Source organism: Thermobia domestica, chromosome 16 (assembly GCF_964235325.1).
Source record: "Thermobia domestica chromosome 16, izTheDome1.hap1.1, whole genome shotgun sequence".
NCBI lineage: Eukaryota > Metazoa > Arthropoda > Insecta > Zygentoma > Lepismatidae > Thermobia > Thermobia domestica.
In genome coordinates, this window is record NC_137469.1 from 23396252 (window position 1) to 23540430 (window position 144179).

General features: G+C 35.2%; 1 protein-coding gene across 1 annotated transcript; it reads right to left on the bottom strand.

The window, feature by feature from the left end:
* Positions 1-22282: 22282 nt before the first annotated feature.
* LOC145672945 (uncharacterized) lies at positions 22283-118473 on the bottom strand. The gene is made up of 10 exons (XM_081742193.1): positions 117634-118473; positions 67175-67304; positions 52735-53032; positions 45354-45585; positions 43441-43668; positions 40807-41055; positions 37091-37211; positions 32281-32460; positions 26858-26981; positions 22283-23661 (listed from the first exon to the last, which is right to left on the bottom strand). The coding sequence occupies exons 1-10, from the start codon at positions 117680-117682 to the stop codon at positions 22447-22449; spliced, it is 2826 nt and encodes a 941-aa protein (XP_081598319.1). The 5' UTR covers positions 117683-118473; the 3' UTR covers positions 22283-22446.
* Between the last annotated feature and the right edge of the window lie 25706 nt (positions 118474-144179).

The following is a 144179-nucleotide window of genomic DNA, read 5'->3' on the forward strand; positions in this document are numbered from 1 at the left end:
ATTATACGGGCTTTAGAAAAGTGTTTGTTTACATTGTTATTTACTTCAAGTGCTTGTTGCCGCATGTTTTGTATTGTGATTTAGTTATTTGTAAGTTAACATGGAGAGTAGTATTACATTAGAACAAATTCAAGCATTATTAGAGAAACAGTCTGAGAAATTAGAGCATAAAATTGATAGTACTAACGAGCGAATAAAGGAATTGGCAAATGAGTGCGCGAACAATAAGTCAGAATTGGAAAGCAAGTTTGATTGCAAATTCGATCAGCTAAGTACCGACATTATAACTACCAATAATTCCATAACAGAGGTTCGCGTTACATTAGCTAATCTAACCAAACGCGTCGAGACAGATAACGCGGAACATAAGAAAAGCATCGATGAGTTACGGGAAGCTGTTCGAACGGTACAGGTTGAGTGTAGGCAAGCCACCGAAAAACAACAATGCGAAATTAATGTTATTAAAGGGGAAGTGCAAGGGGTAAAAGATCAAGTGGATGAAATTGAAAAATGTCAAGTACTTATGAATGGGAAATGTGAGGTTATTGGTTTCCGTGTAAACAAACATGAAAGTACAATACATGAATTAAACGGGTATGTTAAAGAATTCGCGGAAAAAACAAGTGAGATAGGTGAAGAAGTGCATGCGCACCGACAAATTTTAAAATTAAATAGTGAGCGATCCGATGGAATCGAACAGACCTTAGAAAGTTTTAGAGAACATCATAAGGCCACTGTTGAAATGATAATTGAGCATTTTGAAAAACAACCCGCTGTCATTGTAAAATCTGAACATGATCGCGACTTCACGCATGAAATGCATAGGTTAGAAAAGGCAAACCGTGAATTGTTGGCGCGACAAGAGTACATTGAAAACAAACTACAACAACTACATACTAATGCACGCGGGTCTCCACGTAAGGAAAGTCAATCTGATCATGAGTGCCACGATTCAGACTATCAAAGTGAGGGATTCGAATCCGATGGATCTGATAGTAGTGTGAAACGAGTATACTCACGTAGATTCTCTAAGCCTAAACGTGTTATTCAAGTTAGAGATTTACAGTACTTACCAAAATACACCGGACTTCCGGATGGCACAACTGCACGCTCATATATTCAGGATTTGAAAGAAAAGGCCCGAGTTGTAGGGATATACGAAGATGATTTAGTTAACCTCATCCCCTGTCTCGTTGAACAAGTTGCTAAAGAGTGGGTCACAATTACCCTCGAGAATTTGAAACTTTTAGTCAGTTCGAAAGAGCATTAATCGATACATTTGATTCAGATACCATTGTTGCTAGCCAAATTGCTTCGTGCAGAAGCAAAAGATTTGATCCCAAGACCCACGACAATGTTCGCAGCTTTGCTACCAAACAGTACCAACAATTGAGAGATTTGAACCCGGAAAGTTCACCCGCGAAGATTATTGCAAGTATTATTGATACTTTGCCCCGCAGGTATCGCGAAGAACTGACGTTACATCCGTGTACTTCTTTTCAACAGTTCTTAGCAAGCATTGCAAGAATTGAATCATTACGACTTACTGAAAACGGTAATATGAAGAGAAATTATAATACGTATAACAGTAATAATTATAAAGATAATCGTACATTTCGCGTGCAACAAGCTCGAACGACAAATAATTCATCTAATGCTCAACAAAGGAATAACAGGCGAAACAATCAGGGAGACGGTACTCGACACAATTCGCGTGATACGAACAGTCAGGATGCTGAAAATGCACAAATAAACAACGAGCAGAATCGAACCCAAGAACTTCGTAGCGAAAGGGACAATAATTGGCGTGGTAATAATAACCGAAGACCAGGACAACGTCGCGGGAACAATAGAGGACGGGGAAATTATAGACACAATTGGAGGGCCCAAAATAATAATAGATCCTACCATAATCGAACCCAAGACCAGTCACGTGAAGAATCGGAAAACTAAGTGAAGACGGGTTTCAAGGGGGGACATCCGTCGACATAACCACTAATCAAATCCCCAATAATGTATTCCGTGTTCGAAATTTCACATTCGAATCTGATTCAGATTTAGATCAGGATGCTAGAAGTGACACTGAAGACGATAAGTTTGAAGAAAAGATAGTCAAAGCGTACGGTAGGCAATATTCTGCTTACATTAATACATGTGTGAATGGAATTGAAGTAAAAACATTGTGCGATACGGGAGCAGAGACTTCGTTAGCCTCCTATGACCTATGGAAAGAAATTACAAAAGAAATTTCATTTCCGAAATTACAACCAGCTGATGATGTTCTCATTGTAGATTATAGTGGAAAGTTTAAGAAAAAGTGCAAGGGTAGAACTGTTATACCAGTTGAAATAGATTCACTTACATTTACATTGGAAGTTTTTGTTGTGGCAGATTTAAATGAGAAATTCATAATGGGCTTGAATGCATTAGAACAATTACAAAGCATCATCAATCTTAGTCAAGGTAATATTTCATTAGAATATGAAAACATTAGGGTGGTTGTCTCCCTTTTGCCCATCGAATCACCCGGTCGTGACGATGACAGTGAGTCTTGTGTTGGATCAGCTGACGAAGATGATGTCAGCGTAAGGCAACCCTGTATAAATAATGTTAATTGTGGTCAGGAAGAAACTGTTCTTAAACGGGTAGCAACATCACAACAATTGAAAGCCGCTGTTGATCGTGCTAGTACTTTAGACCCCCATCAAAAGGAACAACTTTTAGATTTATTGTTTCGATACAGAGAAATTTTCACGAATTATCCAGGTAGATGTAAAGGTTTTCAGTATGAAATGGAGATTGACACTAATGAACCCTTGGTTCGTAAACAGTATCCCATAGCATACAAGCATTTACCGTTTGTACGAGGAGAGATTAAAAAGTTGTTGCAACTGGGAATAATCACTAACAGTCAATCTATTCATAGCAACCCCATTCTAGTGGTCCCGAAAAAGAACAATAAACAAAGATTATGCATTGATTTGAGGGCTGTTAATGAACATTCAGTTTTAAGGCAAGTCAAACCAGAACGCATAGAAGATTTGTTAGCCAAATTACAGGGAAAACCTTTTACTAGCGTCTTGGATTTAAATTCCTCGTATCATCATTGTCCTTTACATCCAAAATCTCAACCGTATACGGCATTCAATTTTGAGGGACAATGCTACCAATATCAGCGAGTACCTTTTGGGTATAGGAACGGTGGGCAAGCTTTAAATGCTATGATGTCTCATGTATTAGGCCCAGAGTTACACAGCAAAATCATTCGGTACATCGATGATAATTTGATCACAAATGACAGTTTCCAGGAGCATTTACAATTGTTAGATCAGATTTTTGCCAAATTTAAACAGTATAATATAACATTGAATATCGATAAATGCCTGTTCTGTGCACCAGAAGTATCATTTTTGGGTTACATCATCAGTCCTGAAGGAATAAAGAAAGATGAACGGACCATAAAAGCAGTTAGGGAATTGCCAGTACCAACCAACATTAAAAGTTTGCAATCCGCGCTGGGATTATTTAATTGGTGTCAAAATTTCATACCGGACTATGCTACAAAAGCCGTTCCGCTGTATGCATTGGAAAAGAAGGGTAGAAAATGGCAGTGGACTGAAGAATGTGAGAAAGCTTTCAATCAAATTAAAGATGACATTTGCGCAAACATTTTGCTGTCACATCCTGACTTTACAAAACCTTTTTACGTCCAGGTGGATGCTTCGACTGTCGGGTTGGGATGTAAATTATGGCAAGAACAAGATGGGAAACCACGAATCATTCAGTGTATTAGCCGTACCTTGACCTCATGCGAACGTCGGTACTCGATTTCGGAACTTGAATGCCTTGCAGTTATATACGCTTTGAGAAAATGGAGACCTATGTTGTTAGGAAGACGAATTATTATTGTCACTGACCATCATGCTCTTTTATTTCTTAAACGTGTAAAATCTTGGAATAATAGGCTATCACGATGGAGTGCGGAAATTAGCGAATTCCAACATGACGTTGAATTTGTAAAGGGAGAGACTAATAAATTTTGTGACGCCCTTAGTAGATTATTTCCATCGCATGAACATAGATTGCTTAAGGTACATTCCTTTCAAGTATTACAAGACGAAGTTCTTAACATCTCTCCTCAGCGACTAGCAGACCTCCAAAGAGAATGTCCAGATTACAGAAACGTCATACGTGTTTTAGAAGGGACGGTGGACGAAATTGAATTTAGAAACAGTAGGTCATGGAAACAAAATTACAAGTTAGAAAATGATATCTTGCTAATTCGAGACTTTCATCATCCTAATAAATGGAAAATTTGTATACCACCTGTTTTAGTTCACAACATACTCACCGCGTACCATTCCGATGTGGGCCACCCAGGCACTGATAGAACTATTGCATTCATTTCTAAAGCATTTCATTGGAAAGGATTAAGAACTTCGGTTAAAAGCTTCGTGAGGGACTGCATTACTTGTGCTCGAATGAAACCAGATCAACACCCACCAGCTAAGTTGTTAAGCACCATCCCGTCACGCCGACCGCGAGATTGCATTTCCATTGACATGTTAGGAGCGTATCCAATTGGAAAATCACAGAAGCGTTTTGCCCTTGTCATTATGGATTTGTACACACGGTATTGTACAGCATTTGCATTAAGAAGTTCTACAGCCAAAGCGATTGTTAGATGTTTTGAAGAATATTACTTTCCTATGCTTGGATTGCCTCGATTTATTCTTTCAGATAATGCGCCAGTTTTCCACTCTAAATGTTTCGTTCAAGCTATGAAAAAATACAATGTGGTCGTGAAGTATTGTACCGTCTATCACGCTCAAAGTTCTTTAGTAGAGAGAGTGAATAAAGAACTAGTTCAAACGTTAAGAACCTTATGCTCACAATCACATACGGAGTGGGCTGAAAATTTGACACAGGCTGTACTTTTGTATAATTACTCTATTTCACAAAACCTAGGAGTTTCTCCAGCGAGCTTACACCTGAACATAGATTCTTCACGTCCCATATTTTTGCATTTTGGTGTTAATGTTAAGGAAGAGGTATCTGACGAGGATGGGATAAATTGGAGTAATAAATTAGTTTTGGCCAATATGAAACGAACTGAAAAAATCAAAAAGAGGAATAAAAGATGGAATGAAACCCAAACACACAGACGTCTAGTGCGAGTGGGAGACTTTGTATTTGTGCGCCAGCATAATGTGAGTAGCCTTATAAAGAAACAAATTGCCAAGTTTTTTGAACTTTTCCGTGGGCCATATATATGCACTAGTGTGTCGAGTAACGACAGGGCAGTTGAATTACGGGATCCTTTGAGTGGTGAAAGTATAGGATATCAATCCATGGATAGGGTCAAGATATGGACGCCTACACCACAAACGTACAATACTTGGTTATTGTTGGCCAAAAAACACTTACCTGAAGACGAAATCGGAAAATTGCAGCATCTTCCCCATCGACTTGAGACGATTGATGATCCGTTACCTCTGTTACAACCAGAGTGTGAAATCCATAACCACCAAGAACCAATGAGTGAGGACAGTAACGAAACACAGCTTAAACAATGTTCTGTACGATTAAAAAATATGCATAAGATAAATCATTTTTTGTACAAAACACGTGATTTGTATCTCACTGATTATTGTATGCGTTCCCCAGAGTGGACCAGTGAATGTTTTAAGGTGATTATGCCCAATTATTCCAGTGGACTTCAATTATGGCACTAAAAAAAAAAAAAAAAAAAAAAAAGATTGTGGGTGGGATGGAAAAGTAGGAAGTTGTGCCATTCTTCTTTTAGAGACACCAATAGAAACATAAAGATTGTTATCTCTTTTATTTTCATCATTCCCCACCGAATTTCGAAAGTTAGGAATTTGTTTTCAGTCTCAAGTGTGTGCACACTGTCACCGACGCGCCCAGCCAGAGGAACCACCAGTATCCATTCATAATCAGGTACGTTTATTTAAATACCATGTTTTATTGTTTCTTTACAGTTTTTGGAGATGAGGGATGAATGTGAAAAGCAGAGGAAGGACAGTATTGGAAATTTTAAATAGGTAATCAATTTAGATCGCGATCTCGGACTTTGAAAATTTTAACAAGGCCCCACCACCTTTGAAAATTTTGATTATCCCGTTTCAGATACGGAACTTCTGTATCGAACTTTTGTTAGGATGTTTATGTTTTGTATGTTTTATTTCTTTTCAGGTACTTCCAGTCCTGGGAACCAAATGTCATTAATAAAATTTTACTATTTTATTTTCTTTGAGTTTTTATTCATTTACCTTGTATGATTATATGAACATTTAGCTGTCCCCATACTATTAGGCATTTAGAGAAATGTTAGGCAATTAGAGATACTTAAAACTCAATTAGAGAAACACTAATGAATGTTACAATTAATTATGAAATTTGGATTTTGAAAAAAAAAAAGTGTGTGGTTTTCAGTTAACGAATTCTTCCATCTGACTTTGTCATGAAATATGTGCAAAAGTATAATGAGTTTTGTAATATAAGACTGGCTAGGCGTCAGAACATTGAAAATTAGATAATACTTAGTATGGTTTCGTAAATACTTGAAAATAATGTTGAATTTAATAATTTGCTTATGAATCCATTCACGCATAATGCTCGTTATGTAAAGTCAGTGGGTATTTGTTACGACATTAATGAAGCTTTGAATTTAATTCAACTCAATTACAAAAACTGTCTACAAGTCAAGAAGAGGTAAAAGGTTGAAAGATATAATTCAACCCCTAGAGGCGTCACTACTATTCTCTTTCAAAATTACAGTGACGAAATCGGTTTGGCATCCGGTTGGGCCTCAGCCAGTGTGTGAATTTGGCCTTTAGACACACACACTTCTAAATTCCATTTCGGCTTATGACATTCTAAATCTATTTATTCAATAACAAGATATCTAGTTTGACGCTTAAAATTTTATATTTTATCAGACATTTATTTTTCATTGACTCAAGTAAAACAATAAATTGTAACTGTTTGGACTTTAATTAAACCGATTCCTTCTTCTTTTCTTCGGGGTGCGTCGTGCTCATAAAATAAAATAATATATTAGTTTTATGTAAGTATGAAATGTGACAGGCCATCATGTCGTTTGTGAGGAAATGTTATATTATTTTATGGGTACGATGGACCCAATGATAACCGACACAATTTGCTATCGATATATATAAAGTGTTTGTTTTGTTTAGGTAGCATTACCTATAATATATTCGGTACATTTAAAAGTGGAATATTTTATTAAAAGTGAATAATATTTTGTATTGTAAAGAATTCAATGTTGAAGTACTCTCGTCATTTGTTTAAGTTTGCATCAGAAACTTGTTTCAGTTTAGTAAAACGATTCGGCAATTTGTTTCGTTCAATTTGAGATGCCTTGAAATGAAAAAAAAAAAAAAAAAAAGAGACGTATAATGGCAGTGAGCAACTGAGATATGTAAGGCAAGGGCCAGTGGTAATTTAAGAACTATGATTGGGCGAGAACGGATTAAGCTAATACGTAGTTCCATATTGCGGGCTAATGCTGGTGTCAAAGGCTATTTTGGAGAGGCAAACGCTTGTACTGAGGACCATGAATTATGTATATTGCGAAGTATGCACGATGCAAAGGGCAATGAAAGGCCGCATCTGTGTTTTTCGAGGTTGATTTTTCCCTCGTTATCGTTGTTAAGTTCCCAGCCAAGGGTGCTGGAAGAGGCAAGAAGCCTATATTTTTTGTGCGTTTATGCTATTAAATGACAATGGTCCACAAGGTTGATATGTATATCCCCTTTATGTTCGATTTGTGAATGTTCAGAAGATATTTCTAAGAAACGCCCATGTTTTGAGGTGAATTTGTCCCTCTTATGCTGTGTAAAGTGTCTTTTTAAAGACAACCGCAATATGAATTATTCTAGCTCAGTTTTATAAGTGCCCATAACCCAGTGAGTTGCCATTAAACGTCCATTACAAAAATTGTTGTTGATAAATTGTTATGACCAAGTTAAAATAAATAAATAACCTTAAAATGTTAAGTTGGGATTTTAGGTAATGTTTTTCAAAATTAAATTTATGCTATGAGAATACATCAACTTTGTTACGTAACAGCAGGTGTTAAAATGTATTAATGTTTAATCAACAAGTTATAAAACATTATGAAAATTTGATAATTTAATTTATTATTAGCTCTGAACTTATTAACATTGTCGGTTTGATTTTAGACAAAATCTGATAAATATTGTTCTAAATTTTGAAATAAGTGTATTTCAGAAATTGAGAAAATATGAATAATAGATGCCATAAGGTGAAATTAATTGAATAACGAATGTGACATTCTGATTGTAAGTGATATGGTCACCACCCGATATGGCTAAATGTATTGATTTATTCCCGATTGTGACTTAATACCGGACATGACGATATTACTGATGTTGATAAGTGCATTTTTGCCAGATAGGCCGCACATTTCGTATTGGCTAGCGCTCTTTAAAGGAATGCAATTGTAAACCTACTAATTTTGTAGGTATGAGCGAGCCGAAAATTATTAATAATTAATAAGTGATTGATGATATTGAGATGCAGGGCTGTAGTATCGAACTTTCCCTCCCCCAGGGTATTCTTCTTGTCCTTTTCATTTTTTTTTTCTCAATACCTTCTGTAGGTCTAGATACTGGCAGCCCAATTGGGGTTGAAAAATTTTACCCGATTATGACATAGCTACGATGCGTAAAGCATCTAGCTGGGAGGGATTAGGATTTCATGCAGAAGCGATTTTATCTAAATCGTCGGGAAGGTTGGCGCTCCCGCATACTTCAAGCTGTAAGAAAATAGTAAGTCAGCGCTCATTGATCTTCGGGATCAACTCATTAACCTATTTTTTGTTTAATTTATGACTTACGACCTGCTTTGTCAATCAATGGCACGCAGGATGGCGCTTCGAAAGGCCTAACCGCCGTTTAACTTATGTATATATATTAAAATGTTTTAAAGTTTACTAGTTAGGTTATGTAATGTATATATATAGATTGATATTTTAACTATTTTGCATATTATGATATAATCCGTAAAATGTTAGTATATAGGTGAATTTTGTTTCGTTTTGAACTTCACTAGTTTATGAATAGATTTTGCATATTTAATGAGAAACTGTAATCAGAATTTGAATTTCATTCACATATTGTATCACTTTTATATATTACGTTCGTATATTTCAATCATTATTCCGGAAAATAGATATTTAGAAATGAATAGGTAAGCTCAGTGTGAAAAACATATTAAAAAAAAAAAAGTTTACTTTTGTAGTTTTTACAAGTTTATCTATTGCTCAACGACTCACACAAAGGAGAGAATACCTAATTATATTTTGCTTGCTTTAAATAATTCATACAGGTAGAAAATTTTTAATTCAATTCACTTTATTAGAGTTTTATTCCTGTCAATTTGAGAAAAGTATCAGTTGGAACTTTCGCTACATAGTTCATTTGAAAAGTGTGATTATGATTAACGAATTACTTTGTTGTTTATCTGATTATTTTCATGTTCAAGAGTTTGAAAGGAGAGAACATAGTTTCGAATCAACACTTGTCAATAAACTCACACAACTATAACAAATTTTAGATTGAATTTGAATTTGAGAGTTGAGAATTTGAAAAATAACAGTAATAATAATAATAATGGAAAGAATTTGGTTTGTTGTACAATTTAACAGTAATTGATAGATCCTATTGTTTATAGTATGATGAGACAATCAGGTCTAAATCTGTTAGGCACGTTGATATTGATAATGGTCATCGAGCGAACAAAATGATTGTGTGCAAGGTATTTTGAGCTGTATACGTTTGAGTTCAACTGAACGGCAATTGAGCATTACAAATAAGTTAGGGCTATTTTGAGATGCCAAAGGCTATATAGAGCGGCATTCTTATTTGAATTTATTGTTACGGCATACGTGTACTTTACCGTGAAACCAAAGGCCATTAGAGGGCGGTTCACGTTCAGAGATGAATACTCCTTGAATACCTAGCTAGGGAATGCTAGAAGAGTAGAGAGAGTTTATTCTAAGTGTTTAATGCGTTTAGAGGTGGATTGTAAATCCCTCTTATTATGTGATAAGCGTTTGCGTTTAATGCCCGTAAAATGGAGTTGTATTTTGCCTTTGCCAATGAGATGTTTGTTGAAAATGAGATTCGGAAATGATTGTATCAGCTAAAAGTAGTATGTTCGATAATGTTATACAAGTTTCGTGCACTAGTGTTGATGCTCGCATACTTATTGCAATAAATAAATAAGTAAAATAAAAGTTTACGTTTGTTGTGAGTAATGCTGCTAATTAAAAAAAAAAAAAAAAAAAAAAAGTGAGTCGACATGTGAATCAAAATTTATTTGAAACAATTCGATGAATCTCTTGTTTGGTGTTTGAGCAATACGATTATTGAGACTTGATAGTATAATTGATTTTGTATTCTTTTAGTATTTTGATGTTTAATAAGCTGAAATATAGTATTTTGAATGATTAGTATGTGATTTACAGTATATCTATTTTGTGAATTCTTGTTTTGAAAATTCTTCTGGGATTATTAATATTTTATATGTATGAAAATATATTAGTTGACGTAATCATTTTGATGTTATTTTAGAAAATTTGAGTATTAATTAAGTCTGTTGTAAAAGGTGCATATATACACACACCACACTACACAATACCTATACTAGGAATTCCGATATTAACGTTCATTCCGTTGTTAGGCTACACTTTCGAAATTGGTATACACATTTTACTATTGTTTAGTAGTTAAGCATTTTCTATATTAATGTTCGTTCGTACATTTATTTGGTTTAATATGTTTAAGTACATCATGTGTTTTGCAAAAGATAATTGAAAAGTGAATTAAAATATTTTTTATTATGGTGAGAAACCAGTATTTGGAAAATAAATAAATAAATAAATAAATAAAAGAGACTATAAACTGAAAAAATGAACAATCTATTAATGGTGGCATAAAGGTGGCTTTGTTTAAACAAAAGGTGGCTTAATTAAAACTCAAAAGTGGCTTAATTCGGACTTACAAGTGGCTTCATGTAAATCAAAGGTGGCTTTAAAGGACACAATAGGTGGTTTTAGTAAAGGTGGCTTGTGTCATACAGGGTGAATAACCACACAGTTACTTAGTGAAGTGCAATATATACAGTGCAGTCCCAATATGTCGAATTTTCATAGTGAACCCCTAATCATCTTCGATTCATATACAGTGTTCCCCCAATATAGTGATTCTCTAATAACACTTCAGTACACTAGTGGAGTGAATTATATACAGTGTAGTCCCGATATACTGAATCTTTATAGTGAACTCTCGGCGACGGTTGATTTATATACAGGACGTTCCCAAAATACAATGACCATTAAGTGACATTCCAGTATGGACTATTAACCCCTCAACGGCCAGGGTTCTCTTCACAAATTGCAGCAATTTGCTCGGACACTGCTCGGGCCCCAATAGGATGTCACCGTCCTACAGCTTATTTTTTGCAATTTAAGAGAAACATTGAGAAAATAGATTTATTCTGAACTTTATTAACCAACCCTCGAATAAACCCAAATGTTCTAGAAGCTCGTTGTCATCGCTTTGGAATGCTTGTTCATCTGTGTTAGTAGACTTCCGTCAGATTTCGTAACCATATATGGGCATCCGTTGCAGAGACAGTGATTTCCTTTATGAACGCTCTCAGTCCCGAGAGCAACGGGAAAGTCGCAGAAATACTATACTCCTTGTCATTACTTAACGCTGATTGGACTAGTTAAAATGCCCGCACCTCTTTAGCCAAAGAGTGCGAACTTCGTAGTATACGTCATCATCTGGGTGCTCTAGCGCGCAGAACATATACACAATAGTTGACTGGACAAAGGGGCAGTCGCCGTGGACCAGCTTAAGAGGAACGTGTTGACGTTCGCTCGCCCGAATTATATGTACCTAAAAGCAGCATTCAGGCTGCCTAGTTTTTTTTTATATACAAAGTGACAGCTATATTTTTCATAGTGATTTTTTCTATAAGTGCACTTAGTTGACAATACAGCGATAACGAATTTTTGGAGCAAAACCTACATTTGTAGATCCCATGGAAACCATCACGGAAGAAGCAGTAAATTAATTTTGGGACCTTAACGCCAAAACCAGCACGCATCATCGAACACAGGACAGCGGAGGAGTGACATCGACAGGCTGGCCGAAGAGACACGTGAGTTAATTACCCTAATGCCACCTCTTCGTCTATTATTAAAACAAAGCCACTAGCGTAAAAACAGTGTCAGATTACTCATGGTGAATATATTGCAAATACAAACATATGTAATATTTGTGCTTTTATAGTAACATTATATTTGTTTTACCAAAAGGTAATTTTATCATTTGTATAGTTAATATCAACTCCTATTGTACTTGTAGCCTAACAAATTTATTTACGTTGTCTACACTTTCGTTTATTGCGTTTCCGGCTACCGCATAACGAAACTGTAGGCATGGGTAAGTGATCGTATACGTCGTATAGTAGCTGGAAAATAAGAGGAGAAAAGGGCGCAGTATGAGACGATTACAGTTCTTTCCGTTTGATGAAATTAGTTTCGTAAATAACTTCCAAACGGAAGGACAATTTGAGTACAGTTTTCAGTAAATTAAAAAGAATGTAATTTTCTGTACATTCCAGCTATACTAGCGCTGTACAGTCAGCGACTAAAGTTCTTTCCATTTGATGAAATTTGTTTCGTAAATAACTTCCAAACGGAAGGACAATTTGAGTACAGTTTTCAGTAAATTAAAAAGAATGTAATTTTCTGTACATTCCAGCTATACTAACGCTGTACAGTCAGCGACTAAAGTTCTTTCCGTTTGAGGAAATTAGTTTCGTAAATAACTTCAGAATGGAAGGACAATTTGAGTACAGTTTTCAGTAAATTAAAAAGAATAGAATTTTCTATACGTTCCAGCTATACTAGCGCTGTACAGTCAGCGACTAAAGTTCTTTCCGTTTGATGAAATTAGTTTCGTAAATAACTTCAGAATGGAAGGACAATTTGAGTACAGTTTTCAGTAAATTAAAAAGAATAGAATTTTCTGTACGTGCCAGCTATACTAGCGATGTACAGTCAGCGACTAAAGTTCTTTTCGTTTGATGAAATTTGTTTCGTAAATAACTTCAGAATGGAAGGATAATTTGAGTACAGTTTTCAGTAAATTAAAAAGAATAGAATTTTCTGTACATTCCAGCTATACTAGCGGTGTACAGTCAGCGACTAAAGTTCTTTCCGTTTGATGAAATTTGTTTCGTAAATAACTTCCAAACGGAAGGACAATTTGAGTACAGTTTTCAGTAAATTAAAAAGAATGTAATTTTCTGTACATTCCAGCTATACTAACGCTGTACAGTCAACGACTAAAGTTCTTTCCGTTTGATGAAATTAGTTTCGTAAATAACTTCCAAACGGAAGGACAATTTGAGTACAGTTTTCAGTAAATTAAAAAGAATGTAATTTTCTATACGTTCCAGCTATACTAGCGCTGTACAGTCAGCGACTAAAGTTCTTTTCGTTTGATGAAATTAGTTTCGTAAATAACTTCAGAATGGAAGGACAATTTGAGTACAGTTTTCAGTAAATTAAAAAGAATGTAATTTTCTGTACATTCCAGCTATACTAGCGCTGTACAGTCAGCGACTAAAGTTCTTTCCGTTTGATGAAATTAGTTTCGTAAATAACTTCAGAATGGAAGGACAATTTGAGTACAGTTTTCAGTAAATTAAAAAGAATAGAATTTTCTGTACGTGCCAGCTATACTAGCGCTGTACAGTCAGCGACTAAAGTTCTTTCCGTTTGATGAAATTTGTTTCGTAAATAACTTCCAAACGGAAGGACAATTTGAGTACAGTTTTCAGTAAATTAAAAAGAATGTAATTTTCTTTACATTCCAGCTATACTAGCGCTGTACAGTCAGCGACTAAAGTTCTTTCCGTTTGATGAAATTAGTTTCGTAAATAACTTCAGAATGGAAGGACAATTTGAGTACAGTTTTCAGTAAATTAAAAAGAATGTAATTTTCTGTACATTCCAGCTATACTAACGCTGTACAGTCAGCGACTAAAGTTCTTTCCGTTTGATGAAATTAGTTTCGTAAATAACTTCAGAATGGAAGGACAATTTGAGTACAGTTTTCAATAAATTAAAAAGAATAGAATTTTCTGTACATTCCAGCTATACTAGCGCTGTACAGTCAGCGACTAAAGTTCTTTCCGTTTGATGAAATTTGTTTCGTAAATAACTTCCAAACGGAAGGACAATTTGAGTACAGTTTTCAGTAAATTAAAAAGAATGTAATTTTCTTTACATTCCAGCTATACTAGCGCTGTACAGTCAGCGACTAAAGTTCTTTCCGTTTGATGAAATTAGTTTCGTAAATAACTTCAGAATGGAAGGACAATTTGAGTACAGTTTTCAGTAAATTAAAAAAAAAAAAGTAATTTTCTGTACGTTCTAGCCATATCACCGATAAGTGCTCAAACTGCAATAGCATGTTATTTCTGTGCGTCTAAACCTATCATTGTTCTTACAGAAGTAAAAAAAAAGAGATGAAATTTGGGTACTTTCCCCTATTATCCCAAAAAGCAGTGGCGTAGTCAGGGATACTGATCCGGCACAATCCCCCTTAGTACAGTGATACTGATTCTGCTTTCACGCAGTATATATATTCCACTTGTGATCCCGATGTTGCGATGTTTTTTTTTTAAAAAAAATAAAATAAATTATCACAAAATAAGCACCTCTCCCAGCTGGTATAGTCCGAGCTAGCTCAAGGCAATTTGACATTCCGTGCAACGACATCATTTGCTCCCTTTCTCCAGAAAGAACCCCAAATCTTAAAACCCACGATTTTATGTACCTACCCCAACATGAAAAACGACGAGGAGGGGAAAGTACACTCGCACTCAGAAAAGTCTAATACAATCTCGTTGTATCTGTGTAATGTTTTTTTATATATAGAATTCAGTATCGAGTTTCAATCTCAATATATCAGTTTGCAATTACAGTGCAACTCGCTCTTTTATCTTGATTTCTTGATTTTTCTTCTACATCTGTTACAATAATTAAAAAGATACAAACCTTGTTTCGAAGTTCAATGATAAGGAACTGTTTATAACAAACACGAGACTAGTTTTCATATCAAAACTGTAATAACTAACTAAATGGAACAGGTGTTCGCTACTGTTCCAGAATTGAGTTTTTATAGGTTAACAACAATCAAGCAATTCATGCTGGGATTTGTTTAACCATTCGCTTTAGCAATGTCCATGTGCCCTTAAACTAATGTGATTTAAACATGATTTATGAATGTAGTATTCAAATAAATGTCAGTTTGTAAATTCAACTACCACTATCATGAAGTCTGTTTCCAACAAGAAATATCTATTTTAAATAATATAGTTATGACAGATTTTGTCGCCCCTCAAAACTTGCCGCTCCGTGGAAATGCACGTGTTGCACATATGGTAGAACCTGCCCTAGGTCTAGCGGCTAGTGCATTCATATTTGGTGCACCCGGTCCTAAACTTGATTCCCAGTGGAAGCTCACCAAAAAATTAATTTCACAATCATTTTCTTTCGTTAGTCACACTTACTTCTTCTTTAGCCTAAAGAGCCTAAAGTCCTAAAGGTATAACGTCGTTGGCTTCCCGCGCTTGAAGCTGCTCGTCACTGGGGGTGTGGTAAGAGGATAGCCAATCACCACTCGACAAACACCGCACTCAGCGAGCCACGAGTAACCAAGCTGGCAACTCCCCCATAAACGTCACTACAACTTTTCGCGGGAAGCCAACGACGTTTTACCTTTCGTACTATAACTGTGGGGCATTAAATAGTTTGTTTCACAAAATTAAGTATTCTACAATCATGTTCAAACAAGCCTGCTTTCCAGAAGCCCAACATTAGGGCGTATGAAGAAGAAAAAACTTTTTTTTGTATTTATGTTAAGGTGTGTAATGCGGAAAAGTCGCCATTTCTGACCAAAAGAAATACATCTGATCTTTTTTTTAGATTTTTGTAGATCATTTAGCTGGCGCACATCGACTTTGAAGTTTTGATAGTGATTTGGTTATGCAACATGCACAATTTCACAAAAAAAAAAAAAAATCATAATTTAGCTATTTTATGTCCTTTCTTTGTGCATTATGGTCGTTTATTACTTTATTTATGACAAATATGTTAAATTCATGCCTCAGGAGTGGTTTCCTATGCTGTTTATTGTGCTTTTGGTCAAACGTTTCAATTTTAGGCTAAAAATATCTTCTTTTTTTTTTCTATTGATGTTTTCGAATTGGTTTTAACTTGGAGTTTTATTAGTTATTCTAACCTCTCTTGCTTTGAGTGGAGCATTGCAAACCCAAAATCCATCCCACTTACTTTGCTTGGATCTCTGTGAGAATCCATCCCTAGGCTGTCGGCTGTCTGGGCCTTGGAACACCTATTTATATCATGTATTAAAGAAATCTATACTTTTTATATGTATTATGTTATTTATAACAGGAAATTTTGTAATAAAATTGGTAGTAGGGGAAAACGATTGCCATGTGTGATTTGCTCTACCTACACCTGCATTAGGCAGAACTTTAAATATTCTGTGGGGGAACAGCCAATAAGAATGAAAGAAAATAGACGCGCTCGAAACACAATCTTTACTATGACATTGCTCATTTGTCTGCTCTGCCCTGGAAGTGAAGTGGCAAAAATAATAATAGCAATTTAGTACCATAAAAACAATATATCATCTCACTACATGTATAAACAAGGTGGATCATTAGGGTTCTCGGTGCTATGCTAAACGCTGCTTGAACAGTACACCGTTGTCAGATAGTGTCGAGTGTTACTGACGCCAGATAATAAAGGAAGTAATGATGGAATTCTGCTTGGATAATTACTGGAGAAATTAGTTTTCTACCTTTTCCGCAATTCACAGCTAAGTTCCGCTTCTCAAACTGGAACGCTAGAATCCAGGAATTTTCTTATTATGACTATCACAGTAAACGTTCAAATTTGGCAACAACGCATTATGGCGTTCTGCACAAGTTTCTTATCAAAATCTATTTCCTTAAATGTAAATTAATATTTAAGTGAAATGTGACACATAACACGAAAAACGGTCAAACAATATATTTATTTCGTAATAAGATCATTACTTTAAAATACTTTACACATACAAATAAACATTTCATAAAACTTAGCACTTCTAGTAAGATCTAACAGCGAGTGCCATCTTGTGTGCTCGTTGTAAAACTAATCAAATATTTTCTTTTATTTGTTATATTTTTCGATATCAGAAGAGACAACCAAATGAATCAGTATCTTGTGTTGTAGCTGAAACATAACTCTATCTTACAGTACAATATTTATAATATGTAACGTTTTATTGCGCAGTAATTAAGGGAATGAGCTAAAATATGTATTGACTTCCGGGTGGTGATCCACCTTAAGAAATCACATTTAAGGGTCAGTTTGAATTCAAACGCATAACTTTTAATGTAACATTTTATTGTATAAAACTATAACATGGCATACATAAAAAAATAACAAGATTTCCATTTTTTTACAGAAAAGGTAGAAAATAAACATTCAATAATTTAATAAAAATATGTAGAAAATATCTGATATGAAAATATATTTATAAACTGCAAAAAAATCCTTTTATTTAAAAAAAAAATATCTTTTTACAATAGTATATCATATCTACACCCAGCCTTTCCTATGCATATATAGTGTGTAAGCTCCTTCAGAATTCTGATCCTTTTTTGTTTTTTCAAATCAAAGAATACAACTTTTATCCTTGTGATAAACATAATGTTCTTTACAATATTGCTTGAATATGTTTTTATGAAGAATATTTATGTACAACCTATATGCTGTTAAATAAAATTATAAGTAAAGCGAAAGGTAAAAATGATTATCTTGTAACATTATATGTAAACAGCTACTGTTAAAGCTACTGCAACACTTTTTGTTTAATTACATTCTGCTCAGTAAAGCTGTTAAAATTTAAATAACCAATTACTCGTATATTCTAACAATGGACTCTTAGAATATACGTTCCAATAATTTTATAATAACGAATAAATATTCCAATAACGTTTAACGTTTTTTAACGATAATTGCTTTAACAGCGCTATGACCCACCATTATTACTGACACATATCAGGGGCGTCATTTAGGGGGTCAGGGAGGACATTTGCCCCCCGGGTTTGAGATTTATATAGATTTTATCATTAGAATAGTAGTAAATCAGTGAAACACGCGAAATTTTACTTATATCAAGGGTCTTGCCCCCCAAGCAAAATCTGAAATGACGCTCCTGATATGTATAAATATATTATAAGTCTTTTCTAATCAAAGTTTCGTAATTAATATGGTAATTGTCTATTATTTATCAATTCAAAATTACACTATATTTTTCATAATAATGATCATAGTAAAAAAAAATGTTTCATAGCAAAACTAAGGGTTATGGACATTGATGAATGGGATTAACCGACTCCTATTGGAGGAATTCTAATTACCTTCATTTTGAAAGAACAAATAATATATATATATATATATATATATATATATATATATATATATATATATATATATATATATATATATATATATATATATATATATATACCTTTTAAAATGGTGTTACATAAGAGAATGAAGTCTTATAGAGAAAAAGTTTGTATATTTACTAGTAAACCGAAAAATGTTTGATTCACTTACCTGAAACTATCATACCGTCGGCTGGATGACGTAATTATATGGTTTATTTTAAGTTTATGATCATATTTATCATTTTAAAATACCGCATCTCAAAAACAAAACTAATAAATTTATGGGACTTCAAAAGTTTTGTCGTACCTTGTAACGACAACTTGTAGAAATATGTATATGTTATTAAGGATAATGGTCTGTATCTTATGATATCATTTCTTATGGTCTGTATCGTCTGGTATCATTTCCTCTTTTTGTAGTCAAACATGTAGAAACTTGTTCTATATATAGTAGATGAGGAAGCCATAATAGATATATGTAAGTTCGCTTATTAAGATTAATTATTAAAAAAAGTGAATTAAATGCAGAAAATCCATGAAAAATACAGTAGTTCAAACAAATTCGATTTCTTGTGTTATCATTTGAACAGTTGGTATATGAATTATTTTTGAAATATTTTCATAATTTTAATATAACAAACTAAGGGCTATTATATATAACGTAAAACGTTATAGCCTCAAAATGTTTTTTACTTAAAACGACGACCTAGTAATGTATCTCAAGATGATTGAATTTCAAGAAGAAAAGAGAGAGACATTACTATGTCAAACAGATTACAATATTTGTGAAACATTGTAGTAAATTTTCTTGTTAATATAAATTCTTCAGTAAACAGTAAATCATATAAAAATGAACAATAGCAAATCACAAAAAAAGTACACTTTAGCAACAAATATCTTCTATAGTTCTACCAGAATGACTTGAACTCAGTGTCAATTAGAATTGTACCGTAAGAAACTTCACACGAGGAAAGCAATCACTAGAAATGATACATTCTCAATCAACTGTTGTAAATAGGCATCAAGACATTACAGTCCAGCTATACAGTTTGGTAAAACGAAACACAAACAAGAGGTTGAAAGAAAAAAAATTGGTCCTTCATCAGAAGAAAAGTACTATTAACATAAGGTTACCATTTTGTGAATTGTTAAAATGCAGACACAATGCTATCTGGCCAACATGTTATATAAATATTATCTTTGGACACAAAGACTATAAGTTCTATTTTCAAGTTTGGTTTTAACATGTTATGAAAAATATATTGAAATGTGTAAAGAATAATTAAACAAAAGTACTTACACACCATATTTTTTTTTCAAACTATTTCTTCTTTGAATACAAATAGCCAGACATATCTTTACATGTGAAATGTTTGAAATTGAGTTGACAATACATTTGAGTCTAGAAAATACGGAGAAACCAGGAAATGTAGACGAAAATGTTTACTCTCAAAATACGGACATGTCCATATTAATGCTGACATATGGTAATCGTACATTAACAGGAACAATCAGATGAGTGATTTATTGTCAAATAAAGATGAAATGTAACAATAAGGAGATACTAAAATCAGTGGCGGCTTTAGCGAGTAGGCAGGGTAGGCACGGGCCTACCCAAATATTTTGAAAAATATATAAACACTAAAAGATACAATAAAGAGTAAATATATTTTCCGCTATTTATATTAATGGTAGATAATTATTTAAAAAATAGCATCAACCACTACTGTAAAAGTAATTTCCTACTGTCATTAATCAATCAATGTTTATATGTATCCATAAGAGAGCCTACCCAAAATTAAAATCCTAAGGCCGCCCCTGACTAAAATTCAAAAATCCTTTCACGTTGGGCTGGAGCTCATTTCTAATTTCTGCACATCGTTTGTTTGAAGTGTGCCCTAAACACATATTACCTTCGAAGCCATTACCTCAATTACTATCGGTATGTGACTGAAAAACTTCAAAAGAATACAATTACTTTCTCTTTATCCCCCAACCGTGAAAACATTTCTGTTTGTACTTATGGTAAGGGTTACAATTACACATTGCACATCACACTTTATTGCCTGTTTCGTTACTAAGGATATACCAAACAGTGGCAGTTTCATATTTATCCTCTGGTACTAGATACACATTTTTTTAAAGTTGCTATTTGACAAATACAGTCCTATGCCTAAGTGTTTTATCGCGATAAATTATGTCATTTAAAAACCTATAATATGGACGTTCTGAATATAACTCATATTCTTCAGAATCGTTCATACCACATATATGCAGAATCGTTATATATAATTGGTCAAAATGCAACTTTATTCCGTTTGAGTTGTTTTCTCTGTGAAACAAGTTTCTTGAGTTCCTTTTTCTACAGTTCTAGAGAAAAATAACGCGTTCTGCTTTTTTCATAAAATTGAACAAATTTCTTCAATAATAGTCCCATATGATTGTTTGGGACGAATTAGTGTTGTCAAGTATACTTACCGAGAACAGACTACATTTTAAAAAACACAAATATTTGTAACAATATTTCCAAACCAAAAATGTCTTAGAGACAAATGTGTATTCCCTCATTGCATAAGGAACTTAACATTTTCGTATGCACGTTTTTAAAAATTGTATATTTCGTTCACCGAAATATAAAAGAATTATTTTTTCTCTTTCCTTTAAATGGAACAAAGATTTTTTTCTAACACTGTCTTAAACACATAAGAGCCTCTTTCCTTTAAATGGAACAAAGATTTTTTCTAACACTGTCTTAAACACATAAGAGCCTCTTTCCTTTAAATGGAACAAAGATTTTCTTCTAACACTGTCTTAAACACATAAGAGCCTCTTTCCTCTAAACGGAACAAAGATTTTTTCTAACACTGTCTTAAACATGTAAGAGCCTCTTTCCTTTAAATGGAACAAATATTTTTATTTTTTATTTTTTTCTAACACTCTCAAACACATAAGAGGAAGATTAGATCTTATGCAATGATGCATATTTGTGCCTTCCGAGTCAAACTTCTTTAAATGACCATAACTTTAGTATTATTGACCCTGCTTTTCTACTTCTGGTCAAAAATTTAAACCTGTTCCAAAACAATTTTTAAAAGTACATATGAATAGCAAATGTGGGTACACATCCACTCTTTATTGTAACCAAATATTTGACTTTGTAAATCAAGTAATAAAAACAACTTTAACCAAAGATATTTCGGAATACTTGAGTAACTACACACACTTCATATCATAGTCCAGTTATACAAAAGGCTTCCCAATGCCAGTATTCTAATTTTATTTTACGTATGCACAAAAAAGAATCTTGAAGAACCATTTTCTTTACTTGCTATTATTAGTAAACAACTATTCTTTCAGCTCCGTTAATCCCAATTTTTTGTCCCTATATTTGTTCAGGATATGTATAATCAAGGAACTACATATAAATAGACTAACACAATATCTGGAGTCTTTTCATTTAGATTAAGTCACCATGAGTTTCTTCAGATTAAGCCACTATGAGCTTCTTCAGATTAAGTCACTATGAATTTCTTCAGATTAAGTCACTATGAATTTCTTCAGATTAAGCAACTATAAGTTTCTTCAGATTAAGTCACTATGACTTTCTTCAGATTAAGCAACTATAAGTTTCTTCAGATTAAGTCACTATTTTTTCCCCCTAGAACATTGCCTGAACCGGGCATAAGCTTCGTGAACATCCTTATTGTTTATATTCAAACACCAATAATATTGTCTTCTGGATGTTCACATCCATGTTGTATCACTCTAAGAAACTTTTTAAAATATTTTATCACGTGGTAAAGGTGTCTTTTCTTAGTATTATCATCTAACGGAAACATTATATGCCGCTGACATATCTAAATAATGCTCAGGGATGTCTGTGTCTGCCAGCATATGTAATCCGTCGATGGGACCTCTCGAGTATGTCCTCAGTGGGATGTAACGACTTTGGTAGTTATCAGCTTCTGGCATAACTTGGGCTGGGAAGTGAAGACTGCCTCCAACATTGACATCAGCTCTAGGTTGATACACGGACAACACCGAAGATCTTTCAATCCCACCACGTCGGTAAAATGTTGGTGTACCGCGTGGGTGTAAGGGTATCACTTCTGCAGTTGTAAGAGGAGGGAAATATTTGGGCCTGCGTTTAGAATCTTCATTCGCTGTTGGAGTATAAGGTATTGGTGTTAACCTTGTGGTATGAATTAAGAAGGTCTGAGGTGCAGAACCTGATGCTACTGCAGACGGTAAGGACGTGGGTTTAGGCGGTGTAATTGTATGCGAAAATGTTAGCTTAGCATATTCTTCAGCTTGAGTCAGCAAGGCTGCCAATCTTGGTGGTAGAAGCTGTACCATCACTGGTAAAGGTGCTGTTTGGGACGTTTTGTGTTGGAAGTTGGGTGACTGTTCTGCGTTGCTACTAAGAGACCTTCCGCTACCGGATGTTCCACTGCTTCTCCATTGGTCCCAAGGTTGTATTGGCTGAATCGGAGGTGGGCTTAAGTCCATTGACGGCAACCAATTTGGAGTATGTCTTGGTCTCACAGATGATGATCGACCAGTATCAGAACGTGTTGGAGTAGGTTCCATATTTACACTACCACTATTATATTCGGTATTATTAATATTGCTTGAGGGTTTCGAGTTCAGCAAAATAACCGAGGGGGTAAGATTATTGGTTACATTAGCTTTCGTTATATTCGGTTTTACCGTGCTTTTCACAAAGAGTAAACTTGGACTAAAGGATCGGGCTGAGTCTTCTCGATTCGTTTCTGGAGCAAGACTGTTGCTAACACTCTCAGACACATTGTCCTTCTCAGAAGAGTACCACGGTGTGCCTCGTACACCGGTTAGTCCTAAGTGAAGTATTTCTACAGGTGCGTTAATAGGTTCTGTTTCATCATTTAAACCTTCTAAGTCTTCATCGCCTATTTTAACCACTGGGGTGCCTTTGACAATGGCTGTTGGTGCTGCTTGAAGGATAGGGGCATCGGTAGGTTGTGCCACAACGAAGTTTCGAACATCATTGTCGATTCCCTGCAAATTAAGAAAAAATGAAAACGTTAAAATAATGAAATTTAAAAATGCATAAGAGGCAGCATTTACAAATAGTATACCTATCAGGGTCTCCAAAATTTCTAGACTAAGGAGGCACATTGATTTCTTCACTAAGCCCTAAGGGGCAAGACCTAGCTAGCTCATAATACCAACATACTATGGCGACAGCGCCATCTTTTGGGGAACTACGAAAAACGTTATTCAGATGCTGCTCGCGGGCTGTAGTTTAGAGACGCCTGTCTTAGAAGTTTGTAAGCTATTGTTAGAAGAACACAGACAACAATAGATAAAAATCTTTTACTTAACAGTGAATCGTTTTAGGTATATAGTAATAGAAATACATAACATGTTCCGGTAAAATAAAAATTATCCGTCCTTGGCAACAAAACGACATATTTTGTAGCCCCACAAAAATGTTTTTTCTAGATTTACTCGAAAACTACGCATGAGAATTTCCCCTCAACCATCACATTTTATTCAGCTCGATGTGATTTATCGAGTGATATGTGTCTTATCTCTGGACAATACTAGAGTTAAATAATAATAATAATAATAATAATAATAATAATAATAATAATAATAATAATAATAATAATAATAATAATAATAATAATAATGATAATAATAATAATAGTTTTATAGTTCATCATAACTTTACTGCTAGTGTTACAATGAAAAAGGTTGATGAGTATATCAGGGGTGTCTACTAAAATTCCAAAGTAAAATTTCGTGACCTTTTCTCTTCCAAACCATAAAATTTAGTAACGTTCTCAAGAGCGAATTTGGGTGTGAATTTGGCCGAATCTTCATGCATGCGATAGAAACGTGCTTTGCTTGCGATTTTGTAGCGTCTAAAGCCGACCATAGACATTTTTGGTGGTGAATTTTGACGTTTTATAGAACAAAATTTTTAAGTCTACTCTTATATTTGTAGACAAAAAAAAAAAAAAAAAAAAAAATCGTGACCCAAAAGCTAAATTACGTGACTTTCATGACCGTTTTCTGGTTTCGTGACTTTTTCATGACTTTCGTGACCAATAGACACCCTGTATATACCCCTGTATCGTTTTCGTCTTAATACGTGACGTGGTTATCCTGTATCAACAATTTTTTAGTTTTACAAAGAAAAATTGTTAGAAACTCCCGAGAACCACCAATCATATTTATATACAAAACTAGCAGAATGTTCGTTCTTTTTGCACGGGGTGAACACATTTCATTTTGGACAAAAAGGGCATCAAAACCGTCATTAATCAACTTAGGGACCCCAGAAACTACGAATTCGACACTAAGATCGATCATTTTCAATTATTTTTGTATGTCACCAACTCTCCTTAGGAGTACTAATGGGGGCTGAATTTGGATTTAAACGGAGTCGGAAGTGTCACTATTCATCTCAGCAACCCCGAAAATTATGAATTTGGCACTAATATCGGTCATTTTCGATCATTTATATATATATCTTCCCCTCCCCCATCCTCTGGTTGCACCTTTAAAGTGAAATGATAGAAAATATTCCAGGATCGAACCTAATCTATATTGAAAATTTGATCGAGATAGGTCACGTGATTCAAGAGTTATTAAGCCACAAACAGTTACTTTTATTTTTATAGATAGATTTCAGCTTAACAAACACTCAAAATTTGATACATTATATATCAATAAATCTACATACTAAACCTTCAAATTCTGTTGAACAAATACCAAATATGCAATTAAAAGAAAAAAAACAATTAAAATTATTGTTACATAATCACTTGTTTTATAACATGGAAAAATAGCTTCAATTAGATCTCTCTGTGTAAGACCAAGATGAAATCTTGTGTGTTGAGGATCAAGGTTAAAAACAGGAATAAATGTTATTCAAGTAGGATTCATATTCAATATTATTAAAAAAAATATTCCGAAAGCAATGGAAGACGAGTGTTTGGGTACAAGGGAAATTTTTTATGGAAGACTAATGGTAGTAAGAAAAGTGGTACTATTAGGAAGAAGATTAGAAGGTAGGAAGAGGAACAACAACTCGTAAAATAAGTGTTCAATAAATAACAAATCTACTAGAACTAAAGATAAGGTAATGAACATTGTTTCTGAACCTTCCTACATACAATAGCTCCCATTGAGATTTTTAAACAGATGTGTTAAGAGTTTTCTTATTAGGTAAGTAACTAGGAAAATATAAGTTACTAGGTCAATCGAGCTGGAATAGGATAGGAAGTTTGTTTCCCTAGGGTTTAGTTATATGGAAATGTAGCAATTAAGGAACTTATGCAAGTGCTCTAGAAGTTACACAGACCAGTTGAGCAGGAGTAGATAGTGAAATTTATTTGGAAATCAAGGAAGTTGTGTAAGATCTCTAATAGCTTTTAAGTCAGTAGAGCAAAGGTAAGAAAGCAGGTTTCTTTTCCCTTGTGCTTTAAAGTAGATGTTAAGTCGTTAGGTCTAGAGCAGAAGTGGGATAGCTTGTTTCATTTCACCTGAGATTTAAAGTTACGGATATTTAAAAATTGCGGAACTTGTGTGAATATTTTACAAGCTATTAGACCAGTAGAGCAACAGTAGGTGGTTAAAGTTATAGGAAACTTAGAAATTAAGGAACTGAAATGGAAGAATATAGACCAGTAGTGCAGGAGTAGGTGGTAAGAGTTATACGAAATTTAGAAATTAAGGAACTGAAGTGGAAGAATATAGACCAGTAGAGCAGGAGTAAGTGGTTAAAGTTATAGAAAATTTAGAAATTAAGGAACTGAAGTGGAAGAATATAGACCAGTAGAGCAGGAGTAAGTGGTTAAAGTTATAGGAAATTTAGAAATTACGGAACTGAAGTGGAATAATATAGACCAGTAGAGCAGGAGTAGGTGGTTAAAGTTGTAGGAAATTTAGAAATTAAGGAACTGAAGTGGAAGAATAGACTAAGAACTAAGAATGAGGATAACACGTCTTAAGAAATAAGTAATAATGAATAAGTTACTTAGATATTCATTTATATACATTACAATTAATATTATTCATGCACAATCCGCTTCAGAGATATCATACTCAATTCAAATCCTATCAGAGGTGTGTGAATTTACAAGTTATATATAAGTGTGCAAAAGGAAATTAGACCGGAAAAGCATGTTTGAAAACACAACTCTGTAATTTCTTTTCATAGATACGTAGGTGGTTTACTTACCGTAGACGCCCAGTTATCTGGAGGTGGAGGAGGAACTCTAGGTGGGTTGCAGTCTCCTGGATACAATGGTACAGTCACAGGCTCCCCTGATGCCATCACAAGACCCTTTTTGCAAAACGACAAGCTGCAAAATATATTATATTTATTATCATAAACAAGCTGAAAATATATTACATATATTTGATCATAAACAAACTGAAAATATATTACACATATTTTATCATAAATAAGCTGAAAGTATATTACACATATTTTCATAAACAACTTTGAAAATGTATTACACCTATTTTATTATAAACAAGCTGAAAATATATTACACATATTTTATCATAAACAAACTGAAAATATATTACATATATTGTCATAAGTTTTTGTGTCGGATTTTTCATTAAAACGTAATACAATAGTAACAAAAAAAAAAAAAAAAAAAAAAAAACCACACACACACACAGGAACCAGCAGAATTTTTTTTTTTCACCCCGGAAAGAGGACAAAAGACTGACACAGAAATTGAGTTTGTTTATGCACATTTTGATGTACATAATAATTCATATTAAACAATTATGAATGACCAATATTGTATATGTTTATTAACTACAGTAAATACGAGAGCCGTTCGGAAAGTAATCTGCAATTGGTTAGAAAAGAAATACCAAAGTAAATAAGAAGAATTTATTATATACATCTGAAAACTACTTTTATGCTCTATTTTTGAACACAGCTTCAATAAACATTCAAGCACTTATATCTCTGCACTAGCTTAGAAACTCCATCAACATAAAAATCTCCCGCCTGTGCCTTGAGCTAGCCTGTGAACACGGTCCTGGAAAATTGTGGAAAATCATCGGAAAGTTCCGAGATGGTGAAACGTCGATTTTCACGAACTTTTCCATAATTTTTTTCTGAACGTTTCATCAGTGGCCACTGATGGCCTGCCACTCCTCTCTTCTTCATTAATGTTTGTTTGTCCACTTTTAAATGAACAAACCCATTCACGAAGAACTCCTTCACTCATCACATTTGGTCCATACACGACATAAAGTTCCCAATGAATAACTGCTGCCGAATATTGATTTGCCGTAAGAAAACATATAATAGCTCGTACCTTGTATTTGTCTGGGTTCTCTATTGCAGCACACATTTTGAGACGCTTCAAAAGTGGAACTAGTGATCAGACAACCATCACTCTACCACGGCTGGATGCAGACTGATCTACCGCGCGCGTCTGTGCAAATATGGTAGCGCTGCCCCCACTACTCGCACAGTGGTTAATTGGAGGTTACTTTCCGAACGCGCCTCGTATGTTAAATACTGTAGTGGGTGAGTAAGTAAATCTAATATAATTTGAAATAAATTTCGAAGAATAGACCCCCTTTTAAAAGTGCAGAAGAAGCAATTGTCCCTGCACACACCCATAAATATACGTATACACAAATAAATTTTAAGATGTTCTATATTCAGGTAAAGTATTACAAGGTCCAAAATTATTTTTTCGGGAGTCATGTACGTTCTGGCTTTCGTTTTGCATTGAACCGCAAACCATTTCCAATTTTGCCCTACTAGTACTAGAGTAGCGCCTCTGGTAATTTAGATGGGCGACAGGTAGGAAAAAGAAAAAGAAAGATAAGATGGATCACCACCCGGAAGTCAGTACATATTTTAGTCCATTCCCTTAATTGTTGCACAATGAAACGTTACATATAATTATTGTACTATAAGATAAAGTTGTGTTTCAGCTAAAACACAAGACACTGATTCATTTGATTGCGTCTTCTGATATCGAAAAAGATAACAAATAAAAGAAAATAGTTGATTTGTTTTACAGTGAGCACACAAGATGGCACTTGCTGTTAGATCTTATTAGAGGTGCTTAGTTTTATGAAATGTTTATTTGTATGTATAAAGTATTTTAAAGTGACGATCTTATTACAAAATAGATATATTGTTTGACCGTTTTTCGTGTTATGTTTCACATTTTATTTAAATATTAATTTACATTTAAGGAAATAGATTTTGAGAAGAAACTTGCGCAGAACGCCATAATGTGTTGTTGCCAAATTTGTACTTTAATTCCAGGGTTCTAGCGTTGCATTTCGAGAAGCGGAACTTAGCTGTGAATTACGGTAAGGGTCGAAAACCAATTTCTCCAGTAAGTATCTAAGCAGGATTCCATGATTACTTCCTTTATTATCTGGCACCAGTAAACACTCGTCACTACCTGGCAACGCTGCACTATTCAAGCAGTGTTTAGCATAGCACCGAGGACACCTAGTGATCCACCATAAAAAGGAGGAAGGATAATTCGGCAGTGAGATGATCAATCAACTTGGTGAGGATAAATAGTGAACCACTTGAAACAAAAAGGGGAAGTGGAAATCGATAGGAAAATACAGAAACAACCGCAATAGATTTCAATAGCGTCAACTGTTTTTTCAATCTTCCATTTTCGAGGCCAAAATCTCCGGAGGTGAGAATTAGAATGATGTAACACGTACTTCGTAATGGATAGGTTTGGGCCCTATGATGTCATCAGCTGTTCTTCCTCAGTGTGTGTATGGCAGTGGAAAACGTTTTCATCATATATGTTTCAAAAAATGAAATATATATTTTTTTGAACAAGTTTTTATTATTACTTAGTATTATTTACTGTGGATTTTTCTTCGCTATTATTTTGATGTTCCAAATCTTTGAGAATACAGATATCAATTAAGGTTTTTGAGTTGCAAGATAATGAGCTAACGTCAGGGGCGGATCCAGGACGGACTTCTGGGGGGGCAGTGGGTTGTAATACTGCCACTTAGAGCTACTTTTAAGAGCTCCAAATTCTGGGATGGGTTTTATTTATATATAAAATAAAAAAGCTTTCCTCTTCTCGGGGGGGGGGGGGGCAATTGCCTCCTGGATCCGCCACTGGCTAACGTGAAACCTAATACTCATCATGGCTAGAAGAGAGCGTCAGCTGATGGTACTAAAAAATCCTGTATAATATATAGACGAAATCGCGGTGGCAAAATCCTCAGAAATTTACGTGAAATCAATTTCCGGATAAGTACTATAAAGGATTTTCGTAGTACCGACGGAAGAAAATACAATCAGGTTACACTTTCTTCTTGTCATGGTGAATAATAATTTTCAAGTTAGCTCATTATCCTGCAACTTAAAAGCCTTAATTATTAACGTTATTTTTAAACACTTTGAACATCAAATAACGTGCCGACGAAACCTTCACAGCTAATATTACTAAGTAATATCAAAAACTCGTTCAAAAAGATATATACTTTATTTTTTAAAACATAGACGGTGAGTTAGTAGGTAAAAACATTTTCCACCGCCATACACACACAGAGGAAGAACAGCTTATGACATCATAGGACCCAAACCTATCTACTGCTAGGTATGTGCTACATCATTCTAATTCTGACCTCTGGAGATTTTGTTCTCGAATATCGAAGATTGAGGGAGGCAAAAAGTTTGATTCGATGAATTTTCTTGCCATGTTTCATGATAGATTTTTCACGAAACGTTTACAGCTGATGATGCTACGCAATTGTGCGGTTCCAGGTAAGTGGTAAAGCACTTTAATGGTGGCCATTGGGTTTCATGAAGTCAAAAATTTATGTTTGAAAAAAGTTCACGCGATTCTGTGAGTTTAGTAGCAAGTTTAATGGTGAATTCCCATTTTTACTACGAGTTTTCCGCATACGTCATAAGACATATGCATACCTACTTCCAGTGTAGTGGTAAAGCATTCTGTTGTTAATAATTGGGTTTCTTGACCTGGAAAACCTAAATTTTGAAAAAAAAAAAAAAATAGCTTAATTCGGCTAATTTCGTGGCAAGTTTCAAAGCTGGTCTCGTTTTTGCGAAAAACAACATCCTGATGATGTCATAGGGCCTTTTCTGGCAAAGCATGCACCTTCATGTTCCCCAATAGGCATTTTCATCCTCTGCTGATTGTCCTCTATCGGTGTACCAAGTGACAATCCTCCTAAGAAAGGGGCGAGAGTTTTTCAACCACTGGCTCACCATCTGCTTCATTGCCAAAAATGCTACACAAAGCTTACATAAATTTGCTTAGCAGTTTGTTATGCGTCAAGCAAACTCTAAAATTATGTAAATTAATAGAAAAAGAATAAGAAAAACAAGAATTGTAAAATATTAAAATATAAATTAATAATAATAAAAAAAAATATGATCCTCTCCGGTTTCTTAGCCAATGTCTTGAACCCTTTCCGACGACCTATCTTTTTTTTTTTTTTTTCTTTCCCGTTAAGATCTCTTAACTTTTAACTTGGCAACATCGTAATGTGACTCTAGATCCTAACATGGCAACCAACTGAACGCTTCTCAGTAACTGTGCGCCTACGTTCTATCTGATGAACAATTTGGCGAAAACGCTTACAGTAAATTTCTTTTTTTTTTTTTATGCGTTTTTATTTTTGCAGATGTCCAAAAGTTATATTTATGTATGCGTTGATTTTCTCATCATTTTAAGCTTATTCTATTAAAATTTTCTTTCGATTTTGAGAAAAATGTCGAGAATTTAGACCTGCGATTTTGAAAGTATGGACTAATATACACACTTCAAAAACAGATACTTCGATAATTTTTAACAGTTCTTTTGTATGTGGATGTTAATAGATACAACTTATAAGTATTATTTGCAAATTAGGAGACTATGTTCAATAAGCGTAAAAATTAGAAACACAATAAAGCACAATTACTAAGTACTAGTTTTAATTACCCGCTTCGCTGGGTTAAAATCAGAAAAATTAGTGATATATTTCGTTAGTCAATCACTTTTTGCTATTATTAAAGTACTCTCTGATAGACGATGTTTTTTGTCTTGCATTCTTCGAAAAGAACATAAATTTTCGGGTTTTTCAACTCGAGACATAGCCACATAAAGTTAGTCGTGTAAGAAGCAAAAGTTCTCTCCCCTTCCCCAAGTTACGGGTCTGAATTTGGATTCAAACGGCATCGGAAGTGTCACTGTTCATCTCACTGATCCCAAAAACTATGGATTCAACACTAATATCGGTCATTTTCGATCATATATATATATATATATATATATATATATATATATATATATACCGTTCCTTTCCTCTAAGTTTCTCCGTCAAAGTAAAATGATAAAAACCATCGGAGGTCTGAACCTCATCTCTGTTGAAAGTTTGATCGAGATCGGTTGGGTGGTTCAAGAGATATGAAATCACAAAAATAGTTATACTTTGCATTTGTTTTGAACTATTTTTACTTAGGAAGGGAGTAACGTGTTCGTAATTTCTACATCCAAATTCTATTATTATAAATTGCAAAACACGTCCTTACAGCATAAAATATTTTTAAATATATTGGTTGCTTTATGAACAGATTTCGTTATGCTACACTTTTTGATTTAAAATTTTAAAAAATCTCACCTTTTACCAAAGCTGTCACTAATGGTAACTTTGTCAATGCTCCATCTTGCCAGTCCACTGGAGATCCAACCGCTGTATGCAGTGTAGAGGATCTGAACTTTGATTGGTTCAATCATCACTGGATGAGGGACTACAATTCGAGACAATGATCCACCAGCTTCTAATTCTTCATCGTCTTTGCTTTAAAAAAGAATAAAACAAGATTATTTATAACAAGACTTCTGAATATTTTGCAATATGATTTAGAAATAAACATAGATATTCTTACTTAATTTAACAATAATATTCACTGAAATTGAAACTTATATTATCACTCAGATTCCTATGCAATTTAAAATTTGGTTAAACTTAAAAATAATTGAAAATACTCCTAAAAGAGACAAGGAAATATAAGCTTTCCTGCAAGGAATTTATTTTTATCATAGAAACTCAGGATATATTTTTACGTGAAAGAAATTTTCTCATATCGTTTATAATCGAATTCTAAGACCAAGAGACAAGTTTCCAAGATTGTTTTGTGAAGAGAGAGAGAGAGTTGCACTCAGGGGCGCCCGAAGAAAATTTTCTAGAAAGGGACTCATCTCCATGGTTGCTATATTACATCTGGATTTCTGGTATTTAATATTTTTTTTTGTGGATTGCTATATTACGTATACATTTTCGTGAGCCAGAGAAGGGCTCGAGCCCCATCCTGCCCTTCTCTTCGGGCGCCCATAGTTGCACTCCCAAATATATTTATTTTTTGCGATAAGGATTGTAATTTTATACTCTATAGAAATCCAGGACTAAGATTATAGTAATTACGATCTTCTGGTTAAGTTCTTGTTGAATTGAATAGATGGCAACTAGAAGTTATGAGTTATACAACAGTCCGATAGTAATTGGTGAATAAGAAGATCTTCTGGTCAAGTTCTTGTTGAATTGAATAGATGGCAACTAGAAGTTATGAGTTATACAACAGTCCGATAGTAATTGGTGAATAAGAAGATCTTCTGGTCAAGTTCTTGTTGAATTGAATAGATGGCAACTAGAAGTTATGAGTTATACAATAGTCCGATAGTAATTAGTGAATAAGAAGATCTTCTGGTCAAGTTCTTATTAAATTGAATAGATGTCACATAGAAGTTACGTTATCTACAATAGCCCGATAGTAGTGAATGGGAAGGTCAAGCAATTTTATTTATTAGTTAAAAGAACTAAAAGTTTATCAGAAGATGGTAAAGCTGACAAAAAGAGAGGAGATATTCAGTTCAAAATACTAGAAATAATAGTCGATTGATAGCGAACGCTTTGGAAAACATAAAGAAAATATACTAACACATTTTTCTATGTTGCACAGAATAACACGATTTATTGACGAAAAAAAAAAGTATCAGGAGGATGAGATATATAGAAAGAGATATTATGATAGTTTACCAATTTTAATCGAAAATTCTTAAGTTTGGTGTAAAGGGACAAGCTTTGCCGGTAGATGTCACTACAGTCTTCCTATCTCTCTTATGTATTTTTTTCACCTTCCACAAAATTCACGATTTCTCTTACAAATTCCAACCTAGAGACTTCAAAGTTTTTGAGAAGAAACTTCATAACCTATCGAAGACAACAATCCGTGCCGATTTTGTATTTAGAATTTTCTTCATTGTTGAAAGAGTTGTATTTAGAATTTTCTTCATTGTTGAAAGAGTTATATTGTTAAAGATTTGGATAACCAAAAATTTGAAGTCTCTAGGTTGAAATTTGTAAAAGAAATCGTGAATTCTCGTGAAAGGTAAAAAATACACGAGAGAGAGACGAAGACTGTAGTGACATCTATCGTCAAAACTTGTCCTTTTAAACCAACCTTAAATAAAGTCGATGGAGTAAACCTTCAACCATTAAAAAGCAGTCGAGTTTTGTGGACACTGATGAAGGTCAGACTGACATTTCTTGTACATCTTTAGAAGAAATTAAAGAAAATAAACATGGATGGTAAAGGATTTATGAAACCTTGGTATGAATTTGAGAAAGCGATATGAGTGTGAGGAATCAATTGAAAGGCGGTTGGAGTAGATAATGTACCAATTGAGATACTATATTCTATTTTTGAAATTTACGTTTCATGATTCTAAGTTAAAGCATATAATGAGGAATGAATGATAATAATGAAAAATCCTATACCTGAGCAAGATTTGAATTCGATCCCCAGCCTAATGCCTTATACCGCATGGTCACGCCAGCCGGCATATACCAATTAAAGTTTTTAAAATTTTCCGAAAAAGGAAAGAAAGAAATATCAGGTTTTGTAATAAAACCTGTGAGACGAGGGAGTGACCAAAATGATTTCTTGGAAATAACAAGAATGTCATTTGCTATCAAATATGGGATGACTATGGAACAGATATCATACTTCATACATCGGAAAATTATGATCCCAACACTGAACAGACGGTTGGATAAACAAAGGAAGTTGAGAAGGAACAATTTGCATTTAGGAAGGGTAAGGGCACAAGAGATGCTACAGACTTATTAAGGCTGCTCAGTGAAACGTTTATAGAAATAGATACGGAGATGTATATAGTGTTCACTGACATCTTGAAAAAATCTTAACTGAATAAACTTCACAGAAAAATCTGGTAGAAGTGCCAAGGAATGTTGGGGTGAAATAAAAGGATCGAAGACTCAAAATACTTATATACATGAACCAACAACTGAAATTTAGAATAAGTTAAAAAAAAATAAAATAAAATAAAAAAGAATAAAATAAATAAATAAATATATAAATAAAATTGAAAGGAGAATTTGACACAGTCAACATTATTTATTATCTATTTAGATTAAATACTGTAGTAAGGTGTTTTTTCTTTCTTTTTTCTTTTTTTCTTTTCTTTTCTTTTGTTAAGAGAAAAGACTATTTCTGTAGGAAACGCAAGAATTAGATGAATTGTGTAGGTTTTATACGATGTGCTATTAATTTTTGACTCTGATAGTGGAACCTAAAACGCAGATTAACAATGTTATCATGAGAATAGGCTCTAAAGAATATGGAATGAAAATAAACATTAAAAGCAAAAAAAAAAGTAATAATGTTGGAACTAAACTGTCTGTATCCACTACAGAAGTATGAGAGAAGAAAGTAGTATTATTACTGAAAAATACGAAGTTAGAACAAAAAGTAAAAGTAAGGGGATAAGAAGCATAATAAACCTTTAGAAAGAAGAAAATTTTTTTGTCGGCAGTCTCTCTTCTAAATTTCTTGTTAGTACTTAAAAATTGAGACCATGAAAAGGTAAACGATTTCAAGAGAGTGTCAAAATTTTCAAAATTGTGAGATTTTTTTTACGACATAAACAATTTACAAACCAACGCTTATACACGCCTGGAAGAGTTAAATTTCCCTTCTATGCAATGCACACCTGATTCATTGATAATATTTATGGAAATAAGTCAAATTTATGGGGAGTAAATCAATTAAATTTCCTAGTGAGTGTACGCCTGAAAATATTATCTTCCTGTGTCATTGATACTATTTATGGAAAAAGGCACAGAAGTACGAGAAGGAAATCAATTAAATTTCCCCTTTCCAAAAATCGGGCACAACAGCAACGAGGCTATTTGCTTCTGTTATTACGATAAGCACAATTTAAAACAAAGCTTCTAAAAAAAAGGGAAGATCGAATTTTACAAAACAAGAGTTAAACCAAAATAAAAAAATTAAAAAAAAATAAAACAGAGATCACGAAAAGACTACAAGAATAAATAACAAAATATGAAATATATTTAACATGAAAATAGCTCAAAAATAGAAATAATAATACATAACAGAGAAAGTCTATAACAATAACATTTATAAACATGTATATGTTGATATGGACGTATCGTATGATATCATTTTTCTTTATGGCCAGACCTGAACATTTAACTTGTTAAGTTTTGTGACCAGACATGTATAAACATGTTTTTCTAGGCAATTCTGATATAATACGTAAAGAAGCCATTATGGTTGGTGTAAAGGGACAAGCTTTTCCAATAGATGTCACTACACTACAGTCTTCATATCTCTCTTATGTATTTTTTACCTTTCACGAAAATTTACGATTTCTCTTACAAATTTCAGCTTAGAGACTTCAAATTTTTAGAGAAGGAACTTCATAATCTAGCAAAGACAACAACCCGTGCCGATTTTTAATTAGAATTTTCTTCATTGTTGAAACAGTTATATTGTTAAAGGTTTGGATATTCATTTCAACAATGAAGAAAATTCTTAAATAAAGAAATCGGCACAGATTGTTGCCTTCGACAGGTTATGAAGTTCCTTCTCCAAAAATTTGAAGTCTCTAGGTTGAAATTTGTAAGAGAAATCGTGAATTTTCGTGAAAGGTAAAAATAACATAAGAGAGATACGAAGACTGTAGTGACATCTATTGGCAAAACTTGTCCCTTTAAACCAACGGTAATAGTGGAAGTATTGTCAATTATAAAGATGGAATTTTGTGAAAAATAAAAAGATAAATGCAGAAAATCTCCAGAAAATACATCAGTTTAAATATATTCTATGTTGTGTGTTATCATTGAACGTTTATTGAGTAAACTACGTTTTAATTAGTTCCAGAAATTAATATAACGAACTTGAGGCTAATATATAGATGTTATAAATCTAAAAATTAAAAACCACAGAAAACGTTAACTACTCCAGTATCATGAATAAAAGTGACAATACGGTCTCTAAGGATCACTTTATCCCAACTTACATAGATGTATTCAATTAACAGATGTATATTTCCCTTTCCAAAATTCTTGTTTGAATTTATTATTGATAATTTAATATACTTACTTTGTAAGGGTGAAAGTCTCGTTGATTTCAGCAGGTCCTATCAACGTGACTTGTATTTTCCCGTAGCTTACAATGGGCAATAAACTGGGCGAGCTTTCTACCTTTAAATGATACTGGTTTGCTGTAAACAGAAATAATAAAAAAAAATAATAATAAATAAATAAAATAAAAGATTTAATCACATGTGATGCAAATAAATTAGCTAAGCAAGGTGAAGTTTTTTATTGTTCAATTTATGAGTTTTTTTTCTTTTTTTTTTTTTTTTTTTGTCATAATCTTTCTTTAAAATAAATTCTAGGTAATCAGGTTCTATTTCTTATAAAGTGAAATATGTTGGATGAATTTGTCAAGCTTTTTTTATTATTATTATTATTATTCACTTCAAATGCGATATTTTTAGCAGTCCTTATTTTTACTTCTCGCAGAGAGAGACAGAGAGAGAAACATATATATTAGTCACTTAATTCTCAAGAAATAAGATTGCCTAAACCAATTGCGCGTAATCAATTAGACTACAATGTGATTTAGATCTTGGCCATCTTGTTGGGACAATATGAGATTATTTTAAATGCATTATTTTCTCCATTGAGGATTCAATGTATGACTTCAGTTACCTTAAAGGTAAAAATGAATTTTCTGCATGGAAGGAACCTGTTGTTCCATCTTTCGTAGTGGAAAGTAATATTAAAAGTACTTGACTGAATTTAACACGTTCAAGCTACAAAGCTTCAAGTCACAAACATGGACAAATATTTTTGGGAAAATTTTTGGAGTTTTTTTCGAGTTCCGTTTAAACTTTCTAATCTCGATGGGTATATTATTGCATATTTAAAATTTTGTTTTTAATTCCTAAGTAACCAAAATGATATACACTGAAAAGGTACTCGAACACGAAAGGGTTAACAACCACGAAAACAATACCAAAAAGACACAAAAGAATTCAAGGCACCAAGTACCAGTATCTAAGTCATAATATAGTCATCTAAATCATAATAAAGATAATATAGAGCTTCGTACATGCATTTACAGGCATTTGGCACGTCAAGGCAATATATCCTAAAATTAGAGCTTTTATAATCTTCGCCACGTGATTTCCCAAATTTTTCCTGCATCTAAATATAAAGTTTAGGGCTTTTATAAGCTTCGTCACGTGATTTCCCCCGACTTTTTCCTGCATCTGAATATAAAGTTTAGGGCTTTTATAAACTTCACCACGTGATTTCCCGACTTTTTCCTGCATCTAAATATAAAGCTTAGTGTTTTTATGAGCTTTGCTACGTGGTTTTCCGATTTTTTCCAGCATCTAAATATAAAGTTTAGAGCTTTTATGAGCTTCAACACGTGGTTTCCCAAATATTCCCTGCATCTAAATATAAAGTGAGCTTGGACACGTGGTTTTCTGAATTTTTACTGTCTAAATAAAAGTGGTTTATTGGTGAGTGAAAATTGAAAATGATGTCTTTCTAAATTTTGTTTGGATATCATTAACAATCCTTCAATCCGATATCATTCACTCTTCACTTAAAACATCTACAGGGATATTAACAAAAATCGGCTACTTACCAATGAATCCTCCCTTGAAAAATTTAAAGATCTTGACGTTTCGGAACTCTCAGCTGGTTCCTTCCTCAGTGGCAAGGTAAAAAGGATTAAAACGGAAAGGAGATAAAAGGAGTAAAACCAGGAATACATACCACTATATAAAAGTAACGTACAAAAAAAGATCCTGAGATGAAAAGAGCAGAGTGAAAAAAGAATAAACTGAATAAAAAAGAACGTGGTGTCTATGTTAGGCCACTATTGCCAGATCGAAAGTATGCATCAAAGGTAGGTACCCAAGTTCGATCAATGTTACCAGTATCAAGGTTCAATGCAGGTTTGTATTTATGAATAAAAAACGATTCTTTAATTTCCCGTTGTTTTTGGATTTTGCTGAACCTATTACCTTAACCTGTTTTATATTATGTGAATGTTGTTTTAGATGAAGCGCTAAACCCGACATGCCTTCTTCTTGTGACTTTTTTTATTGTCTAACATGTTCCTTTACACGCGTGTTAATATTACGTTTAGTTTGGCCAATGTATGAGGAATCACTTTCGCAATGGACGCGGTAAATACCGGCCTTATTTATAATCTCAGGATCTTTTTTGTACGTTACTTTTATATAGTGATATGTATTCCTGGTTTTACTCCTTTTATCTCCTTTCCGTTTTAATCCTTTTTACCTTGCCACTGAGGAAGGAACCAGCTGAGAGTTCCGAAACGTCAAAATCTTTAAATTTTTCAAAGGAGGATTCATTGGTAAGTAGCCAATTTTTTGTTAATTTTGAATATCCCCCCATGCGCCCATGTAATTATAATCTACAGGGATAGTTTACTTTAGAATGAGTTCTACTTAGAGAATTCTTTTTAAAAAAATCATAAATAATTATTATGTTAACAATTCAACAACATAACTTAAAACCATTTTTTGAGGAGGTGTTATTGAAACATCTAGAAGAGATTGTTTATTGGTGCAATGAATTTTTAAGACGTATTTTTGAATAACAGTTACATCAATTTTGTTCATGTTTCATAAAAAAGAAATGAAATCTTTCAGTTTTACGTCCCACGATTATGCTGATAAGAAATGAAATGAAATGAAATCTTTGAGTTTTACGTCCCACGTTTATGCCGGTTAGACTAAAGGAGACGGTGATGATGAGAGATGAGTGAAATGGTGGAATGAAGAAAGTGGGAGGAAACGGGAGAACCCCGAGAAAACCCACGAGCACGGTGTTTGTCCACCACAAAGTTCACTTGGCGAGGGCTGGGATCGAACCCGGGACCACAAGCACCAGAGGTGAACGCTCTACCACTGAGCCACCGCGCCCCCCTATACTGATAAGACTAAAGGAGATGGTCATGATAAGAAATGAATGCAATAGTGGAATGAATAAAGTGGAAAGAAACGGGAGAACCTCGAGAAAACCCACGAACGCGGTATTTGTCCACCACAAACCCCACTTGGTACGAGCTGGGATCAAACCAGGGACCTCACGCACAAGAGATGAACACTCTACCACAGAGCCACCGTGCCGCCATGTTTAATAAATATTAATACACAATAACACACTGAGCAAGGCTACGTGATAATATGTAAAAATCACTGTCACGTAACAGTTTCAACACAATAACTGTGTCTTCCTCAGACTTCCACTCCTTTAATAAATATGCATTACATTACAATCTCGCACTAAAGTAATATTTATAATTTATTTTCTATAAACGAAATAGCAAGAAATAATATTTTACTGAAACTAGTTTTCTTCTGTTGATTTTTTAAAAATTGTCTGTACAAATTTTGATGATATTTAATAAATGACCATGTCAATACTAACCTTACAACGTAGAAAAATCCATTTCTTTGAGAAAAGAACACACAACTTCAGATGAACTTTATTTTGATAATGTTTTTCGAAGACATATATAATAATCTTGTTCATACTTATAAAAATTTTAGGAATAAGTTTAAAATATGCTACGATTTATGATTTAATTTTTTTTTTTTTTAAAGTGTGAGAAATTTTAATATGGTGGGCATAACGTTTTATTCTAAATATGAAGTGTATGGTTCTAAATATCAAATTTAAATTAGAAGATACCATTTTAAAGGAAAAAACAAACATTAAAAGTAAAAATGATTAAAGCACAGAACTTCAAATGACATCTCTTACCACAAAATGGCTCCTCCTCCCGAGTGATAAGATACAGTGTTCCCCTGCCAGGGGAGCGATCTGCATAGTATCCCATGTTGCCACACTTCCTGTTATTTTCATTTGAACAAGGGAAACATTTGCCCTGAAGAAAGTCCTCGTAGCTTTCGCAAGGGAAAGAAGGAAAGTGACATATCGGTGACACAGAATCCGTGAAGAATTTATAAGCTCGGCGATGGTTGCACAAACTTCTACCATCTCCCTCAGAAGCTGAAAAAGTAATAAGAACAATTATTTTTAAAATAAATAAATAAATAAATAAATAAATAATAAGTAGTAAGCGCGCAACTTTTAGAAGTACCTGTGTAATTCTTAGGAGTCTGTGTGTGTCACCGTCAGAGAAAGTCAAACAACAATAAAATTTGCTAGTTGTTGACAGCATCATTTTTTTTCCATGTACAGTGTACATGTATAAATGTATACTTTTTTACGTGTATAAATAAATAAATAAATATTTTCCAGCATAAAAGAATCTATATATTAAATTGCTAGGTTTATATGTTTGTGGTAAAGAAAAGTTTGTTTGTTTGTGGACGTTTATATGTTTGTGGCCAGTCCTTTTGATAGTGAGTTTTCGGGAACCATAGGCTCTAGAAAGATGTGGTTTCACTGATCGATTACAAATTTTATGTAGATTGTTCAGTTCTAATTGATTTTTTTTTAAATAGCCGTTATTTCTTTATTATTACATTTTTTAGGGGTACACTGGAAGTGTTAAAATTTTAAAAAAACTAAAACATCATACCCTAGAGTTATACATTTCAACACCACACATTTGTATACGGGTTTGGCGTTTGTGTCATGGCCAAATGGTAATGAAAAACGAAGGATAACCATTTCTCCAGTCTAAGATGAATCTTTATTGTTTGGAGTGTTTTGCCCAATGAACACCATATGTCACTGACATTATAATTAATTGTGTATGTAATGTATTTGCTTATTACATACAACATGCAAGAAGAAACAAAACATTGATCATATATGAATTAGAAACTCCAACCAGAAGTAGGCTCAAATCTTGCAAACGGTGCGAAATATTGAAAAAAAAAAACCGAAAAAAATCTCCGTTTTATGATACCTCTTTCCGATTTTTATCAAGACGTCCTTCAGTTGTGTTTGTAAAGGGACATGGAATGACAAGAGATTCATGTTCATATGTGAACGATGAGCTGTAGAGAGCACTATTCAGCTACTTTTCTTTTTTTTTTTTTAAGCGATACTAACAGATTTCACGAAAAGCGCTAGAAAAAAGTATATAATGAAAGCACTAGAAAGCAGAGGATAATATTAATAATAAAGCTCTAAAAAGTAGAAAATAATAAAAAGAGCTAAAAAGCAGAGAATAATATTAATAAGTAGTTGAACATACCCATGCTTCGCACGGGGGCTGTATTTGGAGGTCAGCGCCTGTGGGAGTATCATCATTGATCTCAGCGACCGCGAAAACTATGGATTTGATACTAATATCGGTCATTTTGGGCTATTTTTTTTTTACATATATCGGTATCTCCTCCCCTCCTTGCTGACTCCCGGCCCGCATTCAATTGTAACTAAATTTGCAAGTCATCGCTAATGGAAGTGTCAGCATTGATTTCAGCGACCGCGAAAACTATGGATTTAACACTAATATCGGTCATTTTGTATTACTTTTATATGTCTCGGTATCTCACCCACCCACCGCCGGTGACTCCCGACCCGGGGTCGAATAGCGTGAATTTGTAAGTTAATACGATCGGAGGTTCACTATTGATTTCAGCGACCGCGAAAACTATGAATTCGACACTAATATCGGTCATTTTCTACTACTTTTACATGTCCCGGTAAACGCTCCCCTGAGACCCCCTGGTTCGAATTTTGACAAAAACGTTTAACTCTGGTCTGGAGCCTGGACCAAGGCATTCGTGACTAAAATTTGATAACTCTCGGTCAACTTGTCTGGTTCCCAAGCCGGTTTCGGTAAACGCCCCCTGGTTCGAAATTTGAAAAAAGAGCTTCGTCTTGATCTGGGGCCTGGGCCAAGGTACTCCTGACCAAAATTTGGTAACTCTCGGTCCACTCGTCTGGTCCCCAGGCCGCACACAGACAGACAAACACACAAAGAAACTCTTTATTTTATTTATATTAGATCAGATTAGATAAAGCTCTTAAAAGCAGAAAATAATGAAAGCGCTAAAAAGCAGAGAATAATTCATTGGATTATTAGTACTTCTAAAACTTTTGATGTCTATGCCAAGCCGAACAAATTAATACCTCATACATATATTAATTTGAATGATTATTCCCGTGATGGTTTTACATCTTTTGCTCCTAATTTTCCTCCCTGAACAATGCTTCAGCGTAGACCCAAAAGCTTAGAAGAAGGAAAGAGTTTTCAAGAATCAGAATTTGAAATAAGAGAAATGACAGCAAATTTAATTTGTACGAGAATGACGAACAATAACGAATTCTATTGGTAAGTCTTTTCACTATTTCAGGCATCTCAGAATTGATTTAGTTTTGAAAAACTGAAAGTCTACTACTCTATTAACTATATTTAGGTGTACTCCAGAAGACACCGAACTGAACAGAAAAAAAAAAAAAATAATAATAACTTACACCACAAAATATCACTAACAGCACCAACAAATAAATTACTGCATCCCTTTTGCATTCGACCACCATTAGGATAGAAATCTACATGGCCCATCGGTTGCCAAGCGCCCAAACCTCCAAGAATTAAATTCTCTCCATTCGAGTGAATGACATCGACAAACATGGCATCTGAAGAATCAAGACGTGCACGAGGGTCTTGGTTTTCAAACAGAGGTCCTGCTGGATCCAACCCTACAATAAGGAAACATTTTCAGTTAAAGGTACAGTATTACATACATATATACATATTCATGTATCAAGCACTTCATAAGTAACGCAAATACTGTAAGTCCTTACCATGTTCTGTAATATGAAGCTTATAATGTTTTTACAAAATTTGTGAGTAGGTACTGAAAAGATACATTACAAATAAGAAAGATAGTACTGACCTGAAAAGTCAAGGAAAAGTTTAAGATCTATGCTCTGAATGAGAGAAATAAACTGCAAGCTAAGAAAACATGTTGAAAAATTACAATAACCATAATTTCATAACTTTCAAATATATAATTATGGATTTGCTAGATAGATTTAGTATTCGCTAAAGTAATAATATACGGAGTATATGTATATTTGAATTAAAGCTTAGTGATTTTTTTGTTTTGATTTGTAACAGATTTTTGTTAATACTGTGCAACTTCAGAAGTTATGAAGCTATGGTTCCTGTAGTAGTTTTCCAACATGCTTTCTTAACTTTTGATCTCTTTATGAATGTTGAATTTGTGTTAAAATCAAAATTGCAACATTGAGGAGGGGATATATTGGTATTATAAGCTGGCTTTTTCAAAATACATGTTATGGCAACAGTGTTGTAAGTAGTAGAAGTTTGTATTCTGTGATCACTATTGTACTTGCACCTGACTTGCACAAAAAATTATAGTTATCAAAATTATAGTTATCAATAAAGGTTCTGTGGTTTAATTCTTGTGTGTCATTACACAAATCAGAACAAATACAAATAATCATGTCATTAAGAGACGATCTTCCAAAATCACCATGATAGTCGAGATGTGGAAACTTACTGAACAAATTAAACGTATGTGGATTTCTCATTTTTGTTTTCATCAACCGTTCAACTCAGAATTCAGAGAAATTTCTCTTCTAGTTCTGAGGGGGAAAAAAAGACTCAGAAACTAGAGACACGCTTTTCAACAACCTGTTGTCTTTTTTAGCCTATGAAGGCATCTGACCTACGAAATTCAAAAAGATGATGTATGGTCAGTATATTGACTTCCAAGACACTCTTATTTCTGCCTTTTTCAATTACAATCTGCTACTTCCTAATTAAAGTAGCTAACCAAATTACTTAGAACGCTAGTTGAACACGAAAATCATACCAGGATTTGAACGCAGAACCATGGATAACAAAGTTTACTATGTATGATTACTTTTCACTCGCTAGAATAAAATATATTTATTGGAACACTACTTATTTACCTTACACAAACTAGCGTAGTAGTTATTCAATGGAACACTATATCTGGTTGTTTTTTACTGGCTCTGTAAAAAAGACACTTTACGGTGATACAATGGACGCTTACTTTTTTATTGATTAAGATAGTAGCTACCAGTGATATACGCAAAGGGAGTTCCAGGTCTAAACCACCTTCTCGAGATGCAAAATTGAACATTTAGCATGTTCATATATGTACAGAAACATCTGAAATTACATGAACTTGGAGGTCTGAACTCTCTCCCTCCTTGGTGAAATTCTGCGTGCGCTACTGGTAGTTACTTACTCGAAGCACTCTGCGTACAAGGTTATATTTACATCAGTCAGTTGAGCATGTTAAAATATACTTTAGCCCAAACTCATTATAAGATTGTTGGAATCTCGTCATGATATCTGGAACAGTGTTTAATTTGAAATGAAATCTTACCTGTAATTCTGCTTAAGTTTTTAAGTTCCGCTCCCGCAAACCCAGCAGCATGTGCTCCTAGACTGAATCCAATTAAATGTACCCTGTGTATTGGAAGCCCATATTTTTCGTGTAGCGTTGAGATCAGCATAGCCACTTGTTTCCCAACTAAACGTGTATTGGCCGCTGCTCTTACGTAGTTAGGTATTGCAGCTCCCGTCTCCCAGTGCACACAAATTACATTGCAGTCTTCCTGTAAGAGCAATAAGACATAGATTCTCGAATTAATTGAATTGAATTGAATTTTATTGCGTTCAATGACCATTTACATTGACTGATTGTCGTATGGTATAGAACATGTCAATGATGCGATTATACAAATATATATTCATATTATACTAAAAACATAACTACTTTTACAATATTTCCTAGATTATAGGAAAAAAATATGAAATATTGTGGTTTCCTTATACAGAAGATATTTTTTCTTACAAACTAGAAAAATATAATATACACAAAAATTACATTTACGACTTAGCAGAAGCTAGATCAGTTTGCAAGTATTCCTCCACACTGTACAAACAGTGATTTAGCAACAGAATACGTATTGACTTTTTGAAACTTTCACGATTGGTAAGAGACTTAATTTGATTAGGCAATTAGTTAAAGAGTTGTACGTCTTTGTATGCAATTGTTTTAGAAAACAAAGTGGTATTATGAAGATTAACTTGGAGTTCTCGTATTATTACCATCTTTATCTGAGTTCTTTTTGTACAATTCTTGTTTCTTGTGGGCCAAAAGTAATGTTTCGTCTATATACAATGAAGGAAATGGAAGATTATTTGGATCTTTGAATAGTGTTCTGCAAGAAGTATAATATGAAGTATTGGTGATTATTCTTATCACTTTCTTTTGGAGTATAAAAACTTTCTTAAATTCAGTGGATGAACCTTAAAAGGCTATTCCATATCTGATTTTGCTGTGGAACAGTGCATGGTAAGCTGTTAGTACTGCATTTCTGCTTAAAATGTGAACAAGTGACCATATTAGGGAATGGGGCCGCGGTGGCTCAGTGGTAGAGCGTTCACCTCTGGTGCTTGGGGTCCCGGGTTCGATCCCAGCCTCCGCCAAGTGAACTTTGTGGTGGACAAACACCGTGTGCGTGGGTTTTCTCGGGGTTCTCCCGTTTCCTCCCACTTTCTTCATTCCACCATTTTCATTCATTACTCATCATCACCGTCTCCTTTAGCCTAACCGGCATAATCGTGGGACGTAAAACTTAAAGATTTCATTTCATTTCATATTAGGGAAATTACAGAGGATAATTCAAAATATAATTTTGCAATATGTTGAGACCAGGACAAATTATTATCTATCAGAAGACCAAGAAACTTAACTGTTTCAGCTGGGTGGGACGTAAAACTTAAAGATTTCATTTCATTTCATATTAGGGAAATTACAGAGGATAATTCAAAATATAATTTTGCAATATGTTGAGACCAGGACAAATTATTATCTATCAGAAGACCAAGAAACTTAACTGTTTCAGCTGGTTCCGTTATTTTGTCGTCTATTCTAAGTACTAGATGTGATGTCAATTTAGCGTGGTTAGAATGAAAGTATAAGCAGGATGTTTTGTCAAAGTTTAGAAATAGTTTGTTGTTTGCAAACCAGGAAACTATCTGTAACATACTGTTATCTATTTTCTTTGGGATTTTGAATGGTTCTGATTTTATTGTATCGCTTGCACATAAAATAAGTTTAGTTTCTCTTAGGTAGTCTGGCATATCATATATGTAAATAAGAAATAGTATAGGTTCTAAAATTGATCCTTGTGGAACACTTATATGTTGATGTATTCAGGTTTCGATTTGTGCTTACTTATATATATATTTCGAGTTTTGGTTTAAGTGGGATACTTCTACAATTTGTATTAGATGCTTGCCTCTATTTAACGGCGTGATATGCAACTTCTAACACTCTACAACTACACATTTTTGTCTCAATAATAGAAAATGGGTTATGGATAACCACCGTTAGTCACCGTTACTTCTAAAGATGTTAACGGATTGACTGAATTAACGAACTCAATCGAAATAATCGCTCTTGTTATCTATTGGAGAAACACAATCGAAAATTTGCTTTCGATCAAGAGTTTCAGTGTGGAGTAACGGTCAGGCGTACATACGGAGGTACTAACAATACGATCTTGATAAGGATGATAACTTTTGTAGCTGATTTCTAACAGAAGCGACTCATGAATTTTAAGACATGCGACTTGTAAACTGGACAGAATTTTACAAAAAATAAGCTTGTTTGTCTAACAAGTAGATACTATTACTTCATTAACGGTAATCTACACTGCTTTCAATGGAGATAAACGGATTTTTAAAAAGAAAGTGCATGGATAGGACAAACTCAGATATTGTTCAAGGTCTTAGAGTAAGGTTTAATACTCGTATTTACCTCACAGATGCTATTCTTAGAGGATTCCAGACACGGGTAAAAGTTAAGAGGAACGCACGAGTACGTCGTTCCCCCACTTCCATAAAATATCTACGGTGTCCCCCACTTTCTAAAGAAAATAGAATGGGCAAAGATAGGCACGGGGGACGGCGTGACGTCAAGCATCCCGCTACCCTTTTCAGTTCTCACGTGAAGTTACGTGGTGTTTCGCAGGTTAATTGTTGTTAAACAAGTGATTAGAGTAGAGGAATTCATTGTTAGAGTGAACAAGTTTCTCTTAAGCAACCCTACTTCGGGTGCATATGTAGCTCTACGGATAAGAGCTTGTAGACTCTATAGATAACAAGCTTCATAAATTATCAAGCCTAAAATTAATACAATCTCATACAGTCGGTTCTAATACATTTCTGAAAGGACTTTTCTAATAATATAATGCATCTTAAGAATTTAATATATTTTAAAATTAAACTCTTAAATATATTGTTGAAATGTATACGATCCTCAAATTAAAAACTGAAATTATCTGGTTTCTATGGTATACTACTTTTCTTACTGATTATCTCGAAGTTGTGGTGTTTGCTTCGAAGCTACAATTATTTAATAGAAACCGTTAGAATACGCTGACAGTTTAAATTAATGCTATCTTTGTCTTTAGTTTTTGCACAAACACAATTCACTTTGTATCTATTTTGTGCTTTCTGCTTTAAAGGTAGTGAATGCAGTATACAGTCTTGTCCAAAAATCTTGGATATCTACTTCTATTTAAAAAGTCATAGTACTGCAACTGTGCGTAGGAAATGTTAATGTTTTGGTTTAAGGAAGTATATAATTGGATACCGAAGATTCACATTTGCTTGATCTGGTTCCACCTAGGAATAATAATATAAGACTTTTCGAAGAAATATTGGTGGTCAGGTTTGTTTGGAGAAGACTGTATATCATACTATTAAGAATACGGTAGTTGTTTCTCAATACTTTTGGGAATGCACAACGATACATTGTTCCTCAATAACCTAATACCATGGCTCAATAAAAACGAGAAAACACATCAGGAATACCTCTTACATTGCTTTTAGCGTATGAGATATATATTTCTATCATACAAGAGATTTTACTCTATGGTTCAGAGATGAGAATATACCTATCAAAATGAAAACCGCTCAATAGGCTCTAAAGAAGATACATGGTTGGAGCAGGCCCGTATCCACGGGGGTCTAGGGGGCCGCCCCCTAAATTTTTGCTTGCCTCCTAAAAGGTTTACGGTAGGCTTGCAAATTAACTATAATATGGTGATCAACTATAATATGGTTGGATCGGGCCCCCGTAACTTCTACCGCCCCCCCCTCCCTACATTTTTGGGCTGACTACCAGCCTGGGTTGGAGACTACATCCTTAGAAAGGTACTGTAAATCTGCCAAAAGTGACCAAATTTCCTACCAAGAAGTTCAGATCATTCCTTACTGATACAATAGGATCATATTAAATAGCTAAACAGAACACCCTAAGCATCCATTAACCACTTTCATAGGGAACGCATCTTTAGTCGCGTTCCAGCGACAATCTACGAATTTGGGACAGCGTCTACAGACGCGTTTCATAAAAGGATTTTTTCATCCTTCGGGAACGCATCTAGGGACGCCGTCTTTTGGACCTATACTCAGTATGGTTCTGTCATCTCCCATATCAAAATAAACACTCAACTGGATAGTAACTACAACAAATAAGACCCTCATTCAAGAGGTTACATGAAATTGTCGCTTACGGTTTCAATGACTTTCTGCCATCATCTTCAGTGCAGTACGAAAGAACACATGCTCCAGGAAGTACAAGGTGAAGTATTACTTGTAGAGATGGGATGATTATCAAAGAGAAGAAACTAGTTTATTTAAACCTTGAACTTGATTCGTCATATAAAACGTATGACTTCTTGAAACGTTTAAATCATTAAAATAATTTTTTTATGACTAGCGGATTTTACAATGTAATTTATGTAGGAGTGTTAGCAATTTCATACACTACTGAAGATGATGCAAGAGTCATTGAAACCATAAACAATAATTTTATTTAATGGATAACTTGTTTTAGCTAAGTTGAGACAAGGTTTTATTTCATAGCAACTTTGAGGTGTAAAGGAAACAGTACTGAAAGATGCGATTTTGAAAATTCCTAGACAGAAAAAAGACAATGTGACTAAAACAGTTTCTATGTGATAAAAGTAGAAACAATCTTTTCGTTCTATTAAACTATGACATTTCGTTAACTTTGAGAAAGTAATACGTTGTTCTTTGATTGACAGCCAACGCTAATGTTAGACACTAAAATCTGGAACGCTCCACACACCTTATGAAAGCCACTAATACTTTGTTGAAGTGGTGTTCAATGAATGACAAAATGAGGGAAAAGTAGGGGTGATTCGCGGAAAACATTGGTCGAGAAACTCAAGTTCCCTATTAGTACCAGTATCCGGCAAAACTCTCAGGAATAATTAGATGTGAGAAATATACAGGTATGCATTAGATGTGAAGGTATATATTTAATTTTTTAAAAAAAAGCTGGTAAGTTTTTCTATTGTAAGAAAAACTAGTAAATTTTCCTGTTGCAAAAAAAAATCCCTTTAGAAAAAATAGTAAGTTTTCCTATTGTAAAAAAACTAGTAAATTACCCTGTTGCAAAAAAAAAAAAAATAGTAAGTTTCACTATCGCAAAAGAACTAGTACGTTTCTCTATTGCAGAAAACAAACTAGTAAATTTACCCTATCGCAAAAAACTAGTAAGTTTTCCTACTGCAAAAAACTAGCGGATTTCCCTATTGCAAAAAAAAAAAAAAAAAAAAACACTAGTAAATTTAGCTATTGCAAAAAACTAGTAAGTTTCTTTGTTGCAAAAATACTAGTAAGTTTCTCTATTGCAAAAAAGTAGTAGATTTCCCTATTGCAAGAAAACTATTAAGTGTCACTATTGCAAAAAAGAAAACTACTAAGACTTCCTACTTCAAAAAAAAGTTCTTCATTGATAGCTTAAAACGCAATCTTTATTGTGGGTATACACTGCATTTACTTATTTTCTTATGCCTAGAATTAATGATTAATAAGAGACTCAATTCATATATTTTGGTTCTAAATAGAAAAAACGTCTTATTTTTGCTCTATCTTAACTCTAACGTAAATATAAACAAATTATCGTACTTTCAAATAATGATGATTTCATTATGGATAAAGATTTTCTTTTAAAGCTAATTATAGCGATGTCTTTCTGAGAGCACGAACTACCAGAAAATCATATCATATTTTATGGGTTATGTTTAAGAATTTTGACCCAAATCCAAAATGGCGGCTTTTAAGATGGCCGCTGAGATATTCGTATGTCCCACCTTTTTTACCCTTTCTTTCATATATCATATTTTCTGCGCGTTTCTGGAGCACTTTGTATATTAGTTTAATACATTCCTCTTACTGCCGATTGGGTGCCCTTCAAAAACATAAACAGTGTATTGCAAGAATCATAATACACGGCTTTCAAAAGATGTAAATTAAGTGAAATAACCTCTAAATTAACTAACTAAACTAACTAACTCTATGGTCTATGGAACCCGGAGTTTCAATGCCGTATTCACGAAAGCTCTCCTTTGACTTCTATCCTTAGCCAACTGGATCCAGTTTCTACTTAATATTCTTATTCTACGAGATCCATCTTAATAGTGTCCTCCCATCTGCGCCTAGGTCTTCCTAATGGTCGTTTTCCGATTTGATTTTCAGTTAAAACTTTGAGAGCGTTCTTACTTTCTTTCATCCTAGCTACATGACCTGCCCATCTAAGCCTCCTAGACTTGATGACCCTAACAATGTTTGGTAAACCGTATAAATTATGTAGTTCCTCGTTATGAAGTTTTCGCTATTCCCCATTCCCGTTCCTCTTGGATCCGAATATTCGTATCAGGATCTTGTTTTTAAATACTTTCAGTCTATGTTCTTCCCTCAGAGTGAGCGACCATATTTCACAACCATACAGAACATCATGCATGACTATCGTTTTTTTATATTTTAAGCTTCAAATTTCTCGACAGAATTAGCGACAAGAGATTTTGAACTGAATAATAACACAAATTCCCTGCTTTTAGTCGACATTTAATTTCTTCAAGAATATGGTTTTGGTCCGTTAATATTGATCCTAGATACTTGAAAGTATCCACTTTATCAAAAGTATTATTTGATATTTTAGCACATCCATAGTTTGCCGTATTACGATGTCGACAAACTTCCATGTATTTAATTTTCTCTGCATTTACTTCTAAACCCATGTCTCTGCAAGCGTTGAATAAGATCTCTGCATTTCTTTCTATTGTTCTCCTTTCATACCCTATTAAATTTACATCATCAGCATACGCCATAACTGGTGAATACATTCAACTCTAGGCCGTGTTTGCTATCTTTGATTTTCCTCATAATGTACTCCAGGACAAAGTTGAATAATAATGGCGACAACGCATTTCCTTGTTTCAGGTCATTCTCGACATGAAAGCTCATAGACAAAAATTTTCCTACCCGGACTTTATCTTTGGATTCATTTAAACATATCTTAATTAATCTAATTAGCTTCTTCGGTATTCCAAATTATGTAAAAATGTACAATGTTTTTATTCTAAAAGTTTCCAATGATCCTCTCCTCTTCAAACAATTCAGAAACATTTTTTTTAAAAAAATAAACAGCGTATTGCAAGAATCACAACCCCTCTTTCATAATATGTAAATTACGTGTAACTAACCTCTGTGAAATGTTACATATTATTTCTACTATATAATGAAACACAAATTACAAACATATGTAATATTCACTAATATCCCTTGATTCAGTAGATCATAGATTACTCTTAACTACTCTCTAAAAAGACATGGTGATATCACTATCGTAAAATATCAATAAATAATCATATACTCACAACAGTCATGAGAGCAGACCTCATTTCATACACCCATACATGGCTACAGCTACTTCCAAACCCATGGATGATGACTTTGGTGGGTAGAGAAGAATTAAACCCTTCCTCAAGGAGCACCGATGTCATGTTGGTGAATGGCACCTGTTTCGGTAGATCTTTGTTGAGTCTCGAGTAGAAAAAGAACATGGTCCCAACTTCTTCAGGTGGGGACGGCAGCATGTCCAAGTAGCCAAATGGACCGGCAGACATGAAGCATCCAACGTCAGCATAGCACACCATGCTCTCGGCTCTTTTGTGCCTATAAATAGATATATTATTATACTCTTTAAAATTTTTGATAGCATTATTCAGGAACACTTGTTGCTTTTCAGCATAAAGACAAGTATCATCCAGCTGGTTCGCACGATTGTTAAAATTTCTCAGATTCTTGGTATCGGTTGTTAAAAGTGTCACTATACATCTAGATCCAGTACTCAAGAAAAATAATTCTCTAGTACTGTTTTTTAAAATCATTATAAAAAAAATATAAAGATGCATTTTGATTTAATCACTACTAGTATCATTGGAATAAGTGATAATATTAACAACAACAATATAATTATATATTAATAATACTAATATTAAGCCAACTTCCTATAGTGATCATAAAACCGGTTGTTAAACAGTAATCAAAAACTGGTTGTTAAATACTAATTATAGAACCGGTTGTTATATACTAATCATAGAACCGGTTATTAAATACTAATCATAGAACCGGTTGTTATATACTAATCATAGAACCGGTTGTTAAATACTAACCACAGAACTGGTTGTCAGATACTACGTAATCATAGAACCGGTTATCAAATATTAATCAGAGAACCGGTTGTTAAATACTAATCATAGAATCGGTTCTAAAATTACTTAAATTTAGTTGGAAGAATCATAACATGGATTTTATGAAGTTATACCAATAGTAACCAACCTCTGTGAAATAACAGATTATGTTTGCTACGCAATTAAAACATAAATCGCAAACAAATATTACGTAGATTAACGTGATAAAGCATTTCATTCCATTCAGTATATCTCCCTTATATTTAAAAATTTTTTTGAAAGTTATTTGACTAGTAAAACATACCAAATTAAAGTTGGAAATGTCATATCATATTTATCCACTATTAGCAATTCAGTTTCTCAAATTCTCCACTGGGACTACTACTTTTCCCAATTTTAATATATGATTTGCCAACAGTTTTAAACCATTTTAACGTTTTACTTTATGCTGATGTCGTTAAGCTTCTCAGAATACATTTTTAGAACAATATTATGCTATCTAAATATCAAAATCATCGTGTAAAGATTGGTATGAATATCATTTATTTTAAAAATAGTGTTTGACTTACAGTTACAAATCCTAATACTATGCCAGTCAATACGAAATACAAGGTAATATATTGCAAAAGGGTCGGAATAATAAAGGAATTTAGATCTAATATCTGAAACTATCTTATTTATTTTATTCTTTTATCTTATTTGACAATCACCAGATGCAGCTCAGAGGCCATTTTATACTGGATATCTAACAACAACAATGGAAAGGATTTGGAAAGGTATCGGCCAGGACCTGTTTTAGTAGGTACCATCCCGACATTTGCCTGGTAGGATTGAGGGAAACCCTGGAAAACCTCAATCAGGATGGTCAGCAGCAGGAATCGAACCCGCGACCACCCGATTGCGAACCCAACGCTCTACCCCTTGAGTGAACAAATACAGAACATATGTGTTGAAGCAAAGCAAATAAAATAATTGGGTATCTGTTTAATCAATAACCTGCCTTTTGTCAACCAAATATGATACCTATATCCTTCTATGTAATCTGCTGGCAAGATAAAAAAAATTAAAAAAAAAATAGACTATACATTGTAGCAGCATGACACAGCGCTTGTGGACAAAATTCAAATGGTAAGAAAAGTATTTTACCGTATTAGGATACCTTGCTTTGGACTCTATTGTTACCCTAGTACGTCAAACTATTAAAGAGCATATTTTAAATTGAAACAACTGCCGTACAGGAGAAATATTGATCGGCTCTACATTTATAGAAAAGATAGTTGATTGACTTGCCACCTTTAATTCAGCCTATAGTTTTATAAAAATGTGATTTAAATATCCCAATAGACGTGCGGCATACAGACTAAAATTTTATTTTAACCGAGTCAAACAAACACTCTTTATTTTAATCTGTATGTTTTTAACAATTTGCATAGTTATTTCATTTACCTAGGTCAGGGCGCAAAATTTCCGGTCACCAGGTCGCCATTGGCGACTAGAAATTTAGAGCTGGCGACCAGTGTTCAGCAGGATTGGTTTCTCCCTAAACTTATAGGGCTGTGCAGTTTCTATTTCGCACAAAAATAATTGTCACAGAGTGAGAGAAAATATGGAATATCAAGTCTTCACAACAGACATGGAAACTAAGTCTTCACAACGTTGTAATTCGTCCCTCTTAATCGAAATGGTTTGCTTCAACGCGAGGGATCGTTTTCCCCGCTATTTGAAGCTAGAACAGCTGGGGGACAATCTAGTATCTAAACAAAATAAGTAGGGCTTAAATACATAAAATATTTTTTAAAAATAGGTATTTGCATGAGATACCGTTATCACTACAATCAACAACTGGTACTTCAGTGCAGAGAGAGAGCGTTACACAAACGTGGTCTTAACGTAAGATATTTTTTAACATGTATATGAATTGTCCAATTGAAAATTCAGTATCCTAAATCTAACTGTCTGGTTTTGAAATTTTATGCCCTGATGTTATCTCATCCTTTTTCAAACCAAAGGATGTGGGGAAGGGGGGACCTCTCATAATTTGTACGTGAGAGATACTGGTGACCATCATTTTTTAATTGGCGAGTGCGTCTTACTTTTAAATTTTACGCCCTGACCTAGGTACATTTTTTTTGACTAATCAGTATTTTAGGAATTAATGCAGATTATGATGTTAGAGTTTATCCTTAAATTCATCCATTTTTAAGTTTTTTCTACATTACAATGTTACGATGACATTGATTTATTACGACCAAAGGTACGCGCGCAAGCAACTAGACCAGCTGGAAGGGGTTAGAAACTAAAGGGAATGGATGATTAATCAAAGTAATTGGTTATGAAAAAATTGCTAGATGAAACGGGAAAACCCCGAGAAAATCCACAAACATGATGTTGTCTACTAATGTTCGATACCATGGCTTAGAATCGAACCATGACAGGGAACGGGCCGCGGTGCCTCAGTGGTAGAGCATTCACCTCTGGTGCATGGGATCCTTGGTTCTCAGCTCGCGCCAAGTGACTAATGTGGTTGATATACACCGTGTGTATGGGTTTTCTCGGAGTTCTCCCGTTTCCTCCCACTTTCTTTATTCTACCATTCTATTCATTTCTCATTATCACTATCTGCTTTAGCCTAGTACGGCATAACCGTGGAAAGTAAAACTGAAATATTTCATTTCATTTCATTTCGAACGAGGATCCCTCACACCATAGCCGAGATCCCTACAACTGAGTTATTTTGCTTCCTTTCACCAATTGTTGCCAATAATAGAACAAATAATATAATTTGTATACAAACATCTTTTGTGTAAGGAATCATAATAAAAGTGTCGCCTCTTAATTCTAAACGCATTGGGAAATCAGTACATAGAAAATGCTATTACTATTGTCATATATCATCTAGAAAAATCTGCGAGCTATTAAAACATCGTACTTTATTTTCTTCCTTTATTCTTATTATTACTTGAATGTTCTACTTGCTCAAGTTTTCTTAGGTCGTGACAAGGCCTAGTCACGAAAACGGATGACAAACAATGGAGTAAAAGGAACCGCTGGAAAAGCACTTCTTTGTGTCTGTCGTCACAGAATAAGAAAAGAAAAAAAGACATTCGCATGATGGCGAAAATTTATCTACAGGAAAAGCAGGGCACATCATAGTTATCTATATATCTTTTCCTTTGATAATCTTTTGTGTGTTACAAGAGAGAAAAAAATGTATTCGTGAACACCACCCTGTGAGATAATTGTGGCACTGTTCCGTAATTCATGTATTAATAGACATGAAATCGTTAGAAAACCTGTATCCAACTATTAATTGAAGTTTTTAAAAATATATATACCGGTACATATGAGATAGTCAATTTGCGTGTCTATATCTGGGCTATATGATAAATCAGAATAGCGTGAATGGTGAAATTTATTGCCAATTTTCTTAAATATTGTTTATGATCCACCAATATACGAGAATCAATGAATAACCTGTTTTTCTCCAAAGGACTAGCATGTTCTACTTTGGCATATATCGTCTTGGCTGTAATTCTTGGTTAATACTTTGCGTTTATTTAGCTTGCAACCATACCCATGGGACAAGCCTGTATATCCGTACCATATTTGAGGTCATACATCATAACCCATAGTTGGAAATTAAGAAAAAAAAAAAATATTCATTAAATTTAAAAGTTAAGTCTGTGAAAATATACTTAGTTAAATTAAAAATTGAGTGTAGGTGTAATTTTAGTGCAACACATTTTGGAAGATTTACAGGTGAAATTCAATATTTTGCGTGAAAAGGCATGTTTATAAGGAACAAATTTCTGCAGGCGACAGAATTAAATACAAAGTAATACAGCTGTATTTTAGGTTTACAAGTGTACGGTTACTAGTGTGCAATCATTACAAGTGATTTACGACAGATAAGTGAGTGCATATGAAAGATGCCTCTATTAGATGCTATTTTCCACTGCCAGCATATTTCGACACAGTGTACAGAACCTGTATTTTATGTTCATAAGTGAGTGTTATTAATATGAAACTAGGACAAGTGCTACTGAAACTCGTATAATTACAAAAACCACCTTGTTTTCAGTACCCCCGCTTACGCATATATACCTCGCTTACGCATCATCACTGATGCACCTGCTCCCCTCGGACGCACCAATGTCCTGACTCGGGAATATAGCAATTGCGCTTATTAGTAGCCACCTAGCACAGGTTGGTTTGTATTTTCTCATTGTAGTTTTTATGCTATACATCCGGGAGCTGTATTCATACGCAAATCGTAGAAGAATTGTAATTTTTCAACAGTTACTTTCCGTAGCCCCCTTGAATTTTATCTATGCCACATGAGATATTTTTTATGTAGGCAACGATAAACCTTTTAGGGGATAATAAGAAGGGAATTTGTGAATGAATTATAATTTTTCAACAATTCTTTCTAATGGTGCGCCAAAAGTAAACCCGTACGAAAAATTAATATCAGAAAAAATAACAATTAAAATTAACTTGAACATTAATTAATTAAAATTAAAATTGACAATTTTTTCTACTATGCAACAAGAACTGTCGAAAATTGTGAAAGTGAATGTAAAATTAAATGGATAAAGTTAAGTAGCATGGAAAAATTAGTCTACCAATATGAACATTTACTGTTTCCAAACAAAATTGATAATTCATAAAATCGTAATTAATAAAATTAAAATTATAAAACTTACAAATAATCATTTCACATAGTTTCTGAGAGAAAAAAAATAACGATGAATTTCTTAATTGTCATAATTTTTTTAAATGACTATCAATTGTAACAAAAGTTATAAGTAATTAATTAAATCGTTAAATTTTTACGGGATCAATTACAAGCCTGGCCATAACTACATGAAATATTCAACAATACACTTGTAATTGTGGTAATGTTACGATTTCTGTTTATCACACAAGAATCATTTTACACAGCAGTAGCGGTTTTTTAACAATGATCGAATTGAGCCGGAATGACATACCGGTAATGTATTCGGTTTTAAAATGATCGAATTGAGCCGGAAAGACATACCGGTAATGCATTCGGTTTTAACAATGATCGAATTGAGCCGGGATGATATACCGGTAATGTATTAATATGCTAAAAAAACATGTCAGAAGTAGATACTGTACTTAACAATAGTTCACCTCTGGTGCTTTGGGGTCCCGGGCTCGATCCCAGCCCCCGCCAAGTGAACTTTGTGGTGGACAAACACCGTGTGCGTGGGCTTTCTCGGGGTTCTCCCGTTTCCTCCCACTTTCTTCATTCCACCATTTGATTCATTACTCATCATCACCGTCTCCTTTAGCCTAACCGGCATAACCGTGGGACGTTAAACTCAAAGATTTTTGTACTTAAAAAAAAAGTTCTACTGTATTGAAAAATACCTAAGAGAGGTCTATACATACGAGAATATTGGTTATGTTTCCAATATGGCTACTGGGTTTTTAATATAACTCAAAGAATCAAAACACTTGTACAAAAATATTTTAAAATGCATTTCTTCTCCTATTGTAATGTTTTCCACTGTACAAACTATGCGCTTATAGACGTAAATTCGATTTAAACTACTCACTGAGAAAAACAATACGTTTATCATAAAAATTATTAACGCGTAACAATTTCGCCAATTATCCACTTGGTTTCATCAGACATACAACAGATTTATAGCAGCTGACGAAGCCAAGTAGACGGTTGGCGAAATTTTTACACTTTAATAATTTTTTACAATAAATCGGTGAGTAGTTTAAATCGAATTTTTCTCCCATTTTAATATTAATCAACTGTTCCCATGTTATTGATAGATATAGTTTTCAACTAAACTCTTTCGAAATGGAATTAGATTGTTTATAAGTTATGATGTTTATATTGTAAAATATGATCAAAGACAAACATCTTACATTAAAAGCTTGTGATAGAATTTCGGCAATATTTCAAAATTGCCTTCGTCAGACACACATACTACCTGATAAAATCAATGATATATTGCCAAAATTGTAACAAGTTCTTATGTTAATAACTTGTAACTTAATTTCGGCAATATTTCAACATTGCCTTCATCAGACACACATATTACCTGATAACGGCAATGATATATTGCCGAAATTGTAGTTAATAACTTGTAATTTAATTTCGGCAATATTTTAAATTGCCTACATCAGACACACATACTACCTGGTAAAGGCAATGATATATTGCCGAAATTGTAGTTAATAACTTGTAATTTAATTTCGACAATATTTCAACATTGCCTTCGTCAGACACACATTTACCTGATAAATGCAACAATATATTGCCGACATTGTAACAAATTCTTATGTCAATAACTTGTAATTTAATTTCAGCAATATTTTAAATTGCCTTCATCAGACACACACACTATCTGATAAAGGCAATTAATAATATATTGCCGAAATTGTAACAAGTTCTCGTGTTAATAACTTGTAATTTAATTTCGGCAATGTTTCAAATTGCTTTCGTCAAACACACATATTACCCGATAAAGGTAATGATATAATGCCGAAATTGTAACAAGTTCTTATATTAATAACTTGTAATTTAATTTCGGCTGTAAAATATACTATAAATTCAAAAAAATAAAAATAATTGCTACAGAAAAAGAGTTGTACTAAAATATAATATAAAAGGTCACTTACATTGTCAAAATAAACAAATAAATAAAATAAAAATAATGAAAGAAGGTACTTGTATTATGGTGATGATCTTTTTTTTTCTCGTGAATTTTAAAAGTGCGTCTTATTTTGGGTTTAATGTTCTACTTTCTTGTTTTTTAAACAAAACATTACAATGAAAAAATGTATGTTTAAAAACAACTGTTTGCTATTCCTTATAATTGTTTTTTTCCTCTTAAAAATAAAAATAAGAAAAACACAATATAGTACAGAATTATAATGTAAATATTTCATAATTTTCACTTTCTGTTACAAAAAAAAAAAGAAAAAAAGTTTTGGAAGTACAGTCTAATATAAATTGCTATAATAGCTTTTCGAAAGAAAAAAAAAATGGAATTAACTTCCAGATGCTCTCACAGCTTTTAACACAACGTAATTAGGACATATCACCTCCTCTTTTTTTGGTATGTAGTTTCTCACAGACATTAAAGAAATTCCCATGGTTTTGAAGAACAAAATGCAGAAATAATAATAGTGGCATTCCTACTCATATATGCCTGCAATTTCTTGTTGTGATATAAACCATTAACAGATTTTCTCACTTCTCAACAGAATGTAATTTATGGTATGTTTTTTTCTCATGAAATATGTTTTCACTTCATTGTTATTAAATTAGAACTATTACCATATTCTTAAGCACGAACTATTAGTATGCTAATGGGGGAAAAAAATATAAACCGGATTCTCTCACAAGCCTTTTTGAAATAAAATGCGATAAATGTCATAAACATTCGTACTTTAGAGCTACTTACATTGATGTTTTCTTGAACTTCGCCACTTACATTAAAGTAGAAACAAAAATTCTTCTTTAATTGTTCATCGAACTTTATTTCTTCTTCTTTTTCCTTCTTAGTAGACAAACTTTTGGATACAGTTTGCGAAACTAATTTATACTGGCACTACTGTCGCTCACGAGACGCTCGTCTCGAAAAGGTTCTTGTCTCATTTTGTATACGTATGTGCAAATTTTATGCTCTGATGGTTTTTTTTTTTTTACTGTCATCTAGAAATTATAAGAATTCACGGGAGGTCCACAAAGGGTACGAGATAACAACATTCGAACCATATTTATCATTGGAGCATAATGTGTAATAACTTACGTATCTTTAAACGTTGATAAATACTCTTCACTGTGTTTGTACAATCACTTAATCAATTTATAGTTTTTATATTATGAGTCATGATGAGCTACTGTTGTCAACAAGACTCATGAAATTTCTCATCTCGTCTTGAAAAAGAGACAAGATTTGTAATGCTTCTCGTCTCGAATCGAATGTAAAATTCTACTTTTTTTGTAATTACTGTCAAAGGGAAGTGATTTTTTTTTTTTTTTTTTTTTTTACATAATAGCAATTGTCATATATTCGTGGAAGAGAACGACAGAACCCTAAGCAAACCTATGTATACAATGTTGTCTATATTGTGACCATGGTAAATGAACCACGAACAAATCATACCTCAAGTGAAGCCAGTTGCCACAAAAGGGGTTAAGAATTAACAAATTCCGAACCTCGAAAATAGAAACAACAAGAATTTTAGGAATGACAAAAAAAAAAAAAAAAATCAAAAGATTGCGATCTTGACCAAGAATTTTAGGAATGATACAAAAAAAAACATCAATAAATTGCGATCTTGGCCAATAATTAGTTTTTTTTTTTTTTTGATCAGAGGCCACAAAATTTTTGAACGGCTCCTAACTCAAGTTTTCATATTTTTTTACGGAAATAGCACATCATACTGACTTAAGTGATAGTTTGGGTTTGGCTACACTTATGTAGTTCTCCAAAGCCTACAAAAAAAAAAAAAAAAAAAATGACGGAAATATATTGGATCTTTTTTTCAATCAGGGGCCACAAAATTTTGGGACGGTCCCTAAATCGAGATCTTGTCATTTTCTACGGAATAAGCACATCATACTGAGTTAATGATAGTTTGGATTTGGCTACACTATATGTAGTTCTCCAGATATGACCTACAAGAAAATTTTTGACTGAAATATATTGAATCTTTTGATACAGAAACAAGTTCTATGTACAGACAAGAGTAATTTATATATATGTGTGTGAGGTCTGATTTAGTTTGTAAAGAATACAACAAAGTGTTCCCAATGAACAGAAAATGGAGAACACAGAAAATGATCACACGTGGTTTGTATGTATGTGGGTGGGCTTACATTCTTCTACCGATTATACATATTTATAAAGAGACAGAAAAAACTCGGAATTTAGATCAAATAGTCCTTATAAAAAAGTTTTCCTTTTAATTAAAGGTAGCATTATGCAAGCAGATTCTTTCTGATATAGCATTTTTCTTTTTCTGTTTTGAATTTTTCTTTTCGTCAGTGAAAAAGAATGTATTTTTGATTCCTTTAGGCTACTTTGACTCTGTAATTAAACAACAATTAGGCTGTCTGTAAAAAAAAAAAAAAAAAAAAAAAAATCTTGTCAAAGAAGATGAAATGCCCAAAGAGGGCAATGAATAATTTTTCATATAATTTTGCTTCTTTCTTTGCATATGAAATTAAAGAGGTTATAAGACTTAATTAAAACAGTTTACTAGTTCAATCTTTTATTATTATTATTATTATTATTTGGTCTAGGAATTAATTCGTGCGGTTGGTACGCGCACATTGAAGCTGTAGTACAAACACAAAATACATAAATACCTTAAGAAAAATATTGTCCATCACTAGCCACCACTTTCGCCCATCTGTCAGGCAATGTACGGATTCCGTGGCGAAAGAAGTCCTCATCCTTGGAAGCGATCCAGTCAGAGACCCATGTTTCGATATTTTCTGAAGAAGTAAACCGCTGTCCAATCAAATCGTTGTTCATGCAATCGAACAAGTAGTAGTCCGAAGGAGCAACGTCTGGTGAATACGGCGGGTGGGGTAAAACTTCCCATCCGACATTTTCTAAATAGGTTTTGACCGGTTTTGCGACATGTGGGCGAGGGTTATCATGTTGAACAATAAGTTTATCATGTCTGTTCTCCCATTCTGGTCGTGTTCTGGCCAGAGCTTGCTTCAAACGCATTAATTGTCGTCGATAACGTTCTCCATTCATAGTTTCACCCGGTTGCAGCAGCTCATAGTACACCACACCTTTCATATCCCACCATATGCACAGCATAACCTTTGCACAGTGAATATCTCGTTTTGGTTGTGATGGACCTGGTTCACCTGGTTTCACCCAGGCCTTTTTTCGTTTAGGGTTCTAGTAATGGATCCACTTCTCATCACCCGTAATAATTCGATGCAGAAACCCCTTTCTGCTCTGTCGTTGAAGCAGCAATTCGCAAATGGTTTTTCGTCTTTCAACGTCTCTGTCTTTCAATTCATGTGGAACCCAATGTGACATCTTTTGAATCATTCCCATGGCTTTCAAGCGTTTGGAGACTGTTGTTTGATCAACGCCTAATGCTGCTGCAAGTTGTTCCTGCGTTTGACACGAATCCTGCTCGAGCAATGCTGTCAATTCTTCGTCTTGAAATTTTTTTGGCTGTCCAGCTCGCTCTTGGTCTGCCAAGCCGAAATCACCACTTCTAAACCGTGCAAACCACTTCTGACACGTTCGCTCAGCTAGAGCATGGTCACCATACACTTCCACCAAAATACGATGACTTTCAGTCGCACTTTTCTGCATGTTAAAGTAATGCAGCAGGACACCCCGCAAAAACACTTTATCAGGCACAAATTGCGCAATGTTCACTTAACTACAAACTGGTGTTGTTGACGCTTTAATCCACTGCCCTATACTACGAACGATACGCGATGACAGGGGTTTGCAACACATGTGTGGATACACGGAACTGTGGGACGCTCCGTTCGTTGCCCCATCTCTTGTCCACCCGCACGAATTAATTCCTAGACCAAATATTATTATTATTATTATTATTATTATTATTATTATTATTATTATTATTATTATTATTATTATTATTATTATTATTATTATTATTATTATTATTATTATTATTAACTAAATCATGAAATTAGCTGAACTGGCAGGTTATAAAAACACCTATCATTGCATTTTTCCCTTTAGAAATATTGCAATTTTTTAAAAAATAAATAATATTCCTTCCGACAAAAACTGAAAATCAAAATATGAAATCTTTCAGTTTAACGTCCCACGTTAGGCTATGAGAGACGGCGATTAAAGCCGATGATGGAAGAATTGGTGGAATGAGAAAGTGGGAGGAAACGGGAGAATCCACGGACACAATGTTGTCCAACACAAACTTAACTTAGTTGGGAATGGAACCAGGGACCGCACGCACCAGAGGAAAGTGTTTTACCAATGAACCACCGTGCCCTTTCCCGACAAAACTAGCTCTATAATTAGTTAGGGCTACATTTTTCAATCATTTTCAGTTTGGACGCGGGAGACCCCGAGTTTGGTCTTTGTTGAGTTATTTGCCTCAGATTAAAAAAAAAAATACTAATTTGAACCCAACAACTAAAGCAGTAGCCCGCCTCTCATATAACCAAGGTACTACAAGAGTACACTCACGTCCAATAAATCTAAGCGTTTGGGAATCAGTACCCTAAGATATGTTTTGTTGTATTTTCTTCTTTGATGACACACCTATCGACTGACAATCTTCATTGGATTAATCCGAATATCTTTTACGTATCTGGAGACTGGATGTTTTCAAATGTTGGCAACACTAGGTCTGTGTTGAACAGCAGCTTGCGTTAAGACCAGTAATACCAATCCTTAGGAAAAATCCCAATTTGTAGTATTTTTTAACATTAATTTTTCGGGAACAGATAAAGCGATTTTGTTTTCGAAATTTACCACATTTATGGGACTTTTAAATAAATGCCGATTTTCAAAATGGCTCGAAATCGAAAGCAGATAAGTGAGTTGTGATAACGGTTTCTCATGTAAAATGATATTGTCTAGGGCGCTCTTGTTCCATATTTCAATTATCTTTTATCTATTTGAAGATATCACATAATTAATGTAAAATAAGCGGTATTTTAATTTCGCCGGGATGAAGACTCTTAAGGGTGTGAAATAGGTATAATGAATCGTTAATAAGTATGAAATCAGTGTTAACTGTCAAATTTTGGGTCGAAAAAATTCGTTATCTGGAAAGTGCATGTGGTTTGTGAAGTGGACTTAATCACGTGTGCTTCTCAAAAAAAAAAAATCAAGAACAAAAGAACACATATTGTACTGCATTTCTGACAACAAACTACACTTGTTTTCGATTAAGGAGGACACTTAATCATAAATTAATTTATAAACGTAGGAGGTTCATTACTCATGCATTGAAAAAGTGAGTAATATACACAGTTCATTATTATTTTTCATATTCTATGTATTAGTGATGGGAATAACGTGGGAAATTCATCGAAATAATGGAATTTTTTGCCTCTCGAGATGGGATTTTAATTTTATAATGTTTAAGGTTGGCATTACTGGTTGAGACCAAGCGATTCGGTTTCAAAAAATAAAGCGACCCTCTGCTTACTGTCCGGTACAGATTTATTATACAGCAGAAAGACCAGTGTAGGCCAAGTCTTATATATATATATATATATATATATATTATATATATATATATATATATATATATATATATATATATATATATATATATATATATATATATATATATATATATATATATATATATATATTTGACTTTTACAGCACTTCGATATCTCAAACCATTCCGGAGACGTGATAAACATTGATAAAGTTCGCAACAGTGTTGAAAATGGTGTATTTATGAAAAATATTTAAACTGATTGTTGTTTTATTTTTTTAATAGCATTATAGCAATAGCTTTTAGTAGTTGTAATTACACTCACAATTACATGATTTGAGCAGTGTTGCAAACTTCAGCAAAGTTTAACATAGACCTATCTCCAGAATGGTTTGAGATATTGAAGTGATTTTAACGGCAAAATATTTTGTAGGTTCATTGCAAACCACACAAGTAACTAGATGTGATACTTATCTAAGCATTTTTTTCGAAATCATGCCCTTCAAAAAAAAAAAAATCAAATTTTCAAGCCCTGGTAACTTCGTTCGTATTAATTTGGGAAAGTCATATTATGAACATGCTATGCAACACTGAGATGATTTCGATTTGCATTGTCTTGTCCATCTCCGTTCTGTTGTACGTGTGATAGAGGCTACCGAAGTTCGGATGTTTGTGCTACTACAACATCCTTAGTTTGCAACACTGAATAATAAATATTTTAAGTTTGCGTTTGACATGCTGTTTTGAAAGATGCAATAATCTGACGTAGTGCCATTTGAAAAACAACTTTATATTGGATTGGCAACACTGTTGGGTGTTTCTATTTAATACATGCAAATATGTCCGGCTTTTTATAGTTGCTTCATGCAAAGTTTAGCTTTCTCTCTCTTTTGGTTTCTCCGTTGTTACGGATGATAAAGAAAAAATTGTCCATCCTATATAGACCATATATATAATCAGTGAGATGCACAAGCAAAAGTGCGGGGGAACGTGGTGGACGCTGTCCTCCACCTCCAAAAAATATGTACGGCGTCCCCCCAGTTTCTAAAAATTTACAATAGGCAATGATAGGTAGGGGGACGGCGTGACGTCATGCCGCTACCTACCGTTCCCCTACCTTTTCAGATCCACTTTTACCCATGACAAGCACCCGTAATCAGAAAACAATCCACTAATTAGTTTCAAGGTTCATTGTTACTATTCTTTTTAGCAGTGGCGTATTTAGGGGGGGGGAATTCCTGGCTTAAGGCCCCGGAAGTCTTACTTACTATAGTAAAGTATATGAAATATCTTGCAGAATTTACACATTTTCGGGCAAAGCCCCGCCCCAAAAGTTAGCAAAGCCCCCTCCGAAACAAAATCGTAAATACGCCACTTCTCTTTAGAATAAATTAAAATTCTGAGTATTCATAGAACATACCTGTGAGACAACTTTCGTCGTTGCCATTCTTCCATGGATTTGATGACAGCTTGTAAAATTTCTCTGTCGTGTATTTCATCTTGTGCTTCCTGGTCTGGAGTAGCCCACCGTGTACCCCCTGCACCCCAAACTGCAAGGGAAAACAAACATTTTAAGTGTTTTTATTATTGTTAAAATTTATCATTTAAAAAGTTAATAACGTTATTTTTTTACCACAAATTTAATTTACTTGTTTATAGTTTGACTATTATTAGTATTACTATATTATTATTATTATTATTGGTGGTGGTGGTAGTAGTAATAGTAGAAGAAGAAGAGGAAGTTGTTGTTATTATTGTAGATTATGTCCCTTTATATAATAAGACGGTTTCTACACAGCTACTTTGGTCACGAGAAAAAACCATAAGATTAAATTTTCTCTGTCCCAGAGAATACTAGTTGTATTTAGTTTGTAATAAACAAAATAGTTTTAACACACAATTATTAAAATTAAATAATACTGTTATTTAAAAAGTAGTTCACAGGACACCAAAACAACATGATACGTAATGAAATGCAGTTGAGCTCGTTTCTCTAGTCGCTGCCTTAACTTATATTTTGGGAGAAATATTATTCTGGCAACACTGTAATTTCTATGGATGGCAACACTGAAAATTCTTCAGGTTCATATTTTCTGTTGTAGAATAACATTATCTATGATTGTGGTAAGTTGCATTTCATTATCTTCTTTCACTTACGAATAAACAAGCAAAAGAAAAATGGTAAATTTTATATTATTTTTAATATGTCAGGCTCTTAAGTAATTATTCAAACAGTTGTGTGCTATTTGTGTAAGTATTCAATCAATTGTTAAATACTTGTTCGAATAAATAGTATTCGGACAGTTTTTCGCTATTTGAACAGTTATTCCAATAGACTGATAGTTATTTAAGTAGTTATTCCAACAATTGTTCATAATTTTTAGAAAACTGGATTTTATTTCGGTAATAATCATTATTTCGATAATTTTTCGTACAACTATAATTATTTGAATAATTATTTAAGACAGCAATTTATTATTGAAGAAATTATTTAAATTATACATTATTTCAACAGTATTTCACTTAATTTGAATAACATAAAACTATTTTTAAAATTATTAGATCAAAATTTAATAATTTAAACAGGCCTAATTATTTGCACAGATGTCTATTATTTGAATAGTTATTTGAAAAGTTACTTGCATAGTTGTTCATTATTTAGGTATTGAAACCGTTGCTCATTAGTAGAATAAAATATTTAAATGTTGTTCGTAATTTGAATAATTAACCTAATAATTTTCTTTATTTTTGTAATTTTCTCTACCAGTTGTTTGTTATTAGAGTAATTATTCGAACTGTTATTTTGTTATATAAGTAATAGTTCAAATTGTTTATTATTTCAATCTTATTTTAATAGTTATTTCTTACTTGAGTAATTATTCGAACTCTTGTTTCGTTATTTGGGTAATTATTCGAACTCGTGTTTTGTTATTAGAGTAATTATTCGAACTGTTGTTTTGTTATTAAAGTAATTATTTGAACTGTTGTTATTTGATTAATTATTTGAATTGTTTTTTTTTGTTATATGAGTAATTATTCGAACTGTTTTTATATTATCTGAGTATTTTTTTCAAACTGTTGGCATGTTAGTTATTTGAGTAATTATTCGAACTGTTGTTTTGTTATCTGAGTAATAATTTGAACTCGTGTTTTGTTATTTGAGTAATTATTCGAAATGTTGTTTTGATACTTGAGTAATTATTTGAGCAGTTGTTACTTGAGTAATTATCTGAGTTGATGTTTTGTTATTTAAGTAATTACTTGAACTATTGTTATTGGAGTAATTGTTCGAATGCTGTTTTGTTATTTAAGTAATTTTTTCAAATTGTTTTGTTATCTGAGTAATTATTAGAATTGCTGGTTTTGTTATCAGAATAATTATTCGAACTTTGTTTTGTTATTTGAAGTAATTACTCGAACTGTTGTTTTGTTATCTGAGGAAATATTCAGATTTTAGTTTTGTTATTGGAAGGACGATAATAAAGGGTGTAGTGAGAGTGCAAGAATGCTTACCTCCATCAGTTTATTTGAAGTATAACAATGTACAAAACTGCATTATCATAAAACACAACATAATAGTGAAAGTTTCTTACACTTTTTAGCCCATTACAACTTAATCTCTTTTTAATTTAAAAGACAAAATAATATCTTAACATTATTTAATAGCATATTGTAGGTCTAACATAACTATCTGACTGTACAAGGTACATGCTCAATCCCAAACATTCAAAAAACTATTAAATTCTGCATTCTTTGTTGGTAGCTTTCCCTTTGCGAATGTAATAAACAATTAACAACTTTCTTCTTAGACTGTATATGTTGTTTACTGTGACATATTACAACTGTGTTCACTTTCTTTCTCGTATAAAATTAGTAGTGGCAATTTTTTATAGACAATAAAATAGTAATCATTTTGCACACTGGCAAAGAAATATTCATTCTATAATAGACGGTAAATGCTTTGTACAAGACTACTGAGCGTATTATGTTTATTGCGGATTTTTTGTGTGTCATAAATGAATTTTCACATTAACAAAAATTGAAGGTCATATTTCTTATTAACCATACTATTCTAAATTATTATTATTATTATTATTATTATTATTATTATTATTATTATTATTATTATTATTATTATTATTATTATTATTTTCTTGAAAATGTTTAACTAATGACATTATAACAACTTGATAAAAACAACTATTTTTTTTTCTTGAAAACAATGAATAACAAATGAAAAACAAAATTTGAAAGTGGTGGTCAGTCTGAATTTGCCACCCCCCCCCCCCCCCCAGGCACGTAGCCAGGATTTCGTTAAGGAAGGGGGTCCACAACATGAAATACTGTGGTCATCACACCAGGGACTTGATCATTCTAAACTATTTTCTGGAACATATATTGGTTCTTTTAGCCAGCATTTCGTAACGGCGGGGGGGGGGGGGGATCATGAAATTCTGAAGGCCCAGGAGATCGATCAATCTAAACTACTTTATTATCAACATATATTCGTTTGTTAGGACAATAAAATGAGGATATGTTGGTAAGTATTTTAATAACAAACTATGAAGAAATCTCGAGTAAAATAATAAAAAAAAAAGTATTGAAAAAGATTTTACAATATATATGTCCTTCCTCTGTTTATTCAAATATAACAATTTTCCTTTCATTATGACCTTAACTATTATAAAAAGTACATACTCAATAATGTCTTATAAACTATTTTACAATATCTGCATTCCTTTCTCTGTTGAATCAAATGCTAACAGAAATTTCTTTCCACATAATTTTTTGTTTTTATTATTCCGTCAACTACTGTCGGTTCCAAATGACAGGTTAAAGGAGCAGTAGAAAATTGTTCTTGAAATAACATGTTTGATACTACAAGGATGCGATGACGAAAAATTATGATAAAAAATGGCCACTGTTACACAACGGCACTATGCTTTCGGAAGCTTAAAATCTCACTGACTAGTAGCAGAAATTCTGAGAATTCCGTAACTTTTCTTGAAATTTCAAATTCCCTGACTCTTCCAGGATATCTCGCTTACCTCGCCACCATGTATTGCAAGTAATACAAATCTCCTCATAAGAAAGAGTAACCAAAAGCTTCCTGCAGTTTTTTTTTTTTTTTTTTAATTTTAACGCTGATCCTTCTTTTTCTCATTTCGTTTCATTCTTCCTTATTTTTTTCATTTCTGGTCTCAAAGGGGGGTCTGGACCCTCCCTTGGCTACGTGCCTGCACCCTCCCCCTTCTACAACTTTATTTTGTAACTATGTCTTGAAGTTTTTGGAAACAAACTATTTTTTCCTTCAAAACAATCTGTAACAAACGAGAAACAAACAACTGATTTTGGTTTCGAGTCGAAATTTTAAACTAGAGGGGACGGGGGCAACTTTACACACGTTGCGAACGGGAGGCCCGATGAGTGCGCCAGGCCCGTATCCAGGGGGGTCTAGGGGGCCTCCCCCCTAAATTTTCGCTGGCCCCCTAAAATTTTCACGGTAGGTTTGCAAATGAACTATAATATAGTGATGAACTATCATATGGTTGGATCGGGCCCCCCTACATTTTTGGGCTGACTACGGGCCTGGAGTGCGCACAACGACAAAAGTAACTGTAAAGGCAACAATTTCAACTTATGGTGTTATTGGATTCTATTTCATCGAAGATAAATATAGGTACACAAAGCGATACAATGAGCAGATCATAGTCCTATTTCATTCGGCTGTACCGACATTTTGTGACCTGCATGATCTTGATTTTCAGAAGAACGTTCAATCAGTAACTGGCGATACAACCTTGAACAGTGTTCCCGTAAGTTGTTATTAACCACAGAACTCATGGAATATGGAATATTCCAACAACACGTAGAACACGTCATTGGCCATTAAACATAATGGACCCTATGCAGAGTCGTTCTGACACGTGATTACCGACATTTTGTGACCTGCATGATCTTGATTTTCAGAAGAACGTTCAATCAGTAACTGGCGATACAACCTTGAACAGTGTTCCCGTAAGTTGTTATTAACCACAGAACTCATGGAATATGGAATATTCCAACAACACGTAGAACACGTCATTGGCCATTAAACATAATGGACCCTATGCAGAGTCGTTCTGACACGTGATTAGTGTAATACTAACGCGTTCGACTAACATATGTTGTCTTCAGTAGTTATGTCCTTAGTATGATGCTAATCATTCTTCAAAACGACTCTGCATAAGGCCCAATAGTACTAGCGGGTATATTCTGTAACGGTTTGCGTCAACGCATTGAAAAATTTGCTGTTGTAGTTTGCGACAACCGGCACAGCAGTTATAATGACTTTTTATTTATTCATTTTTTTACTGTACTCTGAATTTTGCGTACTCTGGTAAGAAAAAAAACAGGTTTCGGTTACTTCTTTTTCTCCATTCTCTAATATAAAAATTAAAATAAGGTTAAACAAGTAAAAAAAAATTGGATATTCAGAGAAGTAGATACTTACACAGTATTTTTCATTCGCATGATTAACAACATAAGAATTACTACGCCCGGGTGAACTGTCAAAATATGCCAATTTACCGAATGGTACTTTTAGGGAAATTAATAACAAAAATGAAACTCTTATATGACGGGGAAGGGAGTATTTTTTCTTTATCCCTTTAATCAGTAAAATTAAACCATCAAGATCCTACTTCAATTTACAGAAGAAATAGAAAAAAATAATTCTCGATATAAATCATTGGGAGAAAAAGTGCAGATAGTCAACACCGTTAATTGAAAGTTTACGACGACGAGACGTTCATTTTTTTTTTCCGTTAAGGTTTCTCTTCGAAATAGAAAGAAAATCCATTTTTAAGAGACAAAAAACAAAGAAAGAAAGAAAGAAAGATCCATAGACACAGTGAACGGAAAACATAGATAAAAGAACATCAGATGGAGAATGAACTTGACCTTGTCTGTACCGGTAAAAGGAAATCCAAACAAGTTTTTGAGTAGGCAACGAACCTACTTGTTCTAGATGGCGTAAAATTCCGAAACTCTTACTAACTATTAACAAAAGACAAACGATAAAAAAAGACAATCAAGCTGGCAAAGAAAAAGAAATTGCAGTATGTACGTGTATTTGTCGTTCTATTGACGTTTCATGGGAAATTAGTTTATATACACACTCATACATTTAGTTTTACTTATCTCTCACTGGCACTTCTTAAAAGAAATGAAAAAAGATTGTGGAAAAGGAAATGTAAGTTGGAGGTAAGATCGTTTTCTTTTAAAAAATGAAACGTTTGTAAGAGGTGTAGTAGTGATCCGGCTTGTTGGAGAAAGTTTCTCGTGTTATCTGACCACGCGCTTACGATACAGACCTACATCATTTAGAAGAAGAGAGAGTAACTGGACATATGGTCACACAATATTCTATGGGAATATGAGCCGGATATTCATATTCAGGGGGGAGCGATCAGGGCAATTGTTCCCTTAGAAAAGGAAACTATCCTATTTTATATATAAATAAAACCCAACCTAGAGTTTGGAGCTCTTAAAAGTAACAGTATTACAACCCACTCCCCCCCGAAATCTGTCCTGGATCCGCCTCTGCGGATATTCTATAGATTTGTCATTATACACCTGAGAATATTCCAGGTTTCCAGTATGTACAAGGCATATATCAAGGATTGTCAATTTGTGGCGGATACGATGATAAACATCAACTGTTCCTTTTATATTTTCCGTACAGATTAAGAATACGGACACAATGTAGTCTATATAATACTGAAACTCACATTTCTTCGTGGTAGTAATAGCCTCATGTTTTATATAGGCCTACCGTAAGACGGAGTTAATTTGCACCAGATGTAACGAATTTTATAGAAAATCGCATGTAACTTACAAACGTAGTAATTTAGAACACTGTATTTTAAACATATAGGGCCTTATGCAGAGTCGTTCTGAAGCGTGTTTAGTGTCATACTAAAGAGGTCGACTAACATATGTCTGCTGCAGTAGTCAGGCCTTTAGTATGACGCTAATCAAACGTCAAAACGACTCTGCATAAGGCGGATAATAGCTAGATACATAAGGAAGACATTCATGCAAAATCACTAGTAAACATTCAGTATAACCATAGTTATTGATATAAACTTTGATGCAAAGTAACCCCATAGGCGAGAATACTTTGCACCACATACAAGAAAATATGGTCAACATACGAACATAATGTTTCTGTGCAATGTTTCCCTCCAGTATTTAAATATTTCACTTCCTACACAGAACTGCATGCAGTTTACAAATATTGATGTTAAAATGATGTTACCGGTATCAGTACTTAGTATGAATTATAAATATTTGTAAAGAAAATTATATATTTTCTGGTACAGGCATAGGAACCATATTCTAATAGTTTAGCACATGCCCCATAAAAATGCCAACTCAGGAACAGACAAAATTCCCCGTGAACTGATTTCCCTTGGTTGCTCTTTATGTTCAAAAATATCGTCCCAACCCTAATAAGTGGAGGATTACGAAGTTTAGAGCTATCAGGCTGAAGTTCACGCAAATTGCAAGATTTCTGCTGAAAAATCTAATATCAGTCATTCCTATGCGTATAAGCATCAAGGCCCCCCCCCCGAAAAAAGTCTACTGATTTCTAAAAAAAAAAGAAAAAGAAAAACTAAACCTTTTTGAGAGAAGCCACTCTCGAACTATTTCTTGGATTCGCCATTGTTCGTAATTTAGCTAGGTATTTTCCAACAAAAAGTTCATTCTGGTATCTACCTAAATAGGAAATTTACCTAAAATTAGAAGTAACCCCGATTAGAGGATGAAACTGCCATCTCCCAGTTTTTATTTATTTATTTTTTTTTATGACTTCACAACGTTTCCCATTTTAATTTCAACTATTGCTTCAATGTCCCATTATATACAGTAGTATTTTACGATACTGACTTAACTTTGACGGAAATTCTTGCACGTGATATCTTTCAAATTTTGTCGGCCTTTACAGTGACTGCTTTCCATACCTCTATAACAAAAAAACCCTCCTGATAATTAGAACTGATGTTAATCGCTAATATTATAACCTACGGTGGCAGTTTAAATTTTCTCTTTACAGTTTCTGGTTTTACCGACAGAGGACTGTGAAACTTTTCATATTGTGTGCAAAGTAACCCCTGATGTACAAAGTAATCCCGTGTTACGGTATCGTTCTTCCGTTGGCGTATGCCGATAATCTACTTGGAACAGGAAAAGTTAAGGTGTACCATCAGAAATGATCGGTCAAAAATTATTTCGTTAATTATCTCCTAGTCTCATGTAGGCTCTTATTTTCTCGCCGTCTGTCCACCAATTGTATACAGATTTATAATAGGCACGCGAACGTATTTGTCATTTAATAATATGTATGTAAACAAATTTGCCATTAAAACAATGGTGAGAAACAAACATATCAACCTGTACTAAGAGGTCAGTGTATCTATTCTGGCCCAGGGTAGTGTGAATGTTCAATCACTAATGTTTTAATCATTGTACACATTAATTAGTACATCAAGTAAGTTTTTTTCATCTTACGAGGGACCCTATCCAAGTGCGACTCTGACTTCGAGTCGAGACTATGGTCGTTGGACACCTTGTCCCAAAAGAACATAACACGAAAAGTGATACATCCTCGATCGCAACCGTTGCAGAGATATAAGCGTGAAAAGTTCGAAATTGAGCTCCATACTATACATTACAAAGTCAGCTTCCGGGTCAGATTTGGCGGAAACGGTCAGGTAAGGAAACTCAGCGAATATATATCAAAGTAGTGTTGGGAGCCCACCACCTTTTGAATGAAAAAAATGTTGCCCCCGGGGCACTCGCAGGGTCCCAAGCGGGTCCAACTCAAAATTGGCAAATGGAACCGGGGGTCAAGTAGCATATTGTATGAAAGCTAGTGTTAAATAAAAGAAGATAGAACAAATCTCAACTCTCTATGATGACCCTGTGCAAACGGGCAACTGGTCAAAATGTCAATACAACCTACATCAGAAAATATATGGCCACTGTGAGAGACTCTGCAACAATTTGTTTAACTTCAATACCTTGCACTTTTAAACGTGTTTTTCTGTCTTGTTATTGTCACAACTTAACGGATTTAGAAGAGTGGCCATATATTTTCTGATGTAGGTTGTATTGACATTTTGACCAGTTGCCCGTTTGCACAGGGTCATCATAGAGAGTTGAGATTTGTTCTATCTTCTTTTATTTAACAATAGCTTTCATACAATATGCTACTTGACCCCCGGTTCCATTTGCCAATTTTGAGTTGGACCCCGCCTGGGACCCTGCGAGTGCCCCGGGGGCAACATTTTTTCATTCAAAAGGTGGTGGGCTCCCAACACTACTTTGATATGTATTCGCTGAGTTTCCTTACCTGACCGTTTCCGCCAAATCTGACCCGGAAGCTGACTTTGTAATGTATAGTATGGAGCTCAATTTCGAACTTTTCACGCTTATATCTCCGCAACGGTTGCGATCGAGGATGTATCCCTTTTCGTGTTATGTTCTTTTGGGACAAGGTGTCCAACGACCATAGTCTCGACTCGAAGTCAGAGTCGCACTTGGATAGGTTCCCTCCTTAGTTTCAAGCAATATTTTTTTTTCATGTAACTTCCTCAGGAGCCACTACTGTTCTTTTGACTTTTCAATTATGAAAAATAAATTTAAAGGAAGACCTATGCTTGTTTCTACACCAGGACAACGTTATACTTTCTCAAAGAATCTAAACTAGTGCTGTTAACGTTCTTTAAATTTTGCCAGCTCTAATAATCTGAAACCAGTGTTCATATTAAGTTATGTCTAAGCGAACTTCACGATTGCAACGCAAAGCATTAGAAAAGGAAATGGTGGTTAGTCTGACCCCCCCCCCCAAAAAAAAAGAAAGAAAGAAAAAGAAAGAAACCGGAAAATAGATGATTGCAACTTGCAAAATTTACGTTAATCACGTCGCACTGCAAATTTATAAAATCAACATGTATTATTAATTATCACAAACTTAAGTCAAATTTTGCGATGTTTTAACGCAAACCAGGCCCGTAGCCAGGGAGGAGCTAGAGGAGGCACTGCCTTCTCTAAATTATTTTTGCTCCTTCTAAAAAAAAAATATGGCTAAAGAGAATTTTCAAACTGACTCAAAATAATGAAATTCTAGCAATCGCATTTACCAAATTAAATTCAACTTTGCGAATTCTACTCATTTCTGTGTAAAATTGTTTCTTGTTAGATGTACCAAACATTTTCCATTGCCTTTGCCCATTTCAAGAATTTCAAACCGTACCCTATTATGGCAACCATGACAAGCATCCAAGATTACCAGTTGCACTTCCAAACAACAGTGTCATGGTCTCCAACGTTAGTTGTGAATATTAATAAACTATAGTGTCTCGCTTATTTTGGAAGGTAGAAAATCGAGTGCAAACGTTGAATAAAACATATACTTCTATTTTGTGTTGATATAATCTACAATTGCTGTAATATAATTTTGTACTAATGTTTAAAAAATAAATTTAATTATTAATATGAAACAAAGTTCCTCATAAAGAGCTTTATTAAATACACCAAAATGAAACAAAAATTTATGGTTTCGATAGTTCAAAAATAAAATACAGATTCTGTAAATAATAAATAAATATACAATTTTATGGTGTTCTTTGATGTCTTCTTCATTGCCCCTTCAGTCTTTATTCCCCCCCCCCCCCCGCAATAAATAAAGCTGACTACGGGCCTCACGCAAACCGATGTATAATGCGGTTCCAGGACCGCTAATAAACCGACCAACTTAAGATTAAAATATTTATAAAGCTTAATAGTAAGGGATAATGGTTCATCGATAGAGCGTTTCCTTTTTCAACTCCAGGCCATGTTTGTGTCGGAGCCTTGGTGACTCAGTGGTAGAGCGTTCACCTCTAGTGGCTGGGTCTTTGGTTCGAAACCAGTTAGCGTCAAGTGAGCTTTGTGGTGGACAAACATCATGTTTCCTTCTACTTTCTTCATTCCACCATTTCATTCATTTCTCAGTATCACCGTCTTCTTTAGAGTAACCAGCATAAGCGTAGGACGTAAAACTTAAGATTTTATTTTTTTCAGGTCATGTGAGTTTCTGGTGAACAAAACCGTGCTCATGGGTTTTCTCCGCGGTTCTCCCTTTTCCTTCCAGAAATTATTTTATAATAATTCACTCCCTTTACCCTACAATCGTATCGTTACACCCCCATTCACCCCCTTTAGCCTATAATTGTATCGTTACACTAAAAATTCCATTCCATTCAGTAGTAAATAGGTATAAATATTCCAATTATTTTTCCCAGGAAATTATTATTCCTTCTTTATTTACCTTTTAAACCATAGTGTCATAAAGAATAACCCATTTTTCAAGGGAAAAGGATATGCAAAATGGGCGGGGAAGGTAAAAGTTGTTGTTTTTTTATATTTGAAAAAAAATGAAAGTCGTAGTAACGTAATGATCCTGGTTGTTGGTAGAGAAAGTATCGTTTTATATCTGACCGTGGGCTTGGAAGGTTGGCAGACCTACATCATTGGAAAAGAAACAAAGAAGAGGGGATAATTGAACACAGATATGTACTGTACTTCGCTAAAATAAGTACAAGCATATACTCTTCCACTCACACGATTTTTGGGTATTGAAATTCTTCTTTTGTTCGTTGCGAGTGTCATTCATCCTCTGCATATTCGTCCCTTTCATGTGTGTGCTCCTTTCCAGTTGTATGCAAACATTCACTTGACGCTATATGCTACTCACAGTAACCTTATTTTGTGGTTAAAATCTAGTTTACTTTCGTTAGCAATCAAATACTTATTTGAACTAGACTATTTCACGCTAGGCGGGTTTTTTTTGGTAAACAAACACTGCATGCATAGGCTTTCGTAAGGTTCCCCCCTTTCCCTCTACTTCCTTCATTCCATTATTTGATTCAGTATGATCATCACTGTTTCCTTTAGCTGAGTTGAATTGATTTTGAGTTTATCGTTCCTTTTAGCAGCGAGGCTATATGAGATGGAACCGGCTGATTAACTTGGAATCCGAACCACATGAATTCCCGCCGGGAATCGAACCCGGATCTCCCACGCCAAAGACATGTACACTAACCACTTAACCACGAATGAGCTCACCATCTCTCGTAGCCTTGGAACGTTGAACTTTAAAAATATTCAACTTGTCACATAGAATAGGTGCCATAGGCACCGACAAGGAAAAATATGGTGGGGATTAAAAAATATATGATCATACTCACCCGTTTTCTATCAACTGCTTGATGAAGCCCCCACTTCCCCAGATCTCGGTCCGCTGCATCCGCTGTGCTGCGAAATTCACAACGTAAGTCAAATTTGCTTAAATGCATTACAACAAATTCAAGTTCAAAATTTGGGAACTTCACTGCAAGTTTGCGCACTACATTGATCTTCACTTATCATATTAGTGCTGCCAGAGTGTCGGTTGAAGCTTCAGTGCTCTATTAAACATTGGCGTCTCTGACATGTAAAATTTGGGGGGGGAGCATAAAAAAGTTATTTAAATGGTACTACCTAGCCCAGCCTATTTATTAACTTCGATTCTTTATGTTACCTTTCTGCTTACCTTCACGGACCCCCTAAGGTATATCAAGAACTCGATTACAATCTTAATGCCGCGGTGGTTCAGTAGTAGAGCATTCACCTCTGGTGCTTGGGGTCCCGGGGTCGATCCCAGCCCTCGCCAAGTTAACTTTGTGGTGGACAAACAGCGTGTGCGTGGCAAGGGCGCCGATTTCTCTTTAAATTTTGGGGGCCCATTCAGATGCAGAAGGTGTATATATAATTTGTCTTAAAATCTTCATATATATATATATATATATATATATATATATATATATATATATATGAAGATTTTAAGACAAATTGCGTTCAAATTATGCCAAATATTGTATATTCACAAATACATTAGGGAGCCCGGGCCCCCCCAGGATCGGCGCTCTTGGTGCGTGAGTTTCCTCGGGGTTCTCCCACTTTCTTCATTCCACCATTTCATTCATTACACATCATCACCGTCTGCTTTAGCCTCACCGGCATAACCGTGGAACGTAAAACTCAAAGATTTCATTTCATTTCATTTTTCTATTACAATCGTTTCACAGCCTGAATATTATATTCCAAATAAATATAATTATTATTATTTATATGATATTCTATCGTTAGTAAATAAATTAAATTAGAATAAAATATTGAATATTTTGTACTTCAAAATATTGGGGGGACGCGTCCCCCTCGTCCCCCCGCCAGAAACGCCCGTGCTATTAAACATACTTTTGAAAATTGCGTTTTCTATCCAATACGAAGGCTGTTTTCTAATATATAATTATAGGCACGACGAAGTTTACGACATAAATTCTTGCTCCTCTTTGTTAATTTTTCCCTCGACTGGATTATATTGGGGAGGGAACGAGGACCCCATCTTTAAATATTGGGGGGCCAAAAGTGTCCTGCCACTCCAACGTCGGCGTCTATGATAGATGCTCTTGAGGGAAGTCACATTAGTAAAACTTCAGTGGCGGATCTAGAAGGTACAACCTGGTGGCGGACAGCGAGACTATGATAACTATATCAGGAGTTTATAATTTTTCACGGGCTCTGCAGAAGTTTCCAATCTAACTCTCCCACGATAGATATTATGGCTAGGTTAAACGTTGACATTGTGAACCTCAAGGATTGTTTTATACATTACGTAACAGAACTTCAACTGAAACGATACCTTATGTTTCAAAATAATTTCCAATAAAGAATTAAAGGTAAGGTTTACTGTAAACTTTCAAAAACATATAAATAAAAGCTTCAATTTTATTTTTTATCGCTCAATAAACTGGGGGAGCCTAGGCCCCCCGGCGTCCGGCTAGATCCGCCATTGCAAAAAATATATTTTTACCCTTACAAGATAAGAGAAAGAAAATTGAGTAATCTCTTAATTCTTGTACGGATATAAGGATGATAGGCAAATTTTTTTCCTTAGCTTGTAGCGGTAATTTCCACCGATGTGACCTCCCTCATGATTCGCCACTGTTCTACGTAGCACTAAGAATATTTAAAAAATTGTCCTTAAGAATAATCCAAGAATATCGTTATGATTTGTTTTTGATACTATACAGTAAGTTATGAAACTTAGAAATATTAAAAATTGTCACGAATACTGAGGTATGATACAAATATTTTTAGAACATTGAAACACGTTTAGAAACTCCTCTACGAGGCCTAATATTCTTGAATCAAATCTTAATTTAACGTCCCACAACTATGTTCTTTAGGTTGAATGAGACGATTAATTAATAGAGGTGAAATGATTCCGAAACAATTCATACTATGAGAATTGGAGGACGATTCGGGAGAACATTAGAAAAAAAAAACCATGAAAATGATATTGTTCACCAGAGATGGTGTTGGTCAATGAAAACTTAACCCACGACACACCATGATCCACTACTTGAGGGCCCTAGGCGCGGATCCTTAAGGGCCCCCACCCATATATATATATATATATATATATATATATATATATATATATATATATATATATATATATATATATATATGAACTTAACGTTACGGAATAGAAGGGCCTTTGCTAAGTACGAAGTTTTACTGGCTCACGGGGCCGTACTGATATGAGTAAGGGGACCCTTGAAGATTTTCTGAAAGACAAACTTAGGTTTCCGCAAGAAAGCACTTGTGATCGCAAAAATTCGACCAAGGCTTACAGGTCCTGTGCCTCGTGATCCCTGCGGAGCTCCTCGGGTCTCGGGCCAAGCCACGACAAATAGCCAACGTGGCCAGGCCGGCATTGGCTGTAACCCTAGTAGCAAAGACAACTTGCAAACCGCTTGCTCTAAGCTTGAATTGCAAATCGGCCAAGCTTGCATCCAGCTTGATTGGAAAAGGTGCAAACATGCCGCAAGCTGGATTCCAGTAACGAAGATACATAGAGGTAACCTTGCATTCAGTGTTCCATTCAAGCTTGACGCAAGCGTTTTACAAGTCGTCAAAACGAGCAGCCAGTGATGCTATGGCGCTTTGCGAAGGGTCTAAAGCATCGCTTGTGAGTACAACAAAGGGCAGATTGTATGAAAGCATACGTTTCAAGTGCAAGCGTACAAAGCCAAAAGTCAAGCACGCGCCAACTGGCCGAAAGCCTTTTTTTGCTACTAGTGAACATACTCTGGCCCCCCTCCCCCCATGATCCATCATCAACTCTGACCCATGATCCACGCTCTATTCTCCACTGACTAAAGAGTTTACACTTGTAATAAAACAAGGCTGTAAAATTATCATTAATCGGAGTTTGAATTTATACAGTCAATCGTTACAAATTAATGGATTTGACCTTTACGATATAAAATGATAAAGTGTTTGTTATGGGCCAAACAGATACTTTTCAGTGGTAAAGAGGGTAAAATTTGAACCCCATATTTGAACTTAGGATCCCATACATCAAAAGTAAACACACTAGCTATTGGACCAGTGAGAATGTACTTCCTGTGTTCTGTTTAGGCCTGCAGCCAGCCCCAAAATGAAGGGAAGAAGTTAGGGAAAGGCGATCCAACCATATTATAGTTCATTTGCAAGCCTACCATGAAAATTTTAGGAGGGCAGTATAAAATGAAGGGGGCAGTCCCCCGTGCCTACTGGCCTGGTTCTGTTGTGAGAAAATGAAATGAAATCTTTGTATTTTACATCCCACGGGGTTAGGCAAAAGGTGACGATGAGAAATGAATGAAATGAAGAAAATGTGAAGAAATGGGGGGGAATCCCCTGGAAACCCACGCACACGGTGTTTGTCTATCACAAAGTTCACTGGGCGCGAGTTGGGATTGAACCAGGAACCCCATGTACCAGAGGTGAACGCTTTTCCACTGAGCTGCCATGGCCCTTTTTGTTGTGAGAAATTTGATTAGGAATCTATTGAAGATCTATGCGATAAGATCTCCATTGAATGTCCTTCAGTAGCATAAAAAAAAAAAAATCAAAACAAACACATTTTTCTTTTTGTTGTTCCATTTGTAATATCGCTTCTCAGAGTACCATATAATTAGTAATATGGCAAAGAAAGTCGTAAAAGTAAAAAAAAAAAATACCGAATACTAATAAGAAAAACAAACTATATGCACGTTCAATTTCTATTATGTTTTATTTGTTTGTCCCGTTTTAAATATGTTTATTATACACTGCAATCCACCAACTACATGATTCCAAGGGCCATTAACCTTCTGTGTTGGTAGTAGAAGTAGCTTAGAAAGCTGCATTCCGATTGGTTGCAATGACATTGCGGATAGGGGAAAGTTGATTGTGATGACCAGAAACATACACATAACGAATGACAAGTACCAGGCAATGAGTGTATTTTTCCATTAAGTAAGGGTGCGGTTTTTCGTTAGTGAAAACTTAGGTTAACATTACAAGCGAGTTGGAAGTTGCACATGCAGTAGGCAGAAGGATTGCCATGTATGTATGAGAAGTGAAGATAAAACTAGGTCGCATAATTAATGCGAATTGACAAGTTTTTTTTTCATCTTGAGAGTAGTTGCGGATTCAAACTGCATACAAAGTGTGTGTAATATTTCAGGCGTTGTTTCTAGCCTCGATTTTGCGATTCATTGACCTTGCTATGGACGTCACAATAGCCGTTGAAATATAAGTCACTGCCTCTACTTTCAGGTAAAAGAGAAAATCTAAATTGATTTGTTAAAAAGGTGGTAGTTGACGCTGTGATATTGGCAGTTCTTGAGAGAAGTCATTTAGGTAACAAAAAAATTAATAAATAAATAAAATTAAAAAAATAAAATAATTTTATTACCGTATACTACACGATAAGGGAAGAAACTTACCTTTGTCCTGATTCTTGTATGCGAGGTAACTTTTCTTCCCGTAGCTTGTAGCCTGACTTCCCTCAGGAGCCACCACAGAAGGTGACCTGCCTCATGCCTAAGTGGTTAATATTTCCGTTCGGGTACGTAACAACCGTCCCGATAGGAGCTCATATAGCATAACAGATTAAGTTTGTCCGACTGCGTTTCTGATCGTTATATTATTTATCATAATAAAGTATAGGGGCGAAGCTGGGCATCGATAATGCATTTAGCGTAGCGGCAATATGGCCATCAAACTCTAAAACTTTTAATTAGGTGTTATTATTGTCTTCAGGGCTGGCCCTAGGCAACTTACTATTCCGTGCAATGGCACCATTTCCCGCCCCGCTCTTTCTTCAAAAAACAAACAAACAAATGTTAAAAGCCACTATTTTAAGTATGCTACCCGCTCATGAACAACGAAGGGGAGGGAAGTGCACTCGCACTCACAAAGGAGTAAGGACTACAAATATGATCTCGTTGTCTCTGTTTTTCCTATAAATAATAATCTATTATGTACGTGAAAGATAAAGCACACATGCAGAGGAAAGATGGTATTTTTTTTTATTATTATTATAGAATTCAATATCGAGCTTCAATCTCAATATATCAGTTTGCAATTCCAGTGCGTCCTCGGAGCTATGAGAGTGCCCCCCGGAAGAGACTAAAATAGTATGTCTATAATATAATACGTAATAAAAAGAATAATACCAAAAATGACCCTCCGATCACTCAGTGTGTCCCCACGAACATTTTTTCTGAAAGAAACACTGAAGGTAACTCTGTTATTATCAGAGTTACAACAAAACGTAAGAGGGGAAACTATTTCTAAATATGATGTTTTCAATCTAAAGTGAAGGATTTTTTTTTTCAAACGGACGAGCCGTTTGGGCTGTACACTCTTTATGCGCCCAATGTTAAATGAAAATGTTGCCATTTACTTGGACCCACAACATAAGTGAATGAAGTTACTATCTTTTATGCTAACGTATCGATGGCCATCCCTCTTAAGTCCAGTGGTAGCGCTAGAGGGAGGCGAGGAGGGGCGACGGCCACCCGAAATTTTTTCTCGCCTACCGTTCACACCTATTTTTAATGTATAACCGGTGAATAACATAATAATAATAATAATATGTACAACCAATAATAACAATATTCAATACAAAACAAGTGTGTCTGCCTCGCATTCCCAAAAATTTTCTCGCCGCCCCTCTTGCCCCCCTACTATTACGAGTTTAGCGCCGCTACTGCCCATGTCAAACAGCAACTTCATTCACTTATGTTGTGGGCTGAGGTAAATGGCAACGTTGCATTTTCATTTAACATTGAGGGCATAAAGAGTGTACAGCCCAAACGGCTCGTTCGATTAAAAAAAAAATCCTTCACTTTAGATTAAAAACATCATATTTGGAGACGGTGTCCCTTCTTACGTTTTGATAATAACAGAATTACCCTATATCAAGAGACTTTTGAGACATCCTGTATGTATTTCTCTGAAACTATAACAGAAAGTTACAAGTTCTTTGAGATACTGAGAACTCAAACAACCATATTTACGAAGATTTACTACACGAAATGAGTATTGTACGGTGATATACGAAAGAAAGGAAAAAATATATAAGCTTTCCCTACAAAACGAGTTCTCACAAAATTATATGGTAGTAGGTAGTTAAAAAAGAGACAAGGTTATGATGTCAGTTCGTGTCCATTCCAGCCCAAAACCTTGACAGTGAAATGACTCTGGTATATTCATCCATACATGTCCCAGATCGTGTCTCTGTGTGCAGTAGTGTTGTATGTGTGCTTTGCTTTTTTTCATTTCATCCGCTTTGTACGAAATTGGAATGTCTCGTTTGATTTACAAACATTTAATTTTGATGTTTTAAGAGCGAACTCTTGATGAGGATAAAAGAACTTTCTCTCCAAATACGCGTCATTTCTTGTGGTTAAGCGAACGGCATTCCAATGTCTGCAGAACACACTTTCATCGGTAGCTACAAAGCTGATTCTTTCTTTCTCTTCTCCCACATTTATTCAGACGAAATGTTGTTTGCTTTCTTTATCGATAAATATTCTCGTGCATAATGAATGAGTTAGTGAAATCAAACCTTCTGCCTACTGGAAGCAAACTGCAAAGATTTCTTTGTACGTAAGAAGTGGTTTTTCAACATATATGTAGTGAAGATACTGTGCTTGCTTCTATTAGAAACTTAGCCTGTTGATACTACAATAAAAATGAACTAGTGGCGTACGCAAGGGGAAGTTCAAGCTTCCAGTTCATATTTTTCCAGCATTTGTGTCGTATATTAGCAGGGGCGTCATTTAAAGGGGGCAGGAAGGGGCAATTGCTCCACCTGAGTTTGATATTTCTATAGATTTTATCAATAAAATAGTAGTAAATCAATGAAATACGCGAAATTTTACTTATATCAAGGGGCTTTGCCCCCCCCAAGCAAAATCTGAAATGACGCTCCTGTATATTAGGACGACTAGCTCAAGAGAGTAATGCTCCCGGAAGTAGGAACGAAAAGCCCAGTTGTGATTGGTTGGCGTTATCCATTTCGTGCCACGTTGCATTTAAATAGCAGAAATCGAACTATTGTTGTTGTCGGTTTTCGTGGCTGAGTGAGCCACGAAAACCGACAACAACAATAGTTCGATTTCTGCTATAGCCGGTGGCAATAGCCGAGTTGTCTCGGGCGTTCGGCTTCGGGTCATGAGGCGCAATCCACTGGGGGTTCGAATCCCCCTGAAGAGCAAGGTCAGAATTTTAATTGTCCTGGATCTTTCTGTGTTTGTGTCCCTGTCGTGTTTGGATTACGCAGAAATTGCGCGAATAGCCAATGGCGAACAGTATCCCGGTTGGGACGAACTTGAAAAAAAAAAGTGGGATAGCGCTATATGCTAGTCACAAAAATCTCTTTTGGCGTGAGTTCAAACCCGGCCCGAGGAAAGATTTTTTTTACATTTTTATAACACTTTTAAAATTGAAAAGTATGAAAATAATACTCAAAAAAGTGATTTACTTACTTTTGTGCAGATAAGTAGTAGTAGTAGTAGTAGTAGTAGTAGTAGTAGTAGTAGTAGTAGTAGTAGGAACGGGTTCGAAGCCCCGCAGGGCTCGTTTTGTTTCCCTGGTACTCGATGATATGGGGCTTGTTTTGTTCCCCTTGTACTCCATGATATAAATTTTACCAACTTAAAACAACTGGCTAGAGTAACGCGCGAGCATTACTCTCCCGAGCAGGTCGTCGTATATTAACCCTTTGCGTACCAGTGATATCCATATGGATGCCATGAAAATGTATCCCTTATTAAGGGTCCTATCAATACTGAAGATGATGAAATTTGTTAGTGGATGCAAGGCAAGACTTAGTTCTACTATTTCTCCTTAGATGACAGCACCTTACTGACAGAAAAGAAAGAAAAAATGTTATCTCAGTAGATGGCAGACCTAATGGAGTATTCAATTACAACACACACGTCTTTGTTTTAACGATAAACAATTAGCAATTTCGAGTTATATTTCGAGATCGGAAAAAGAAAACTTTGGCATTGATCTCTGGTCAGTGTTGCCAACCTGAAGCAGCATAAAATCCCTTCAAAACATCAGAATTTCCCTTTTTCAGTCCAAATGTTCCACAACGCAAATAATTGTTTTTATCAGTAATGTGAATGCTCTCCCCGCGCTTGTACAATATATATGCCCTATTTAAACGTTATAGACTGCCTTTTAACAGTAAATGAAACCTAGATTGCAGCACGCACATAGGAAAATTTGTTCCTGGAACGCAAGGGGTTAATGTGATTCACCTCAAGCAACTGGAAATCATTCAGAACAGAATAGCCATGGCCATCACCAGACACTCATTCCACACAAAAATTACAGCAAATTCATGAAGATCTACTGAAACTCTCATTCCTTGATAACGTTGGGACATAACTTCAAGGGAGGAATATACAGAATACCCAAACCAGGCACGTACACAGGAATTTATTTCAGGAGGTCTAATTTCCCGAGAGAGGGAATTTCCGGGAGAGGGAATGTCCCAAAAAATCCCTCTAGAATTTCCCTATTATAAAAATGGCAAACATGGTGTATACATCATTGTAAAGTATGTTTCATTACAAATCCAATGAAGTATAAACCTTGCTTATATTGTAATTCCCGTGGAAGTTACATGTGATTTTTCTGCACCTATTGTATATGGTAAAATGGACAGTACATATAGCATATATTTATAGAAATATATTTATTTCTCAATGAAGAATGATGCGACTCAGATGAAACTTACAGGGTTTACTAAGTATAAATCAAGCTAACCTTGAATATAATTTGTATATTTATATGCCTAAGGGTACCCGAACTAGAGGTACAAAAATGAAGAAAAGGGGAAATTTTGAGGGAAATTTCCCGAAAATCCCTCTGTCACGGGAAAACTGTGCGTGATAGAGAAAAACGGATTGCAGATTCGAATTCAGCGGCCAAAGTTCCTTTAAGATCAGGTGTTTTCTCTCATGTGGCAGAAAAAAAGTTAAAATTTGTTGACTAGTGTAATCAATGACAATTAGAGATGCGCACGAGACGAGTCGAGACAGGATTTTCCTGACAAAATTCGAGTCGAGACACGGCTCTTCCAATAGAGAAATATACATTTTTCGAGTCGAGACATCACTTTTACAGCACATTTTCGAGACGAGACAGCCACAAATCTTGTCTCGTGCGCATGACAATTGACAAAGGGGTGCGCAACAGTCGCGGCTCCTCCACACCAACAACGTTTAAACGCAAGGGCTATGGCCCAACACTTCTTGCAAAACAAAACCCTCGCCTTTCGGTCTATCTCAATATGTAAACGTATCTCTGGGCAACCGGATGGAGTCATCTTAACCTTGAGAGTAATGTGTGGTCAGCACGTCTTGCCTGTCTGTCAGTTCTTCTTCCTTATCTAATCTACTCCTCTATAATTAACTACAGAGTAATGAATAATACCTTGTCTGATTTTTCTGTTGTTTTTCTTTTTTCTTTTTCTAATGTTAAGGTTGAAAAAAATCATACTTTCTACAGTATCTTCCAAATTCGATCAATTCAATTCACAGTTTTCTAATTCCTTACTGTGATATATTTTGCATCAACAATCGGATTTTGTAATGCAATAAATTGTATTGAAGCAAATTACATTAAGGAGGTAAACATTGAGTTGGTGCGACTGGAATGTCTAATTTATCAATACAACAATTTACATTATCATTCCTTTAGCTTACAAGCCACAGCCGTCGGACGTTAACTTAAAGATTTAACTTCATTTGTGAAATATTGATTAATTGTGATTTCATCCTTAGACTTGCAGAAAACCTGTGGGGTACGCAAGGTAGGTTTCAGGGTTTAAACCCTTTCTGAGTAAGATATTTTGGAAAACAAAACATTTAGTATATTAAGATATATACAAGGAACGTTTATAAAGTAAGATTTGTTTTACAATACAAAAAACAACTATCAGATATTTTGATTGTACTGTTAGCTACTTTTGAACATAATACGTATTCATTGATGTTGAAACATTTCTGATGTAAGGGACAAGTTTTTGCAGATCTATATCATAAAATCTTTCCGCCTGAGTACTCAATTCTTCCAACACAATTTTGTACAGAACAAAACGTGAACCTTGCGGAAAATTCTCTGACAGTGTGGAAATGGAGAATCGTCTGTTTTCACGAACCACGATTTCTACTGCACACAATAGAGCTCTCCCGTGGCTAAGCGGTTAGCGTACACCTGGGCATACGCAGGGGGTGGGTCCTTGGGGTCCGGACACCCCCCGAAATCCCTATTTTTTGTAAATGTAGTATACTTTTAGGGGCAATTTTAGAAATTTTCATATTGTATTTAGACTCCCCCGAAACGCTTTAGACCCCTCCCGAAATAAATTTCTGCGTACGTCCCTGGCGTACGCACCCTTGGCATGAGAGATCTTAGTTCAATTCCCGGCGGGAGCTCATGTAGTTCGGATCCCACACTAAACTGTAGGTCCACGTCTCATATAGCATTGGTTCTGCATGGGATGCTAAACTCAAAATCAAATCAAATCACGAATCTACTGCATGCCAAGATCGTTAATGTTTACAGAGGATGAGCCCGATCGTGGTTCATGAACATTCTTCCACCCTTTCTTAAATAGTCTCACCCACTTGCTAACTTTGATGTCATTCATGACGTTTGTATCATATTTCTCACAGTTTTGGGGATGATGTTATAGTTCTTGCAGTTAAGAATCGAATTACAAATCTCATTTTACAGGCAGCTGGCCGCTCAATCTTCTCGAACTTTTCCATCAAACACCACCAGGGATGCGCACGAGACGAGTCGAGACAGAATTTTCCTAACAAAATTCGAGTCGAGTCACAGCTCTTCCAATAGAGAAATATACATTTTTCGAGTCGAGACACCACTTTTACAGCACATTTTCGAGACGAGACAGCCACTAATTTTGTCTCGTGCGCATCCCTAAACACAACAAAACTCACACGCTACAGACTTTATTCCAAATGGGGTCTATTTATACTCAAACGACCTCGAAACACAGGACACATGCACAAAATTAGAATGTTCGCGCTTTACTTAATGCCAGATGGATTTTACTTCTAAAAAGTCCCCGTATATATTAAAAAATCAAACGTATCCTGAAAAATTATAAGATTAGGTGCTTAAACTCCCCCTAGATGAAAGTCTAGGGACGCCACTGCTCAAAACAATTTTATTATTTGACTTTTTCTTGTATCCCTATGTTTCTCAACATACTTTCTAACAGGATTAAAAAAAAAAGATTGGTATTCATTTTTCAAAAACTCAACTGTACAATCAATTTCTTGGAGGCTACAAAAAGTTACTATACTTTTGGCCTCTTTCCGTAACGGTTTGCGTCAACGCAACGCAAAATTTGCATTAGTTTGCGATAATAGGAATTACAGTTATGATTGATTTTTGTATGTTTTGCGTTAATATATGCTCCGCAATTTTCGATAAGGATGGAACAGAATGATCCCCTATGTTACTTTTAGAATAATGGTGAATGAACCATCTTTCCTTCTGCCCTTTTAAAAGCCAGTATGTATAAATATGTTGTGTGTGTGTTCATATGTGCATGACCGCATTCAAGGTCAATGGTGTGCTCCCACATGTAAGGACGAGAAACTCATAAACTCTCATTGCAGCAGGAGATTTTGTCTTTTTTTTTTAAAAAAAAAAAAAACAAGATCAGTTGGTCGGTTCTAGGCAAAGACACACCGCTAACTCGTGTGAAAGTACCATCAGCAATTATTAGTCAGTTATCAACGCCAACATTATGTGGTGATCTCTGCAGGTCACAGAACTAGATAAATGCGTGAGTGGGGGGAAGAAAGGCGGGATTGGAAATACTTTCACATCAACGACTCTCCACTAAACACACCTGCTTGACATGATGTTTAATCACGTCGTTTTAGAAGACATTCTTTTCTTTTATACACAGATTTTCTCTTTAGTTTTAATTCAAGCTGTTTGTTGCAGAGATCATTAACTTCGAGGCCCATTCCGTAACTTTGAGTCAACGTACCGCACAATTTGCGCTTTAAATTTGCGATCATACAGCTATAATTGATTTTTGCATATTTTGCATTGAGTTATGCTCCGCTATTTTTTGAGGGCTAATACGAAATGACATCCTTTTTCTGGCTTTTTTTTAAATAAGAGACGACACTAACACTAGCAGAACGGACAGTCGGCCCGACAGTGAAAAACGGTAGGCTGGCCATACATTCTACTCATGGGCGCCCGAAGAAAATTTTCTAGGGGGGGGGGGCTCGAATCCCTGGTTGCTATATTACTTTTAATATTTTCTATTTGTATTAAGAAAATCTTAAGACATTTAATATATTTTTGTGATCCGGGGGAGGGTGCTCGGGCCCCACCCTGCCCTCCCCTTCGGGCGCCCATTATTCTACTGCTTCTAATGTAGTTCGGAATTTGCCCTAACACTACTACTAAGAGCTTAGTGCTCCGGTCGCCACGTGACCGGGGCAAACTCTGACAATTGATGTATTTCGAACTCCGGATACTTCCACTAATTTGGCAAATATCTGTATATAAGATTTATTTATTTTCCTGCCGTTTTTTAAAGTCTAGTTTCCCTTTTGAGCTCCGATGGTATATGAAACATTCAAAGGTATATGAATCTACAGTTCAAGATGGACGCTGAAACGCGGTAATGTATTCAATGCTCTCCCACTGGGAATCGAACCCGAAATCACTTAAAACCAAAGGCAGAAGTGCTAACCGTCATTTGAGCGGTGATTTTGCTAGTATACATTTTTACCAACCATCAGTGGCAGATCTAATTCAGGCCCGGGGTCCCTAGGCCCCAGAGTTTTTTGAATGTCAAAAATAATTGAAGCTATTTATATATTTTCGAAATTTTATAGTAAGCGTTGCTTTTTATTCTTAATTAGAAAATTCTTGAAACATTAGCTTCAGTTTCAGTTGCAGTTTTTCTGCTAAGCAACATGTAAAACAATACTTGAGGTCCACAATGTTAATACTCAACCTAGCCATTATATTCATCGGTAGATATAAAGGTAATAAAGAAAGTTCCATGTTTCTTCACCCACCACCTTCGAATATCGATGTGTCACCTAACATGTACACTCATGTCCAAAATTATTGTCGCATGTCTATAAATATGTTGTTGTAGGAATATAATTTGATAACGAATTCGCCCGGTATTTCGTATAATGTTAGTATGTGTATAATCAGCAAAGACATGCATGTGGAAAGTTTCATGTCAAAAGAGCAGTAAATAAGAAGAATAAAGCGAAAAAAAAACTTTCTTGTCCATTTAGCAACCTTTTGTTTTACTCATTCTAATTTTCGTATTTATAATTCTTTTCCTATGAAATTTATCACAAATATACATTTTCCGATTATACACATAGTATCAGTATTAAAAGTACCCTGCAAAATCATTATCAAATTATATTCTTACAAAAAGACAGTTATAGATATGCGACAATCATTTTGGACATGAGTGTACCTAGAAGATCAAAAATAGTCCCCTTCAGCATCGACGACCTTCTGCCAAAGTTCTGGAACGCCATGGATTCCATCGTGGTAGAACTTGGTGAGCCGTGAAGGAAAGAACGTATCAAGTGCATTTGACACCTCTACTAAGAATTTCAACTGGCGTCCTCTAAGGTGATTGTCCAAGGAATTGAATAGGTGATAATCAGATGGGGCAACGTCCGAGGAGTATGGTGGATGCAATAGTGTTTCTCATCCAAGGCGTTGTCCTGGGTCATCCTAGCCACGTAGGACTTAGCGTTGTCCTGTAACAGAAGGATCCTTTTTGATTCAGAAGTCCTGGCTCCAGAGTTTTGAGTTTTTCTTGAACACGGCTAAACTGGAAAGAGTACACTGATCCTCTGATCAGCTGGTAGCAGTTCCCGATGCACGATGCCGCGAGCAGTCCACCAAAACTATAGCAGGACCATCTTCTGTAGCAGTGTTGGTTTCGGCTGTTTTGGAACCTGTTCATGGGATGCTAACCAATTATGACAGCACCGTGGAGCTTCGTACGGGACCCACTTATCAAATGTCAACATCCTGTCCAGAAATGGCTTCTTCCTCAGAAGAGGCAGCAAAGAAACACAGGTGTCTGCTCGCGTTGCCTTCTGGTTCGGTGTCAAATCATGTGGGACCGATCGATCCAACTTGTAGTGCTTCCCAAGTTGATGGAGGTGCTGACGAATGGTTTCTCCATTCACAGTGGGTTGTAGTCCCAGTTCCTCACATGTCTGGCCACTGTTCGCCTCAATTGCTGTCTGAAGATCTTCATTTTGTACATGTGTTGGTCTTCCGGCACGTGGTTCGTTTTGAATGTTTCATTACCATCCTTAAACTTGTTAAACTAGCGCTGCACTGTCCGCGTAGTTACGACTCTCTTACCAAAGGCCTGGCATATCTTTCGCTCCGCTGCTGCGGCGGCGTTTGACCCCAGGTTGAACTCGTACAGCATATACGCCCTTATGGCTCTCTGTGGAAGTTCCATGTTCACTCTGTCATTATGCAAGTTCACTGTGTAACTGAAGTACCACAACCAAGTAGTATGTTGTATATACCTACACCAACAACAGATCTTCACCTTATCTCCATTCGCATTCAATTCACGGTGTGAGGGCCAATTCAACACAGACCCCCCACAAAAAGCGACAGAACTTTCTTGTTTACCTTTATATTAGATAGTTTACCAATAATCCAACATCATTAATTTATAGAATATTTCTCTTGTGTCTTCTCGCTTTCACACGTGGAACAAAGTAAATAAATAAACACGAAAGACTGGAAGAACAATGTCCAATCAGAATACATCACGTGTTGTAATCACATTATAAATAACACAGAAATGGAAACAAAAACACAGCGAGAGCCATGTCAACAAACTATTTCAAAACATAACCTTAACAAATGAACAATCGTCTTCCGTGCTTTAAAATAGGCCCAATCTGTTGTTCGCAACACTCTCTGAACATAGAAAACAGTACTTTCACTTTTTCGTTATCTGACATATAACCAAATATTTTGTTGTTATTATAATTCTGAAGCATTTGCAAAACATATATTATAAAACTGTTTTTGTTTGTTTTTCCGGGGTAGCATTTGTCAATCTTTGAATTACTCGTTCTTCTAACGAAAAGAATACATTTACGTAAAATATATTAAAGATATATTTGATCCCCCCTTAGAAAGTGTACATGAATAGAAATGCGATTATAAAACCCAATATCAAAATATGTGCTAAATTTTTTTTTTTAAATTAGGAATGATCAAAAAAGAAAAAATGGATCAAAAGATTACGAACTTGGCCAAGAATTTTAGAAATAACAAGAAAAAAAAACATCAAAATTTGCGATCTTGGCCAATAATTAGTTTTTGGATCAAGGGCCACAAAATTTTTGAACGGCCCCTAAATCGAGTTTTCGTATTTTAAACGGAATAAGCACATCATACTGAGTTAAGTGATAATTTGGTTTGGCTACACTGTATGTAGTTCTCCAAATATAAGACGTATAAGAACATTTTTGATTGAAATACATTGGATCTTTTGATCCACAAATAATTTCAAGCGGCACATTCGTTATTTTGCAATTTAAACGCCCTTCCCAATGGCGGATCTAGAAGATAAACACCGGGGGGAGGGGGGAGCAGCCAGAACCTAGACTAAGATAAGTATATCATAAGTTTACTATAAACTTTCAAAAGTAGACAAATAATAGCTTCAATTATTTTTGACACTCTAAAAACTGTGGGAACTAGGCCCACCGGCAAGATCCGCCAATGGTCCTTCCCCTCCTTAAGATACGCATTTCATTGAAAATGTAATGATAAAAGTCCAGGTCGACCCAAGAATTCACTACTTCCAAAAATTGATTTTAAATAGTTGAAAAGTTCGTGATATATTGTAATTTTGCCATCAAATTTTTGAGTCGCCTTCCCCGTTAGGACAAGGGGGCTGATCCTGGGGGCGAGGGGAGACGGGCCTCCCCAAAGATCATGTGGGCCCCCCTATTGTATTTATGAATATACAATATTTGGCATAATTTGAGTGCAATTTGTCTTAAAATCTTCATATATATACCTTCTGCATCTGAATGGGCCCCCCAAATTTACAGAGAAATCGGCGCCCTTGCCTTAGGATATATTTTAATTTGGGCAGGATATTGAGGGTTTAAAGTTAGAAAGCAGGTTTGTGTTATGATCAGCCATTTCCAGTTTTAACGAAAAAAAAAGCAAGAAGTGGCTTCTCGCATTTGATAAAACATCCCAAAGAAAACATTTAATTCCTATCCTTAAATCTCTACTAAAACCGGAAGTGATAGAAATCTACTACAACTTCCGGTTTCAATATTGATAAACCGAAAAAAAAAAAAACGATAAGAGATTATGCGAAGTTGTATTTATTGGAATCGATTTGGGATTCTAAAAATAGGTACGATCTTCTCTTTTAAGTTCCGTATTTAAAATGGAAGTGTCAGAAATAAACTGCTTCCGGTTTTAACGTTGAGCGTTATAAAGTAAAAACTGTAATAGTTAGCAAGGAGCAGCTACCTGCAATTAATTAAAAGACACAAGAATACGTATATTCCACCTTCACTTTAATATCTCTACTAAAACATGAAGTGGAAGAAATTTACTGATACTTCCGGTTTCAATATTGATAAAATATCACGCCATGGAAACCAAATTCCTTTACGTAGTGTACAAGCGGCACTCTTATTGCTTTAGTGATGTGAATGAATTTATTACCACATTTATTTACAAGTCTATTGGCATCTATTTTTTCTAATCGTTTTGAATCGTTGATCTGCACTTTGTATATCGGAAGTTCATTTCAGTAGGAAGAAATCTTCCATAATAACTTTTTCCTGGCTGAGTAATAATATCTCGAAAAACACTCAATATTTCGCGGAAATAGCAAGCAACAAGGTAGACTAGAAACCATCTTTAAGAGATACATTTTCCGTCATATTATTGGGTGTGGCAAGGACGTCTTCCATTTTGAAACCTCGAACGAGTAATTAATTATTTCACACAGTAGGTGAACCTGTACTAACTGTGAGATTAATGGCAGCAGTAGAAGAGTAAGGACGCGTTTCAACCAACTTCTGGATGTCTCTTCCTAATAGACTAAGGAAAAGTAATGTTGTCTCTTTCTTTCTGCAAGACCAAAAATTAATGGATCTATACTGAATATGGTCGCAGCTATGGAGCTACGTCGACCAAATCACTGAAAGTGTTTTCTGTAGTAATTGATTAAAATAAATAATCCTTCTGCTTGATACAAGTTCCACAGTATATGAGAAACGTGGCTACGCAAATATTAATGCACATATGTAGATGTGAGTAGTAATTACACAATACTTGTTCTAGTTTCAAATAATTCACTTAAGTCAACAAATTGATTGCACTGTAGTTATATCTACTGGCGTCAAATGCGAAAACGGCGACATCTATTGGCGTGGATTTAATGTTAGGAATTACCGTGATGCGCAAAAGGAAGCAGTGACGTAGACAGAGATGGATCCTGGGGGTCCGAACCTTTCCCCCCGAAATTTCGACTTTTCTTTAAATTTTGTCTAATTTTGGGGATGATTTTATAAATTTTAATATAATTGATCCTCCCTTAAAGGTTTGGACACTTCGGCATCCAGATATATTTTTTTTATTATTGGGAGGGGTCCAAAGCTTAGAGAGTCTAATATTGCAACACATTACGTCTGTTATTGAACAGGGTTATTCTGCATCTGAAAAGACTATAAGTACTTGCTAAGTACTGTCACATACATTTCACAAGATCAAAACTTTTAGCTACAAGGCTACATCAATAATTTCTCTGCTATAGTGCTGCCAAAATGTCTTGAGCCGTGGCAAAAATGCGAACTAAAACTCACACCCTCACACGCTCACGCGTTTAGCCAATGAGGGTTCAGTTGTTAACCGAGAGAGCGGATGACGAAAGGGAGTGGAATTTCTTTAGCCGATAGCAGCGCTTGGAATGGAAGACTAGGTGTCAAGTCAATGTGGTATATCTTTAAATAAGTATAGTTTTATTAAGAAACTACATTAATGTTGCGAAGTTTAGTTTGGGGGGGTGTCCGGACCCAGTGGATCCCCGCGTGGGTACGCAATACCTCCCGAAATAAATGCGTATGTGCTTGCAATAAAAGACTAAGGGCATCTATGGTTTGTTAACCCGTCACGTATAAGGGATAGGAATGCACGCGAGACGCGAGAAGTCTCGTCTCGTCTCGCGTCTCGTCTCGCATTTGCGAGACGAGACACGAGACGAGACTGAAAATTTTATGCGAGACGCGAGACGAGACTAAACCATGGGAGACGAGACGCGAGACGAGACTCGGTTAAGTCTCGCACGAGAAGTCTCGCGAGACTTCTCGCAGTCTCGCAACATTTACGAATTATATTTAATTGTATTTTACATTTATTGAGTTTTCTAAGTTGAGCGTTAATGCCTCCAGGAACAAAAAAAAGTGATTGGGGCAATAGACATTTTATGAGATTTATTATTATTCACGGTTGATTTTCAGAATTAAACCTTCTTTAGTTTCTAAAAAAGAAAAGCTTTTTAAATTGGAAATTTATTACAGCATCGATTTAGGACTTTATTTTGCGACACAAACACATACACGCGGGCGCGCACGAATACATGAACTTCTCTTTTTGGTCTGCAAAGCGAGTAAGACTCCCTATTGCTGGGAAATGTGATATTTCTGTTGTTTCTGTCTTTTTCACATTACTACTAGCGATTAATGTTGGGGAATGGCGGGGAAATCCCCTCTCGTCAAAGTTTATCCCCGGCCCTCTATGGAAAAGTCTCGTCTCGTCTCGTCTCGCGTGCATCCCTAATAAGGGATGACATCCCTGGGCGATTACACCAGGCGGGGAAGTGGGAAAGAATGAAAGAAATGGGTAAAGAAGAAACGAGCCGTACGTTAGGTAGCATCCCGGCACTTGTCGGATATGAATGAACAAAACCTACGAAAAACCTCATTCGGCATGGCAGGTCTGAAGATTTTTACACCTTATCGACCCAGTGTCTGCGCCGGAAATCGAACCCAGGACAGCTCGACGAATTCAATTTAAGAATATTTAATAAACTTGGGAGAAGGTCCGACTATAAGCTGCAGGAAGTCTTAAAGGCGTTACAATTTTCAACTAACTTAGAAAGTTCGTTACTGAATTTTCTATTTAAATATGTCTGTGTGTCTATCTGTCTGTTATTGACGATTTTTTTTTTCAGTTTTGAGCCCTCCACTCGATAGCGCATCAAAAACTATCTGATGAAGTAATGGAATTTTTCCGCGTCACTCTTACCGTTCTCGATATATTGACCAAAAAAATGTCCAATTTCGGGAGATTTAAGGAGCCATATCTTGGGAACCATAAGCTAAAGAGAGATGATATTGGCATTGATCAATATCTAAGAGGATGGTGAACATTTGGTACCAATAGTAACCAGTAGCCATTGGCCCACTGGCCACTGTTCTTCAGATATTGGCGAAAAAAGTTCGAATTTCGGGAGATTTTAAGGAGCCATATCTCGGGAACCGTAAGTCATAGAGAGATGATATTTTAACAATTTTTGCGAGAAAGAGAAGAAGATACGGATAAAAAGATTTACTTTTCCATGTAAGAACAATCAGTTATCCTTCCCGCTCCAGCTCTCCATTCTTAGTAAGTTTCTTTCTGACAATGCTCTTGAAGCATTCTCAACTGGTTAACTCTGTCATCATCACCCTGAAATATATATAGGACTGTGGCATCATGATATTTTTAAGAAACAGTTGTCAACTTAAAAAGAAAAGTAGCGTGGGAGTAAACAATATTTTTATTATAATAAGATGGCTACTAGCAAAATTAAGAAAAAAAAAGAGGGAAGCATGGTAATTGAAGATACAAGATGAAAAAAAAGACTATTGCGATCTAGGTGACCCCCTTTTCCGTCATATTACTTTTTATTTTCGCTCATGAAAAGTGCATCTTAAGAAAAGAAAAAAGAGAAGATGAGACTATGACAATTGCATATAAACATACAATTTTTCATCTCTTTTTTTTCTGTAGGTATTTCTATGACATTTCTCTTATTACAATTTTGGTTTAATTAAAAGAAAAAAAAGCACTCTGCAACTCAATTAGCGAACCAAAAGTATGTTAATAATGTTTTTTTTTTTTTTTAAATATATTCGTTCTTCCCTTTCATTTATGTGATGGTCTGTATTTTTTCTTTTTTCATTTTTTTAAAAAAAAATTCAGAGTTTCAAAATGAGTGAAAGAAGCATTGTTGACCTTGAAATTATCACGAAAACAAATAAGGTTTTCTTTTTTCTTTTTTAGAAAAAAAAAAACGCCAGTCTCTTGTTACTCGTTTGCAATTCGCAATTTTCTTATGAACTCATTTAAAGCAATGGTCTTATAAACTGAACTCACCGCCTTTCTTCATTTTGCGTACTATTTGTGAGTGGATCTCAAAGCATGTTAATTTGTTAAGAGTAGCTAAGATACAATAACTAAGGTTGTTTTGTCTCGAAAAGTTTTCGTGAAAGTGATGTCTCCCCCTCGTCTCGGAAAGCATACTGATTTCTATTCGAAAAGATCTGTCTCGTCCCGAAAAGGCATAGTGAAAGAAATGTATCGTATCGGAAAGTATACTTGTTTTTATTTGAAGAACTTTGTCTCGGCTCGAAAAGGGTATCTCGAGAGTGATAGATCATATCGTAAAGTACACCTGTTTGTATTCGAAGATATCTATCTCGTCTGAAAAAGGTGTCGAAAAACAATCACGTCTTGGAAATTAAATCGGCTTCTGTTTGTAAAACTTTGTCTCGTCTCGAAAAAGGTATCTTGAAACTTAGGTATCGTATCGGGAAGTATACCTGTTTCTATTCGAAGAGATCTGTCTTGTTTTGGAAATATTTTGTGAAAGTGGTGATGTCTCGTCTCGGAAAGAGTATCTGTTTGTATTGGAAGAGCTCTCTTGGGCAACTCTAGGGCTCGAGGTAGACAATATGACCATAATTTTTTTTCGAGGTTGTCCCATTTTCCCCTACATAATCATACTAACAATTCTTTCCTAACCATGCGTCTTTTCCAGCTCTCTGTACTTACGTAAGAAATTTTACGATGTAAAATAAAATATGTACATCTGAAGTAAGAAGTAGTATTAAATTTCTAAATTCTATTTAAGAGTCATCTAGTAAAGAGATACGAACTAATTAGGTAATTAATTATTGTTGAACTGTTATTATTAGCTTTTTTAGCATCGCGCAAGGACGATCGCTTGGAGTGCGTCCTAGGTGTCTGGACATACCACCTTCGAAATCTCTTCTTTTCTGTAAATTTAGTGTAATTTTAGGGGTGAATTTATAAATTTTAATATAATTTATTTTCATATTGAATTTCGACCTCCCAAAAGCTTTGGATCCCTCCCGAAGTAAATTCCCTCTTATATGACTGCCATCAGCGTTGTAAGAATATGTTTCTGTACTCTATTTATAAAGCATATTATGTAATTGAGTTTCTGCATAGCAGTATTATTAAACAGTTTTTATTCGATTTCTTTCATACATGTTAGTAGCAGATTCACGTAATAGTAATAAATACTTTACTGAACTCGAGGACGGTCTGTAAAAATGTATTTATGTTTATTATTTAATTTTTTTATCTGCTAAAATTGATTATTAACAAGTTAAAAATATTTGGTTTATCTCCTAGGCTTCAGTAAAGGGTTTGGGCGCGTTTATTCCCCTTTCTAACTACACTATTGGGCTTAATTAATTATAAAGGCAAAATTTCAACACCAATTTTTCTTAATTTTTATTTAATTATTTGTTAAAGATTTTACTGAATATTTGTTATTAAAGTTGCTCCGTAAGAAATACATTGGAAATACAGGGTATACATCCTGGCATCTGTTGTCAAATTATCGTTTATTTCTTTCTACAAAAGAAGTCCTGAATGACTAGAGATCCCATCTGTTCCGGTTTGGGTAGGATTAATCATAAATTCTACGTCTTGTCCCGGACGAACTTTTTGATCATCGGGATGGTTATAACTTAATTCCGAAATTTGAACTTCCGTCTCTATAAAATAAATAAATAAATAAATAAGTACAATACAGGTTTCCAACAATATCAATCACAGTGTTTATCACAATCGCAAGTATCGGGAAAAATACCGAAGATTCAACTGAGATGACGATTGATCTTCCCAGCAGCAGTAGTTTGTAAGCAAGAAAACAATGGGGTTCCCATGAACGCCGATTTCTCTGTAAATTTGGGGGGGGGGCATTCAGATGCAGACGGCATATATATAAGGATTTTAAGACAAATTGCATTCAAATTATGCCAAATATTGTATATTCACAAATACAATGAGAGGGCCCACATGAGCTTTGGAGGGCTCGGCCCTCCTGGCCCCCCAGGATCGGCGCCCTTGGGCAAGGGCGCCCATGCTGTGGTTTCCAAGGGGGGACAAGTATAAGCGACGTTTCAAATATAGTTTCAAATTTTGCTGTAACTAATGTAAAAATTCTATTGGGTTTTTCGATATTCTGAAGTATAATTTCCTCTAGGGGGCAAGCGCCCCACCTTTCCTCCCAGATGGGCGCCCTTGCTCTTGGGTGTTTCTATCTTTTCGTTGTATGTTTATGGAGTTACTTTTCTTCTTTGCACTGAACATCTTTTTTAAAAAAAAGACATTCGAAACAAAATTCTTTTTTTTTTTTTTTTTTTTTTTTTACCAGAACCAATATTTTGTTAATGACTTCTATCGCAGTAAGCACGACCCTGAATATATTTATTACAAGTTAACCTGGCATAATCAAAAGTAATTATGTGTTTGTGATTATGAAAATGATACTTTTGCGAAATATAATTTTTCATAAAAGTTACATAGTTATGCTGTAAAAATGGAAATCACAGAGCTGAGCAGGGGCGGATCCAGGGGCGGAGCGATTGGGGCGATCACGCCCTGAAGAGGAAACTTTTTTTTATTTTATATAAAAATAAAACCCATCCCAGAGTTTGGAGCTCTTAAAAGTAGTTCTAAGTAGCAGTATTACAAACCCCCCAGAAGTCCGTCCTGGATCTGCCCCTGGAGCTGGGAGATAAAAAATTATCAATATCAATAAAACTACAGTAATTATGTAGTGTTGAGAAATTTAACTTTATAATTTAAACTAGCCTTCTGCTAGCTGGGGGCTCCGCCCCTAAACCCAGGCGTGTTCTCCGTCTGCGGCCTCCTCTTTCTTAAACCCACAATTCTACGGAATTTCTTTTCCTATTTCAAGTATTTAAAAGACAAGGTTTTGTATCCTAAGCAAACGCTCATTTAAATAACATTTGAATTTTTTCACTCCCCTTTAGACCCTTTAAAACCAAAAAAATATTCACTTTTGGTAATTTCTCTGTGGATTAGTGCGGGAAGGCTGTAATCATGCCAAATTTTATTGTTCTAGTCCTGCCGGAAGTGCTTAACATTTTGGGGTGTAGAAGATGTCCCATATAAATAATATAGGGAAGATTTTTCAGTTTTCCATAAAACCACTCTACGTTTGGAAATTTTTATTTTTGGTGATTTACTTAGTTAACGCTAACTAAAACGTACAAATATACCGAATTTCAAGTTTTTATTCCAATTCCAAGTACCTAAAGTATCACATTATACACCGTACATAAAAAAAGTCTATTTTAATAACATGGAGAATTTCTTCATTCCCTTTAGTCCCGCTTAAAACTTAAAACTATTCACTTGTGGCAATTTTCCTGTGGGTTAGTTCCGAAAAGCTACAAATCATGACAAATTTCAACTTTCCACGTCAACCGGAAGTACCCCCTTAATTTTGTCAGTCAGTTCATTTAGTTTTATGTATAGTTAGGATTGCAATATACGCTTTTTTCTTTTAAACTGTCTGCTAACTCAGTTCGTTGACTCGCAAGTCGCCCTCAGTTAAATGACCATACACAGTCTTATCGTGAGTTGAGTTGATTTTGAGTTTAACGTCCCGTTCAGCAGCGAGGCTATATGAGACATGGACCTACTGATTAACGTGGAATCCGAACTACATGAGCTCCCGCCGGGAATCGAACCCGGGTCTCCCAAGTCTTATCGTGAAGTTTCGGAATGAGTCAAACCATACTTGAGAACCCTACTGACTCATCAACAGCCAGGCCAAATCGCTTAAAATAGAAACTTCAAATTTGCACACCACATATGATTTGTGACGTAAGATACCACTAGGGAATGATTTTTGAATATTCGCCGAGGAAGGGGGATAGGTGTGACAATTATTGTATCAAAATGCTTGTACCTCGGAATATTTTAAGGCTAGAAACATAAAATTTGTTATTTGGGCTTCTCATTAAAACAACAAAACATGTGTTTTGGCGGTTTTTTTTTTTGTTTGGCCTAAAAGGGAAGAAAATGATGTGTGCAGGGAAAAGAGATTAGATTACAATTATTATAATAGAATTGCAATTATTGTTATAGTATGTTCAGGAGGCTCAGGTGGGCAGGTTATGTAGCCAGAATGAAAGAAAGTGGGAACACTTTCAAAGTTTTAACTGGAAATTTAATCAAAAAACGACCATCCCGCAGAAATATGAATACAAAGTAGAAACTGAGTCCCATTGGCTAAGGACAGAAGCCAATTGGAGGGCTATTGTGAACGCGGCATTGAATTCTGGGTTCCATAGACCATAGAGGTAGGTTTAATTAGTTAGTTATAAAAGCATGGCCATATCTCGAAATCCCTTAGTCCGGTGGTTCTCAACCTAATTCCTATAACAACCCCCATTTTATCACATCCTCTTGCCATCGACCCTCTTATAATTTCTGGTTTGTAATAAAATCGTATGAGATTTTTAATATACCTATTGCGGAGATCTCATGATATCCATCTATTTCTATAACAGTAGAATCCATTTCTTGTATGTAGTGGATACAGTAAGTTACCTAAAAGCGAAGGGATTAAAACGAAATTTGGTGAGTTCATTCATATTACAAATATCGAATCCAATCCGTCGTACCGTTTCAAAATGGAGGCCGTTTTAAAAAAAAAATTAAAACTTCATAACTTCCTTAATTTTGAGTCATGTGATAAAAAAATAAAGTGATTTCTAATTTTGATTTTTAAAACTTGGAAAATTATTTTTTAAAAAGTTATTAAGTATTTTAAAGTACATTATAATATGCGTCACGAAGATTGAGCCGGACATTGCTGCACTGGTGAAATCACACCTTGCTATCTAATTAGCTTTCAATTTTAATTGTATTTCAATATGCAGGTTTTGTTACATTTATTTTATTTTTCTGGTATTTCAATATGCAGTTCTCATTAGTTTCATATCGCACCTCTTTCATTTAAATTGACTTTTAAACAACTCTGCAGTTGTTGAAAATGTTTAGTAGACTATTTTATTTTATTTTGTTCTTAACAGTATGTATAAAAATAATAATAAAATGTCTATCAGAACAGAATTCAAAATAATATTTAAAAATAATTTCCGGTATTAGATTCTAATTATACTTATCTCTTCCGCTTATCTTCGCGTCCTTATAAAACCCTCTCGCGACCTCCGTAAGGGTCGCGGCCCCCACAGGGAGAAACCTGACAACGTAAGAGAAATGAAATTTGATATTTGGATTTGTTTACTTAAAATCATAGGTGTTTCAACACTTTTTAGGAGGTGTTTTATCACTTTTTGGGAGGCGTTTTAACACTTTTTAGAAGGTGTTTTAATACTTTTTAGAAGGTGTTTTAACACTTTTTGGGAAGTTTTTAACACTTTTTAGGTGTTTTAACACTTTTTAGAAGGTGTTTTAACACTGTTTGGGAAGTGTTTTAACACTTTTTGGGAAGTGTTTTAACACTTTTTAGAAGGTGTTTTAATACTTTTTAGGAGGTGTTTTAACACTTTTAGGAGGTGTTTTAACACTTTTTAGGATGTGTTTTAACACTTTTTAGAAGGTGTTTTAACCCTTTCTAGGAGGTATTTTAACATTTAACATTAACATTAGGAGCGAAGAAAAGAGGTGGAAAGGAAGAAACGCGGGGCTGCAATTATTATAATAAGACATCCGTATCTCGCAATCTCTTATTGTTGGAGAAATGAAATTTGATGTTTGGATCCTTCATTTAAATTAATTAAATACTTAATTCAGCGTTTTTTAATTAGATGTTTGGACTAGAATAGAAAAAAAAGGGTGGAGATACTTCCCTAAGATGCCTATATGAGATGTTCGAACTTTGCGCAAGACTTTGAACTGAGACGAATTTCATGTGAAAATGTGTACAAGAAAGAACGCAAAATATTACCCGAATGTACCCATTCGGTACATATTCCAGTCTTAAATACTTCAATTAATGTGAATAATAAAATAAAAAAGCGTCCGGAAATGATTTGTAAATGAAAGGCAGAGAGAAATGTATTTTCAGAGGAAATAGCTGATCAAAAAAAAAAGTCACTTCTAAAATTAACCCCAGCCTGGATAGTTTGAACGTAGGTGTATTCAGAATTATTAGGTATTCAGCGGACGGATCGTCTTCTCGTAGAAAGTGTGACACTCCGGTTGGAACGTGCGTTGACTTCAAACATACGCATAATAAGGAGAAAGATTGCCGACACCTTCAGGTTTACACCTGTATGTATATGTGCATATATGTAGACACACACACACACACACACACACATATATATATATATATATATATATATATATATATATATATATTTGTATGTCTACCCTGTATTTAGGATAAAGTAGAAATATGCCTCTTTCATTTTGGGCGCCTTCGTCATGCAATAATTTCGTTAAACGTTTTTGTCTGCGGGTGATATCTGTTGGTGATAATTTTTGTAGCGTTAGACTGTATGTAGAACATATACCGGCAAGTTTGTGGAAACAATTTGTGACTTAGAAAAAAAAAGAAAGAAAAAAAAACTATATCTTTATGCTGAAGGTTTAAACCGCAGAAACAGAGCCTTTGCAAGTGCTCAGCCAGTAATCTTTTCAGACCAGCAAACAACATCTCTAGAATGGTTCCAAACTATAACATGCTATAAGATGCTCTTCTGACATCTTTCACGTTTTCGGAGAGCTCCTTCGTAAATGAAATCTTTTGGTTTTACATCCCACGTTTATACCAGCTAGGCTAAAGGAGACGGTGATGATGAGAAATGAAGGTAATAGTGGAATGAATAAAGCGGGAGAACTCCGAGAAAACCCACGCACACGCTGTTTGTCCACCACAAAGTCCACTTGGCGCGCGTAGGGATCGAAGCAGGGATCCAGTATATCAGAGGTGGAAGCTCTACCACTGCCCCTGAGAGTTCCCTTGTGCCTATATCGTTAGGATACGGGAGACCTAGGTTCGATTCCTGGTAGGATTTCATTTAGTGTTGAAATTCATGTTAAGTTCTTCACAATTAGTATTCTTAAAAGCATCATTAACGTATAATTACAGTTTGTACTATTTTCAATGAAAAATTATACCCCCAAGTCAAACAATCTCATAAGTGCAAAGTAAGCCCCAAAAACTCGTCTTTAGGCACCCCTGAACCAATTAACCAATATTCTCGGTCTAACAACTTGGCTTGCTATAGGTCTTATCGTAAGTTTTACGCTTTTGTAGCGCGTTGTACTTATTGGTAAAAAAAAAATCTTTCTTTCTTTCTTTTCTTTCTTTCTTTTTTTCTTTTTTTTTTTACTCGAAAAAATCTGGCAATCCTACTACCAAACAATTCTTTCTCATGGAAACTACTTGTTCTGCCTATCAATGGCATAGTAAGAATAGTTGAAGGGGCATTTAACACCTTTAAGCCTAGGAAGCGATACAGAAATTTCATATTTATTGATATTAAACTAACATTTAAGGATGAAAAAGAAATATCTTTTATCAGTCCTCCCCAGACAGCCAGAAATTTTTCTTGGGAGGGGTCTAAAGTTTGAGGGGGAGGGGAAATGTCCAATATTTACAACACAATACGTCTTTATATTATTGAACCAGTGTTATTCTGCACCTAAAAAGACAATAAGTAACTGTTAAGTATTATCACCTATAGTCTCAGAAAACAAAAATTAGAACCGAATTGTCCAGACCTGGTGAACCTCCGCGTAGTTGTGCCCCTGGTCTTCCGCACCCTCCCAGAATTTCGGTAATGTGAGTGCACACAAGAGAAGGATTACACAGTAATTTTGTAGCTTTACGACCTACGACTCTCCCAGTTTGGTTAAACAAAACTATGTAAAATGAATCATGAAAGGACCACACTTAACACTTATGCATTGAAACTGATTCGAACCGGAATAGGCAAATCTTGCGACCGACAGCCTGGACAGTCTCTTGTGAATTTTGTGAATTGACACAGATTTCTAGCACGGGCTTAATTTTAATGAAATGACATAATGCGGTTATACATTTGTCATGTCAAATCATTTGTCTGGAAACTTACAGACTCGACGGTATTCAAATTCTGATTTTAGATTCAGATACCCCTTGGTTGAGACGGGTGCGAAGGGTAAAAAACTTGTTCAGAGTGAATCTCTTCAGACCACCAAAAATTCCCACATAACTTGTAAAAGGATTCAGATAGGCACATTCAGATTTCAGCCTTAGATAGTGCAAAGCCGACAGAGATAATTGCTTATTTTTCACAACGGTACCTCAAAATTTCAACGGTACCAGACAATAAAAATTTTCAAATTTACATTTTAATAATATATAAAAAAAACTTGAAAGTGTTATAAATAGGCAACTTCTAAGTTCGAAAAAAGGAAGACCAGGAGAGAAAATTCCAGCGGTTGAAAATATTTTCACAATGGACCATTCAAAATTTCCAAATTTTGTATTTTAAAATGCTAAGAGCTTTGAAAGCCCTGAAGGTCAATAAATTCTACTGAAGACAGTAAAAGGAATCACGCGATTATATGTATGCGATATGGATAACGACTGTTACTCTTGAAGATATTAACGAACTGACTACATTAACGAACTCGACTGAGATAATTGCAATTAGAAAAGCTTCTTATCCTTGTATTATAGGCAGCCAACATTTCTTTGTTACTGCGCAGGTTGCATAGAAGCTAAGGGTATATTATAGATTTAAAACGGAAAATGAGTAGCCACTGTTATCCGTGAAGATGTTAACGGATTGACTTAATTAACGAACTCAACCGAGATAATTGCAATTAGAAAAGCTTCTTATCCTTGTATTATAGGCAACCAATATTTCCTTGTTACTGTGCAGGTTGCATAGAAGCTAAGGGTATATTATAGATTTAAAACGGAAAATGAGTAGCCACCATTATCCGTGAAGATGTTAACGGATTGACTTAATTAACGAACTCAACCGAGATAATTGCAATTAGAAAAGCTTCTTATCCTTGTATTATAGGCAACCAATATTTCCTTGTTACTGTGCAGGTTGCATAGAAGCTAAGGGTATATTATAGATTTAAAACGGGAAATGAGTAGCCACCATTATCCGTGAAGATGTTAACGGATTGACTTAATTAACGAACTCAACCGAGATAATTGCAATTAGAAAAGCTTCTTATCCTTGTATTATAGGCAACCAATATTTCCTTGTTACTGTGCAGGTTGCATAGAAGCTAAGGGTATATTATAGATTTAAAACGGGAAATGAGTAGCCACCATTATCCGTGAAGATGTTAACGGATTGACTTAATTAACGAACTCAACCGAGATAATTGCAATTAGAAAAGCTTCTTATCCTTGTATTATAGGCAACCAATATTTCCTTGTTACTGTGCAGGTTGCATAGAAGCTAAGGGTATATTATAGATTTAAAACGGGAAATGAGTAGCCACCATTATCCGTGAAGATGTTAACGGATTGACTTAATTAACGAACTCAACCGAGATAATTGCAATTAGAAAAGCTTCTTATCCTTGTATTATAGGCAACCAATATTTCCTTGTTACTGTGCAGGTTGCATAGAAGCTAAGGGTATATTATAGATTTAAAACGGGAAATGAGTAGCCACCATTATCCGTGAAGATGTTAACGGATTGACTTAATTAACGAACTCAACCGAGATAATTGCAGTTAGAAAAGCTTCTTATCCTTGTATTATAGGCAACCAATATTTCCTTGTTACTGTGCAGGTTGCATAGAAGCTAAGGGTATATTATAGATTTAAAACGGGAAATGAGTAGCCACCATTATCCGTGAAGATGTTAACGGATTGACTTAATTAACGAACTCAACCGAGATAATTGCAATTAGAAAAGCTACTTATCCTTGCATTATAGGCAACCAACATTTCTTTGCTATTGTGCAGGTTGCATAGAAGATAAGGGATGTTATAGATTTTATGATAGCTACCGTTAAATTCACCGCTAGTCGTGAAGATGTAACGGATTAACGAACTCGATAATCACTTTAACTGTATACGTACGTACTAACATTACAGAATTCTAATGCTCACTAGAATGTAGAAGTAGGAACATACAGTATTTGTAGCTTATGGTAATCGAGTGTGAATAGTATAAAAGCTTTTAAATTATGTAATTTCATACTTCTTTGAAAGAAAACACTGCGTGCGTGCGTTTTTTTACGATTTTCCCATTTCCTTCATTCCACCATTTTATTCATTTCTCATCATCACCGTCTCCTTTAGCCTACATAAGATAATCGTGGGACGTAAAACTACAAGTTTCATTTCACTTTTCCGTTGAAAGTACCACGGAATAACAAACAACTTTTGTAGCAAGAAGTTTTTTTTTTTTTTTTTTTTTTGTGGGATACTATTTACCAAATGACCACTACTATATCGTAGTGAGTTTTTCTGACTACGAAAGAATTCAGAATTCACTGGTAATAAGCATTTAACAATGAGTTTTATCAGACTGTGCAAGAATTTAGAATTCACTGGTAACAGCTATTTCACTGTAAGTTTTATCTGACTGTGAAAGAATCCATCGGTAACAGCTTTTTAATTGTGAGTTTTATTTGAATGTGAAAGAATTCACTGGTGATAGCCATTGAACTGTGTGTTTTGCCTGACTGTGAGAGAATTCAGAATTCACTGATAACAACTATTTAACTGTGATTTTTATCTGACTGTCCAAGAATTCAGAATTCACTGAGGACAACCATTTAACTATGAGCTTTATATGAATGTGAAAGAATTCACTGGTAACAGCCATTTAACTCTGAGTTTTATCTGACTGCGAAGAAATTCACCAGTGATAACTATTTAACTGTGAGTTTTATCTGACTATGAAAGAATTCAGAATTCACTGACGACAATCATTTAATTCTGAGTTTTATCTGACTGTAAAAGAATTCAGAAGTTACTGGTGACAACCAGTTAATTGTGAGTTTTATCTGACTATGAAAGAATTCAGAATTCACTGATGACAACTGTTTAACTGTGAGTTTTATCTGACTATGAAAGAATTTAGAATTCACTAATGACAACCATTTAATTGTGAGTTTCATCTGACTGTGAAGAAATTCAGAATTCACTAGTGATAACTATTTAATTCTGAGTTTTATTTGACCATGAAAGAATTCAGAATTCACTGATGACAACCATTTAATTCTGAGTTTTATCCGACTGTAAAAGAATTCAGAATTTACTGGTGACGACCATTTAATTGTGAGGCTTCAGAGTTCAATAGTGGCAACTTCGTAACTGCTGCCCCCACGACAGATTGTTTCCTACAAAAATGGTTTGATTTCTCATTATCTTTGCAATGATGTACCAAATTACATACCGTGCAATTTAATTTTTTGGATGCCCCCGAGGACCCATGATATGTGTCCTGTGGTACAAACATAGTACTCTTTTCTTTCTGATGTTTTCGTACCTCACTTTCTGTGACGGTTGTAGACCATACTTAAGAGAACTAACATAAATTTTGACTTTATTTATGTAAGAGATGTGGATTTGACTTATTATTTTTTAGTGCATTGTAACTTAACGAATAGAAATTGTACTCACTACCAACCTTAAGAGATCTTCAGAGATGGAAACACTCTGCCATTGAGATATCGGACTATGATATAATTAGTGATATGATGATGTGGAAGAAAAGGGGAAACCCCATAGAAAAACTCTAATGCTAACTCACATAGCATAAAATCGAACAAGAAACCCCTTGCACCAGAGATTAAGCGAACCACCGAGGCCCCAATTTCAACAGCCCCAATGGATAAGTAGATTTTCTATATTTTGTTCCAAAAATATTGCAGTTACTATTATGAAACACCCTGTATAATTTTTCAACTTTCACAATGGATTTCAGAATCAGCTGCTAGGAATCGAACTAGAATCTTTATACACTAATGACAAGCAAATATTATTTAATCACCAAAGAAAGAATATGTTCTCACTCTGCATATAAGAAGATTGTTTCTAATCAGAATGTTATTTGAATATGCTAATAATATGCAATAATGCAATACTCGTGTCATGGTATACAGTATGCTAGTAATGATTTTTTTTTTCAAATATGCATACTTTCCCTTAAAATTAAAAATAAAGTCGTAACATGGATGATAACATATTACCAAATACGTTTCTCAGTTTAACATTTCTCACTAGTTGTTCTCATAGCGGTCTGTAGATCCAATCAAAAAGGTGCAGTGTAGCCATTTAAAACAACATAAACAGTTACTTACATCACTTCACATTTAATGACTACAACGGTACCGGGCTAGAAGAGCTTAAAATCAGCACTAGCCCAAATAGGCCTATATATATATAAAAAGAAGAAATTATTATTATATAAATACACATGTCGTTGTTATAAAATCCTCAAATGTACAAATATAAAATTAAGCAGAAAAGGTTTTCAACGAAGGAATTCCACAAATTTAGAAATGGTTCTGGAAACCTTTACTGCTGCTTCAAGGTTCACAAATTCCCGGTTTGTGAGGCACACACACACAAAAAATAAATAAATAAATAAATAAATAAATAACTATTTGCTACTTATTTGCCTGGTTCGTGAAATCAAATACTTGTGAGATTTGAAATAATGTAAGTAAAAGGCTAATAGTCACAGCAAGAAACAAATTTCATCACTAGGAAGTACTTTCCAAGAACATCGTCTTCATTGTCAGCCTAGGCACACTTCAAAAAGGATTTAAGCTATAAAAAGAATTTTAGAAATGTGCGAAGTAAAAATCTTCTTGTCACTAGAATTAGACATATGAAGAAGATTTTTACTTTGCACATTTCTAAAATTCTTTTTATGGTTTAAATCCTTTTTGAGTGTGCCTAGGCTGGCGATGTTCTTGTCACTAAAATTAGACATATGAAGAAGATTTTTACTTTGCACAATTCTAAAATTCTTTTTATGGTTTAAATCCTTTTTGAAGTGTGCCTAGGCTGGCGATGTTCTTGTCACTAGAATTAGACATATGAAGAAGATTTTTACTTCGCACATTTCTAAAATTCTTTTCGTGGCTTAAATCCTTTTTGAAGTGTGCCTAGGCTGGCGATGTTCTTGTCACTAGAATTAGACATATGAAGATGATTTTTACTTCGCACATTTCTAAAATTCTTTTCATGGCTTAAATCCTTTTTGAAGTGTGCCTAGGCTGGCAATGTTCTTGTCACTAGAACTAGACATATGAAGAAGATTTTTACTTCGCACATTTCTAAAATTCTTTTCATGGCTTAAATCTTTTTTGAAGTGTGCCTAGGCTGGCAATGTTCTTGTCACTAGAATTAGACATATGAAGAAGATTTTTACTTCGCACATTTCTAAAATTCTTTTCATGGCTTAAATCCTTTTTGAAGTGTGCCTAGGCTGGCGATGTTCTTGTCACTAGAATTAGACATATGAAGAAGATTTTTACTTCGCACATTTCTAAAATTCTTTTCATGGCTTTTTTTAGAGTGGGGTGGGGGGACTCTGAACGGCGGGCGACTCTGAACATATTAACGTTTGTCATTTGTTTCTAAAAACCGCCACCTTGAGTTTGGTAGAAAGTGGTGGAATTGGAAGACGTTTATGTGGTGAACTAAAAATTCGTGCGACATGAGGAACTCACGTTTGTTTTGGAGAGGAAAGCAAAAGAGACAAACACAAATGTAAGGATCAAGTAATAAAATAGCCATACTGTAGTTTGAGACCTTGTGTATATAGTGTGTAATTTCTATTAGAGACAGCACAGAACCACGTTGTTGATGCATGGAAGTTTGGCGGGGATTTAGTCATGCCTGACTGCTACATGGTGACTGGTGCTGCCATCTGTGAAAAATTACGAACACTTAACTGAGAACCTGCGTTGTGGGGCTACTCTGAACAGATTTGATGGGGTGACACTGAACACAGCTTTGTATTGCTGTTATGATGTTTTTACTGTACAATTTGTATACAGTGCCTTATCAGAGTTTCATGTTTCATTACAGCTGCCCAGAGACTACAAGAGAGTAAAGAATGGCACAAAATACGAACGGTGGAATGAGCAAACAATGGCGCAAGCCTTAGAGGAAATTAAAAAAAACTGTCCCTCTGGCAGGTTGCCGAGAAATACGAGATAAGCAAAGGCACGTTACACTTGCGGTTGAAATCTGTCAGTAGGAGGTCACAAGGAGGTCAGTCGGTGTTTGGGAAAGAAGAGGAAGACGAAATGGCAAACTTGTTGCTCAAGGTGGCACGGAAAGCTTTCCCTATAACATCGCAAAATGTACGAAAAGCCACATTTGACTACTCTGAAAAGACTGCTCGGAAACATCTTTTCGACAGGGAGACTTGATCGGCGGGAAAAGATTGGCTTCGATTGTTTCTCAAACGAAACCCTGAATTATTATTACGAACGCTGAAACAGCTATCTCTTACAAGAGCAAATGGTTTCAGCAAGGAAGTTGTCACATAATATTTTGATCTCCTGCATCAAACCGTAAGGCACTGGCTTGGTCAACTCTCCGGAATACATCTACAACGTGGAAGAGACTGACCTTTCTTTCAACAATAAACCAAAGCGTGTTGTGGCAGACAAAGGTTGTTCGCAGTGTTTGTGACATGAGCCGAGAAAGAAGAAAGTGTTTCGTTAATTACGTGATGTAATGCTGCAAGCGCTTTCATTTCTCTGTCCTGGGTTATCTGCAATAGGTAACTGGATCCAATGTTCAAGATGTAGCCGTTGGTACCGCATAGTCTGTGTGAGCACTGGTTACAATGTACTTTGAATCTGTGGACGATGCAGAACCAGTGCGTGAGCACATGTCAGTTCTACGGGGTCTACGTTCTCCAAGGAGTTTTAATACACTGTTTTGACTTTAGTAAATCTCTTCCTTTGTTTTTATTGGACAGATCACACATGCAGATTATTCTTCCCTAAAATATATACAGTACGTTTAGTATTTCTGCATATTTTAGTGCCTTTTTTAATGTTCAGTGTCACCCCTCCTTTGTTCAGTTTCACCTCCCGATCGTGGGTGACTCTGAACACAACACACGTGTTCATTTCCACGCACGTAGCATCCATTCTATACCAGATATCGCGCATTTCTTGCACCGAGTGTTGAACAACATATTGGGGTTTCGATTCCATGTAAAGTTTCTTCCATTCGTCGCAAACCGTTTGCTTATAAGATAAATTACCACGAAATTGTTCAGTGTCACCCCACCCCACTATAAAACTCAAATAGAAATTCTTGAACTCAATTATCACAAGGTATAGTTCATTTTTGTTCTTCAAGTACATAAAATGATACCAAACTTGCGGTTTGTTTGATAACCTTTAATTTAAAGTGAACCGCCGTTTATTTTCCTTGATTTGCTGTATTTGTTTTATATACAGGGTGGAATAAAAGTTGCTTCTCACAACTGTGTTGATTGTAGTATTTGTTTTCCGATGTCAGATTGCGTATTATTAAGTCTAGTATAATGCATTATATCTTGTTATGTTTGTATTCAGTTTTTCTTGCAGCCTTACATAAAGTGCAATGTATTTTTTGTGTTGTAATATTTTTGGAAACACAATAAGAAAATTTTCGCTTGGGGTTATTGTGAAAGATGATTTTTTCCCCTAAGAAATTGTAGGATCTGCATCCACTATATTGTTCTTGCAAAACAGTTTTCTAATGAGCAGAGAGCAGAAACGTCATTTCATATTTTGCCGGGGAAGTGGGGTGGGGTGGGGGCAAGATTGTCCACAGACATAAGACCCATAGTTTTTTTTATTAGTGCATTAGTATACAATTTATTAAAAAGCATGTGTTTTTCAAACTCAAGAAGGGGAAAGTGCCTCCGTGATTCCCCAAATTACACCTCTGGCAGGGAGTCTGCTTTAGCGATAAATTTAAGAACACCTGTTTTTATATATATATATATATATATATATATATATATATATATATATATATATATATATATATATATATATATATATATATATATAACATTACGAAAGTTAGAGAAGAAATATTTAGAGAGCTTCGAAATGTGGTATTGGAGGATGATAGAGAAGATAAAATGAACAGAGACAGTAACAACCGAAGATGTTTTAAAACGGATAGGAGAGAAGAGGACGGTTTTAGCCAGCATTCTTCGCAGGATTGAACACATCTTGCAAAGAAATTCTCTTCTTCACACCACCATAGAAGGGAAGATGAGTGGAAAGAGAAGAGTAGGGAGAAGAAGAATACAACTGACCAGGGCCGTGCAGTGGAAAATCAGCGCCCGGGGCGAGAGTATACGGCGGCGCCCCCATACATATATTCCAAGCAATTTTCCTATCTTTTTTCTTTCGAATTTTTCGCCCCCTTACCTCGGCGCCCGGGGTCGTCGCCCCGCTCGCCTCTCCCCCACGGCACGGCCCTGCAACTGACCGATAATTTGAAAAATAGAAGAAAATACTGGAACTTAAAACAGGAAGCTGAAGATCGAGAAAAGTAGAAGAAACATTTCCAACTCTAAATCAAAGTAAATAAATAAATAAATAAATAAAAAAAACCTCATCAGTCCCAGGTGGTGCATTATGAAAATAAAGGCATTTGAAGAGCAGCTGTAGCCGAACATTACTGAAAAAAAATTCGATTGATAAAGCAATTCGAAGACTGGATTTGAGTTTAGTGTCCTATTCAGCGGCAAGGCTATATATGAGAGATGGAGCTAGAGTTTAACATGGGATCCGAGCCACAAGAACTCCCGCCGGGAACCGAACTTGAATCTCCCACACTAAAAGCGCGTACGCTATCCATATACCCACAAGGGATCGCTAAAAGCAATTCTCAACGACTGGGTACCAAGAGACAAGCATCATACGAAACCTCTTCATGCAAAGTAATATGATGAAATCAAAAAGGACTGCAGAATAACGTAAAAGCAAATTGCCCAATATACTTGTAGATGGTTGTGGGACACCTGGAGAGACCTTTATTCAGTAGTGGATTGATAATGATTTATTTAATATACATTTATTTGAAACAAAGGGAAATATTCCTGGGACATTTCACGAATATATTAACAACTAACGCCCCCAATCTATCGAATACCAATTTAAAATATCGTCATGATAATTGTATCTATTGGAAGGCATATATAACTAAACCATTCCTTTCTTAACCATAAATTCGGCGGACAACATGAACGGCATATATGGTTAACCATTCCTTTCTTAACCATAAATTCGGCGGACAACATGAACGGATTGTTCTTTGCTACTCAAAAAGTGTAAACATGAATGTTAACTGTGCAACAAATATGACCCAATTTGGACACTGTCGCTCTCATATGTGACGGCTTGACGTCTAAATGTATACTGTAAGATAGTAAATAAGCTTCACCTTCGGGTTTAAGATATAATATTAATTACAATATGTGTATATACGTATGAATGTTTATTAGTCACGCCCAACTCCTGACGCAAACCTTAACCTCAATATGATGTCCTTGACTTTAGTTAATTTAACTAAAATCAAATCACATAATGCTGTAACTATTTATTTACTAACATTACTAATATGATTACTGAAGCCCTTTTGTTGGACTGAACCATCGTCTTGTAGAGCTGAGAAGAAACCTCGTTCAAAATGGTCTTGCACCCAGAACCTACTGGTTGCAAAGAAGAAATGCTAAAAGTTCACTTGCGGCCAAACTGCCAGTTTATTGGGAATATAATCAAGTGGCGGCTCGTGAGGAAAGTCACACCGGTAAAAGTTAAGATCTTAAGCTTATCTAAAGGAAACTTATCTAATGTTTTAGTTCTTGTACACAAGAATTAGAACATTTAGCTACGTTTTCTTTTCTTAAGGGTAGTTTGTAGCAATAAAACTTTCGTGTGCCTCAAGAGCCGCCACTGACCTAACCAGTGATATTCTCAGTATGATAAAATTAAAATGAAAAACTTTAGGAAGAAGAGTTGTAATATCTTACCTGGCACGAAGCAATAACAGATGAAGATCAGAAGTAATCTCCACCCCATTACTTCAGGCCTCAAGTGATACCGTCGCCTTCGCCGACGACGTTAGTGTCGTTTTCGCCGGCCGTCCTAAACGTTGTAGGCGCCACGGTCGGTCCGAGATAGTCTTTTGTGGCAAAGGAACTAGTACAAATAACAATGCAAAAACCACTTTCAACTTTCGTTGCACTGTATTATTCACCATTCAAGAAATAGAAAGACTTTTGTATTGAACAAGAAAAGTACCCACGAAAACCACACTTGATGACCACTGTATTCGTATAATAATTATGGTATCACTGTTTCTTTAACACTTTCCCGTTTTTTGGTTTCTCGGTTTGTTAATACCGTCAAGACACATCTAAAAAGAGATTGTTGGAATCAGATAATACGCGCTGCTGGCGACAGACCTAAAGTGTCTGCAATTGCCAGCACAAGAAGAAGTTCTTCGACGTCCATATCGTGGCCTTCCCGGCTTTCTCTCGGCATGAAACTGTCCGCTGAAATGTCTGCCGGAGTCTCTCTCTCTCTCTCTCTCTCGTAACTCTTTGCCCGTTGTCTGACTGGCTTTCTCTTTTTCTTCAGCGACCAATCGTCCGCCACGAACCCTGAATCGTCGTGAATATTCAAGAGGGCTTCCACACCGCTTTTTGATGCTGGTGGAGGAGGTTGTAGACACGGTAATAATTATAATGAAGACGTATTTTTCTCTTAATGTCCTGCAGGGCAAGAGGAACCACTCCCTTTATCTCCTGTTGAAAAATGTAGTCTTCAGTTCTTCCGAAAGCAAAGTCCTAATGAGCTCCTCGAAGAATAACCCTGAAAAACATAACAGAGAGAAAAGGGTTTTAGTTAAAAGTGTTTGGAAATACAAAGGAAGTCAAATAAGTAACACATAAACAATATTCTTTCTGAAAAGAAAGTACATTAAGTCACGTTAACAAGTATATAAGTAAGCATTAGTCACATAATGTATAAATAACCCCATTGCGTAGCGTATTTGGTGTGGTTAAAGAGGCGTTACTCGCAAATTAGCACATGAATACAACAGGTAAATTTATTTAAAAACTTGGCGTGAATTTTCTTTAACTTCTTCCATTCTATTACCGAAAAACACAAATGAACATATTGTTTATTTTCTCGAAGTTTCAGGTTTCAAAGAACAAAATAATGTTTCTTTATCTATAAGGTCCAGGATAATGGAGTTCTCTAAATTAGCGTAACGGACGTTAAAAATCGGAAATACTTTAAGCTCAATAACATGGTGCTCTTGAAACACAGTTTCTGTCTTTAAATATTGAAGCACATCTTTAAGAATACAGAAATATCTTGCATAACGCGGTTAATTGGCTTCAAGAAACGTTATATGCTGTGCAAGAGTGCGTTCTTCGAGATCTGTTTACAAATAGATTTTAGAATTTAGATTTCTTTGCTTTTGGCATCTATGGCAATGTTAACCCGTCATGTTTGAACCCTGGCGTCCCTCGACGAGCACACTCTCCGGAGAAAAGGGAAGGAAGAAAGGATTGGGGAAGGAAGGAAGCGGCCTGGGGGTCTATAAATTAGGTACCACCCCGGCATTCACCTGGTGTGAATGAGGAAATCTCAGGAAAACCCCATTCAGGATGGCTGACCTGATAAAACTTTTTACACTTTTTCAACCGAGTGCCCCCACCGGGAATCGAACCCAGGACCAAATAGATTTTAACTGAAGTTATTCATGATTAAGAAAACAAGATAATAAAGAAGTTAATTTAAAAAAAGATGAACTTAATAATACAGAAAATATTTTTAAACACATATACAGGGCAAGTCAAAATCTTGTCTTACTAATTTATCAGTTCTTCTGTCCGATGCTGTGGACAGCATCTCTGAAAATTGTCAACTCGACATTTTGTATTTGGGCCTGTCTAAGGCTTTCGATTTTCTTCCACACTATCTTCTTACATACAAACTCAGTTTTAGATTCAATATACATAGTAAATTACTTAGTCTTCTAGAAACCTATCTCAGTAATAGGACACAACGAGTTTCAGTTTCATTTTACTTTTCTGACTTTATTCTCGTAACTTCTGGAGTTCCTCAAGGCAGTGTTCTGGGTCCATTTCTATATCTATTATACATGGACAATCTGCCTTTTTTTTTTTTTTTGTTCACAAACAGCTCTATCAATATTCTTCTATTTGCTGATGATTGCAAACTCTACAGACAAGTTAAATCATATTGTTTTGGTTTCCTGTGAATTACGTTTTAAATAATAGTTGTATTTAGTTTGTAATAAACAAAATAGTTTTAACATACAGTTATTAAAACTAAATAATAATGTTAATTAAAAAGTAGTTCATAAGAAACCAAAACAACATTGTACGTAATCAAATGTAGTTGAGTTTGTTCCTCTACTCGCTGCATTAACTTAGATTTTAGGGAAATTGTTTTTCTGGCAACACTGTAATTTCTATGGATGGCAACACTGAACATTATTTAAGTTCATATTTGCTGTTGTAGAATAGCATTATCTATGATTGTGGTAACTTGCATCTCATTATCTCCTTTCACTTATGAAAACAAGGAAAAGAAAAATGGTAAATTTTGTATTATTTTTAGTAAGGCAGGCTCTTAACAACCCGTTCTGTATAATATATATAGAAGATTGATAGATGTAATTCTTTTAGGAAACAAACCATACAAGGTAGACAAAAGCATTTTTTTTTTTTTTTACTTGATACCGCAAGTGACAAGTACAAATCTATTCAACATCCTAATATAAGATGGTATGACAAATTAATAGCACTGCGAATATCTTGGAAACGAATTATTCAAGATAGGTGCTTGTCAAAAAGTATTGGAAGGACCTTAATCCAGCAATGGATTGACAATTCTTGATAATAATATGTATGCATTTCAAACTCAACGAACTCCGTGCTCATTCTTGATATCTGAGCATTCGAGATTAAGAAATAAACGCTTATATATAGCTTATTCTGAGAGATCATATGTTTAACTCTGTAGCTGTAAGAATTTCCAAAAACAAAGATAGTTAAACTGAAATTTGTAACTGTGTAAAATTTACTCTTATGTCTGGGTATAACAAACTGTTCTGCAAACTCCAAAATTTTAATAACCGGTTCTAGCGAACAGACTGAATAGCACCACTATATATATATATATCCAAGCAAAAGTATCAAGATTCTAGGAAGCCCAAGCAAAGTTTGGGGTCGGCACAGGGAGGTAAGCATACATAGTTTATTTATTTATTTATACATATTTCTGGACATTACCGGTACGTATGGTCTGTCAAGAATGGGGGATGTTACACTATTCGAGGAAAGGAGAAGAAAGGAAAGGGCCTGGAACCTGTATTAATCTGATGTGAATGAAAAAAACTCAGGGAGAAACCTCACTCAAGATAGCTCTCCTGTAAAAGCTGTTAAGACCTTTTCGTAAGTGTCTCTACTGAGAAACGAACCGGGGGACTGTTCGCACCAAAGACAAGAGCATTTGAAACTACGCTATTCGGGGATAGAAAGGGTTCTTATACTTTGCTTTTGAGTTGAGTTAATTTTGAAAATGAAATCTTTAAGTTTTACGTCCCACGTTAATGCTGGCTAGGCTAAAGGAGACGTGATGATGAGAAATGAATGAAATGGTGGAATGAATAAAGAGGGAGGAAACAGGAGAGCCCTGAGAAAACCCACGCACATGGTGTTTGTTCATAACAAAGTTCACTTAGTGCGAGCTGGGATGGAATCAAGGAACCCGTGCACTAGAGGTGAACGCTCTACCACTGAGCCACCGCAGCCCCTTGAGTTGATTTTGAATTTAGCGTCCCTTTTAGCAGCAAAGCTATATGAGACATGGATCTACTGATTAACGTGGAATCCGAACCACATGAGCTCCAGCCAGGAATCGAACCGGAGTCTTCCCACGCCAAAGACGTGTACGCTAACAGCTTAGCCACGAAGGAGATCACACCTTACTTTTATGGAAGCGCAATTCGAAGTACTGAAAAAATCATTCGTGTTGAAGAGTTTTCACTGTGTGTATAGTTTACAATAATTAATATTTAGGGATAGGTTTATTATTGGTTTACTTTCCTTGTTTTTCATTCTTACTGTTGGAACACCCACAGCTGGTGAAAGCCTTCAGCTTATTCTAGATTCTTCCTTTTTCACGTTCATATATTTCGCAGTATAGTCCTAATGAGAATAGCATGCGGAAGAAAGGGAAGATGCATGTGTAGGCGTATTAAATGAAATTTCTTCGGTCTTGTGACATTTGTTTGCCAGTATTTACATTGTAGGCACAGCTACTACTACACCACACCCACAATTGGCTTTTTTAAAAAAAAATATTACTTATCTTTCAGCGGGATAAATTTGTGTCAACAACATTCAGCACAGTTGAGGCTACTATGTCGAACTAATATACACATACGCAAAAAAAAAAAAAAAAAAAAAAAAAAAACCTACAGAGACACACAAACAAGTAACAGTGTCCCGTGTACACCACGTGAAAAAGTTTGGTTAGAATAATGAAAGTAATTTTATTGTATGCAACAAGTGTTGTCATTCAAATAATTTAACAACAAGTTCTATGATTAGTAAGCTTGCTTAGTGTTAATATTTTTACTATATCATTATATTATTTACCCCTATATATATGTGGGGCGGATCCAAGGGGGGCTATAGGGGCTATAGCCCTCCCCTTGATGCTTAGTTTTACACTGGATAAAATGGGCTTCAATCCTGCTTTACACTGGATAAAGCGGCAAAATATGGTTTAGCCCCTCCCTTGATCATATTCTGGATCCGCCACTGTATATATATATTCCAAATGATACTAATAACAACATGTAGGTTTAAGTCATGAAACATGCTTATATTTGACACTTTGCTGGCAAAACTAACCACTTATTGAGATAAGTCCAGGGGCGCGCATGCGCGGAGGATATATCGTGTCCGGACCCTTCAAAACTTCCTAACTCAACATACATTTCAACACTTTCTCAATAAAACTCATTGGCGCAAATCCCGGGGTGGGATGAGGGGGGACATGTCCCCCCAATAATCCGATTTGAAATGTGTTTTTTTTTTGGGGGGGGAGAAATATGATAATATGTGATAAACCGATTGCCACAAAGGAAAGTGAGATGAAATTGATGTTCCCGAAGAATAAGCCTCAAATCTGCCCCAATATTAAAGACAACTCTACTCCCCTGATCCTCTACAGCAGTGTTTTTCAACTTTATAAATAATTTGAACATCATAAGATTATAAGAACGGTCTTACCCGTCCCAATGTTGAAGATGAATTTGCGCCATTGATAAAACTATACATGTTTAACAGGGAAATGATAGAAGAATGTGAATATTTGATCTCGCACTTCATTTGTAATACAGAATAATAATCGTTCAATACTATATAGACGCAGTAGCTTGTTTTATTGGTCTCCTCCTAAGAAAAAATTTTGGGTGCGCGCCTGGATATGTCTAGACTACATGACCACATTGACTTGACACCTAGTCTTCCTTTCCAAGCGCTGCTATCGGCTGAAGGAATTCCACTCTCTTTGGCTAAGACTTTCTTGCCCAGCAACAGCTGAACCCTTATTGGCTCAACGCGTGGTGTATCGAGGGTGTAAGCTATAGTTTGTACTTTTGCCACGGCTCAAGACATTTTGGCAGCACTATAGTTGATGGTTCTGTTTACTAAAATAGAAATTTCTTCTGGCTATCCCCTCTCCCAAGGGTTCCAATTTACCATTAAACCCCAATGTATTATTTTCTCTCCAAATATATCGTTCACCAGTTTGTACAATTTTCAATGAAAAAGTATGTACCCTTCCGAAATATTCTCTTAGGCGCTACCTGCCCTACAAAAATCCACCTATGGGCACCTCTCACTTAGAGGGGAGGGGAGAGGTAATGCTTTCCCGAAAGTGTACTTAGAAGAAACACTCCGGATCTCACTTCGCCGGCTATCATGGATTGAACGGTTTAGAGCTGCACATAGGCTGGTGATCGCTAGAGCCGTCTAAGGGGTCAAGGTGGCTCAATGGTAAAGCGCTTACTTCTGGTGCGTGGGGTCACTGGTTCGATTCCGGCCAAGTAAATCTGTGGTGGATACTTCCGTTTCCTCCCACATTCTCGTTCTAAAAATGTTTCCATCATTCACTTGTTTTAATCATCTCCCTCTTAGCCTAAAGGATATATACGTGGGGTGTTAAACTTAAAGATTTTGCTACACCCGTCTTGCACAGGTTCGACTCTTACTTAGGGAATGTATGTTATTATCCTTTCAGTGCTAACGCTCTCGCCTTCGGTGTGAGCGGTCCCGTGTTGAATTCCCGATGGGGGCTCTTGGTCGAAAAAGTGTAAAAGTTTTTCTTTCCAGGCCAGCCAGCCGGAATGTTTTCCCTGAGTTTTCCTCATTCACACGAGGCAAATGCCGGGATGATACGTAACATGCTGCCAAGGGCGACGATCCTGGTGGGCCCGAGGGGGCCCGGACCCCTTCACAGCTCATATGGGCCGCCTCACATTGTATTTATGAATATACAATATTTGGTATAATTTGAATGCAATTTGTCTTAAAATCCTCATATATTCCTTCTGTATCTTGATGCCGCCCCCCAAAAGAATTTATAGAGAAATCGGGGCCCTTGCATGCAGGTTCCAGACAGTTTGCTTCCTTCCCTAATCGTGGCGTATTTACGATTTTGTTTCGGGAGGGGCTTTGCTAACTTTCGGGGGGGGGTTTTGCCTGGAAATGTGAAAATTCTGCAAGATATTTCATTTACTTTACTATACTAAGTAAGATTTCGGGGGGGGGGGCTTAAGCCCGGAAGCCACCCCCCTAAATACGCCACTGGTTTCTTCCATCGGTTTCCTCAGATAGTGTGATCGCCGAGTGACGTCATTCCACATATACGTGATGGGCTGTAAATGGCCTTAGATGCCGAAAGCCCAGAAATCTAAATCCTCTTATAATTTCAGCTGTAATTTCTCATCATCTGTCTCAGTGTTAACAACAGAGACGCGGGACGTAAATTCAAAAATACAACACTATACAGTATGAGTCTTACATTAAAATTGTAGACCCCGCCTCGGAACTTCAATTTAGTCAGAGTGCAATATCCCCTGTTATTATTTTCTTTTACATTGATTGTACTCCAAGCAGGGACGCCGATTTGTCTATAAATTTGGGGGGGGGAGCATTCAGATGCAGAAGGTATATGTATGAAGATTTTAAGACAAATTGCATTCAAATTATGCCAAATATAGTATATTCATTAATACAATAGGGGAACCCACATGAGCTTTGAGGGGCCTGGCCCTCCTGCCCCCTCCCCCTCAGGATCGGCGCCCTTGACTCCAAGGAATCTAAAGACTACGGAAAACGAAACAAATCAAGGCAATACACCAGTAGCTCTTCTTAGTAGCGTTTTTGATGATGTCTTTTTACATTGCTAGTGGCAATCGAAGTACTCGCGAGATGGCGCTGATGTCAACCGTAATAGAATGTAGGTCACGATCCCATCTAAAGTAGCAGCCTTTAGCTACCGGCAAGGAAAGTGTTTTATGTCTGATCATTTTTTTTTCTCTTCTATTTCTTTTCTTTTCTTTTAAATGTTTTCTTCGATCAAGGTGAAGGTTTCTTTCTTTTATTTGTTTGTTTGTTTATCTTTCGGTTGGACAGTATGCACTTCGCGCCAAAGTGAAAATTAACTTCTTTCACCCAGTGCCTTCTGCTGCTGCTGCTTGATTGATTGATCATGACAAACTTTGCGCACGATTCACTGTTCTCTCTGTATTTACTTACTTTTTTTTTTTTTCAAATTAACACCTTATACCATTCCATGTTTGACTTGACCACGTACTCATTTCTTCGTTAATGTCGTCTGATTAGGTATGTGTAATACTTCTAATGTTCGTGTCCAGCATCAGGACCAGGTTTTAGTGGCGGATCTAGAAAGTAAAATCTGGGGGGGGGGGCAACCAGAACACAGACTATGACAGGCATATCATGAGTTTACTCTAAACTTTCAAAAATATAAAAATAAGAGCTTAAATTATTTTTGTCACTTAAAACATTTGGGGCCTAAAACCCCCCGGGTTCGGACTAGGTACGCCACTCTCAAGTTTCCTGCCACAGTGTGGAAATTGATTATGGTTTCGGGGACAAGAAGAAGGAGGGTGCAGCACTTTACATTACGACAGTGATGTATGTTCTGGGTTTTAAGATGGATCACCACCCGGAAATAAGTACATATTTCAGCTAATTTCCTTAACTATTGCGCAATGAAACGTTACATATTACAAATATTGTACTATAAGATAAAGTTATGTTTCAGCTACAACACAAGACACTGCTGCATTTGGTTGTGTCTTCTGATATCGGAAAAGGTAACAAATAAAAGAAAATATTTGTTTCATTTTACAATAAGCACACAAGATGGCACTTGCTGTTAAATCTTACGCGAAGTGCTCAATTTTATGAAATGTTTATTTGAATGTGTAAAGTACTTTAAAGTAACGATCTTATTACAAAATAGATATATTGTTTGACCGTTTTTCGTGTTATGTTTCACATTTTATGTAAATATTAATTTACATTTAAGGAAATAGATTTTGAGAAGAAAATTGCGCAGAACGCCATAATGCGTTGTTGCCAAATTTGTACGTTTAATTCCTGGGTTCTAGCATTGCAGTTTGAGAAGCGGAACTTAGTTGTGAATTTCGGTAAGAGTCGAAAACTAATTTCTTCAGTAAGTATCCAAGCAGAATTTCATGATTACTTCCTTTATTACCTGGCACCAGCAAACACTCGACACTACCTGGCAACGCCGCACTATTCAAACAGCGTTTAGCATAGCACTGACAACACCTAGTGATCCACCTTTTCCTTTCCACAAAATACTATAAAAAGTAAAAATTGACCATACTAAGAATGGTGGTTCTTGAAGGAAGTCACATTGATAAAAAAAATAATATCTAGATACTTAATACGTCCATTTTTCTAAATCTCATGGATTTATATGGAGAATCATTCTCTCTTATTCACTGAAATTTAGAGATTTTTCTTTCAATCTTTTGATGGAGAGATTTTTATCCATGAATTTACGTGGAAAAGTACCGGTACTATCATTTTTTCAGGTCTTAATGGTTTGATTTTAATTTAGTTCTTCCTCAAATCAATTTCAATATTCTTTACTTTGTGTAAATTAAATCTCGTGTTGCGTGTTTTTTAATGTCAATAAATCAAATTTAATTTAAATATCAAGGTTGCCCACGTGAAAAGAAAGCTTTAACTGTAGCGGTGTTATATCTAATACCAGTGGGGAAAATTGTTTGCCGATAGATGGCGTGGTGTGGGTCCTAGTTTGCAGTTTTCATAGCGAATGACGTTGGCGTCACCTACTGTTTGTTTCGTCTGTTGAGAAAAGTTGTTACTGTGGCCGGATGGGTTCCTGCAGATCAGCGCAACAAGTTGTCATTCAATTTCTTAGCGCAAAAGGTGTGTTACAAGTGCTTCAAAACGTAGTGCAATATATTGCGAAGCCAGAGCAGAGGGAAACACTGATTCAGTGTTGTCAGATTCAGAATAACAGACTTCCCGCTCAAAGCCCTGAAATTTCCCGATCGGTTGCAAAATTTCCCGCCAAGAAGGAATAATCAATAATTAATTAATTAATTACTCATTAATGATTAATTAATTACTCATTAATGATTAATTAATTACTCATTAATGATTAATTAATTACTCACTAATGATTAATTAATTAATCATTATATTAATAACTTGAAATTAAAATCAAATAACTAAGAACAACCAGTCAGAAGTACATATTTTCCTACGGGAAGACAAATCTATTATAGGGCTATCCTTCTATTTTTTATCTGTAGTTTATTTGGTATAGGAAGAAATATACATATTGGCGCGATTAACAATCAGTTCCATTTGGTTCGGTTTATAAACATGTCTTGCTGTTCTGGTTCTTTTGACCTTCAAAGAAGCTTCCAATCCATGTATTATTTCATGTACATAGAGATGTAGATAAAGAGTGAAAAAGAGACGATATGTAAAGGAAGAAAATTTGACAGAATTTCCCATTTTCAACCAGAATTTCCCGCATTCCCACCAATGGTAAGAATTTCCCGTTTTGCGGGAAATTTCCCGCCACCTGACAACACTGCACTGATTACTTTAATGAACCACTCCCTATATTCCTAATGGAAATTTAAATCGTACCCACAATGCAACAAAAGTGACTCTGCGACACTACCAGCTAGAGTTGTAACTAACTGCATCGTCTGTTTCTGGCAGTAGCTAAGTGTATCATTGGCTAATTCTATCAGACTCACGCGCTCTGAATGATTTGATTCGTTCTTTGATTTTAGTAGTTCGTAGTACCCAACTTCCTTGAGTGGCGGCGCCACAGTCTCCACAGTTTCAGCGGGAAGAGCGGCACTTTATGGAGGGAAAGCTCTCGAACGGGAGTCTGTTTCAAGAAGATCCTCGACTTGGTGAAAACATTTCAATAATAAAGATCTCTTTTGTGATTATATGGTTAGCTTACTCGTCTTCGGCTCGGATAGACCCGGATTATTATTATTATTATTATTATTATTATTATTATTATTATTATTATTATTTAGCTGCGGCTCTCCACTTTACTAGTAAAGATGGTTCATTATAATTGGCTCATTATAATTGGACACTACTGGTACAGAACAACAGAGAATAGAAATTTTTGTTAAGAAAGTTCTAAGAATTATGATTGATGCAGTAAATAAATAAATAAAATGACCTCCCTCATGTACACGGACGGAAGTTTTACGTCCCACGTTCATGCCAGCTAGGCTAAACCCAAGTAACAAGAAAGTTTTCGGCTAATTGGCGAGTGCTTGGCTTTTAGCTTTCTACGCTTGTTCTTTCAACGTGTCCTTTCATACAATCTGGCTTTTGTTGTACTTGCAAGCGATGCTTTAGAGCCTTCGCATAGCATCACTGGCCGTTTATTGGGTATTGACTTGATTTGACTTGTGAAACGCTTGCGTCAAGCTTGAATGGAACACTGAATGGAAGGTTGTCCCCCATGTAACTTTGTTACTGGAATCCAGCTTGCGGCATGCTTGCACGCATTCCAATCAAGCCGGAAGCAAGCTTCCAGCAATCGGTTTGCAAGCTGTCTCTGCTACTAGGGAAGGAGACCGTGATGATGAAAAATGAATGAAATATGAATAAAATGGTAGAATGAAGAAAGTAAGAGTTAACGGGAGAACCCCAAAAAAACCCACGCACACGGTGTTTGTCCACCACAAAACACACTTGGCGCGAGTTGGGATCGAACCACAGACCCCATGCACGAGAGGTGAACGCTCTACCGCTAAGCCATCGCAGTCCCCACACAGATGGAGACAGTCTACAGCGGTTGGATTCAGAAATGTTCAAAGTCACAATATTTCATACAGATTATAAAATTAAACAGTTAACATGGGCGTGATATATTGCGCGTATGAGCAAAAAAAAACTCTCGAATATACATTTTAACCAGGAAGAATAAGAAAGAATCCTTTCGCTAGACCACGAAGATGGGAGAAGTTTCATGAACCGTAGAGTCAGTTAGTTAATAGATAACAACTTAATTCCGTAAGTTTGACCTACATTGTAGAACCACCCTGTATAAGATAATGCAACGCCAAACTGTTTTAATGTTTCGCTTAATTTATTTAGTCGTAGATCATTACTCAAGTAACGGTCGGTGTTGAGCTAGACCCTTATGTGGCGGAAACATGCTATTGGGGCAAGGTCAGGGACAAGAAGGGAAGTGGAGGGTAACAGTTAAAAAGACACGGTGACATTTTTTTTTTCTCTCTCTCCTTGGACTCTGTTAAGAGTTTCTGTCACTCACAAAGCCAACTGCTGTGGTACATTATGTCCAATGTTTTCCGGATAATCACTCTGTAGCAGGTAAAACAAAGCTTAATGGATGAAATCCTTGTGTCCTAGTTTACGTCTTCTTATCGTAAAGAATAAAAGTGGCTTTTAGTATTTTTTTAAAAAAAATCTAGTTTTACGTTAAGCAATTCATAAGAAACCAAACACTGTTTATGAAAGAAAGTTCATCTGTCTAATTCCATTTTATGGGTTTATTTCGTTTTTTTTTTTTTTTAAATTACTGAGAAAGCATTAGATCAAACTCAGATACTGTTATAAAGTAGAAATGAAATCTTTGAGTTTAACGTCCCACGAATGATGATGGAAAAATTGCTGGAATGAGAATGGGGGAGAAAATGGGAATACCTGAGAAAACCCACGGACACGATGTTGTCCACCACAAACTTACTTGACCGGGGATCGAACAAGGTACCCCACGCACCAGAGGTAAACGCTTTACCACTGAGCCACTTGTGTCCCCTCAAGACAATGGGATACAACTAGTGCTTCGAATTTTCGTTACGGTATTCCTATGACTTTTCTGCTGTTGTACCAATATTCGACTATCCAATTATTCGTTTTTAATATTCGAACAATATTATAATAACGAATTTTGCCCGAATATTTGAATAACGAATTTTGTTCGAATGTTCAAATAACTAATTTTGTTCGAATACTCGAATAACGAATTTTGCTCGTATATTTGAATAACGAATTTTGTTCGAATATTTGAATAACGAATTTTGTTCGAATCTATGAATAACAAATTTTGTTCGAATATATGAATAACAAATTTTGTTAGAATATATGAATAACAAATTTTGTTAGAATGTTCGAATAACGAATTTTGTTCGAATATTTGAATAACGAATTTTGTTCGAATATTTGAATAACATTTTCTTCGAATATTCAAATAACGGATTTTTTTCGAATATTTGAATAATGAATTTTGTTCAAATGTTTGAGTAACAATTTTTTTTTCAATATTTGAATAACAAATTTTGTTGGAAATCGGAGTACTCATCATTCGAATATTGCAATAATTAATTATTCCAATTTTTATCAGCATTGCATGAATCTAATGACAGCAAGAGTCTTCTAAAGAGTATTTCCAGTGTTTTTCCTTTACATTTAACCAATTTCGTACTACATATTATATATATATACAGTGGCGGATCCAGGAAATGATCAAGGGAGGGACTAAACTACAGTTTGCAGTTTTATGCAGTGTGAAGGGGCTATATATATATAATGTGTGTGTGTGTCTGTGTTTAAAAATCTTCATACCCTTCAGTATTAAAAGAGGAAGTCTTCCAAAAAAAATACATGCTATTTTGTGGAGATGTCTGCACCCTGGGACGAGCTAGGGTTGCCTAAATAGGTTACTTGATTCTTATTTTCTTCCAAATTCCCACAAAATGCATCAAAAACTTGATTTATTCCAAAGATAATGACGTACGAGTTACAAGTCTACGGCAAAGTATCCTTTTGTACAGCGAAGTTATGTGAGATGTGGGAATCTGAACCGCTGTAATACGTACATTCAAATTTCATTGCTTTCCCGTCAGAAATCGAACCCTGGCTAAAATAATTATGGTAAAAGCAGAAGCTTGGGCATTATTGGAGTTGACGGTTCTACCAAATTTCGATAGATTTCTTCCATTTTTAAGTTAGATTAGAGCTTTACGTTCTTTAGGTTAGGTTAGCTTTAAAGTTGGTTCTACCAAATTTTGATAGATTCCTTACATTTTCAGTTTAGGTTAGAGCTTTGTATTTCTTTTTCTGTTAGCAGAGCATGTACTAAATGAAGAGCTCCATTACTATTTGCATATTGAGTTCAGGAGGTTCAAGTATAAATACAGTGTGGACGTATGGTATAAAAACTACAGTGCTTAAAACACGAACCAACTTGTGCAAAGTGGCCACTAAAATGCACGAATGCTTTTTACCGAGTCACCACCGGAAAGCAGCAGCAGGGCCCGAACGTTTGCGAAGGAAGATGCGTCCGTAGGGAGCAGGCGCGTCAGTGACGGAGGTATATGCATAAACGAGAATAGTGGAGGAGTACACTTATACATACAATACTTTCACTATCACTCAAAATTCATTTCAATATCCTGTGCACTGACAGTAATTACTTATATTGACACTCCCGTTCCTTCATAAAAATGTTTCAAACTAAATTTTATCTGTAAGTTTTCTATGTGGTAGAACCGTCCGCTCGTGTGATTCCAGAACTAGTAGGTGTAAATCAAGTCTTTCAACAAACAAAATGTAAACAAGATCATTTTAAAAGACTTAACTATATAACTTTTCTGTGGAAAGTTGTCAAAGGTTATTTCCCTACAAGAAAGAAACCAGATAAATAATAGAACACTTATATAATAGTTTTGTTTAGATTTAATAGCGCTTTGTTAATCATCTTATTTGTTCTTAACAATAATGTCACCTTCCTTAATTCTGTACAAAAGATATAAGAGATAATGCGAGAGTCATCTTTCTTTAAATATAATAATTAAATAACGTCAGAACGTGAAACCACTATGAGGAACATTGTAATAATTCCTTGTAAATTAGAGTCTTGGCAAACATTGCGTGACAATGGTTCTTGTTTCGTTTTAAAAAGAACTCCGGTCCGCTCTTCTTTTAGTTCACCTCTTGAGCTCTTTATTCTATTTATTTATTTATTTATTTTCCTGAAGGCTCTTCATTTAAAGTTGGTATTTACTTATCGAAGCAGACAACAAAACAGTCCAGATGGTGTTTCGCCGTGTGTAGCAGACTGTGAACCACATAAACTCTTTTATTTTTAGGAAGTATTTGGTAGAAATGTAAAAGCTTGCGGCTTTTTCGGTTTTCTTTTAAAGTATAATTAATAGAAAAAAAAAAAAAAAAAAACACAATGCTAAAGTCAATATGGAAATTTTGTTTGAAACGAACATTTACACAACTGCTGCGTCCCGGCTTTAAACCTCAATAGCTCGGCCCCTAATTAAGCTAGAAAGATAATTTTGATATCATGTGTTCCCCTTTGGGGATCCTATAGTACAATTTGTACCATACGCATTTTTCGTGGTACATTGAGTTATTTCTCTTCTATTTGATCTTTTTTGTCCGGGTTTTCTTTGTTTTTCAAGTCCAGAGACATTGTGGAAGATATTACGTATGGTTTCAGACCTTCCTGCGTCCAGACATAGGAGGTGATGACGTCATAAGTCAAAAATTTATTTTTGCATTTACTAAGCCTATGTTCAATATTTTTTGGCGGGCTTATTTTTGCACGTAGAAGATTGAAATTTTGCACAAACATTCAGTCCACCGAGTAGTATTTACCAGATTTTTTGTTGCTCATGTGTGGGAGGAGGGGGGCAAAATTGGCCAATTATTTGAGTCTTTTTTTAAACGTATATTACATTTATTTGCAGGATGGTTCCATATAAGACAAGATATATTTTCACTGAAAAGGTCTAAAAACATAATTCTTGTTGACGTACATGTGTGCAGCAAAAGTAATGCGAATATAACGTGGGGGGGGGGCGAATGCCAAAATCAGTGAATTCTTCCACGCATAACTAATATTTCCGACATAAAACGAAATTAATTACGCTTTTCTTTTTAGTAAAACACAAGTCTGTAGCCTACACATTACCATAATTTTGTTAGAGTAGGATGACTACAAGGTTCCCCAAATTCTATTTTTTTTTTCTTTCATATTTTTAGGACTTTTTGTTTCTTCTTCTTCTACGAATAGGACGGAAATTGCACAAATGTTACCTCGTTGAAATTTGTGTTCCATAAGCTTTCCAATGAAGTATCAATTATGACTCTGTGATAATTAGGGGGTCACCAGTCTACGATTTCGTTCAAATGCCTGGCTGGCATAGAAACGTTAATTCTATGGTGTCTTACTTCGATTTGATTTATGTTGTACTGTTCTTTCAGACATGCTGCTCGGAATGATTGAGAGTTAGTAACACAAGTAAAGGAAGATTGAGGCGAGGCGAGGGAGCCACAATGTTTAGGGGGCTAATTTAAGTTCACCTTGCAATTTGGTTTGCTTATATATATATATATATATATACATATAAGCAAACCAAATTGTAAGGTAAACTTAAATTAGCCCCCTAAACATTTTTGGCTCCCTCGCCTCGCCCCAACCTTCTTTGAACATATCTAAAAAAGCAACTGAAAGTTTAAGGAGGGCTAAGTTTCCATGGCTATTTCTAGCTATGGGTCGGATCTTGGCTTCAGGTTTTGCTTGTAAGTGTAGAGGGGGCAGGACGTAAGCAGGAATTTATTTCGGGAAGTCCATAGATTTACGGGAGAGGTCCAAATTCAATTGAAGGATAAATTATACTAAAATTTGTAAATCACTTTTAATATTAGACTAAATTTACAGAAAAAGTCGGGATTTCGCGGACTCAGCAGGACGATATTAGTAAATTTAACCTTTATAAGGCGGGTCGTGGCATATAAACACATAATTGATTATTCCATTGAGTGCGGGTGTGATATATAAACACACCATCTGAACGGAAAGGAAATGTGTGATTTATAAGCCTTGTTTGTGTTTAATTTGTCACATAAATTATTCTGTACAAGCGCGGTAACAAATTTTTTTCTGAGAGGGCAAGCATTAATATTTGGGCCCCCTAGAAAAAGTGTTTTTGGGCCCTCCCGAAAAATTCGAAAATAGGCCCCTTCTTTCCATCTTTCTATTACTCTTTGTGGGCTCTCCCGTACGCCCTTGGGCCCGTTCTATACATGACAAATTAATTAAGGGGACAATATTGACAAATATCAAAGCCATGCGAATAAATATTATTTCTAGGGCCCCTAATAGTAGACATTTTTTACTGAAATGGGCCCATGATTCATTTTTTCTTCCATTTACCTTTTGTGTGCTGTTTTGCTTATGTAATGTAGTGAACCTGTTTGATACTTCATTTATAAGTTCATGTTCCTATGGTATATGGAGCAAAATAAAAGTCTTAAAGTGGGCCCCCCCTCGAACGTCGGGGAGCTTCTCTGGGAGGGCAGTTGCCCCCTGCTCCCCACAAGTTATGTCCCTGTTCAGTACCCAATCGTATATAGGCCTGGAAGACTTTTAGTGTGTTCATTGTTTTCCGTCCCCCAAAGGGTTACCGTATATATATTCGAATCAAAGATGCATTTTTTTTCTGCCGAAATTTCAGGTATAAAATGGGGGCGGGGGGCGTATTGGAATTGCATACAAAACCACTCCGGTAATGGGGTTGACTAAAATGTGTAGCACTGCTCATTTCCTCTGTTCACATTGTAATTATAACATTATAAGATTGTATCTTTGTTCTTTTTAATCGACATTTAAATGTTTAGTTTGAACAAATAAACCCGTATGATTCAATTTGTACTGACACATTCTGAGTTGCTTCATTGAATAACCAGGATGCCTCGTTGAATTGAATCAAGAAATTGGTACAACTTTTGAAGTTTAGAAATGCGGAGGTGCCTTAGATTCGAAGGCAAATGCGAGTATACGTATACTGTAGCATAAGAACAAAAGGAATAAAATCTTATTGAAATAAAGATCAAATTAAATTGTGTGATATCAATAACTAAAAATAAAGAGTAATTAGTAAGATAAATTAAATAGTTAAATTAAAACGAGTGGATACAATCTTTTGTTGTCATCAGTGGCGTATTTACGATTTTGTTTCGGGGGTGGGGGCTTTGCTAACTTTCGGGGGGGGGGCTTTGACTGAAAATGTGAAAATTCTGCAAGATATTTCATATACTTTACTATAGTAAGTAAGATTTCGGGGGGGTCTTAAGCCTGGAAGCCCCCCTAAATACGCCACTGGTTGTCATAAATGATAATATTTTATTGATGACATAATTGGCTTACAACGGTAGTATAGGGAATATTTTTTTTGTAACAATATAATTATTCAGCTGTGAACATTCAGGAATGTTGAGTTCAAAACCAGAAGTAGTATGTTAGCATCACTGGATAACAGTTAATTTATAAATTTACTCAATATAAAATTAAGCTGAATATTTAAGTATTCAAATTTGCCTGTCACTTTTATTGACCTCCCATTATCGTGTCACATGCAAATAGACAAGTGGTTAGTTCTCTGCTGTCATACTTTACCTTATAGCAGATTCTGCTTAGTTTTGATCAGGCAGTGGTCTCTCGGCGGTCTCTCGGTACAACTTCGGCGACTATTTTCGACAAAGCTAAGATACGGACAAACAAATTTTAACCTGTGGACTATAGTCGACATTCGCATGTTAAGGAAATTTTCTTTCTGTCGACAAAAGTCGACTTCCTCTGTGAAAGGGTTAAAGACTTTTTCATTTCGGTGCAGGCATAGGCGGAGTTAGGGATTGCTTGCTGGGGGGGCAGACCTTTTGTCTGATGGGGGGGGCACGATTAATACAAATGAGAATTGAAGGATCTTATAAGTAGCATTTTTGTTTTTTCTTTTGTTATGCCCCCCCCATAGCTCGCCCAGGATGATTTTTTAGATGCAAACCTGGTCATTTTATATTAAGTAATTTAATTGTTCTTGTTTGTCTCAATTATTTTTCCTTTCTAATTTGCCAAAAGCCATTATAATCATTTACAAAATATTAGAAAAGTCCTAATGACAAAAATATTGTTATCTAATGATGGAAAAATAAGAAGCATTTTGAAGTTTAAGTTACCCTAAGGTATACATTAAATCAGTGTCGTATTTAAGGGGGTTTCCGGCCTTAAGTCCCCCGCCTGAAATTTTATTTACCATATTAAAGTAAACGAAATATCTTGCAGAATTTTCACATTTTCAGGAATAAAGTTAGCAAAGCTCCTCTCCCCCCCCCCTCCGAAACAAAATCGTAAATACGCCACTGTTTTCAAATGTTCGTGATTTTATCCGAAATATTGATTACTACTGACAAATACTATCTATGTTATTTTACTACAGGTGAGTGGTTCTTTGTTATCGCAAACACTTGCTTCTGCTTCCAACGATTTCTTGATTATAAACCCTGTCCATGTGATTAAAAAAAAAAATAGTTATGCACGTATCAGAAATTCAAGATATTACAAAAAAATTTCATTCAGTTTCATCAACAGAACTGACATGATTTTTATGAATAAAATTAAGGGTGATTTTTCATTCTTAATTCGTAATTTCATTACAATACGGTAATAGTATTGCAGATACTATCAAGTTTACTTCCTATTTTTTTTAAAAAAATCTTTTTCATTTCTACACTTCATTAGTGAAATATTAAATAGGGTCTAATATGTCGTATGGGGCCTATATTATTATTAGAGTTTCCTTTCGAAACCACATATTGCTTATATATATTTTTATGAGTTAACCAAGTAACCTACCGACCAATAAATTGAAAAAAAATGAAATATGTACGCAAAGGTTATTCCACCCACGCATAAACATAAATGCACGTACATATGCAAAATGAGACTTGCATATTAATAAGTGCCATGTGTTGATATGTTGTTTTTTATGCAATTATTTGCATACTCATTCTTGTTCAAATAAAGGCTTAGAGCTCATTATAAATCGTTTTCTTCTTTTACACCATTTGCAGTACCTTTTTTTTAAGATTTGGAGGACGAAGGAAAGTTCTGTACATCCGGATTCAACTTTTGGCACGTTTTGAGGCTGGTATAAAGGGACAAGTTTTGCCAATAGATGTCACTACAGTCTTCGTATATCTCTCATGTATTTTTTACCTTTCACGAAAATTTACAATTTCTCTTGCAAATCTCAACCTAGAGACTTCAAATTTTTGGAGAAGGAACTTCATAACCTATCGAAGGCAACAATCCGTGCCTTATTTCTTATTTAGAATTTTCTTCATTGTTGAAACTTACATTGTTAAGGGTTTGGATATCCGTTTCAACAAACAAGCTATTTCAACAATGAAGAAAATTCTAAATAAAAAATCGGCACGGATTGTTGTCTTCGATAGGTTATGAAGTTCCTTCTCTAAAAAAATTGAAATCTGTAGGCTGAAATTTGAAAGAGAAATCGTGAATTTTCGTTCGATATATATTTGTAGGTGTTTGCTCTACAATGGATCCGCACAATCCTTACGGAAATTCAATTTCGGTAGAAAAGATTGAAACCTTGATATATTGTGCATCTTGTCAGCCTGAGAAAAACTCTCACTGGGTATAACCACCAATAACTGACCGTTTGGCCATTACGAGATCATTTAAAAAAAAAAAAAAAAAAAAAAAAAACCGAAGATAATGATACTCTGGGGTAAGGTCTAAAACAAGTCACGGTTTCAGTGATTTTCACTGAAATCAAGGATATCATTATTTTCGTCTGTTTTTCCAAAGAGTGGCCCTGTTGTGGCAAAACGGTCAGTGATTGTTGGTTGCGCCCGGCCCGTATTCAGGGGGTTTAGAGGGAGCCGTCCCCCTAAATTTTTGCTGTCCCCCTAAAGATACAAAGTACCTAATTGTGACAGGCATAAAGTAAACTTGCCCTACATAAATAAATAAATATGGTTTATAATTTCACAAATATTGCACACGAAGTTAAAAAATAAATATATACATCATATGAAATATTATTACCCGTGTTTTATTAACCAGTGATGGATCTAGCCCGGAGAAGGGGGTCAAGCCCCCCCCCAGTTTTAGAGTGACAAAAATAATTGAAACTATTCTTTATACCATCATCATAATTTCTATATGACAAAACAACACTGACAACGTTTGAGAGGTGATTTCTGACATCAAGATAAGACAAAAAGTATAGACCAACCTGGGTGCACAAATGCTTCCTTTTGGAGTTATAGGCTGCCGAAAACATGAAAAAATGAACTTTAAAAGTGCAGCTTCAAAACTATGTCACCTACCATAGTCGGGTCAAAACTTCACTTAGTGAGCCTTAGTATGTGCCTTATCCAATTATCCATGTTTCAGAATCCTGTGGTACTTTCGCAACAATTTTTTATAGAGGTAGTATTTGAGTACTTCAAATTATATGCTCATAGCTTAACTCCCTTTACACAAATTGTTGCGTGTATACCGCAGAATTCTGAAACATGGATATTTGGATAGGGCACACACTAGGTACTAAGCGGAGTCTTGACCCGACTATGGTAGGTCCCATATTATTGAAGCTATGGACCTTTAAACTTCATTTTATCATGCTTTCAGCAGCCTATAACTCCGAAAGGAGGCATTTGTGCACCCAGGTTGGTCTATACTTTTAGTCTTATCTTGGTGTCAGGAATCAGCTCCGAAACGTTATCGGTGTTGGTTTGAAACACCCTGTATATTCTTGGAAGTTTATATTGAACTCATGATAGTATCATAGTCTGGATTCTGGCTGACCCCCCAGTTCTTACCTTCTAGATCCACCACTGCTTTTAACTGAAAAAAGACGTTTCATTCTTCATGTTACTTTATTTACGTTTTTCTACATAGAAACAAATAAACTGGAAAAAACACTTATATAAACGAAGCCTTCCGTATATGGTTAAGAGATCAATGTATTAACCTAGATTCCAATGCTGGTATATTAGGAAAAAAACAAGCACATTATTTATTGAAACTGGTGCTTTGACTTTTTGTTTTGTGTTTTAAATTCCGAACAGAAGACAGTCATCGTATCAGTTTACCAGTACAACGACAGAAGAAGACCATCCGTCCTGTATTTCCTTTCATACTATATATAAATAATGTAGCATGTATACCATACATACGTAGATATACATAAAAAAAAAAAAAACTGGTTGCAGTGAAGGTCTGGTTCAAGGGCGTTTTGATCGGGTAATGTTTCAAGCACCGTCATGGGTGACTAGATTTGTTTTAAATTTATATTTCATTACATTTATTCTATTTTCATGTTTCCTAATATATTACCCCCCCTCCCAACACAGTCATGATTTCATAATATATGAGGTGCTAAGTTTTCTTAAACTTATTTTGCTAATTTGATATTTGGATAATTTCCCCTTATTGCTATTATTATTATTATTATTATTATTATTATTATTATTATTATTATTATTATTATTATTATTACGAAAAATGATGAAAAGTGAGTGGAAGTTTTGGAAATGTGGGTGTGGAGAAGAATGGAAAGAATTAGCTGGGTCGAACGGAAAATGAATGAAAGGGTGTTACAAATGGTGGGTGAGAAAAGAACACTTTTAGATATTACTAAGAAAAACAAAGAGAAACTGGTTGGGACATTAGCTAAGAAGGAATTGTATTCTGAAAGACGTGCTAGAGTGTATAGTGGCAAGAAAGAGGGCGAAGGAGACAACAATTAAATGAACGATATCAAAACAGAAGACGAAGAGGTTACCGAAAAACCGTGGAGCATGGAAGCTTCTCAGTTGTAGCATGTGATCTGCCAATAACGGCACAATACCTATGATAATGATGATGATGATGTAAGTAATAATTTAATGCGGCAATCTGGGCCATGAAAATTATGCATTGTTAATGTAAGACAACGCTTTTTTTATTTACTTAAAAATAAAAGTGAACAAAATATATAATTTCGTTATAATTTGATTTCTGTACTTATTCTGACTTCGAAGAATGGCCAGTATTACATAGCATTACACTTGACTACAATTCCGATATCTCTCCCTCTATTTTCACACTCAGTCTCCGCCACTGAGTATATCGATATGTAAACGGTATTCTTTGAAGATTAACGACAATGGCGGATCTAGTCCGGGGCCGGGAGGCATAGCCCCCCAGTTTTTTGAGTGCCAAAAATAATTTTAGCTATTATTTAAATTTTTGAAAGTTTATAGTAACCCTGTCCCCTATATCCTAGTCTGGGTTCTGGCTGCCCCCTGTTTTTACGTTGTACATCCGCCACTGATTAATGAGGTATTTTGATACAGCAATACAGTTACAAATGATGAATACACAAATAACAAAAAATACAATTGTCCCCCTGAAGTTAAAATGACACTATTAATTTAAGGAGGCAGACTACTAAATATTTTTGAAAAACTAATAATTTTTCTTTTGCCCGTTTTTCGTAAGTGGAAAGACGTAATAAAATGTAACTTACCACAATAATAGATAATGTTATTTTACACCCGAAAATACGGATCGGAAGAATTTTCAGTGTTACCATCCATAGAAATTACAGTGTGACCAGAATTTGAATTACTCAAAAATCTAGGTAAAGGCAGCTACTAGAAAAATGAACTCAACGGTAATTGATGACTTATCATGTTATCTATGTTCCTTTTATTATTACATTTATTATTACAAAATAAATAAGTTATTACAAAATAAATAGAAATATTATTTAAAAAGTAGTAAACAAGGAACATAGACAGCATGATAAGCCATCAATTACCGTTGAGTTCATTTTTCTAGTCGCTGCCTTTACCTGGATTTTTGAGTAATTCAAATTCTGGTCACACTGTAATTTCTATAGATGGTAACACTGAAAATTCTTCCAATCCGTATTTTCGGGTGTAGAATAACATTATCTATTATTGTGGTAAGTTACATTTAATTACCTGTTTCCACTTACGAAAAATGGGCAAAAGAAAAAAAAATAGTAGTTTTTCAAAAATATTTAGTAGTATGCCGCCTTGTCTTAATATGTATTTATTCCACTATACTGATTTTCTGGTGGCAGTTCTAAGGTAAATCTGCACAAAACATGTTTTTAAATTGTGCGTTGTTCAATAAGATTTATGAAGTTGTTCGAACATTATAGTAGTCTATAGTCTCAATTGCCGCATGTGCTCTTACCTCCCACCCATATATTCAGTGTGCAAAAGATCTTGAGCTGCAACATTGTTAAAATAATGAATTACATATATGATCAATTAACAATCGATACAACGTTAGCCACCACGCTGGAAAAATCATAGCAAGCACAGAATATATTTTTTAAAGATATAACTTAAGTAAAAAGTGAAACTTACCGAACTACTCAAGCTGAATAAATAGCCATAATTTCCAGTAGTTTAGCGAACCGTTAATAATGATAGTTAAATGCTCACACTTTTTGATATAACGGGTTAAGTGAGAGTTTTAAGATTGAGATTTAAAAAAAAATATACTTAATTACAAATGTCTTATCAAATAATACCACATTTATTATTATTGAAGTAAAACGTTTGAAATATTTAAATAAATACTGCATATCAAAACAAATAATTTCACAAGTTTCATGCGCTCTTTCTTGGTCGTATTTTAATTTCATTAACACTTTATTGCTGTATCAAAATACATCGTTACTCTTCAAAGAGTATGGTTTACATATCGGTATACTCAGTGGCAGAGACTGAGTGTGAAAATAGGGGGTGGAGGGCTCGGAATCGTAGTGTAGTACTGGCCCGTACCCAAGGAGGGTCTAGCGGTGGCCGGCCCCCCTAAATTTTTACTGGCCCCGCTAAAAGTTTCACGGTAGGCTTGCAAATGAGCTATAATATGGTTGGATCTGCTCCCCCTAACTTCTACCGGGACTCCCGTAGATTGTTGGGCTGGCTACCGACTTGGCCACTCTTCGAAGTGACACGGAATTCAAGTTATAATCCAATTTTGTGTTTTCACTTTAAATTAAATAACAGAGCATTGTCTTACGTTAACAATGCATAATTTTCATGGCTTACATTACGACATTAAATTATCACTATATATATATATATATATATATATATATATATATATATATATATATATATATATATATATATATATCCCTATCTGATGTGCATTTCTTGAGATATTATTTTTCAACAGTTTGTAACCCATTTTGATTTTTGGCGATTACAGCGCCAACTATCTCGCAACGAACAAAATGTTCAATACAAAAGTTACGTATATTTTCGCGAAGAATCCGAATCTACAATAAAAAATGGGGGTTCCTATTTAAGATTTCAAAGTTGATCCCCTCCCGCCCCCGGGAGTGGGGCAGGGGTGTCGAGAGTGGTATCATTGGATATCCCCCTTCGAGTCGAGTTAGAACTTTTTTAAAATTCGATTAGTAGTTTTCCAGATATTTCCAAAAACAATTTTAAATGCCTCACCCGTATATGTATTGTAGGACATTGCCCTGATTTGAGCTACTTAGAAACTATTCTGTGTAGTTGGAGAGCACTGAATACGTTAACCAGTTTACGAACAACCAGACAGGTAAAGCATATTATGTGGATACCGAGAACTACACGCTAGAAGAACCAAACCCCGTATTTTAAAGAAATGTACTGTTACATCAATCATACTTCACTTTGTAACCTTAAAAAGATTTCATGACCTCACCCATCTTAAGCAATCTACCTATGTATACTGATTTTCATAGAATTCGATTAAAGTATAATTTAAGTTGAAAAAGAAGCCGCCATATCTTCAGTATAATACAACGAAAAAAAAAAAAAAAGAAACTAAGCAAATTTATATCTTACCGTTACAGATGGCTTCCTTTTTCTTTGTTTTTTTTTATACTAAAGTAATTTACTGCACCAAAAGAAAATTATAGCGCGAAATTGCGTGGTGCAAGACAGCTAGGTGTGACTTTTTATAAGTTTTTTTAAGAAAGAAAGAAAAAAAAGATTATAGGAACAAGTTCTTATCAAAGCTAAGGGTTGCCAATTATCCAGTTTTTTTACGAATTATATCAGCACGATTGAGTTTATGGTGAGGCATCATTCGAAACCATTTCAAGGTGTATGTAGCGCCATTATCAACTGTGTTTTCTGTTTAAACAAAAGGAAAAAGGGAACGCTTCAAATTTCTAAAATACTTTAGGTAAAACTATATTTTTTTTTATATAGAGTTGAAAAATGAAGAAAAACGAATGGAAGTTTTCGAAATGTGGGTGTGGAGAAGAATGGAGAGAATTAGCTGGGTTGAGTGGTAAACGAATAGGAAGGTGTTAGAAATCATGAGAGAGAAAAGAACAATTTTTACATATTATTAAAAAGAGGAAGAGAAACTAGTTGGGACATTGGCTAAGAAAGAACTGTATCATGGCGTACGTGCCAGAGAGTATGGTGGCAGGAAAGAGAGGGAGGGGATGAAGGAGACTACAATTAATGGACGATATCAAAACAGAAAAGTCTACGTGAAGACGAAGAGGTTAGCGGAAGACCGTAGAGCATAGAAACTTCTCAGTTGCGTCAAGTGACCTGCCAATAATGACAGAATATTCATGATGGTGATGATGATGATGATGATGATGATGATGATGATGATGATGATGATGATATAGAACTGCCTACAAGATAAGAGTTTAGGCTGTCTCTCGTCTCCAAGAGGCGTCGTAAAGGTTCTCTTGCGTCAGAAAGTTGACTAGTTATATTGCAGTTTAGTTCCGAGGCTATATACGTATGAGACGTGAATCTGCAGCTTAGGGCGGAATTCGAGCCACATGAACTCCCACTGAGAATCGAGGCGTCTCGGAAAGTGTATTTATTTTATTTGGAAGAACTCTGTCTCTTGCTGTCTCATGGACAACCATAATCACTTAATCTGTAACAATACACATGATAATAAACAGGGGTGTCCGTTTCCTCCAAGCGAGCGGTCCTGGATTCGATTCCCGGTGGAGACACTCGGTCGAAAAAGTGTAAAA

Excerpts from the sequence above, each read along its gene's own strand:
- LOC145672945 (XM_081742193.1), bottom strand. The coding sequence starts at position 117,682 with ATGGGGTGGAGATTACTTCTGATCTTCATCTGTTATTGCTTCGTGCCA. Across the intron at positions 67,305-117,633 it reads CTGTTATTGCTTCGTGCCAG|TTTGGGGTGCAGGGGGTACA; the intron begins GTAAGATATTAC and ends TTTCCCTTGCAG. Across the intron at positions 43,669-45,353 it reads AAACTTAAGCAGAATTACAG|GGTTGGATCCAGCAGGACCT; the intron begins GTAAGATTTCAT and ends TCCTTATTGTAG.